Source organism: Gadus morhua, chromosome 1 (assembly GCF_902167405.1).
Source record: "Gadus morhua chromosome 1, gadMor3.0, whole genome shotgun sequence".
NCBI classification, from domain to species: domain Eukaryota; kingdom Metazoa; phylum Chordata; class Actinopteri; order Gadiformes; family Gadidae; genus Gadus; species Gadus morhua.
The window spans coordinates 7,973,401-8,093,400 of record NC_044048.1 but is presented as its reverse complement, the minus strand read 5'-3'; the positions used below and the strand labels follow the sequence as shown (position 1 = coordinate 8,093,400).

Sequence of the window (120,000 nt, the reverse complement as noted above, 5' to 3'; positions counted from 1 at the left end):
TTTTAATGGGACCGAGCGCGGAGGCCTAGTCCTGACACAGCGGCGGAGGAATGTTTATGTGCTGCACTCTCTAGGAGCCAGCCGGCGTGCACGGGACTATGACACAGTCCCGTGTCACCCGCCCTCCATCACACTCTGCCAAGAGTGTTCCTACGCACTGAGGCCCCTCATACTGCCGCACACACACACACAAACAAACACTTTTCCCCGCACCCTCCTAGACACAGGGTTCATGTGGCACCTAAGGAATTCGTAAGGATCCCTGAACCTTAAATGACTGTAATTGTGACATATCTTCAGTCGATACCTACAAAGTGGATGTCACAGATTGTGATTATAGCAAACTATATGGATTTTTGTGTGTGTGTGTGTGTGTGTGTGTGTGTGTGTGTGTGTGTGTGTGTGTGTGTGTGTGTGTGTGTGTGTGTGTGTGTGTGTGTGTGTGTTCGTGTGTGGCCACACTGCAGTTCGGCACCTCTTCAGTCCCATCAATTATACCTCTGCATCAGGCAGCGAAGCCAAAGACATTTCTCCTAGCAACTGTCTTTTAGAGGCCGTGACGCAGACAACAGGAGCAACTTCTTCCAATCCACATGCATACTGGGAAATAACTGCATCAGACATCTGCCCCAGTCTCTGACTCATAAAAATTCAGAAGAATAAAAACATGCACGTTAGTCTACGCGCACGAACACATAGACTAAACGGTCGTCATCTCTTTCGTATTCTCACACAATCTATGAAGGCTAATCAGTTCCAGAACCCAGCGTGAGGACGCTGCCAGCCGACCTCGAGGGGGCTCCGTTTTGCACCCTAAAACTCTACAGTCCGTCTCGTACCATAAAATAATAAAACCGATTAAATTAAAAAAAAACGTCAAGGTGCTTAACGCGTTCTGTTCAGTATTTAAAAAGCACATGTGAGCGAATGGGAGAATCCCAACAAAGAAACTGTTTCATTAATACGTGTTGTGGTGTAATACCGTCATCTAGTGGCCAGTCAATGACATTGCAGTAATCCCTTCGATGATTCAAAGTCTTTCTTTGGAATATAAAATGAAACAATAAAAAAGGTTTATACAATAATTTGACAAATATGCTTCAGTTTAAAACATAATCAAATAATATTGACCAAAGTCCTTTAGATTGAAAGCTAGAAGAACACCACCCGGAAAGGGTACTTGAGCAGTCGGTTGTGCTTCCGGTCTCTCTTTCCACCTCTCCTCGCTCCACGATGGTGAGTACTGCTGCGCGCTCGGCCCCGAATTATCGTATAGAGTGCTTATTCAAATGTGAATACGCTTACTATAAATGTCAAAACACATTTATAATAACCTAATTCGATAATTTTGTCGACGTAACGGTGGTCTTCGACTACCAATAACATATAAGACACCAGACTGAAAAACCTCGTTGCGCGGAGATTGCTAATCGTGCTAAGAAAAATGCTAGTCGGCAGTGCTCGGAAATTTCATATGTTTTAAACTCCCAGCATTCGTTTTTCAATGACATTCAATGAGTTGACCAGGTGTTATTTATTTGTTTACCCTTTTAAAGACTAAGAAGAGACGTAACAATGGCCGTGCCAAGAAGGGCCGCGGACACGTCCAGCCCATCCGCTGCACAAACTGCAGCCGTTGCGTGCCCAAAGACAAGGCCATCAAGAAGTTCGTGATCAGGAACATCGTTGAAGCCGCTGCGGTCCGTGATATCTCCGAGGCCAGTGTGTTCGACTGTGAGTGGGGCAATCAAAATAATGCATTACATATTACTACACAGTACACGAGTAACATTTTTAGGCTTGCTTCCTCAACAGCCACACAGCATCATTTTATAATGAAATCCAAGCTGGTCCACGTTAATTGTACCAAGTAAATTTGTGTATTTTGCAACATAATGTTTAAAATTTCCCATCCTTGAATACTGTTAGTGGTAAATAAGAATCAACCTGATATGGCTTTTTGCGAATTTGAATTATAAACTAAATGAGTTATCCCCACCACAGCTTACGTGCTACCGAAGCTGTACGTGAAGCTGCACTACTGCATTAGCTGTGCCATCCACAGCAAGGTAGTGAGGAACCGCTCCACTGAAGCCAGGAAGGACAGAACTCCTCCACCCCGCTTCAGGCCAGCTGTAAGTAGACCAGTAGACTGAACCAATTCACCATCCTTTGTACTAGTTGTTGAACCAAAATGTGCTGCTAAGAAACTAGACATCCCGGATGTTAAATTCCGGTGTAATGTGTTGGCCAAGGGTACTAGAACTATTGATCGCTTTTGCTATTCGATAAAATGTGGCGTATTGATGGATCTGTCATCGGTAATTTGATTAGTCTTGGTGCAAACGTAAATAATAAACCATACCCGTTTTCTTTTCTCAATTCCAGGGTGGCCCACCACGCGCTCCACCGAAGCCAATGTGATATGGAAACATTTTGAAATAAAAAGTCCCAACATATTCAGCATTCTGTCTGTGATTTTAGTCTGTACATTTGGCAGATGTTTTTTATCAAACGACTAGCAATAAGTACTTTTGTAAGGAGAAACCATCTTTCTAACATTAGGATGTTCTTGAAACCAAACGCCAACCATCACTAGGTTAACCCATTCCCTGTATAAAACATGGCTAGCGAGGATAAAAGGCTACACAAAGTATTCTATTTTATTATTGGTCAACTGTAAAACATACGATAAGTATGTAGGAGGGGTGGCTTTGCAGAGTCCTTGTGACCTCTGAACAAGTGAGTCTTTTGCGGATGATGGTGATCGTCTCAGCGGTCCCGACATCAGCAGGCAGCTCGTCCCGCTACTGTGGAGTCAGTACAGAGTTGTGACTTGGATTGACAGTTTTTAGCTCGTATTGATGGTGGTACCACACGTCAAACTACATGCTATGTACAAGTTGTCCGCAGTAAAGGGTCATTCATTTCCTGAAGGTTGGTGCAATGTCAGCCAATGAGCTGTTAACTAATGATCCCTTGCACAATACAATGCATTTAGCTAGTGAGGACTGTACAAACACTTACATAAACATAACTTTATTGACAGTAAAAAGTTATAGAATATCCAGGTATACGCAAATAACTGCAATTACATCTCAGAAAGCAACATCACTTGGAATAATGAGGCAGTTGTACTTGTTGAGGTAAGTGTTTTGTCATTACATAAATTCCACAAAATACTACAGAACATTTAAAGGAAACCAAAACCCATGCCCCATCTTCACTTCAGAAAATGATATATATCAAATATTTCACAATTCATGTTTAAGCAGAAAAATGGCAAGCACACATGCTATACTTCATTCACACTTTTCTGTACAGTGCATTTCATTTTTTTCCTAACAAGGCTTCAAGTACATTTTTTCCCAGCATTTAAAACTAAAAGCGGCCAACCCACAAAAGCATGTTAGAATACTGAATTTGGTCTCCTTCGGGTCAAACATATACATCGTTAGGCAACTCACCATACTGTAGCAATAAGGTATTTGGGTGCTAAAAAGAAGCAGGAGGTAACAGTTTATAATCTTGAGGAATATGCTGGATAAAATTTGGGATATAGCTAAACACCAAGACTGTAACATTGAATATTAAACCACAAAGGCTTTTTAAATAAGATATTTCTAATTACACTATCTTTTTTTTAATATATATATACTTAGCCATGACCACCTAGTGGGAAACCACAAGGACTCTGAAATTGACCAATAGTAAATCCTTTGACACACCCAGTACACTTCAATATGAGTGCAGCACATAGCCAGCCACGTACAGAAAGCTTCTGCAGAAGACCGGCACCATTTAAAAAAAAAAGAAAGAAACTGGGTCATCCTAGATTAAGATCCGATCAGCCCAAATCAGTGCAGTCAAATGATTAGAAAAGGGCAATTGGTGGGAGTCAACAAGAGCTTCCAAGGGGATCCTCTTATTTATATTGGGAGACAATCTAAAAGTGCAAACTTTCCCAGGAAGCCTGGGACTGCCTCAGAATCTGAACCTCACAACACTACAGGGTCACGGTCTGATCTGCACCAGAATTCCAAGTCTCACTTCCACCCCCAGCAAAGTTTCCTACATCCTTAAACCAAACTTAACCCAAGGCAAACATTAGATAAAATATATTTTTCACTTTTTATTTCTTTCAGCTTTTGCCCTTGCTTTGATTATATTTTAAGCGCAGCAGTAGAACCTTTCCAGAGGGACTTTACATGCAAAGTTTGCTGTAAACACGAGGTACGTTTAAGGCAATCCACTTCTGTGCTTCATCTATGATAAAAGATTCTCCCCGACCCGAGTGCATATTAATCTAACCTGCCTCCCTCCCCCCACCCCCTTCATAAATCACATGAATACAAAGCTCTCTCAGTGCATATTTAACAGACTAATTTGCTATTTCTAAGATGTATGTGCTATGCTTGTTCTTTGATTAGCTTCATGTTACAAGCTTTTATGAACAATAGATTTATTTTTCTATCCAAATTATAAGTCAGTTCAAGTGACCTATCAAAGTGCCAAATAAGCCTTTTATTAAAAAAAGATGGTGTGATAATTTCTAAGCACCAGGTTTCCTTAACATCTTGTAATGACAGGAAGTCCCCCCCAAAAAGGCACTTTTGGAGCAAAACAAAATGTTTTGCGGAATGATTTCATTTGGGGGTGCAATCGATAATAATTTGTACCTCCATTTGTATTGTATGATGCTGAGAGAGAATGTTCTCGTATGACCTGCTGTAAATTGTCTTAAATACACCAGGGTCATGCCACTACTATCATTAACTATAACAATAGTTACAGTAATAATCGAACCTGGTGCAGAACAAACCGGATCCGACACAATAACTGCTCCATCCATCTACCATTCATCTCAGCCCTCGCCCTCCACCAACCTGGGCCCGCTGCGGCCCCCCCAGCCCGCCCGGCGCCTTCAGCCCATCTGGTGCTCTCCCCGGCTGATGTGAGAGGAGAACTCGTAGCGGTCCTGGCTCCGGTGGCCACAGATGTTGCACTCGAAGGGCTGGCGGAAGCCGTGGCAGCCCATGTGGATGGTGAACATGACGTGGTCCAGGAAGAGGACGCGGCAGTGCGGGCAGTGGAAGCAGCGCAGGGCGCGGCCCTCCCTGTCCACCACCTGCAAGCTCTCCCTGGACGTCCGGGGCGACCCGGGGCTCTTCTTCACGGCTGAGAGGCGGACGGGACACGCCCTCTCCCACTCTGGGTCGGAGTCTTTGGCCGGACCGGGGATGGAGCTGGGGCGGCTGCGGGCCGTCGCCGGCGTCAGGGGGTGGTGTAGGTGCTGCAGGTGGCGGTGGTTGGAGGTACTTGTTGGGGCAGCTGTGCTCTGCTCTTCCGCCGTGCTCTCCGTGTCTGTGGAGTCCGGACATTCGGTGGGAGAGTTGTTGGCACTGTGGGCGGAGGGAGGCTCGTTGCAGCCTTCGCCCGTGTCCGGCCCCGCCCGACCGATGGACACGATCGCCATGCCACTCCCGCCACGGGCACATGTGCTCTGAGGAGCCACGCGACCGTACACAGAGCCCATGGCCATGGGGAGTTCAGACTGGAGGCCGGGGTTGGGCTGAGAGAGCTTGGGAGGTTCGTAGGTCTCACTCTTCACCCGGCCTTCCTGGAGGTACTTGGAGCTGGTTCCCAACAGCCGGACAGACTCCCCAGCAGACTGGGGGGTAAGGTGGTCCCCTTCCTTCTCAGAACCAGAGGACAGCTCATAAGGTGCTTCGGGCATGTTAAGACGCATGTGCTTTTCACCTGCACAATGTAACAAAAATTGTACCGACTTCATAAGGGATTGACCTAACCAAATATAACATGCAACCATTCACTCTTAATGCACAAGTTAATGTTTATCCCATCTGAACATTTTTATTTAATTTCTATGAAGTGTAAGATCATTTCTTATCGTTGATATGAAAAATTGAATCTCTTTGTTGGATGACTTAAAGCAAAAACCTTACCCAAAAACTTCTGGGGAGTAGACCTTTTGCGTTTGGTGATGCTATTCGCGAGCCTCTCCACAAACGGGAGCTTTTCAGTCGATGGCTGGATCACTGGTTTACTCATCGGCTCTGGATCAGGAGAATCCTCACCTAACACAGCAGGCTCTTTGTCATTGGTACGTGCACGGACGAGACTGAGGTACGTAGTGAGTGACATGCATTACAACGGTTGAACTGGGACTCTGTGTGAGAGCAGTGGTTACCTTGTGCTGATGGGGTGCCGGTGGTGGTCTGGTGACTCTGCCGGCAGCTGTGGCAGCGCTCCATGTGTTCCTCCAGGGTGCTCTGCTGCTTGTAGCTGCGCCCGCAGCGCTCGCACTTCAGGGTCTTGCCTGCCTTGGGAGACGACACTATGGGATAGAAGAAGGAATTTTCAGATGGAAGAATGTGTTGAATTATAATTGAACTGAAGTCGGATAAACGTTGGACATTTTCACGTGTCCGAGGGAATGCTTATTTAAACGTAACATGTTCAAAAGGAAAATACTTCCAACAGCATTTCAAGGTTTGACCAGGTTTAAAAGACGTATTCTGTCCTAATCACAGAAATGTCCCCTAGACCTCAATTTGATCGACGATAGGAATGTCAAATAGATCAGACTAAGTCTGATCCATCTAGTCTAGCCTATGTGTTATTTACATTCCAACTGAATCTATCTGGTACCTGTATGTGTGCGCAGGTGTCCGGTGAGGGCGTCCCTCCGGCGGCAGGCGTAGTTACAGATGGGGCATTTGAAGGGCTTCTCTCCTGAGTGGAGCTTGATGTGTCGCAGCAGGTTGCCCTTCTGGGTGAAGGAAGCTCCACACTGACTACACTGGAAGGGCCTTTCGCCTGACAACATTCATTCAGAGAGACACACACAAACACTAATTGATGGCTGTGTTTGGGTGAATTTCCTCTGCTTTCTTTGTCATATTGTGAATGTGACTCACTGTTGCACAGCCACCAGCTTACTCACTAGCCACCATGACTACAACACCACATTGTCGAACAACACACCTTAACCTTACTGGACCTAGCCGCTCACCAGCTTCCGCAAAATACTCGAGACTCATTTGTTCAGAGTTCATCTAGACTCTGCATAACCTCCCCCTCCCACCCCTCCTACACACTTGTTGTATGTTGTACGTCCTGGCACTTAATGTACCCACTTATTGTATGTTGTACGTCCTGGCACTTAAGAATAGTACTTGTGTAGTATCTTTGTTGTGCACAGGGAATGGGTTAACCTAGCGATTGTAAGTGCTTTGCAGTTGGTTCTATGAACATCCTTACTGTACCAACAGCGATATATTGTTTCACCTTCTTCTGACAAATGCACTTATTGTAAGTCGTTTTGCTTAAAAGCATCTGCTAAATGCCCTAATGTAAATGTATTGCACTCATTCTTCTGTGTTCCCTGGATTTGGAGAGTCTTTCCTTGCCCTTCAGAAGGCCTGAGGGTTAGGGTAAACCCCTAAACCTAACTGTGATGAAGGGCTAGACAAATATAAAGGACTTGATCGATTTCAATTTTCTCACCGGTGTGGCTGCGCTTGTGCACCATAAGGACATTCGGTCCAATGCAGATCATTCCACAAATATCACACTGGAGCTTGCCATTGGGCAGCCGAAGAGGCCCCGGCGAGATGGGCTTGGGGCTGGTTAGCTCACTGTAGATGTGTCCCCTCTCTCCAGCAGACACACCAGCACCATGCTCTCTGCTCTGCTCCTCTTTAGTGGGGTCTCTGTCCTCCCTCACAGACTCTCTGGGCTGCGGACCCACTGCCGGTTCTTCGTCGCTGTACAACTCAACTTTGATGGAGTTTGCTGTGCAGAGGTGGAGATGATTGTCTGACATTGCATGTAGGCCATACCTTTACTTATCTTATCTCATACTGGAATAGTAAAACATTCCCTCGTAAATCAGTACTTTGGTAAAATGAATTGTAAATCATTATGATTATGCATTAACCTGGTAGTTAAGAGATTCCAGGTTAAAAATTAAGAAAGGTAATTCTTGTGGAATAGCCTTTTGGTAAAAATAATAACTGTTTTTGCATTGCTCAGATAAGGTACAATAAAAATGAAGATACACTTTGGAAGTATAAAGTCCCCAAAGGAATTCCTCAAGTAAAGTATGAATGCCCCCAATATTGGAATCTGCCCCCCCCCCACAAAAGGGATACACAACAAAAGAAGACTGACCACTAAGGGAGCGTCGTGGAGAAGACTTCTGACTGTTTGAAGAACTGACCGAACGTCCTCGAAGCCCACAATAAAAGTCCTGTTCAGTAGCTGAGTCTCCTCCGCTGCCTGAGGACCCAGACCTCGGCATGTTTCACACACCGCTAAGGACATCTGTAAACAGGACTCGTTGGGCTCATCTGAACTTGGCTTACCTGGTAAGTAGGAGTCATTGCGGTCATCAGCATTCATTCTCCCACCAGAAGCCTAAAGGGAAATTGAAAGGATATTGAATTAATTTGCTGTGGAACATAATGAAACGCTAACTGAATAATTGTTATATTTTCTTTAAACAGTCTACCAATACCACATGATGCTCACCCTCTATCTATCTATCTATCTATCTATCTATAGGTGTATCTTACAGTTGTCTAGATTAATAATATCACTAGGTTAACAAAGGGTAACTAATGGCTTTCTTCACTTCTCCACGGTAATAGACGGCAGTTTATAGATACGACCACACAACACAAGACCTCATGTTTCTGTAGGCTTTAGGCCCACATAAAGGATTATTAATACTTTAATTCTAACAAAGCATTGCCTACTTTGTGCAAAAATATATGTATAAATGTTGATCAATTAAGCCATAGGCTATATATTGTCATCTATTATATTATTGATAATAATACATTAGTAGCCCATGGATAGGGGTAATCCCTCACAGATACAGCGGTTAGCAAAGGCGATGGGGCGAACGGGGGGCGATAACAAAGATCAGCGGGATTTCGTGCACAGGTTGCGCATTAGGCGCAACAGGCATGATGCATCCGTGCATCAGATGCATTGAAGTCACATTAGGGTGCGCGCCGCGCGACTAATTGTCGACACTTCTTTATACACATGCATCTTCATACATTACGGTATTGAGTAACATGGCAATTATTTGTCAGCCTTCCACCCGGCTTCACCCCACTGTATTCCTGCCAACTGGTTATAATATATAGCGTTTTGAGCTGTGTTTTCTAACACATCTTCCTGCGCGTAATGCTCGGACTGTCATCTCGAATAGTTGTTATAATGCTGATGTCTGTCTGGACGAAAGCAGGAGCCGTATAACACTCGGCATGCCGAACAGGTCTCTGCTGTTCAATGTTGCACAGCCGTTGCTATGGCACCCGACCACACGACAAACGGCATTCACCCCATCAAGTACTGGAAACATGTTTAAAATATATCGCAATTGATGTCATGTCGTGTCAAGCAATGCACGATCTGCCGCTGAGTCTCCTACCTGGCGACCGACTGATATTCCCCGATCTTAGATGTCTGGATGGCTGTTTGTTTTCCCAGGCGACGACAGCATCTCCGGGATTTTTTTTATTAATTTTTTTTTACCTGGGAATCCCAAACAACTTCCGGGCCCATGCTGGGACTGAACAACAGAGCCTTGATCCGCTGCTGATCACCGAATGCATCGATGCATGCGAGGTGCGTGGATATGGAATTAAATCACCTGTTGACATGCAATACTATTAAACGAGAAATGGTTTCACCCTCCATTCAACGGATTTGGTTTTTAAACGACAATCTAATGTACAATTTTATACACTAGATTGTTGTCTTAAACCAAATTAATTTAATCAATTAATTGAATATGTGAAATGATATGCATGTTGCAATGGTTGCCCATGTTGACGCCCACGGCCACTTGATTGCATTGGCACAGGGATGTAGCCTAGGAGTGTGTGACAAACATGCTGCCATGTGCACATATGGCAGGTCCATGCATACGGCTAACGAGTGTGATAGGCCGGATGTCGCATAAGTTAAAAGTGCTTAAACCAAGCCAAGGCTAGCGTAGATCTTATAATACAGCAACATTAAAATAGGATCTGGCGACTGATGTGTTGTTTCACTACACAATAACAACACAATTTAGGCCTACCATTCTTTTAATTCACAATAATTAAGTGAGTAAACATTTTAATCATACGAGAGGTCAATTTTAATGCGAAGGGTTAACACAACTTAACTGTTGATCAAAGTGACCAACCAGAACTTGGCTTCTCGTTAACATTTATAGGAAGCAATCTCAATAGGAAGTGACGTTGGTGGCACTGTGTGTTGGGGGGGGGGGGGGGGTTCAAACAAGACAAACATGATTGCAATCATTGACTGTTCTTATTTATTTGCATAAGAAATATTTACATGATGCTACTTTTCTGCCAGGCGTTTTGGTTCACAGGTGTATTGTCTTTGAAAAATCTGATATTGGGATTCATTGTAGTATATGTATACTGCCACAAGATGGTGCTAAATTCCCGTCAAAAGTATGTACTCCGTGTGTCTTAATCATAGCTGAACACTTGAAACCGAGGCATTTCCTCCAAAGAGAAGGTACCATCTATTTGAATCGGTTTGGTTTGTGCCGGCGAAGAACCTCATAGGCGTCATGGATCTTTATGAACATAGCTTCTGCCTCCTTGCTGGGGTTGTGGTCCGGGTGCCAGGTCTTGGCCAGCTCCCTGTATGTGTGAGCGATCTCTTCAACAGAGGCATCTGCTTTCAGAGACAGTACCTGGACATACACAATAGACAGCTCATCAGTTACCTTTTTAAATATAGGATTAAATGTTTAAAACTATTTTTAAATATATTTTATGCAATTCATCCCCGCACAAGGACTTACATGTAATGCATCTATTTCTCTCTCTGTGTATTCTCTGAGAAGTATTTCCAGAACCTTCTTCCAGGCCTCTTCTGTGTACCCCCCGCCTGTTATAGCACATAAGATCCTATACGGGATAAGTAGCATGTACTCGACAAAACCACGCAGCCAAGGGAAGAACCAGAAGAAATTCAGCAGCTCTGCCAGACAGTCAGAGATGTAATAAACAGTGGCTGTAGTGTTGTGGAAGATACAGTAGCCCAGTGGAGCAGAGAAGGCGAGCCAGGCCATCCCCAGCTTATACAGGCGGGGACCTGGAGGGCAAACCAGGGGAAATAAGGATAAAAACGAATGAACTAACCAGTATTTATTGGATTCCTACTTTTCATTTAAATGATGCGTTTTTTTTGTGAAAATAAATGTATTGCTATCAAGTTTCTGAACATGTCAGTCTTTATGTATTACATGTTATACAATTGTCTTATGATTGTCCGACCTAGTCAATGTGCGCTTTCATAACATGCCAGTCTATACGAACATGCAGATTGTGCTACCTAGTCTACGTATGCTTTCTGAACATGTTTGTCCATATAAACATGCACGTCATCCTAGTTTATGTGCTGCGGGAACATGTCATTTTATATGGACATGCATATTTTCCTACCTAGTCCATGCCTGCTCCTGGCCGGTCTTGGAGATTTGAATCTGCGATGCTGTGCTGCAGTGACACTGGCCACCAGACTAATGGGCAGGGGTGACAAGGTGCTGCCATAGAATATAGGGGAGGTGATGAGGCAGGCAGTCATGGTCTTCTGGATGTCTGAAGTCTGCTGGCCAACGTCAGCCACCAAGTACACCCCCGCGCCAACAGAAAGGGGCAGCACAATCAGGTAGAAGAAACTCATGGAGCTGAGCCCTATGAGGGATACCGTTCCAAAGTAAATGCCCACACACACCTGCCCAGCAAGCCTGGTGAGGCCTATAGGGGGAGGCGCGGCGGCGTCTCGCTGCCTTCGGATCTTCACTCCCGCTGTCTCTTGGTTGGCCTCGTTCACGTACGCAGGGATGCGTATGAACTCTCGGGCCCAGCCGATGCCAAACCCTCCAAACGTGAGCATCCACAGCAGAGCATGGCTGTCCCGACCTAGATATATATGGTGCAGGCCTAGTGGGCCACCTGCGGCCCATAAAGCGTACGCTACTGTCAACCTTTTGCCCATGCTGGGGCCCTCAGTGAATCAGATGGTGCACAATGCTGGACAGTTGACTCATCCCAAACAGTCGGACCTGAACAAGCAGAAATAGTATTAAAACTGGGAGGTAGATATTATTCAAGTATTTTAGTTATATTTAGATTCTGATTTGGCCACAGGAAGTCTTAAAATAATCTAAGGAATGTACCTGTTAAAATATAGAGTCTGAAGCATTGAACGTTTAAACAGAGATTAAACATTAACATTAAGGGCTATCGTGTTTTTTTTTATTATTAAAATACAAGTCAAGATAGTGATAATCGTATGTTTATAAGAAATACAATATAGTCGACTAACTACTATAGCAAGCAAGGAAACTTCAATTAGATTTAAATATAGTGCCTTACCGCAGATAATCCCCTTTACCCTGGTAGTTTAAGGGATCGGTCTCAACGTTGCCTTGGACTTTGGATTATGATGACACATTGAAAAACTGTACGCATAGAACTGACCAGTGGATCATCATTACATGGGTAGTGCCAAGGGATTGGCTTTTCATGCGTACACTGTAGACAAAGGCGGTCAATTGTTTTATATTAAACCACTGACTGTTTGAGGAATCATTCATATTAATTGCAATGCTGGCCACTGCATATGTGACAGCAGCAATTGTATTTTATTCATACCCTCATACCTGAGAGAGAGGATCCTGCATTTCCTCGATATTCCGGTCTGCCGCCCCACAACTTCCGGTGTCCTGCTGCAAATGAGAACTTTGTCCCAGGAACGAGAAAAAAGGACATGACACAAATAACAACATGAGAATAAACGTGGGATTTGACAATATTCCTACAGCATTATCCGAAACAAAACGGAAACATACATTCCTCTACGATCATCAGAGGCCCAGCCCTCTCTCTCGCTGCTGAACCCATGTAACTGAAAGTCCCGCCCTCCCTCTCGCTGCCAAATCCATGTCACTGAAAGTCCCGCCCTCTCTCTCGCTGCCCTACTAATGTCACTGAAAGTCCCGTTGTGAGCATCACGTAGCAGGCGTTCCGTCGGGGGAGAAGAACGCCCTCGAACGGGGTTGTACCGTGGCTGGTTGCCCTTCTATCGGACCACCCCTTCCTCAACCCTCCTCGGTTTGCACTATTCTTCAAATGCATGTAGTGAGCCAGCATCAACTCCTGGCCCTACGTTGAAAATGTAGGCCAACAAAACCAGCGCATCCATCACTTTCCCCAGGAGATGCTCCTTACATCGGCCCTACGTTAATGCTCAGTCCCAGTGCTCCCAGCAGGAGGATCTGGAATGGTTCCGGAGAATGGAAGGAGACGACGTGTCGGTCAGGGAGCAACTTTTTCATAACCGCGTCCGGGAGACCATCGTAAGTAACATGGAGAGGAATCCAGTCGATTTGATCAACACGTTAACATAAGTAACGTTTCACGGTTAATGACGACACTTCAGTAGTCAAATGTTTGCTTGTCGTGTACGAACAGCTATAAACCTCAGTCAATGCTACTTTTTTTTTTAAGGTTACTTTTTAGCCAAGAAAATAATTGTGACCAAGGCAGAATCCGTCATTTAAACATGGCTAGGCTTGGCATTATATATCGAGTGTTACCTCATTTTTGCAGTTTCCAATGATTGGAGGGTTGTTGCAGCTGGTTTCTGTTAAACTCAACTCATACCGGGTTCATATATCCTCTTATAATGCCTTGAGACCACTTTGGTTTAGTTGCTTTCGAGACTATTATAATAGTTATATAATAGTTTATTTACAGTTATTTCTCTCAGTTACCACGGGTTTTTCACATTAGTTTTGGTCCTCAGGGCAGACTGACATTTAACGCCATAGAGCACAACAGTTACATTGTTGTAGGTGTTGATATGCTTTGTGTAGATACATTCATACTGACCCATATTTCTCAAAGTTTACTATATGTGTATCGAGAGTGGATCGAGGTCGGTCTCAGTATACATCGTAATTTATAGCCATGTGAATGGCTCAATGATTGGCACCATGTGGAGACATTGTCTTAAATCTGTGTGGACATGACTGCCTCGATAAAGATACAAACAACACCAGATCAAAGGCTCCTTGCCTTGAACGAATCAACCCATGGGCTTGTGTTTACAGTCTTAACCTCTTCTAGTACTATGTCCAGTGATGATAATCAGCGTTGAAAGACCACATGCTACCTGACTGTTAATTGAGGACCGTCAAATCTGGTCCGTCACCAATAGGTGTCGTTACATACAGCAAACATTATTTGTAAATGTCCCACACCCTTTGAACAACCTCAACATTTTCTTAGAACATCTTCAGTTCTGTAGTTAAAACCGTTTGATGATATAGAATATGTGGCACTGTGTGACAACCCGGGCAGTCCTCTCTAACCACATGGTCTTAAGGCCAAGGGGTTGGACGGTTCCATTGTGGACCACTGTGTTGACATTTTAGAATGACCCCAAAAGTTGTGAGAGGACACACAATGTTGACACATAAACACACGGTTCCTCACACCCAACCCCTTGGGTAGTTTCCCTCTCCTTCAGCCTTTAATTGACCCTTTTCCCCTGCTTATTGGTTTGTCTGTTGGAATATGACAGAGGATTTGCCTAATGTATAGACGGTTATACACTGCTGAACGAGCCCACTGCCCGAGCTGATAAGTTTATGCGCATAGTAAAGTATTGGTTAACTGCAACATCCCAGTGATCTGTTGCACTAAAGTGCATTATTTTCCTACTGGCATCTTAAGCACTGTGACCATATCAATAGGAAGGAGAAAAATAATTTGATTTGGACACATTTGTCACATTTGACCAATTTGAGAATCTGAATCTCTTTATTATTGTCATTGCACAAAGTGCAACGAAATTGGGGCAGAGGATCTCAAAATAAGTGCTTTTTTCTTGCCGATGTAATCATTGGAGTGGCAGATGCTGGATCACTTTTCCCTTTATCTTGTCTTAAATGGGTCAACCCCTCTTGTACCTCTTCATGCATTATAAAGCCTAAAGAGTACGCCCCTCCCCCCCATTTTGATCTGTTAATTCGTTCTTTGTAATACTTGCAAAGGAGAAATCGTGGAGTATACTGTCTGTACTTTTGGCATGTTGTGAAATGTAAGCAACTGCTTAGCAACTCTTAATAGTAAAAAATGGTGTTTCTAAATTCCGTGTCAATTAAAACGGTTAATAATGTGTCGATTTTGAGTGCTGCCAAAGTTATTCTATGAGCATTCATTATTTTGTTTACGATCTGCTGTAGTATAATGGATGTGTGTTTGTATGTTATTAGTGGGAAATGTTCTGGTGGCAAGCATGACGTGTGTGTGTGTGTGTGTGTGTGTGTGTGTGTGTGTGTGTGTGTGTGTGTGTGTGTGTGTGTGTGTGTGTGTGTGTGTGTGTGTGTGTGTGTGTGTGTGTGTGTGTGTGTGTGTGTGTGAGAAACAGCTAGGAGTGCTGAGGTCTAGTTTAGAGGCGTCTCCTTGGACTAATTTTGCCTGCATTAGCAACAGAGAACTCCCTGTGTTTATCTACTGAGATACCTGTTAGGTGGGGAAAACAAGTTCAGACATTAAGCAGAGACGGTGCACAAATATTTTGCAAAATGGCTTAAACAAACGGGGCAAAGAGCATGTTATTCTTACATTTTCTAGATAATACAGTCTGCAGAATTAACAAATTACATTACTTTATAATGGAGTGCTTCTTTGTTATAGATGTCATAGGGCTAATTCGTTTAGTGAATTTCAAAAAGCATTACACCATTAGACATGCAAGGCTTGTATATCTTCGCAGATTTACCAAAATATCGGCATTGTTTGATCTTTTCCCTTTTCAAACATGAAACCTCCAATTGGTAACAGATTGATTTGTGTTCATGTTGTCACTGTTCGATCAGTCTAAAGCTGTTGCGGATAACCCCTTTAGTTCCAGGCCGCTGGCTGACATGTCACTGTGACCAACTAGCAGACATGCTCTAGCATGTGGGGTGGGAGGTTGTGACTATTCCTAGAGCAGAGATTGCAGCACAACTAATGGCTGAAGCAAATTTGATGGTCATAGTCCATAGTTCAGGGAAGAGCTGATCACTTTGTGCTGACGATCCATCACTGTGCTTCTGGCTCTCTGCCATTAATCCTCTTAGACTAATTTACCCCTCAATGATAACGTCTGTGTGTCTGAGGGTGTGTGTGTGTGTGTGTGTACTTTGGTAGCACTTGATCATAAGCAAAAATAATGGTTCATATTTTCTTTATAAATTGCCTGATATTTTCCTCGGTGTCTATTTAGATCACCCATACAACTGGTTTTCTTGCACATTAAATAATCAGAATGTCGTCCAACTAGAGATTTGCATATGCAGCAAGTCTGAACCGCTGTCATCTTGACTGATCAGTGAGAGGCTTTGTGATGAGTCGGTATGCAACTCCCTCTGTATGTTACCCCAGCCTCTGGATTCTCTTGGTATGACCCCCCCCCCCCCCCCCCCCCCCCCCCCCCGGCTGCATAATACACAAATACTCTGACGCTAATCAACCTGGTCTAACAGACCTGTCTGTCTGTGGTTACACTAAAAACAACGACAGGGCTGCCTGAAACATTGCAACTAAAAGTGATACGACCTATCTTCTAGAATATGGACTCCAGCTATTTGGAGAAAGACAGGAATAAAATGTGCACGCATTTAATTTCCTCTCGCTCCAGATCTGTGTGCTCCTGTTCATTGGCCTCTACATCGTGTCCTACCTGATCCTGACACACTTCAAGAAGAATGCCGAGTTTATCACGGGTGAGCATGAAAGCCAGTCCATCATTCCTGCTCTGTGGGTAACTAAGGCCATCAACACTCTTATCGTTGCTAGGCTGCTTGGTAAGGTTATCAACACATAGGGATCCTATCAAACCAAAGTGCCTGGAGCAAAACGGTGACAATGTTGACAGCGGAGGTAATGACGAACAAGTTTCTGTAAAGAATTCCTGTAGTGAGAGTGTGGAGGGGCACGCCCTGCGTGCAAGCACATGCAAATCTCAAGCAGCAGATGCATATGGTTTCCCACAAGCCACCTCTTCTTCTCTGTGAATACACAAGGGTATTTTGGAGTAAATATTGCAACACAAACTGGCTCACTATACATGCAACAAGGTCAGATTTAGCTGTGTGGTCCCTCTGTTGCACTCAAATTGGTCCCAGTCAATAATATTTCCACCTGACATCGTGATTTTCAATGGTCGAATACTATTATCTTTATTTTTTGAGTTGAGTTCATTATGAAACATGTATTTGTGAGAACCACACTGTAGCCTTGTTTCTCTGTCAGCACAGTCCGCTTCACCTTGGCAGGCACACCGACCCCCAGCCTCCTCAGAGCTGGGAGTTACATAACGAAACCCGACATTCACATGCATGGTCTCCTCAGTCAGACTGACCTGCTGTCAGGTTAGGCGGTTGGGGGAGTTGAAGAATGTTCCTGCGAGATAAACCCATACTGCTCTTCGTCTCCGAAGGCCCTTCTGCACGGACACAAACATCTCAATCTGTGTTCACTGTTCACCAAGGATGGGCCTGGAAAAAATCTGTTTTCAGTTTCAATATGAATTTGCTTGCTTTGGAGTAATGGTTTATTAGAAACCAAATTAGATGTCGAACAACCCAACAACAAAAGGATCCATTAAGCAATGATTCTTTTTTTATTATTATTACAGACACATATCATCAATGTGTCAATAACAAACTTGGAAATAGGTGTGGCGCGCACATCCAAAGGTAATCCACAGGAAGAAAGGAAGGGCCTGCACACGGTTTAAATGCTCCAGAAGTGGATTTATTAACGTTTCGATCTCTAGGGATCGAAACGTTGCCCGTTAATAAAAAAACGTGTGCAGACCCTCCTTATCCTGATAACCAAACTTGGGTCACATGTCCAAGGGAAATGTTGATTGGGTCCAGCTGTAGCTCCTCCAAACAGCGTCTCTGTATTGTTGCAGCCAATTCGACTTAATAGATGCCTCAGCAGTCTGTGAATGACTGTGAGAAATCAGAAAACTGTCAGTAACAGCGGAGCTGTTGTACCTCGAAGCGACGAAAGAGTTGAGCAATGCAGGTCTATAAATATACCAACATAGTATTGGTTTCAAATGGAGCGCATTTTTCACTTTCTTGTACATGACTCAACCTGATATATGGTTGAACAAGTCTCAATTTCCCTAAGATTCTTTTTGTTGCTACATTTAGTCTATTTACAGTCCAAATGCGCAACATTTGGCACTAATCAACAAGGAATCAACATTTTTCTCGTTAATCATGCACTTCATCATGCACTTTTGGCCATTTGCACTATGTTCTGGACATAATGTTCAGAAGATAGGCTCCCCCTCTCTCCTGTTGGAGAGGTGGTCCCTCTCCACTCACCTGGCCGTCTCACTCACTCCCCCCTTGTCCTTCCATTATATTTCCCCCCTGACTGAGCCCAACCAGATAGGAACCCATTTATTACATTCCAAACCATCTCAATGTTTACCATGTCTTCCGTTCCAGCTAAACATTGTTTCATGTTAGTGAATGTTTTCACAAGCCTGCAGCTGTAGGAAATGGATGTTATCACTAATTTCCTGTGCTTACTTTCTTTCAGACGACATTGAAGATGCCACCGTCAACAAAATTGCGTAAGTGAACGAGCCACAATGAGCATTGGTTCCCAATCGGAATTGGGATAGATCACTGGTGACGGTTTAAACGGTGGCCTTCGTGTGTGGTTGACCTTTGTCCCTACACGCAGGCACAACATAGAAATACTACCCCTCCCTCCCTATCACCTAGATGGTGCTGCACACGCCCCCATGTACCTGATGGGTTTGATTACGTAGACTCAACCCCTTCCCCGTGTGTCCGTCCTCCCTGCGCAGGCTGTGGCTGTGCACCTTCACGCTCTCGGTGGCCGTGTGCGCCGTGCTGCTGCTGCCCATCTCCATCCTGTCCAACGAGGTGCTGATCACCTTCCCTAAGAGCTACTACATGCGCTGGCTCAACGGCTCGCTCATCCACGGTACGCCTCTCTGCACACCCAGCTTACACTCAAATTCCCCTGTGCTCGCTCACAGGACGTACAGGACATTCCTCCCGGGGTCAGGCAGAAGCCAAACCGACCGGTGCCGAGTAATGACAATGACGCCACCAAAGATGATAATTGCCTCGGATCAGTGTCGACAATGCCCGTTCTCTTCCTCCTAGACCCTGGTGATCCACCTCGGGCCTGTACCTCCCTAGTTTCTATTACGGTTAAGTCGTAAAGATTAACCGTACATAAAGAATGTAGACTAAACAACGGGAAAGGTGCGGCTGAGAAACGTTCAATAAGTACAATGTTTGTTCCACACTTCCATGTCAGCCATCGCACATTCCCCATCCTCACCCCCATACTTATCTCACGCGGCGTGGCAGGCCTGTAGCGCACGGTGGTATACAGCGGAACTACAGATGAATGCTTGGTTTAAAGGCTGTGTGTCCTACCCCCCCCCCCCCTTTACTCTATAGGCTTGTGGAACCTGGTCTTCCTCTTCTCCAACATGTCCCTCGTCTTTCTGATGCCCTTTGCTTACTTCTTCACCGAGTCCGAGGGGTTTGCAGGGTCCAAGAAGGTATGTGGTTCAATTCACTAATCACCTTAGCCCTGACCGAAACCCTAGTCCTCCCATGGAGGCATCCACAATGCTTCATCAATGGGCAGTAACTCTTTTGTGAATGGTACATGGACTGCCTTTTTATATCGTGCTTTTCTAACCAGCAGCCCCTCAAAGCTCTTTGCTATATTGCCTAAAGTTCCTCCATTCATGCACACATTCACCCAACGACGGCGGAGTCAGCCATGCAAGGCGACAGCCAGCTCGTTGGGTGCAGTCAGGGTGAGGTGTCTTGCCCAGAGACACCTCGACACTTTAGGCCAGGAGGAGCCGGGGCTCGAACTAGCAACCTTCTGGTTACCAGCCCACCCGCTCTACCTCCTGAGCCACATGCCGCCCAATGGGCAGTGACTCTCGGGTGCGTGGATGATTTGACACGCGTCCATGTCTCAGGGTGTCATGGCGAGGGTCTATGAGGCGGTGGTGCTGCTGTTGCTGCTGGCGCTGCTGGTGGTGGGGATGGTGTGGGTGGCGTCCGCCCTGCTCCACCACAACATGGCCCGGGAGAGCCTCTACGGTGAGCTCACAGCACCAGGCCGGCACTCTCTTCTGTCGTCATGCAAACGCTGGTCATAACCTGTCGGCTTCGCTTTGTTTCCAGACCTGTGGGAGTACTATCTGCCCTACTTCTACTCTGGGATCTCTCTCTTCGGAGTGATGCTGCTCTTGCGTGAGGATAGCAGAACCTTTCAAATACAATATGCAATTTGGTTGACACTAGGATTTATCGTGTGTGTGTGTTCTCCTCCTCAGTGTGCACCCCCTTTGGCTTGGCCAGGATGTTCAGTGTGACCGGAAGCTTCTTGGTCAAACCCAGGGTGAGATTCAACTCTGTACACTAAAAGTCAATAATTAAAATGTAGCTGCTTGTTCTCCGGGGGGTTATCCGGGGAATAATGAAACGATGAATGGTCTGAGAGCAATTACTATGTGGGATAAGATATTTGTGTAAAAGCTGTGTAGGTCAATTAATCAAAGACATGGACAGCAGCAGGAATTGTCAGGTTTATTAGGGCCAGCGTTCCCGCTCTGCGCTGTATGAGTGCAGAATGTCCTGAGTTTGACTGATCCTTCTCACTGTGTCCCTTGTCTCTCCCAGCTGCTGGAGAACATCGAGGACACTCTGAGCTGCACCGTCTTTGAGGAGGCCTCTCTCTCCAGGAAACTCAAGCGTGAGTCGGTCGCCGCCAGTGTTTGTAATAACGCCGTTTAAAATAACGGCGTTAGGTAACGCCGTTATTTTTTTCAGTAACGGGGTAATCTTAATTACTGTTTCCGTCGTTACAACGCCGTTACTGTATGTTATATGCGGTGCGTTACTAATAATTGATTGAATTGAACTGCGTAATCCGAACGCACCCCTGGCTCCACACACAAACGGCTCGGGAGGAGACCAGGTGGGTTAACAACGAGATAAGCCATTATGATTGGCTAAGGCAGAGTCATGTTTCATGGTAGCCAATCAGGTGCAGTGTTTTTACGTGTGTGTGTGTGTGTGTGTGTGTGTGTGTGTGTGTGTGTGTGTGTGTGTGTGTGTGTGTGTGTGTGTGTGTGTGTGTGTGTGTGTGTGTGTGTGTGTGTGTGTGTGTGTGTGTGGCGCGCGTCCTAAAGCCAGGACACGCGCGCCACACGCACACACCAAACAGATTCGATTAAGCAGCCGAAATGGCGAGTCCGGAGCAATCCGATGAAAAGTTGGCATTTTCTGTAATATTCTGCAGATGTTCCACAGCCTTTGCAACCAAGCAAATTAGAATTCAGTTGGAAGTATATCAGGGCCTTGAATGGGCAGTTCAACCATTTAAAAAATCCAAATCGTAACGCAAGTAGTTTCTTTCCCTGGTAACTAGTTACTTTTATTATAGAGTAATTCAGTTACTAACTCAGTTACTTTTTGGAACAAGTAGTGAGTAACTATAACTAATTACTTTTTTAAAGTAACGTTCCCAACACCGGCTCCTCTCCCTGGTGAACCATTTGACCCTGTTTCAATGTGAGGTGCTGAGCCTATGTTTCTGTGGTCTCCTAGGGGGCGGCAGTACCTCCTGCTGGGTCACACTGAACATGGAGGCGCTGAAACACGAGTACCACACGGTCCAGACACAGCGCCTCGCCCTGGGTACGCACCCTGGTGAAGCGTTTCCACCGCTCTGGCACCTTCATAAATAGACGCTTCGTTTAACGATGTGTGCATTTTATTCATAATATTCTGTTTCACAGAGATGCGTGGGAAAGCATCCCCATGGCAACGTAACCTGGGCTACCCACTAGCGATGCTTCTGCTGCTAGCGCTAACCGTACGTGTATCACCACCACCACGACCGCCGCAACACTGTCCTCTGTGACCTTCACACCATAGAGCTAGCATGGCCGCACGTCTCCCTGACCTAACGGCGTGTTGCGTTGTATTTGGCAGGTGGTCTGTATTCTGATGGTGATCTTCAATGTGCTGGAGCTGCTCTTCGATGAGACGGCGATGCCTCGGGGCATGGAGGTGAGGCTTCTGTCCTGGAAATACGGGTTTGTGAGTGTCTCATGTTTTGGGTTGTCTTGGCGGAACTGACCTCTGACCTCTGTCGGTGTCTGTGGCTGACAGGACCCTCGTCTCGGCACCGCTTCCTTCTCCATGTTCGGCTCTTTGGGAGCCGCAGTGCAAGTGGTGCTCATCTTGTATCCTTTAATTGGAAGTCATTTACATAGACGAGCGCGTTGAAATGTTAATGAAGCACGTCATGCTTCCCTGCTGTCCACTCTGAGCTCTTCCAGATGTCAGACTGCCTCTGCAGGAGCTGGGTTACCTGTGTGTTGCCATGGAGACCACTTCTGAGGGCTCCAGCTCTGTTAAATGTCAACAAAAAGGATGTTCTTAAGAAAGGTTGATTGTTGATAAATGCTTCATGCCTTCCAATACGAGCCATCGATGTTGACGCCTCTATAAAAAGAAGGGAAACCTTAGCCCTGTACACCAGCTACCTAATGGTGTCTTCAGTGGTGGGCTTCTACAGCTCTCCCCTCTTCACCAGCCTCCTACCGCGTGCCCAGGACACCAACCTCACACAGGTAAACCACAACATGCATGACTCGGGACCAGAGAAGGCACAATAACCAGAGAAGGGGAAACTATGCCATTTAGGTCCAATCCCATTTCTACCCCTTACCCCTTCCCCTTACCCCTTCAAAACAAGGGGGAGGGGTAAGGGGTAGAAATGGGATTGGGCCTTATAATCATTTATAAGTGTGATTGCACTAATGATCTTGATGCTACTGTTGGAAAAGGAAAACGCAATCTTTTGAAATATTCAATGTATTTAAATGTATTTGAGCTAAGGATTTAAATTCCTTCCCCAGGTGTAGACAGGATTGAACTTGTTGTGTCAAATGCTAGAATCATAAATCTTGTCTATAACTCCTGCTCATTGAAGGCAAGAGCATTTCAACTGCAACAACATTGTATAAAACATTGTGCGTGAATCAACCAAACAAACGGTTTACCTGGTTGAGTGAGCGTAGACGTTTAACCACAGGTTTGGCAACATGTAGCAGCATGCTTTAGGAACAAACAACAACCCTACTGACACTTCACCAGGGAGGGAGATAAGATGACTTGTGTCAGCATGGAGCACGATGCTTGTGTTTTTTCCATTTTTAAACCACAACCTCTGACCTGGCCCCTTCTTTCAGATTATCGGGAACTGTGTTTCTCTGCTCATTCTCAGCTCTGCACTGCCGGTCTTTTCACGCACACTTGGTAAGCAGTACTGGGTCACAAGCGGCTAATGCACCATTCAACATGAGAAACTCTCTCAGAATGCTGTTAGTGCTACTTTAGCAACAGGAGCTGTGATCCTCTGGTTGGCCACCAGGGGGCATGTGTGTCGCGCTGATGGCTGTGGCGGTTGAAGCCTGCCTTGTGATTTGAAGAAGAACCAATGCATTTTAAAACTAATGTTTAGTTAATAGAACCAGCGCATTTTCACCTAACGTCTTGTTCATAGAACCGACGCATTTACACCTAATGTCTTCCTCATAGAACCAACCATTTTCCAACTTGTTAATTGAATTAATTTCCACCTACACGGGATCCAGGGATCACCCGGTTCGATCTCCTCGGGGACTTCGGCCGCTACAACTGGCTGGGGAACTTCTACGTGGTGTTCCTGTACAACATGATGTTCGCTGGCCTGACCTCGGCCTCCCTCATCAAGACGGTCACATGGGCGGTGCAACGAGAGCTCATCCGTGCCTTTGGTCAGTATTATTATTTTTGTGGGCCCCCCCCCCCAATGTTCCAGCCCCCCCCCCAGTGTTCCAGAGGGCTGGTCCCTTCCTCAGATAGAAAGATACAATCCTTCAGGAAGGTGAGGGGACGGGAGCAGTCCCTCCTTGGGGACACACACACACACACACACACACACACACACACACACACACACACACACACACACACACACACACACACACACACACACACACACACACACACACACACACACACACACACACACACACACACACACCCTCTTCCTTAAGGCGCTGATAGCATCTCTGCTGCCCTTTAAACCTCTCTTTTGTTCTCTGACCAGTGGTCGTCTGGGTTACTCTTCCCTTGTGGTTCCTACAGCTCCCTGTGTGCTTACTGGTCCTTTCTGCTTCTCCCTGCAGGACTACACAGGCTGCCCCTCACTGTGTCCCGCTCCACCGTCCCCTTCAGACTGCTCCTGGCCAGCGGCCTGTCTAAGATCCAGTGAGTCGGGGCTCCCCACCACGTCGTCCACTGGGACCCGCACTGGACCACTGGCGCTGGCCGGGACTTGAGTTCAGTCTGCCATGGGATTGGTCCTCGGGTCCCCCCCCTCCGTCAGGTTGCAGTCTTAGCCCTCTCTGTTCTAGGCAGCTGGAGGGGTTTTCGGGGCTTGCAGAATGACCAATGGGAGTTCTGCCCAGAGACCCTTTTCTTCAAAGGTGGAATCAACGTTGATGAGATGCTAGCGTTGGCTAATGGCTAACAGCTCGGACATTCACTGTCCATGAAATAAAAAGGGATCAAGGCCGTTTTCCCATTCTTGGCGTCATTTAAACATGACCACAGCAAGCATTCCTACTCCCCTCCCCTCACAGGCCTTATAGAAACACAATCCCTTTGGCTGGGCACGTCTATGGACACATGAATAAAGCCAGCAATGTTATTTTGGAATATATTTTGTTTTCTCTCAGAACACATTTCCTCTTCCTGCTCTTAAGTCCTTAGGTTCCACTCTCCTCCTCATGGCTTCCCCCTCTTAAGTGTCACCACTATTTCAGGAGGTTGGTCTACTTTGCAGTACTGCCATGGTGTTGTGCTAATGAGAGGAGGAGCCTCTGCATGGGGCCATCTGGTGAAGCAATGCCGTCTTCACCTTCTGCTTTCTGAGGATTTGGGGATCATGTTATAATTGGGGGACCACGGGAAGGCACCGGACAAGGCCGCACTAATGCGCAACGAGCATTTACTGTGATGATCACTTATTGTGAGTCTATGCATTATTCTGAGTATTTAAGTCTCTGTGATTCCGTATGAAACACATGCACTAACAAAAATGGCTTTACACTTTTGACCTGTAAGATTTACACGTCAGAGTATTTTTATTCCTTTCCTGCATGGGTTTCATAATGCAGAGGGACTCTGGACCTTTAGACCAATCAAACTGTGAAACTTAAACGTGGAAAAAAACTAAGTGCAATATTTTATACTAGGGAGTTTTTACACTTTAGCTTAAGAAATTGTTTAGTTCTTATCTTCTAATGGGAGTTACTCTTCTAGGATTAGTTTTACAGGGACTTTCAGTGGATGTGTAGGATCCTTTTGTATTTGTTTAAAGCAAATGTGACATGAGATCGATTCAATCATTCCATATCCCTTTTTTTTTTTTTTTTTCTGTTTCCTTTTTTTTTTTTTTTTAACGCGATGTATTCTTCGTGATTCCATGTCACTGTGTAGGCTACTATTTGCTACTTTGCTGTATCAGCAGAAGATTATCAGTGAGGTTGGTAACCAGCAGGGGGCAGCCGCTCATATATTCAAATCCTTTTGCGCTCTCAATACATGATCATCTGGCAGTTCGCTCCCCGGCCAGTAATTACGTGGAGCGCTGTTTTGAGCTTTCATTCAATAAGATTTATCTGGTTCTACTTTGTGGGAACGTGTGTTCATTTAGGGCTATTTGTGATGATAATTGTCACTTCTGCATATTGCGTCTTAGGCAATCACGTTTCACAGGTGTAAAAAAACAATAATGTACGGCTGAACCATTTACAAAATGTCTTTAGAGCTGTTCTCAAAGATGGCCAAGCTGTTTTTTTTATTGTTGTAAAATGCTCTGATATTTCAGATTGATCTCAACTGAATTATCTGACACAATGTTGTTTATTGAGCCAAAATGCTAATAAATGTTTTGTATACAAATTGATGCATGTATTTGTTAGGATTCTACAAAAAAATGTATGATTGTTTTATAACAAACTTTGTATTGCGTTAAACCTCCGTGGCCCATTGTGTTAATGTACCCATTATCACACCACCATGTCTCTTTATCCTAGTTGTGTGTTTGTGGCGGTCCCTTTATCCTAGTTGTGTGTTTGTGGTGGTCCCTGTATTCTAGTTGTGTGTTTGTGGCGGTCCCTGTATTCCAGTTGTGTGTTTGTGGTGGTCCCTGTATTCTAGTTGTGTGTTTGTGGTGGTCCCTGTATTCTAGTTGTGTGTTTGTGGTGGTCCCTGTATTCTAGTTGTGTGTTTGTGGTGGTCCCTGTATTCTAGTTGTGTGTTTGTGGTGGTCCCTGTATTCTAGTTGTGTTTGTGGCGGTCCCTGTATTCCAGTTGTGTGTTTGTGGCGGTCCCTGTATTCCAGTTGTGTGTTTGTGGCGGTCCCTGTATTACAGTTGTGTGTTTGTGGAGGTCCCTTTATTCTAGTTGTGTTTGTGGCGGTCCCTGTATTCTAGTTGTGTGTTTGTGGCGGTCCGTGTATTCCAGTTGTGTGTTTGTGGTGGTCCCTGTATTCCAGTTGTGTGTTTGTGGCGGTCCCTGTATTCCAGTTGTGTGTTTGTGGCGGTCCCTGTATTCCAGCTGTGTGTTTGTGGCGGCGTTGTGCGTGCGGCCCCGTGTCTCTCCGCCCATGTGCTGCCGTGTGTCTAATCAGCGGCTGAACAAAGCGGTGTTTGGCCGGTCTGTCAGCGGGTCGCCCGCCACGCCACTACATCCACGGCCCACGCTCTGCACACGGATGCAGCGGCCAGATAGAAAATAAATAAAGGAGAGGGCGACGCTCGCCGCTTTCTCTCAATCACCCCCCCCACACACTCCTTTCTTCTATCCGTCTTCCTCGCCTATTGTTTGTTTCCTGGGCCCATTTATTTAGTTGTGCAGAGGGAATGAGAAGTCTCCTGATTAAGGCCCTTCATGTACCACGTTTTAATTGGGCCTTTTGTTTTGTGTCGCTCTTCCTCTTAAGGAGTGCAACTTGACATCCTTTGAACATTAGATGGATCTAAAGACTGGTTTCCCTTTGAGGTGTGTGTGTGTGTGTGTGTGTGTGTGTGTGTGTGTGTGTGTGTGGCGCTTTAATTGTACCCACTGAGCTAATGTGTCTGGGAAGAAAAAGATATTCATTACATTAGCAAATGTTTGAAAGGGACCTTTTGAAGTCTATTCATTTTCATTTGTGATACTTTGGCACTAAATGTGTCTAACCACACAGTAGCAAGCTGCAGTTCACAATTCCTCATGGAAAGGGGTATCTGCTGTTTGTTCTCGTTCCCATCATACTAGTCGCAAGAGGCCGACCTAACTGAATGGCTTTCAGAAGTCATTTCCAATCCAAAAAGTGACAATATTTGAATTCCAAATGAGGTCCCCTTATTATTGCCAAAGCAGAGGGTCAGTATGTCTGCCTCAACCGTATCATCTAGTGACATACTGTCACATGTTTATGGCCATAGACATCTTGGAGGTCTAGGGAGTTATTAGACCTTTCAGAAGTAATAGCTGTGTGAGAGAGGAGTCAGACCTGTCAGTGGGAAGGCGGCTGTCTGCAATGGGATGTGATACACTATCTCTATTGTGAAAACACGTGAATGAAGCGGCGGGGAAGATGCAGATTAGCTGTCCACACAGTCCACTGTTTGAAGTGCGTGCCAAAGTGCATTAGGAGCTATCGTTGGTCGGGCGCTCACCAACACGCAGGGCGATCACAGGAAAAAGGCGCGACTTGCTGGCTAATCAACTGATAACGGTCGGCCCAGTCCACTCTCCCCCCGCCCTGCGTGCACTCACCGCGCCCTGCGCGCACACCGGTGCACCCGCACAGCACACTTGTTTCACACGCTTTGCTGGCGCATGGCCTTCATGTGGACCACAGCACCTTCCACCACCATCAGTGGGCCCACCACTGCATCCATCCCCAGGCTGACGGCTTATCCCAACCTATTGACCATGAGGAGCACCCCTCCGTACCTTTCAGACAGGGAATACATATGATCTATATTTATTTTTAGATAAAGGTTAAGATATACATATCTACTATATATATATATACTATTAAAAAAAAAGTATATATACCCTTGCTGACCTCTGACCTGCTTGCATGGGGACAGGAAGTTCCACCCTGTTTTAGTCTATTGTCCACCCCACTACAGCCCCCCCCCCCGTCCCACTCCTTGGTCCTTGGCCTGGCCACTCTGTTCTTAAAGGTCAGTCCTTCCAATGCTCATGTTGATGCACATTGTGTAGAGTTAACTGTGCTACTGTTAGCCCAGAGGGCTCCATTGGGCCGAAGCGCCTCGACAGACCGGTACACGATCCCATGTGGGCCCACCTGCGTGTGTGGTTCTGTGTGTGTGTGTGTGTGTGTGTTTCAGTGTTGGGTGTGTATGGCTCAGTGTGTGTGTGTGTATTTGGTTAAATGTGGTGGTGTGTGTGTCAGTGCTTGGCACATCAGTATATTCCTGTTCTGATAGCTGGTCGACGGACAGTGGAGTCAGATGGAACTGCAATCATTATTATTAGTTTTCTTTTGGTATCCCCCCCCCCCACCGCCCCCCACCGGTCGCCTGTCTGGTGGAAGATGGGTGGGTGTGTGTGTGTTAGGGGGGGGCAGTCAGGTCCCTGACTCACCAACCTACCCTTTTCCAATGGCCTCCATACGAGGAAGTCAGCGATGCAGAGTGTCGATTCAGCTAAAAGGCCAAGACAAACACTTGCATAGGTCAAGAAGCGAGCATTGTCTGAGCGTGATGGGCCACTGCTCCATGATAACCCACTCCACTTTCTTCAGGAGACAAGGCCTCGTCTTTTCCAATGCAAAAGGCCCACACCCTCGTACTTCTCGTGGTCATCGTTTTAAACGCCCTCTGAGGTGGTGTTCCAGGAGAGCTTGAGAGTCGGAGAGAGAGAGAGCAAGAGAGAGATAGAGATGGACGGCAGCTGTAATGGGATGGATGGCAGGATTCTGACCCTGAGGCCGAGGTGCTGGCCTCACACAGCCACAGGCCCGATGGGGCAGCTGGACGGACAAAGCAAAGGGTAGACTAACCCAGGCAGGAAAGATCTCGTTTTTCTCTGCTTTGGTTGTAGCAGGAAACTGGGCCATTCACTCGGCTATATACTCCCATCCTGAAGTGAGTGGGGGAGTGAGGGCAGGGAACAACCGGGGGGAAGGGGGGGGGGAGGGAGCCGGAATGGGGATACCAAAAGAAAACTAATAATAATGATTGCAGTTCCATCTCCAGCCCACAGATGTATGCTTCCTTCCGCTCCCCTCGTGTCGGCGCGGCGGAGGATCAGAACATGACGTTGTTGATGTGAGCTTGTTTCTCTTTTTGTTTTTGATTGAGTCAATCGCTGCGTTTGTCCCGATCTTTCATCTGTGCTCGGGTCCCACTGAAGCATTCCTCTGTGTTTATCATAGACAGGAAGATGAGGTCTGTCCATGCCACCCCTCCCCTCAACATCCTGGGATCTTCTGGAACCTTCCTTACAAGGCTGATGTTCCAGGGCCAACACGCGGCTTCAAGTACATCACTAGGCACAAGGACATTCTTTCAGCCATCCAGAATGTGAACTGGGATAAATAACGTGTAGTACGGGTGTGTTAAGGATCAGTTTAGTTAAGTATTTTAGATCCTTGGTATTATCAATCGATGTTTGAGATAGGTGGTCTTTGTGCTTGGAAAATATACCTTACCTGTCCAGAATAAACATGCAGAATATGAAAAAATATAAAACTTTGGAGTAGTTACTAAAAGTTTCATATTTGGTTTATTGTTCGATGTAAACTATGCATAACTGCCTTATAACAACAAAACGTGGTTGGCATTTCCAAATGTGGAGCTGTAAAGCATGCCCGAAATATTTTCGGCGTCCTTAAATCTAAAAAACTGTCGTCCTGCTGTATATTATGAGAGTTCATGGATTGACACATGATAATGACAAACCTTGGACTTTAAGGGTACTTGTATGGTTTATTCATCAACCATTAATTAACATTTGGTAATGCAGCAATGAGCATTATTAAATAGCATTGGCATAGGGGTTAGTCTAGTGGTTATGGGCAGTAGGTTCGGTGAGATGAAGGATTAAAGATTAACCCTTAACTTATATCGAATAATGTATACATTAAAACCTTAGTTAACATGTACCCCACTGTTAAACATGAACACAATAAGCAAATAATTCATAGACCATTAGTAAACTGTTAATTAACTGTTCTTTAATGCTTATTACTGCATTAACTTATCTTAATTAATGATTCATTAATATACCCTTATTTGAAGGGTGAGTCTTTAATTAATACGAACTTCCATAAATGATTTGACATGCTGTCAGAGACCTTTCAATCTTTCCTTTATCCTCTGTCACCCGCCATGACAATAATCTCTTGATAAAATTATTTTGATGAATCCTCTATTCCCACCTATTGTGTTGAGCTGGAAATAATACAAGGTCGCTGGGTGTTTCCAGCTTGGAGGTCATCTTTGGGTCACTTGGTTCAGAGATCACCTGCGTCACCTTGGATCTCGTAGTTGAATGAGAAACAAAAGAGAGCCTGGCTGATGTCACAGAGTCAAGGCTGACAATAGGATCTGACGCTGTTCCTCACCTTTACCTCAGGCTGATAATACAGTGTATGAACCCTAACAGTAGACGTTAGACTGGGATTATGAGCCACGACAGACACACTGAGCTCTTTTTCTGAATGTATGGATGACGTTTGCGAAAACCTGTGACATCATAAAGAATAGCCATGCTTTCATTTTCAACATCTTCTTGGAGTGTATTTGGTGTTCAATCAAAAACATTTGATTCGCTAATTAATATTATATTAGAACTGAGATTACATATGCCAATGTTACGGTGTTGTTTTTTTTTACATTAAAGTAAGAATCATGAAAGTAATCTAATGATCGAGGACGCTGTTGCGTTGGCGCTGGAGGCGTGCGCTGTGGCGGTGGGAACGCGCAGAGGAAGGGAGGGCTGCTGGTCAGGCTTTAATAAGGTCCAATGGCTGGTGCGCGGTGGCCAGGGACACTGACACGCCACGGAGGACAGTCTAACTTAAAGTCTTAAGCCAGGCACAACTTAAAAAGGATGAATAGTTTGAGTAGACTATGTCCGGGCAATGTGTAGACCTTTTTACACGGCGGCATTTGGGCTAAATGCGCGCAGTTTCTAGAAAGGACCTGTTCGGCGCGCAGTGAGTGAAGTGGTAAGTCACCTGAATCCACCTGCGTCAAGACAGGTAGCCTACTTCCAAAGGACCCGTGTAGACTGCTTGCAATGTTGTAAATTGAAAACTGCATTAAACCTATACTGTGAAATATTGAGATTATTCCATTATTGCGGTGGCTGCCGCGACTTTTTTCTTTTTAAACAATTTTAACAGCAGAATATAAGTATGAGTTATCAGCAATGAATTACTTTCTTTGGACTGCAACTTTTATTTTACAGTAGGTATAAATTTAGGCTATAACAAGATAACAAATATAACATTGACATTTCTTTCTAATTTCAAATTTCCACAATATAAACCTAACATTATCTTTTCATTTCAGAAGTTCCTTTTTTTTCTCCATGATTCGGATGAAGATTCAACCCCCTTTCAAATGAGGCCCAGCTCCTGTCCCCCCCTCCTCGTTGGCAACGCGCCCCACTGAGCCCCTGAACCCTCCCCGATGAAGAAGTCCTGGTGGGCCCACTCGGCACGGCTGGGCCTGCTCACCATGTGCGCGTGCACCTGGCTGGTCCAGGGATGTGGCCCGGGGCCTCGCTACGGGTCCCGGCCCAGGCACAGGAAGCTCGCGGCCATGCACTACAAGCAGACGGTCCCCAACTTCTCCGAGAACAACCTGGGAGCGAGCGGCCGGGCGGAGGGCAAGATCACACGCACCTCAGAGCGCTTCAATGATCTGGTGTGCAACTACAACCCCGATGTGGTCTTCAAGGATGAGGAGAACACCAACGCAGACCGCTTCATGACCAAGGTGAGAGGACTCATGGTCATTTTCGTTCATTAACAATTTGAATGAATGACCCGGGTGAATTATTACTTTTGACCTATCCAAAAGGTCACGCGTTGGCGTTTCCTTGTGATTTGACTGAACAAGGCTGAGGATAACTGTTTATAGACAAACTAAAGATGCTCTAATTATTGCGATCACATAAACTACAGGCCAGTCCTCGGCTGGATGACAGATTAACTCCATTTCCCATAAACCAAGGAGCACATTTCACACTGCTTTAACCTGCAGGGCTCTTTAGCTCACTCAGGCTTTAACTGGAAAACAACCGGCCGCATATTCTGTCATATACTTTATAAGTTCATGACCTTGTCAGACCTTGAACGTACAACAAATATTTAACACAGGGTGTATAATTGTTCCCTCCCTTTTCACAAGATAAGAAGATCAGGATGTAATCCAACACTACCTTCCAGGAGACCGAGTTCCCTTTTAAAGAACACTTCCATTTAATCTTTAACCAAAGTCTTTGTTATCTGTAATAAAACTATTCCTCTGTTCTGGGTGAGGCATACACGAGAAACTGGACTCATGCTGTTTATTTAAGCAACTAGTTCCTGGACAAATATCGAGTCCAGCAAAGTGGCAAGCCTTTAAAAGACAAGTCAGTGGTTGAAGCTTTACATTGAAGTTTGTGATTGTTTGTATACAATGTGTGTGTGTGTGTGTGTGTGTGTGTGTGTGTGTGTGTGTGTGTGTGTGTGTGTGCGTGCGTGTGCGTGTGTGTGTGAGAACTTTCTGATACAGTGTGAAGACGAGAGAGTGTGTGTGTGTGTGTGTGTTTGTGTGCGTGTGTGTGTGTGTGAGAACTTTCTGATACAGTGTTAGGACGTTAAGAGAGGGTGTGTATGCGTGTGTGTGTGCGCCCTTCGGATGTCCAGCAAGAAGGCTTTAAGAGTGTGTGTGTGCCCTTGTGACGCTCAAGCGACAGCACATCGACTGTGTGTGTGTGCCCTTCAGATGGCGAGTGTGAGCACGTTGAGAGTGTGTACATGAGGGCTGTGAGTGTGTGTTGAGAGTGTGTACGTGTGCATGTGCCCCTCTTTAGCCCAGATGTGAAAGACAGTCTTTGTGTCATTTGGAGCTGTGAGGGGTCGCCTATACAGAATTCCCACTCGCTGAAGTAATGGCACCGTCGGAAAAGCCGCTATTGTAGCTGTGACAATGAAACGCCTCTCCTCAATGGCATTGCCAGTTTGTTTGCTACCCCTTCTCCCTTTCGCACTCTTGCTGTTACATTCCCAACACCATGCCCATACATTCCTCCCCTCTGCCCTGTGAGCTAGGATCAACCTTGGCTCTTCACTGGCAGGGTCTCCTTCTCACCCAAACTACTCACTCTAATGCTCGGTCTCTCTCTCCCTCTCTGTCTCTCTCTCTCTCTCTCTCTCGTGCTCTCTCTCTATCTCTCGGAACCCATGTATTGACTGCCAAAGCACAAGGCAGGGGCAGTGCAGACTGAAGACCTCCGCTTTAATTTTTTGTGACGCATCTTGGATAACAACATCACTTTCCCGCCTGTTATTGTCCTGTTCATTTTGACACAGTGTGCAACATTATGTCACATGTGGGCGTTGGAATAACTTTGCTGCACATTTCTGATCAAATGCTACAGGGATGACATTGAAAAACTGTGAGGAAAAACCAGGGAGAAAGGCCTTGATTCATTCTCACATAAAAAGACCAAAGCATGTGCCAAGCTAGCTACAGTAGTTTAGTTCTTGTGTTGAGAATGTAGGAGAAAGGAGGTCTTGAGGTGGCCTTTAGCGGGATAAAGGAGGAATTGATGTGATGATGTCAAGTGACAAACCTGCTTGCAACCAGAGCCAAAGTGATGAGATATCACACAAACTGTACACAAATGTTTCCCATCGACTTTGTATGCTTCTTTATCTCAAGCTGTCATTCCTTTGATATCAAAGTAATTAAAAATGTCTCAGAGGTAGGCTACACTTTTGTTGGACAAAGTACTAGTCTTCATGTCTGCTGAACCTATTTAAAAAAATATTATTGAAATACAAGAGGGCAGGATATTGTAGTGGAAAGTGTATTGGTTAGGCTGTTTGACTCCCGAATTTAAACATGCAAGGTTTGTGGTTGAATCCAAATATCTACCTTCTTACTCTAACTCTAACTCTAGGCATCCTCCATGTGACCTGTAACCCTTACCTCATTGTGACCTGTGTAAAGAAGGAAATACCACTGAAAAAAAGTGACTTAATAAGTCAATTGTAAATAGCATTGGGAACAAAAAGTGTCTTTCGGCACATTACACTGTATGAAACACTCCGTCTGGTTCTTTCATTAGCGCTGCAAGGACTGTCTGAACCGACTGGCCATCGCTGTCCTGAACCAGTGGCCTGGGGTACACCTGCGGGTCACTGAGGCCTGGGACGAAGACGGTCACCACCCGGCAGACTCTCTGCACTACGAGGGCCGGGCCGTGGACATCACCACAGACGACAGGAGAACAGAGAAGTACGGCCTTCTAGCTCAGTTGGCGGTGGAGGCCGGTTTCGACTGGGTGCACTATGAGTCCAAGTACCACATCCATTGCTCAGTTAAGGCTGGTGAGTTTGGGAAGCGTTAGAATCAGACGCAGAGTTCTGATTCTGATTCATATTGTGCAGAGGACCGGGTGTTGTATTATGTGGGATGAGGTTGGATTTTGGACACGTTTATTTCCTCGCTGTGGTTATTATTCATGTTATCGATTGGGTTCCAGATCATGCCGTGACGGTGGAGAAAGGCGGATGCTTCCCTGGCGGGGCCTGGGTGAGTACTCCTGGTGGGGGCAAGAAGACCCTGGCCTCGCTGGTTCTCGGGGACCGGGTCATGGCCATGTCTGATACAGGCCGCGTGGTTTACAGCCCAGTCATTCTGTTTCTGCACCGGGAGCCACGGGGCCGGTCCACCTTCTTAGCACTGCAGACTGAAGATGGCAACCGTCTGGTCCTCACCCCCCACCACTTGGTCTTCCTCGCCTCCCGGTACACCCTCTGTCACGGAGAGTACAAGGCTAGGTTCGCTAGCCGAGCCCAGAAAGGGGATTACGTTCTCGTCCATGGGGCGGGTGACCGAGTGCGACCCTCTCGGATCATCTCTATTTCAGTAGAGGACGGTGTGGGCATCTACTCACCCTTGACACAAGATGGCACTGTGTTTGTTGATGGGGTGCTGGCATCCACCTATGCAGTGGTAGAAGACCACAAACTTGCACACTGGGCGTTTGGACCTGTTCGCTTTCTTTTCTCTATCTATCAACTGCTTTGGGAGGAGAGCCAAGGAGAAGGGCCAGCCGAAGTAGACAAGAAGAGCTACGCTAAGAAGTATCCAAAAGACTTTGATATGAACACTTCGGTTAATGGAAGAGCAGGTACATATGGTGAAAATGACACTTCAAAAAGCAACGAGACTTTAATAATGGACATTAAAGAGGAAGTATCAAACATACACTGGTATGCTAGATTGCTGTACAGCTTTGGACAAGTTTTCCTGGACTCAAGGTTATTCCATCCCTAATCACAATGAATATAAGCACAAGCATATTGCACGAGTAACTTCCATTTCATTGATTTCCTGCAGTGTAGGCTGTTGCATGAAATGCCTTCCCAATCACTGTTATTTGCCTTGTCTTGTATATTAAAGAATTCATAAGTAATATAAAACATGAGATATAATTATATGAGATAAAAGTATATTATTTTATAAAGACTTGATATCATATAAATGCTCTTACCAGACACTGTCTCTACTTGTACAATTTGTAACTTGTTAAAACGTGACAAAATATAAATAATTGCTGTTATTCTAATGCTTTGAGGATAATGCATTTAAAAAACAATAAAAGCTTTATTTTTGTACATTCTTCATAAATTTGCAAATAATTTAGATTTATTATAATGATTTAATGGCATGTTTTTTCCTCCTTATGAGTATACCTTAAAATCAATCCATTCAAAAGTTACATACCATGTGAATTGCTCTTTCAAATCCTTTAAAATATGTAAACAATTATATCATTATAACTGAAGGGCAGAACAAGGATCTGGTTGAAAAAGCAGTTAATGAATAACACAGACGTGATATTCTACAGTGCACTGTAAGCCATGCCACCCTGTGTCAGCAATGTTAGAACAGGATTTTAGGATCATTTTGTAAACTCTTGCCATATGAATTCTAATGATTTTTCGAATACCAATTGGCCCTTGATCAATGTGTTGCGCACATAAATGCTTGATTTACTATTTTTCCTTTTCCCCTACTTTTAAAACGAAACAAGTAATTATTGGGTCCACCTACACCCTCTTGTGGCACAAGTTGAATTACATGAAGATTTTAAGAGGATGATCCACTGGGTTCAGGGACACAGTGTTTTAGTATTTAATACTACTTCTGCTCGCATTCAATATATATGAAAAAATGTGTTTTTCTGTTCCTCAAGGGTTAATCTGCACTTGCAGGGGAGAAACGATGATGTCAATAAGCAGAGGAAAATCCCCACTCTTAAAGAGTGCTCCTCAAAACACATATAGCCTATCTGATTTACATTTCAAAATAGTTCAAATAGTTCCATCAAATAGTGGAAGTGAACAGATTAAAATATGAGGATTCTGCTGATTTTAAAGGAGTAGAAGCATTATTTTACCCTTCCTTATCACATGTAGACTGTTTTGATTCACAACAAGACACCTGCAAAATACAAACTACCAACATCAACTTTGACAATTGTAACCATAACCCCTGGGGAGCGTCACATGAATAAAAGTCGGGTGGAGGTGTTGCACACTACACAACAACACACTATCTATTGTTCTAGTTGGTGCTGGTGGTGGACAGCTGTGGAGAGCTGCTATGGCTGAGGATTATCACAAGAGACAGATGGGAAACCAACCATTACCCTATCAGGCCAATAGGACAAGTTGGTTGAGGTAATCCCTCCCTCTATTTACGTTGAATGGCCAATCACTGCACAGTCACTCTCTTCCAACCAGTCAAGACACCAAACAATCTAGTCCAATCTTAGTAAAGCTTAAAACCAAGTTAAGTAATGATGGTAGTGCCTTTATTAAAATCTGCCTCATGCTGCCTAATGCCCAGTCTACCTCTAAGTTGTGGAAATAGATGACATGTTTAAGAAATCACATCTGATTAGATGCTTTTTCTGTTAAGCTCTTTATATTATAATTCAGATAATAAAAAAGGGCTTTATGTGTGTTTCATCGTTGATTTGTGGACTCTTGCCCTCTCTTTCCTATTGCACCTTTTGCCCGATGGAGTATTAGTTGAGTCCGGGTTTCCTTTACAGAAATCAATTTTATCTTTTGAATGATGGTACTCAGACTACCAAAACCATCTGTTGTCATCAGCCTTTGACACCATGGAATTAAATGCTTTCAGTGTACAAAATAAGGATTGATGATGGGTTAATTCCACAAAAAATCCAATAAAAAAATCGCATTGAAATCAATGCGAAACACCAACGGAATGTATATATAAATGATAATAATAATAATAATAATAATAATAATAAGGTAAATTTGAAATACTCACTGGAAGAATATCTTGAAGCCAATCTATAGGATATTATTTATTCAGCTGATCTGAACAAAAGCATACAAGGAATACTGCTGGCCTAGCACCTTCGCCCTAATGCTCAACCATAGTTAGGCCAACTTGACCTATACACAGTTGTTGACCCCAGAGAGATGAAATCCGACAGCAACTAACGAAAATCTCTGATCAAGCCTTTTCGGTTCAAATAATAGGTCAGAGCTGAAAGCAGAATGACATTGTGACTAACAAAGTTGTACGACTTAAAATAAATAAATATGATAAATCATTATCGTGTTCATTTTGGAAGGGAAACGCAGATAAAGGACCTAGGCCTACCACGGGCGGTTCACAATAACACGCTACAGAAGGACCTACCTTCGGATAAAAAGATTAAACAGAGCTTTTGAGACACTGCTATGATTGATTGTGATCTTGTTGCAATAAATAGAGCGTCGATTACAAGTTGTTTTATTGAGGCTAGATCGGCAAAACGCTTGATACTATTATGTCGTGCCTAATGAATGAATATGAACATATGTAGCGACTCGAGTAGTCTACCAAAGTCAACACAGTAATAGCACCACCAGACGGATTAGAATAGGGAATATTGAGGTTAGAGACATTCAGCACACATGTAACTTCCCCTCGTATATGACATCAGATGTGGTATACTGCTGTAAATCTGATCGTCCTGTGCCACTGTCTAATAAAATGGCTACCCTATGTTCGACAATCAAACGACGTGATATGATATCTGTTATTCCCACCGTATCCCATCAGTCAGCGCAACAACCGATTTTAATCTTTAGGCCCATTAACATAATGAATGTTGACATATTACAATTTTAAATATCGATTCAGTCCCACCGAAGCTCATAGTTACATCAACCCAATAACAGCCATTATGTTCGCTACAGTCGATGTGCTTAAAGATATATTTGACGAAGTGGTTCGGAGCTAGCACTACTAGCCCCACTGCTAACCTCTTACCGACGCGGATCGGCGTAAAGACGCAAGGCAAAGTTGCGTCTGCACGCCGATCCGTTTACGCGACCCAGCGCAACGCAACCAAATATGACGCAACGCGACGCAAACAAACGCGACGCAACGCAAGTGAAGTGATGATGGTGACCCATACAAGGGTACCAGAGGCAAAGTTGAGCTGCAAAGCCAAGTAGCTGCAAGCCAGGATACAGCGCACACAGCCTCGGATATGAATATGCACCGATGGTCGTCCACTTTTGTTTTTAGACACATCGTCTGGCGGACGATTTAGTGCAAACTTGCAGTTAGTTGTCGTAGCAGCGACCTGCTGGCGTGAGAGATTCCTGAGCTGCTTGGGGAGCTAGCTTCCAGGCTAGTTCACACCAAGCAAGGACTTAGCCGAGCAGCTAAGGAGGCTTTTAACACTGCATCAACTCGGTTGGACTTTTTCCATTCTGGGATTCCTTGATTTGGACATTTTTGTATCGGATCGGAGCTCATGGACCTGACGGCAAAGTGAGCGTAGCGTGGCTGGAGATAAGGGATTAGTGGCGGCTCTGTGGAGCTAGCCCCGCGGATCAGCCTGCTACCAGCCCCGCACTTCCCCCACTCCTCCCCGAGCCGGCTAGCCACGTTAGCCCGGTACATAACATGAGAAAACCGTCCACGTTTTGTGAAGCTGCGTGGTTCGCCGTGTTAAACTGATGTATGAGGACTCCACATTTGGGTTGTAAGGTGAGTCGTTTTCATATGAACCTCTTTTAAACTCCTGCAAAGAGACCGTTCTGACCTTAACCCGTCTAATGTTTGCTATGCTAACAGTTGTGAGATGGGTCGTGTGTACTTGCTGGAGAGCTAACGCTTAGCTATCGTATTGTCAACTTGGTGTTAATGCTTTTGCAGACTCCCAGCTTGGTGGTTTATAGATAGTTTATAGATATTCACATAGAATATAGGTTGTTCTTTAACATTCCCTTGTTTGTTTCACCATTAGTAGTCACAGTCTGCAGCTATATGGGATGCGATGGTTGTTAGCCTCTTGGGCCCGGCTAATTGCTGGCCCAGGACCAATCCTTTGAAGTCAGTGTTTACACTAAGCAGTGCGACGGATTGCCCACTTTAATGTCGTACTATTTATAATCCACCGTATCTTTCGTTTAGATGCACCTGTGTATCACCTTCTGACGTACACAAAACGGTACACAATCTTTGGCTGAAGGCTAATCTTAATCCTGCAATTGACATGACCAACTTGTATTTGTCTACATGAACATTTACCAACGTTGCACCCAGTCTACTGGGGGTTGTGTTGGAGAGATCCTCTCCGTACACGGTGGTTTCCCTTCATACCGGGTCAGGGTTTATTTAAATGTTGGGTCTAGGTTCACCGGGTTAGGGTTCTATTTATTGGTAGGTTGGGAGTTTCTGCTGTGACCACTCTGTTTGCTGGTGCATTGGGATTTGAGAATTGAGAGAAATAAACGCACAAGGTCCTCAGAAACGATCCATCTGGTGGATTTAGGATCGTATTAGTAGTATTTGGGCTATGTTCTCCCAGGTTGTAACCATTCCTCCCGCTTCAATCTATACTAACCCCGAGGAGGACTATTGGAGAATGGTTTGAATCGATGATCCACATTTCTCGGGAAACCACACGTATTGAATAGATCTATGTACTGTGGCTGATTAAATCATCCCAATGTACGTTTCTCTAAGTTATTATGAAATGCATGGGAAGGCTGTAAATCGGTCTGTTTTCTTATATATCTATCTTGAATCTGTTTTTACACACAATGCAAGGGAATGATACCTGCTGTACTTCTACTTGGCCATGGCTAAACATTGCCCAGTTGTCCAACGCACTTTCGCTATATTTACCATATATATTCTTAAAACACGTACATTGAAGTCAAAACGTGTTTGGAGTGAGTAAATAACTATTTATGCTCTGGTTGTCTGATGGACATGTCGGGGGACGGAACTGCGTTAAACATCGCAATAGTTCAACACGAAATGAGCACTGTGGCAACAGGAAGGTGTTCATACGGAAGTCGTGTTGTCTTTGTGTACCCCGTTTTATGGTTGTGTTATGGATCAAAACAACATCTCAATTGTGAAAGGTTGTTAATTGGTGGTGTAAATATAAGTAATTGGGTTATGCATTCTTCCATGAACGCATACGCCAATGGTACAGTATTTTTTTTAACGATGTCTGTGTTTGAAAAGCTGGCGCAATATTCGTTCTTTGGTGACTGCGAGCAATACGCGGTGTATTGGCACTGTTAACGTTAACTCGTACGGAAATGATCTAAATGGAATAAATTGTAATGCAAGATTATACGTTTTAATGACTTTGAATTTCATTCGACCCTGTCTTATTTCATCTGCTGATTTCTTTGCAAATCTTACAAATGGGGAAACCTAAAAGTTGTTTGTACTCCTGCGTGAAGTTAAAAGATAGTGCTTTATTGGCTTTTCTAGTTTGTTTCCTCAATGCTTTATTTATTAAGGTAAGATGGTATATATTGCATTCAAACTCCTGAAATTAACCGTTCAATGACTGTTTGGAGGCACAAATCGTAATTCTTCTTTTGTCTCTAACTCTAGATCTCTCTAAAGGAGGTCAAGCTCGATAGAGGGGATGGATGAGCAGAAATCAAACTGCGAAGAGAATGACTCGGAACCAACAGGTGTGTGTGTGTGTGTGTGTGTGCGTGTGTGCGCACGTTTACGTGTGTTTGTGGACATTTCTCATTGGAACTTTTTTTAAACACCTTCCCAGCTGATGACGGTGCCCCTGCAAAGCAGTCTCTCAAATCTGGGGAGGAGTCGGAGACGATTCCTCTTGAGGATGACAAGTCTGGCGCTACGCCCGCCATGTCCAGCACATTGGTGTAAGTCCCGGCCAAGTAAAGACGCCTAAAAACAGTATTCTCCAAGAGTTGTTTGTAAATGCGTTCAAACATTTGGCCTTGTGTTGTACAGGGAGAGTACGAGGGCCTGTGCACTCTGTAACTGTGTAGAGCGCAGCCTTCATGGACAACGGGAACTCCGACACTTTAGGCCATCTTCCGATCCGCCGACCCTGGAACCCACCGCCTCTTCCCTCCCAGGGCCTGGGAACGATGACCTGTCTTCCATCGGATTCTCCGACTCCTCTTGCCTCGCAGCACTCTTTGACGACTCGGGTGAGTTGTCAAAGATATGAAGTTATCCTTTTTTCCTGTTCCCCCTCTTGATATACATTTCACCGGTTTTATGTACTCGTCTTTGTATGTGGAGCTGAGAGGTGAATTTTGCGGTGCGTTTGGTTGAACAGGGGGATGTTGGGTCCATCACTGGTGTGCAGTGTGGTCGGAGGGAGTGAAGCGGTTGGAGAATGACCAACTGGAGGATGTAGACACGGTTGTTATCTCAGGGACACAACGGGTACGTGACCGCTTTGATGGTTAACATTTGCGAACAAGCATATTACTAAATAAGGTGACGACCATCGCATGGAAGTGGTTAGAAACAGCCTCTTTTTCAAATCCCCCCCCCCCCCCCAGCATTGTGAATACTGTAAGCGGCTGGGCGCGACGATACGATGCCATGCTGAGGGCTGCTCCCGGTTCTACCACTTCCCCTGCTCGGCAGCCAGTGGCTCCTTTCTGTCCATGAAGAAGCTTGCGCTCCTGTGTTCAGAGCACATGGACAAGGCAGAAGAGTTGGGTAAGAAGACGCATCGCTCACTTCACTCTGGATGTCCGCTCACACCCTATGTCGTACGGTGCTAACGCTGCGCTCTTTCCTACAGTGGGTGAGGAGGCCTGGTGTGCAGTCTGCGACTCTGCAGGGGACCTTCTGGACCTGCTGTTCTGTACCGGTTGTGGGCAGCATTACCACGCCGCCTGTCTTGAGATCGGAGCCACGCCCATCCAGCGGACGGGCTGGCAGTGCCCGGAGTGTAAAGTGTGCCAGACTTGCAGGTGAGTTGACACACCCTCTCTCCGTCCAGACCTCCATTGTTAAAAAAAAAAACCTACCTTAGCGGTTTTGCATCGGATTTGCATCCGATATTTCTTTGCAAAAGTACTGGCTCTGAGCTTTTTTGGCTTTGCATCAGAAAAAAATGCAGACCTGTTTTTTAAAACGTTGCAGAAATCCAGGGGAAGACACAAAGATGTTGGTCTGCGATGCCTGTGATAAGGGCTACCACACCTTCTGCCTCCAGCCAGCCATGGAAACCCTCCCCTCTGACCCTTGGAAATGCAGGGTAAGCCTGCATGTTCAGTCATATATTGAAACCAAATGATCAATCATTGTTGATAATTTACCTGGACTGTACATATCTGGTTTGTTGTTGACCCTTTGAATGGCCTGTCCTTCCCCAGAGGTGCCGAGTGTGCTCAGAGTGTGGCGTCCGTGGGCCAGCGCTCCCAGGCTCCACCCAGTGGTTTGATAACTACGCTGTGTGTGAGGACTGCCAGCAGCAGCGGAGCTCCAAATGTGCTGTGTGCAGTAAAGCGGCCTCCCCATCTGTCACCTTGCAGAGCTGCAGCCTGTGCCACAGGTCAGTCCCAGATCCTTGTAGCATCACCACCACCACGGTTAATGGGTTGTAATCGGTTGAATTGACATCCTTGAGGCATTTCTCATGACTGTACTGTTTTCTTTTAAGGCATGTGCACAGTGAATGTGCATTGGCGGCTGCAGAGTCTACAGGAGATAAGTACACCTGTCTGCTCTGTAAGGAGGCTCCGCCTCCGCTGGACCCAGCAGAGACCCGGGCGGGAGAGGCCTCGGAGGAGGACAACGCGGTAATAAAGATGTCAACCGAGCCGTCGGATGAACCAGTGGTCGCAAAGGAACGCACAACCACGTCTGCAGAGGGGTTGATGGTTGGAGCGGAGGCCGTAGAGGACGAGACGCCCATGGAGTTGGGTATGTATGCCAAAAGCACACATCAGCCATCTAGCCTTAACGCTGCTTGTGGTTTGTGTCTTATCTGACCAGTAGTCTTGGTATTCATTGATTAATTTGTTATCGTGCGTAATTCTGTTACGTTCTGGGTCTATTCAGGGTCTGAAGCCGACGCTGTTGAGAAGGTAGAGGTGGAGGAGAGCAGTAAGAAGGTGGAGCAGCAGCAGCAGCCCGAATCGGAGGAGGTCATCTCAGAACAGCCCGCTGCTCCGGCTACAGGTAAACACAAGAGCCATTATACAAATTACACATTCTTTTCTCCTCCGTTGAACTCTTGACACGGGCAGGATATTATTTGATGGTGTATCTAATCATAGACACAAACACTAATGTAAACGTGCAATCTTTTCAATCTTGCAAAAGAATGTGGGGGATCAGAACAGGAGGCCACTTGTGCTCCCGCTGTAGAAGAGACGGCAGGGCAGTCGGAGAGCCGTCAGTCCCCAGCCTCTCCTCCCCAGGCCGGGACCCATTCTACCGAGTCTCCCGTGAGGCCCACACCGGACTCACAGCAGGGCCCTGGGGAGCTGGAGGGGCCTGCGATGCAGGGAGGGGACACCCGCGCTGAACAGAGAACCATCTCCACCACGGCCCCACCATCCAATCAGGCTCCATCAACATCCACACCTGAAGAGGAGGAAGAGGAGGAAGAGGAGGATGAGGAGGATTCTGAACCCATGGCAGTCGACCGGGAGGACCAGAAGAAGCCGGATCCATGTCTGGGATCCAGCCCTCCTTCCCCCGCCTCACCTCGGCCCCCCTCTGCTCCAGCCGACACCCAGGGCTGCCCCTCTGCCGACGAGGCAGACTGCAGAGCACTGCCTCAGTCAGAGGAGGAGGAGGACGAGGAGGAGGACGAGGAGGAAGAGGAGGATGACGACGAGGACGGCGGCGAGCCGATGAAGTGTCTCCGGGTGAAGATCAAGCAGGAGCCGGTGGAGCGGCAGGTGAAGGTGGAGCTGCTGGACGAGGCCTCCAACATGAGCCCCGGCGACGGGAGCAGCAGTGGCTTCCTGGGGTCCCCGGCGGAGCCCGACCCCCAGGACTTCTGCCTGCTGCCGGCGCGCCGCTCCCGCGCAGACTCCCTGCTCACCGAGACGGACGACTCGCTGCCCTTTGAGCCGCATAAATGTGACGGCGAGAAGCTGCGGCGGAGAGGGTCCCCCGGGCGCTCGCGGATCAAACAGGTACTGTGCTCTTCTCTAGAGTCCGCCTTGCACAACACGACGCGGTCCATGGAAGGGATATCTAGAGGTGTCCGCAGAGTGTAGCCACAGCCCTTTGACCAGACCGTGCCTCTTTCCTCCTGTGAACCCCAGGGGCGGGGTAGCGGTTTCCCAGGGAAGCGGCGACCTCGTGGTGGTGGTGGTGGAGGAGCTGGAGCAGGGCGGGGGCGCGGTGGGAGGTCACGCCTCAAAGCCATGGCCTCCTGCATTGACGCCTTCCTGGTATGTTGAAAACAGTGCGTCAGTGCATCTCTGTATTTGACGTGTTTGCAATGCAACACCGACAATCATGATGTTGCCCTCCCAACAGCTGAGCATGACCGAAGAGACTGGACACAATAAGGAAGAGGGAGGCGAGGTAGAAGAGGAAGACGAGGCCATGCAGAACACCGTGGTGCTCTTCTCAAACACTGATAAATTTGTCTTGCTCCAGGTACAGCGCTGCCATTTCACATTCCCATTCACTCGTGACATTTGCTGGCATTTGCCGGGTCGAGAACAAAATGACGTGAAAGATCGCGAACTGAAGATGTGGTTCGTAACACAAATGTTATCTTCTCGCCCCCCCCGCCCCGTTTCCCGTGGTCCTCATTCCTTCCCAGGACATGTGTGTCGTGTGTGGCAGTTTTGGGAAGGGAGCCGAGGGACAGCTGTTGGCCTGTGCTCAGTGTGCACAGTGTTACCATCCATACTGCGTAAACAGCAAGGTAACACTCCCGTCACTGGTATCTCTCACTCTCTCACTCTCTCACTCTCATCACTGATGTCACTGATATCTCTCACTCATCACTGATCTCACTCACTCTCTCACTCACATCACTGATGTCACTGATATCACTCACTCTCTCATCACTGATATCACTCACTCTCTCATCACTGATATCACTCACTCTCATCACTGATATCACTCACTCTCTCATCACTGATATCACTCACTCGCTCACTCTCATCACTGATATCTCTCACTCTCACTCACATCACTGATATCACTCACTCTCATCACTGATAACACTCACTCTCTCACTCTCATCACTGATATCACTCACTCTCACTCTCATCACTGATAACACTCACTCTCTCACTCTCATCACTGCTATCATTCCCTCTCTCACTCGATCACATAAACCTTCCAACGCTCCTCTCCAGATCACCAAGATGATGCTCCGTAAGGGCTGGCGCTGCTTGGAGTGCATCGTGTGCGAGGTGTGCGGGAAGGCCTCGGACCCGTCGCGCCTGCTGCTATGCGACGACTGCGACGTCAGCTACCACACCTACTGCCTGGACCCGCCCCTGCACACGGTCCCCAAGGGCGGCTGGAAGTGTAAATGGTAAGGGCACCACAAACCCTCTCACTGGCTCCTTTGATTCAGGACAAATGGAAATGAACGCATGGCAATTTGAATATTATGTAAATCACGTAAGCCATACCCGCGTCAACGGCCCAGTTCTCCTTCTCCGTTGTCTAGGGCAACAATGGAAAACGTGTCCCAACCCCCCCGCCCAAACTGTGGTTCCTGCCCATCTTTTTGCGTTGGCACGCGTCGTAATAATAAACATGTGGTTTGCATGTGACCGCAGGTGTGTGAGCTGCGTGCAGTGCGCCTCCCACTCGCCCGGCTTCCACTGCGAGTGGCAGAACAACTACACCCACTGCGGCCCCTGTGCCAGCCTGGTCACCTGCCCCGTCTGCCGGGAGAACTTCATGGAGGAGGAGCTCCTGCTGCAGTGTCAGCACTGCGACCGGTGGGCACCCCATTAACACACAGTGCACAGACGGAGCCACGGCTCACCAAACCCCCCCCCCCCCCCCGAGTGAAGAGGGCCGGGGAACGCGTCCTTATCGTATGATATCGTCATGTGTTGAGACGTATGTGTGTTCCCTCGTACAGATGGGTCCATGCCGTGTGTGAGAGTCTGTACACGGAGGACGAGGTAGAGCAGGCCTCCGATGAGGGCTTTGCGTGCACTTCCTGCACTCCCTACGTCCCCAAGCCCGTAGGTAAGTGGCTGAACCTGCACCGCGGATGTGTATACATGGGGGAGGGGGGGGGCAAAGACTTGAAGGATTTGTGCACATACTCCCAACAACATAATCTCCCCTCACCTCTATACCATGTTTCTTTCATTTCTGTAGTGGTGGAGTCGGCCATCATGGCCTCCATGAAGATCAAGGAGCCAGGTGAGTTGGCCACACGAGTGTTGGAACGTCGAGTACGTCTGCTTATTTCAGTTTTTGTCATCCATGGCTCAGGCGGTAGAGCGGGTTGACTGGTAACCGGAAGGTAGCTAGTTTGGTCCCCGCCTCATAGGCGGGGACCAAACTAGCAACCTTCCGGTTACCAGTCAACACCGGGGACCAAATAGCAACCTTCCGGTTGCTAGTTTGTACCAATGGACCCTCACTGGTTCTGACGAGCTGGCTGTCGCTCCTGCGTGGTCGGCTCCTCCCTCGTGTGTGTGTGTGTGTGTGTGTGTGTGTGTGTGTGTGTGTGTGTGTGTGTGTGTGTGTGTGTGTGTGTGTGTGTGTGTGTGACTGTGTGTGTGTGTGACTGTGTGTGTGTGTGACTGTGTGTGTGTGTGTGACTGTGCATGAATGGTCGGAAGTCGCTTTGGAAAATTCCTCTAAACACAAATGTACCGCCGTGCACACCCGGTGTCTCTCCAGAGCCCCAGTTCTACCGGCTGGAGGGCGTGTGGCTGACGGAGTCGGGCATGTCCCTGCTGCGCAGCATCTCCATGTCCCCGTTGCACAAGAGGAGGCAGCGGCGCTCCCGCCTCGGAGGCCTCTGTGGGGACGGCGGAGACGGCCTGGAGCTCAAAGAGGGCGACGGCGGCGACGGCGACGAGGGCAAAGGTCGGCGCTCTGCCCTCATCGATCAGAAAACCCAAATCATAAAGACACACAATGACAAACAAAACAGACAAAGTATTATAATCCCGTCTCTGAGTGTAGCTTCCATTTTGTGAACTCGCCCCTTATGTTCCTTTTTCATTTTTTCTTCCCCACCGTCTGTATTAGGGGAGCCGATGGACTGTGAGACTAAGATGGAGCCACCGGGGACCCCCGAGAGAGAGCTGGGAGCGGAGGGCAGCGGTGAGGGCCTGGGCTACTGTGACGGAGTCAAGGGAGGTGCAGAGGAGACGGAGGACGGCAAGAAAAGGAAGAGGAAACCCTACCGACCTGGTGAGGCCCCAGTACAATCAATACGCTGTTTACTACAATAATATACCGGCTGTAGGCTACTGGGCGCCGTGCTCCGATATCACTCACTCACTCACTCATCCTTGTCTTTCAGGGATCGGGGGCTTCATGGTGCGGCAGAGAAAATGTCACACGAGGATCAAGAAAGGATTCTTCGCCCAGCTGGCTGGAGAGACCACTTTAGACGGACAGCCATTGGAAAGAACTATCGAAGAGGGTGGGTGACCTAAACGAGAGTGCTTGTTGTAAACATTGTCCCATCAGGCGGGCTTCTCTCAATGTCCTCATGCTCTCCCCCAGGTCCCCATCCCGACACGGACAACATCATGGACCCCAAGCCAGCCGAGGGCGAGGAGCAGAAGAAACGCCGGGGGCGAAAGAAGAGCAAACTGGAGGACATGTTCCCTGCATATCTCCAGGTACGCTCTCTGCCTCTCTGCCTATGTGTTCTTCGCACAACCCAGTGGCACAACCCCGCTCACCCCCACATCTTTGCTATAACAGGAGGCGTTCTTTGGCAAGACACTCATTGACATGAGTAAGAAGGCGGTGGTGATACCTCCGGTCCAGAGGCCAGGAATGTGCCCGTCTCGACCCCCGGAGCCGGCCTTACCCGGCCTCATCCCTCCAGTCCAAGAGGGTGAGTGCCCCTAATTATCACATGTCGTAATCAAGGGTCCGCCTGTCAATTTGAGTTGTATCAAGCGGTGGTTTGCGCTGACGTCGGTGGTCTTTTTATTTGGTTCCCCCCCCTCAGCTGAAGCCCAGCACGGGATGACCGAGGCGACTCTGCCTCTCAAGCGCGAGGTGGTGGACACACCCCTGTCTCAGGGAGAGGGAGCAAGTGAGTGAGGCTTCTGCCAGCAGCCGTCTTATCCAGGCGTGGCGTTTTTATAACCGCGGGAGTGAGGATTAGCGCTTAACTAACCGTGTCTTTCCAGGAGTTTCTACGCCTTCCTCGTCGGTGAAGGACCAGGCCTCCTCCGATCCTCACGGCTCCGATGCAGAGAAAAGTGACGGTGAGTAGGGGCGTACATTGGTGTCTTGGTGGAGCTGTTGGAAGTCTTTGAGGTCGTGGTCGTCTCCACTGGGAATAACATTTGTTTCATGCACCAGGTCTTCCTCAAGGCATGGAGAGCCAAGATTCGGAGCAGTTCTTCCGCAGGGTGCTGGGGGTGTCCGATGGCTCCACTCTGGAGGGCATGAAGCCCATCTTAGAGGGCAGTAAAGGAGAGCTCAACCGCAACGCGTTGCAACAGAGACCTCTCCTCTCAGGTGTGCAGAGCGATGCAATACAGTGTTACACCACAAACCCTGAGAATGTATTATTTTAACAAAATGTATTTATTTGATTGATTTATCATGTTGATATTATTATCCCTAGTAAATGATATTGCACTAAGAATGTATTTATCTATTTACGTCAAATAAAACCAAGATTGTTTTCATGTTGGGAGTTTTAAGTTTGAACTTGGTTTCTGAAATCTCCCAGGTTCCCTGCCCTCAGCTGGAGTGATGGACACCTTCCCTGGCCTTGCCCAGTCTCCATTCTTTGACATGCGGTACATATCACTCCTTAAACTCCCACGTGTTTATCCTGAAAAGAAGACATTGGATCCTCATCCTTAAAACCATCCTCCCTAATCTTTGTCTATTGTCACTAGGGACCGTGGGGGGCTCTTCAGTCCAGACGGTGGAGAGGAAAGCCCCTGGGCCACGCCCTCGACTCCGGCCACCCCTTCCACGCCACCCACCCCCACCGAGGTAGAGGGCGACGGGCTCTCCTACAACCAGCGCAGCCTCCAGCGCTGGGAGAAGGACGAGGAGCTGGGGGAGCTGTCCACCATCTCCCCCGTGCTCTACGCCAACACCAACTTCCCCACGCTCAAGCAGGACTACCCAGGTGAGCTGGAATAAGGGAAAGCAGTAGCCAAAGGACGATGCTTCTGTAGAACGATGGATCACCCCAGCTTTTGTGTCGTTTATTTCCGCCACAGACTGGGCGAGTCGCTGCAAACAGATCATGAAGATCTGGAGGAAGGTTTCTGCGGCTGACAAGGTTCCATTTCTGGTAGGTGGTCATTTCCCAGGACGGTCTACTAGCTGTTCGTCATCTCATCTCACCTTCAACTGTTAACTTGGGTGGGGTCGCGGGGGCAGCAGCCCTAGCAGGGGGGCCCTGACTTCCCTTTTCTATTCCTAGCTATTGTACTAGTAAATAATTATGGAATGAGCGTGACAAATTATGCAGATAGGAAATTCATCTCCTCATCCTGATGAGAATTGTTTTGGAAATAGTTTACATGACAAATGGAAAACTATTCCATTTGTCATGTTCTTTTTATCCACAGAAAGCTGATGTCGTAGGAAAATTAAATAAAGTCATGGTGTTTTATTTAAAGGATGGTACTTTTCTTCAATCCTCAATTCCCCTCTTTACGTGATTCGAAATATGACCATTGAAGATCATATGTAGTTAATGTTTCTAACTCTTTTGGCTGCTTGACCTTGTTGTTGTTTTTGTCTTCTAGCAAAAGGCCAAAGATAATCGAGCATCTCAGCGCATCAACAAGGCACAGAAGGTACGGTACAGCCGACCACTGATGGAAACAATAGGCAGCACGCATGCTATTCCCGGGCAATGTTGGCTCGCTTGTTCTCTGAACTCTCACTTGTTGCTCCATAAAGCAGGCGGAGAGCCAGGTGTGCCGGCCAATCAAGACAGAACCAGGACGAGTGAAGGGCGAGCGGCCAAGCCTCCACCTCCAGATCCCTCCCCCCTCGGGCTCCGCCTCCACCCCGTCCCAGCCCAGCTCCGCGGAGAGCCCCTTCCCTTTCCCTCCGATCCACGGCTCCTCTTCCGCCTTTTTCCCGGACGGGCCCCCGAAGACGCCGGGCTCTGCCGAGATCCGGACGGATCCGTTTGCCAAGCTGCCTCCTCAGTCCCCGCGCGCCCACTCCCAGCCCTCCACCCCCTTCTCCCAGGCCGGGACCAGCCCCTCGCAGGCCAACTCCTCAGGTTACCCTCCTCCTGGCCCGCACGGTCCACCTCAGGGACGGCCGGCCCCCGGCCCCTTCGACATGCAACCAGGCACCCCTGGCACTCCCCGGCGGGCCCAGCAGGTAGATCCCTATTTCAGATCGCAATTGCAGCAGCAGCAGCAGCAGCATCAGCAGCAGCTGCTGCAGCAGCAGCAACAACATCAGCAGCAGAGTCAACAGCTTCAGATGCAACAAGGCTCTCTGGAGTCCTTAGGACCTCCACAAAGTCCTCATTCAAGGGCTGGTGGACCCGGGGAGCCGCTCTTCTCTCCTCCGCACACCCCCCACTATGGGGATCCCTTCCGATGCCAGCCGGGGATGGGCCGCCCGGAATATGGCTCATCTTCCTCCCCCTCGGCGATGGCCGCCTCGCCTTCGGGCCCGGGGCAGTACCGGGCTGATATGAACGCGCCTTCACCCCGCTCCTCCTCGATGGGGCGGATCGATTTGGCCACGGGCTCCCCTGCAGGAGTTCTGGAGTCCGGGGATGGTTTGTTTAAGGCCCCGCTGATGCCACGGATGCACCCAGGGGAAGGCGGGCCGCTCCACCCCGGAGCTTCCCCCAATCACCCCTCGGAGGCCTACAGGCAGTCCCCCTCCAACCCCTTCTCCGACCCCTACGGCCAGCCTCCCCTCACTCCAAGACCTCAGTCGGGAGACGGCTGCTCCCCCGTGCCCCAAAGGCACGCCGTGGTCCAACACGAGACCTGCCCCCGGGTGCCGTCGAGCCCTCAGTCCCAAGGCAGCGCCCCGTCGCCCCTCACCCCCGGGGGCCTGTCAAACGACACCTTCTCAGTCCAGTCTCCTGGCGCCAATCGCTTCCAGTCTCCCGACAGCTACTCCCGACCGCCGTCTCGGCCCCAATCCAGAGACCCTTTTGCCGCCCTCCACAAGCCCCCGCGGCCCGCCTCCGCCGCCCCCGACGGCGTGCCGAGCTACAGAGGTTCCCCTCACCCTAACCAGCCGCCCCCCGCATCCCCCACCTCCAACCCCAACGGGGATCACATCTCCGGGAACACCTCGGCACCCCCTCCTTTTAGCCGCAGCCTTAGCACCTCCACCTACCAGATGACCCAGCAGCAGCAGGCTCAGATGTCCCAGCAGCAGCAGGCTCAGATGACCCAGCAGCAGCAGGCTCAGATGTCCCAGCAGCAGCAGGCTCAGATGTCCCAGCAGCAGCAGGCTCAGATGTCCCAGCAACAACAGGCTCAGATGTCCCAGCAGCAGCAGGCTCAGATGTCCCAGCAACAACAGGCTCAGATGTCCCAGCAGCAGCAGGCTCAGATGTCCCAGCAACAACAGGCTCAGATGTCCCAGCAGCAGGCTCAGATGTCCCAGCAGCAGCAGGCTCTGATGTCCCAGCAACAGGCTCAGATGTCCCAGCAACAGGCTCAGATGTCCCAGCAACAGGCTCAGATGTCCCAGCAACAGGCTCAGATGTCCCAGCAGCAGGCTCAGATGAACCAGCCTCAACTCCAGCTGCAGCAGCATGTCCAGCAGCAAGCCATGGCAGCAGATGGTTTCAACCCCAGGCTTTCTTCCGGGTCCCATGACCCAACATCTGTCCGCCCTCCGGAATCGCCCCAGCAACCAGCGATGCCTGTGAGCCAAGACATGCCAGAGGTGCTGGATCCTGCGTTGGTGGGCCTCAGCCCATCCGAGTTGGAGAAGCATCGACAGGTACGCACACGGCATGCTGGTGTGGAAAATATCCCCGCCCATCAGTGGAAGGTTGGGATGCAGCGATTAACCGACTTCACTGTTAACCGTGGTTTAAAACCACTTGGTTTGTAACGGTAAAGGCATAGCTACACAGATGTTTCTGTCCTCACTCTTAAAACGTGGGACATTATGGTGCCTTCTTTTTCTGAGACCTGAGTTCAACATTTTATTAAAGTTGCCATCACAGGGAAACTGAGTCATTACATTGGTGCACCGGCTCAAAATGCTTTGCGGATGTGTTGCATGCTTCATTTCACAAGAGTGAAATGAGTGTTTGAGGGGAGCTGTGTATTATTCAGTGCTGATTACTTCTTCTTCGAAAAGAAGCAACTGTTGAAAACCAAAGCCAACAAAATAAGTGTTAACAGCTTTGATAAATGAATGCATAATAATCGTCAAACTGTGATTTTTCCCTTCGACTATTATCTTGCCATAAAAATGTATAATGATGGCATGCCTAGTTCTGGGTTATGTTCTAAACCATTGGTTGTGTTTTGACCTCCAGCGGCAGAAACTGAGAGATTTCTTAATCAAGCAACAAGTCCTAAGGGGCGTGCGGCACGCGAAGCCGGCTGCCGCTCCCGCCAGCAACCCCGCCGCTGGCTGGCATGGAGGAGACCTGGCACAGTCCCACAAGGCCCCACCGCCTTATCCACAGGTAATACAGCAAGTTAAACACATGGAACAACAGGATAGTCGCGTTGCAGCCGTCAGGCTTTGGTGCTTTGGCTAACGAATCCACCCGCTCTTCTGAAGGACCGTGTGGCTGCTGCTATATCCGGACCCCAGGCTGCTATGGCCAGGAAGATGCCAATGGCTATTGGGGGCATGGAGGAAAAGCTCCTCTGCCCACAAGCTCTGGAAACCCCTGGCGTTTTGGATCCCAATGCAATGAGGTACACTGGCACTTGTTCAGTATTTGCGGTTGGGTCAATGGGGACTTGTTCGATGCTGTCTAATATGTGGAAACCTTGCTTCCAGTAATCGGTTACATGTTAGCGAATAACATTGTTCACCTATTATCTCTGATCTGCAAACTGAAAATTACTTTTAAATGATTAACTGTTCATCCCCATTTGAGTAGATGCCTGTGTCAAATATCTATATCTAAAGATTTCTACACTTTTTTTTTTTGTTTTGATCAGACAACCCGGACCCGGCAACCCTCAAGCCATGTATGGCCGTCCACCGTTCCCTCCTCAGTGGCAGGGTCAGGCGTCCGGCCCCCGGAGGTTCCCACCGCCTGGCATGGAGTCCATGCCCCCCCGGCATCACCTCAACCCTGCCGTCAATATGCAGGCCATGCAGGGGATGGTGAACCCCCGTGGCATGATGGCCGGGCCCGGAGAGGCCATGCAGCCAATGGGGCAGGGACCCCCACCGCAGTTCATCGAGTTAAGGCACAACGCTCAGAGGTTGCCCCTCGGACCCCATTTCATGCTCAGAGGGCCACAGGCCAGACCCCGTCTCTGCCCTCCCCAACAGGACCTCGCAGCGCCTTATGTGCAGCAACATACCATGCAGGTCGACCGGGCTGGCGACTCACAGATGGGGCTGCAGCAGGGAGGACTATCGATGTTGATGCCCACTTGCCCTGCAACGCAACAAGGCCAGCATCCGCAACAAACAATCGCTCACTCGTCCAACCATCCTGGATCACAGCAACAGCAGCAACAACCGCAGCAGCAACAACAACAGCAGCAGCAGCAGCAGCAGCAGCAGCAGCAGCAGCAGCATCATCCTCCACAGCCTAGCATAGGGCCTCAGGTTGACCCGAGCGTCGACCTGCCTGAACCTGACCTGGAGGGCCTTTCGGACGCCCCTGGGGATGGCGGTGTGGAGGACGACGACCTGGCCCTCGACCTGGACCCTGACAAAGGAGATGACGACCTGGGTAACCTTGACAATCTAGAAACCAATGACCCACACCTTGACGATCTGCTGAACAGTGACGAGTTTGATCTGCTGGCCTACACTGACCCCGAGCTAGACCAAGGGGACCCAAAAGACGTGTTCTCGGACCAGCTCCGCTTGGTGGAGGCGGAGAGCGAGGCGCCTACTGCCTCTGGCTCTGCTGACATCAAGGTGGAGCAGAAACCCAAGCTGGAGCCTGGACAGGTTTCAGATACGTCGGCCTCATCAGCTCTTCACGCTCCCCCCTCAGAGACGGCCAGCACCTCCAAAATCAAACTGGAGGACCGAGGCCTAATGCCACAGCATCAGGACGGACAGATGGTCATCAAAGACGAGATGGGAGAGGCCGTATCCATGTTACTGGGTGGAACGGGTGCATCAGGCAAGCAAACACAACCGCAGGCTCCGTCTGCCTCTCTCAGCTCTGTTCGCTTAGGGGGAATATCCTACCCTCTCCCGGGTCAAGGCGATCCCCTCTCATTCCCTCCGTCCACCCCACACCCAGACCTGGGGGCGGACCCACTGGGGCTGCCCGATGTCGGGGGTCACACCTCTCCTTCTGTAGACATGGCCAAGGTAGAGAGCTCTTTAGACGGGGAGTTGCCTCTTCTCATACAGGATCTACTGGAGCATGAGAAGAAGGAGCAGCAGAAGCAACAACAGCAGCAGCAGCAGCAGCAGCAACATCAGCAGCAGCTCAGCTCCATGCACCAGGCAGGCATGCCCAGCCACATGCAGGGCATGCCCGGTCAACAGCCCAACCCGCAGGCCCCTCCTGGCGCCCTGATGCTGCAGCAGCAGCACCACCACCGTCCGCCTCCCCAAGTCATGATGGGCCAGCCGGGAATGGGTCCGCGGCCCATGCACGCCATGCAGCCCCAGCACCAGCAGCAGAGGTTCATGGGACCGGGAATGGCTCCTCCACCTCACATGGCTCAGCAGCAGGCCATGATGAGGCTGGGTCAGCCTGGGGGCATGCACCCCGGGATGAATCACCAACCACAACAGCAACCCCAGATGGGCAAACAGCCCCCCATGGCCAATAACTTCTTCCCAAACAAAGGTAGTTCATGTAGAGTTCATGTAGTCTTGGCATCTAACACATTTTATTATATTGGCATCTGAGCCAATTTATTATATGACCTATATTCATGTATTTTCTTACCATGCTTTCTGTTTGAACCCGTAGATTTGGATACATTTGCTTCAGATGACAACATGGATCCCATTGCAAAAGCCAAGATGGTGGCGCTAAAGGGCATCAAGAGAGTGTTGGCACAAGATCCACTCGGTGTCCCACCTGGGATCAACAGGTACTTTAAGTGTTGAATTGTTTCTTCTTAAAACAAGCTTGTCTTTTGAAAGTGTAAGATTAGATTTAAAATTAGATTTCACAGCTTTGAATCATAAAATGTTAATGCGGGAATGATCGTTGGCAATGATTGCCAGCAAGGTGGTAGAAAGGCATCTCCTAACGATCCTGCTGAAATGCTTAATAATAATAATAATAATAATAATAATAATAATAATAATAATAATAATAAATAAAAAAGTTGGATTTTATATAGCGCCTTCCAGGATACTCGAGGTCGTTTCACAAGAGTGGGAGGTGAGGGTGTATGTGTGGGCAAGTGAGTGAGAGTGCAAAATGTGCAAGGCGCTGGGTGGGGTCGTGAGTCAGAGACCTCAGAGAAAAGGTGTGCTTTCTTGTACTTTTTGAAAGTCTCCACGGAAGGGGCACAGCGGATGTGGGGGGAGAGCTGGTTCCACAGAGTGGGGGCGGACAGTGGGGGCCCTATCCCCAAAGGTCCTCAGTCTCGTGCGGGGTATTGCCAGCCTGTCCTCGTCAGAGGACCTGAGGGACCGCGGGGGGGGTGTAGGCGTGGGGGAGGTCAGAGAGGTAACGGGGGGGCCAGAGCGTGAAGGGACTTTGAATCGAATGCAGAACTTGACTGGTAAGCAGTGGAGCTGCATCGGGGTGGGGGTGATGTGCTGCCAGGGCCTAATGCCAGTTAAGACCCTGGCAGCTGGGTTCTGCCCATACTGCAGTCTGTCCAGGGTTTAGAGAGGAGACCGCTGAGTATGGTGTCGCAGTAGTTCAGATGAAGCCGTGGATCAGGGCTTCGGTAGCTGGGTCTGGGAGTGAGGGGTCAGAGTCGTGCGATGTTCTTCAGGTGGTAGAATGCAGATCTTAAGCCCTGTCTTCATTTAATCATAGATATCTTTTTGGTTTTGGTTTCTCCTTAGACAACAAGTGTCTCTGCTGGCCCAGAGGTTGGCCTCTGCCCCAGGAGCCGATCAACTTGGGCAGGCTGTCCCGGGATCATCCAAGGTAAGCATCACATTAGCATAAAAAAGGAATGGTTCGTTTTGTGTTGCATGTATTCTAATATACATGTATTGTGTTTTCTAGGAGGGAGAAACCAGTACGCCTCTCCAGACAAGACCCAATCCCCCGCAGTTTACTCAAGGAATAATCAGTAAGTTGGTCTCCTCACCCCACCACGTTCTGAATGGGCGCTCTGACGGAGACATCCGATCGTGTCATGTTAACGCTGTGGCCCGTTCCAGATGACGCCGAGCAGCAGCAGTACGAGGAGTGGCTCATCCACACCCAGCAGCTGCTCCAGATGCAGTTGAAGTTCTTAGAAGAACAGATCGGCGCTCACCGGAAGTCCCGCAAGGCCCTCTGCGCCAAGCAGCGCACGGCCAAGAAGGCCGGGAGGGAGTTTGCCGAGACCGACGCAGAGAAACTCAAACTGGTGACCGAAGAACAGAGCAAGATCCAGAAGCAGCTGGACCAGGTATTAAGAGTTGGGAGTGGGCGAAACACTTGACCTTTCAGCCAGTGGCCCATGTGCACATTCAAACCAACTACTGTATCAGCAATAGTCCTTTATAATAAATGTATATTCGGGAAGGTTTGATTGTCTCGAAAAATATCACTTTTTAAATACAATTTATCCAAAACAATGTCTTCCAGGTCCGCAAGCAGCAGAAGGAGCACACTAACCTCATCGCCGAGTACAAAAGCAAACAGCAGCAGCACCAGCAGGGCTCTGGCTTATTGAAGCCCGGCCCCTCTGCACTGGCCCCTCCTCACATGCTCTCCAAGATGCCTGGCCAGATGATGATGGGCCAGCCGCCTGGCATGATGCCCCAGGGGCAGCCCTTCATGGCCGGGGCTCCCCCCCAGAACCCCGGGGTCCTTGGTCCCCGGCCCCCGGGTCCTCCGGGCGCCCCCGCGGGCTATTTCCCCCAGGGGCCCGGGATGCAGGGCGCCGACCCTCGGCTCCTCCAAGAAAGACAGCTGCAACATCGCATGCAGCTGGCCAAACTCCAGCAGCAACAGGCGATGATGGGCCAGCACCCAATGGCACACCCAGGCCCACAGCCCGGGGTCATGCCCCATCCAGGGCAGCAGCCCGGCATGATGCCACAGGCACAACCTGGGATCATGGGGAACCAGCTCATGGCTCAACAGCAGCCAAACATTCAACAAGGGATGCCAGTGGACCAGGCCAACCAGCAGGGCATGGTGCCAGTTCCCCAGGGAATGGTTGGGGGCCAGCCAGTCCCCCAGCTGCCGCCGAACATGGTGCCCATGAATCAGCCTCCGGGCATGATGTCAGCTCAGCCTGGGATCATGGTGACTCAGCCCGACGGCCCATCTCAGCAGCAGCAGAGACCTCAGTTAATGATGGGTCCGCAAGGAATGGTTGTGGCTCCCGGTCACCCTGGCATCAGGGGTCCACAGGCCCAGCTTACTCTGCAACAGCAAAACATCTTAGCCCAGCGAATGATATCTCAGCAGCAGATGCAGCAGCAGCAACAGATGGCACACCGACAGCAGTCCCAAGGCCTCATCAATCAACCCAACCAAGACCAGAGGACCTCCCAACCTTCAACGCCGCAAATGTGCTCCTCCCCTTCTGCAGGGAGCATCACTCCCCAGCAACAGGGCGGTACAGAGGGACTGCAGCAGGCCTTCCAACCAGACCCACAGAACCCAGGCCTTAAAGAAAGAGCAATGCTCACCCCAGCTCCCAGGACCCCATTACAGCAGAGTGGGCCTCCGACTGCCAGTCCCATGGTTCAACAAGGATCTACAGGGGAGCAACATATGGAATTGGCACAGCAGCAACAACAGCAGCAGCAAAATCCATCTTACACACTTCAGAACCAACCCGCCGGCATGGCTCCTCATGGTCCACCCCAGTCTGCTCTGGTCAACATCAAGCAGGAGCGGCAGCAGATGGATGTCTCAACTTCACAGCAGCAACAACAACATGCGGTTCAGAATGTCCCGCAGCAGTCCCAAGATCCCGGCACCCTGCAGCATGACGGAATTGGCCCGGTCCAGAATGTCATGGGCCAGAACCCGGGTCCGATGCAGCCGCAGCCGGCCCTGATGGGTCATCCCAGCCCCCAGCAGCAGGCCCTCATGGCGCAGCAGCAGAAGCAACAGGCCATGATGGGCATGATGAGGGCACAGCAGCCGGGCATGATGGTCCAGAGGCCGGGCGCGCCCCCGGGCCAGATCCGCATGCCCAACATCAACATCCAGGCCATCATCGCTCAGAATCCCCAGCTCCGCAACCTCCCCCCGAACCAGCAGATCCAACACATCCACGCCATGATCGCCCAGCGCCAGCAGCAGCAGCAGGGCCAGATGATGAGGATGTCCATGGCCCAGGGCCAGCCGGGTCAGATGAGGCCTCAGATGGCGCCGGGCCAGCTCCACCAGGGGGACCAGCGGATGGCGGGTCCCGACGGACAGCCCATGCAGTTTGCTGCCGTGGGTAAACCCGGAGCGGTGGGTCCTCCCCAGCCGGGTGCGTTGGGACAGCAGCCCGGGATGCCCTCTCAGATCCTGCAGGGGATGATGGTCCCGGGGCAGCCGCCGCAGCAAGTGGGGCAGATGATGCAGCAGATGAGCCGGGGTCAGATGCCGATGGTGCGGTTGCCGATGGACCCCAGTCGTATGGTGAGGCCCATGTCTCCGCACCAATCCCTCCCCAGCTCCCCTGGGGACCCCCAGCGCCACGCCATGGCTCAGGCGCTGGGCATGTGTCCGCCCACTCCCAACCATCAACAGCAGCAAGCGCACATGGTCGCGGCGGCGGGCCGAATGCCGGGTTCCCCGTCCCAAGCGGGGTCTCCAAGAGGACCCTCCTTCACGAGGATGGACAGCAGTCCCGCCACCCCCGGGACGCCGCACTCCACACACGTTCCTTCCCCGTCGCAAGCCGAGGGTGGCGCCGGCAGAGGGAGTCCGTACAACCAGGTCAGGGCGTCCCCGCTCCGGTCCCCCGGCGCCAAGAGCCCCCATCACTACCCAGGGCTGAAGGCAGAGCCGCACTCCTCCGCTAATGACGCGTCCCAGACCCCCTCGGTGCCCCTCAACGGGCCGCAGCAGGAGGAGCGTCTTCAGCAGCATCTCCCGCAAAAGGCCTCGGCGGGCCACGGCCCTCAGCCCGGCTCCAGGGAGGGGGCCCTGTGCCGGATGACTCTCCAGAACATCAAGCAGGAGCCCGGGGAGACGCAGTGTGACAGCGGCTCACCGGCGGGCGCCCACCCCGGGGCGATAAAGAGGGAGGAGCTCATGAACTGCGGCCACCCTTCTGGCTTCATCAACGCAGAGAACATGGGCGGGGACCCGGGCACGCTGGGCCGATCGGAAACGGGACAGCAGCTACTCCAGAAGCTCCTGAGGACCAAGAACCACTTGGCGGCCCAGAGGCCCTCCGAGGGGATCCACAACGAGATCAACGGCCACATCAACAGCAAGCTGGCCATGCTGGAGCAGAAGCTACAGGGAACCCCGCGCAACATGGAGGTGAGCTCAGCACCACAACCTGTAGGGGGGTCGTTTCCACTCGTATCTTGTGGGTAGGCAGTGTTGAATAATGATGATGTTTCTTTTGTATGTTCCAGGACCTGCAGTCCATCACTAAAAAGACTCCTCTGGCCAAGGCCAAACGTACCAATAAGCCGGGCGGGGAGCGAGGGCCCAACCCTCGGAAGAAGAACAAGAAAGAGGATGTTGGAAAGAGTGCTGAGGCCCTGATGAAACAACTGAAACAGGTACGTGGAGTGGTGGAAATGGCTTTCTTTAAACGGCTCACTTTATTGGCCTGTGTTTAACTGATTGACTAACGATCGTCCCCCTTCAGGGCCTCTCTCTACTGCCTCTCATGGAGCCCTCCATTACCGCCAGCCTTGACCTGTTCGCGCCCTTCGGCAGCAGCTCGGCCAATGGCAAAGCCCCCCTCAAAGGCTCTTTTGGAAACGCAGTGTTGGACAACATCCCCGACTACTACTCACAGCTGCTCACCAAGGTAAAACCGTAGCACACGGGACAGCGTAGCACACAGACACCGTAGTACACCGTAGCACACCATAGTACACCAGAGGCACCACAGTACACAGACACCGTCGCAAATCATTTGCGACGGTGACATTGGTGTCCTACAGGGTCAATCGTGTACCTCAGAGACATTGTAGTTCACAAGAGACCCCGGACTATGTGAGAGACGTACCGTCGTCCACCAGATGTATCGTAAGTCTACCGTCAGCATAATGGCACTGGAAGATCCTCTGATAAATGTTTCTGTCTCGTTTTACAGAGTAACCTCAGCAACCCCCCCACGCCCCCGTCCTCCCTCCCCCCGACGCCCCCACCATCGGTGCAGCACAAGCTGCCCAACGGGGTCACTGCGGGGGAGGAGCTGGCCGACACTCGGAAGCAGGCCGAGACCACCGAAGACACAATGGGTACGATCGTCTTGGCCAATGCGCATGACGTCCACCTTTTTTGTTTTAGAACCATGTACAAGGTGTCGCTGTCGTTCCAGTGTCATTGACATCATACACAATGTGTCTCGGTAGATCCCGTCAGTCAAGAGGTGAAGAGCGTGGACATCCTGGCTGCTCTCCCAACTCCACCGCACAACCAGAACGAGGACATCAGGTTGGTGAAGCTTGTGTCCCTCTCAGGACCCCGCCCTCCCCTTCAGGGCCCTCTGGGACGCAGCAGTCCTGCTGTGTTATAGCACAGCGCCGCCGCAGTGTCTGGGCAGCGAACCCAAAACTAAGGATCACGCTTAGTCTTTCAGTTTCATCAAGGATATGTATCAAAGAAGAGCCATCCTTTTTTGAATGGACGCTATGCTTTTAGAGAGGGATGCTAATACTAGCATAGTATTGGCCAGTCTACACAGCGTTGATTTAAAACCTTTCGAAGACTGATTTGAAGAAACTGTTCTACTGTTTACTAGTTCTGGACAAGTTTATGTTCACTATTAATAGCCAATGATGTGCTTAAAGATCTGCCTCCACTTACATGATCGGTTGAAACAAATATGAATATACCATCAGACTAGATTAGCAATCTAAAGTCTTAGTATGAACAACAAATTATTATTTTGATAGAAGTTGTTTATTAAATAGCCATTAATGCGCCAGCTACAGTGGGATGCACATGACCAGCCTTCAGACTTCTTGGTGGTTTAACTGTAAAAAGCGTCTGCTCAGCACCTCGCTGGCGCCCCCCTGGCCCCTCGCCGTGCCCCGACCCCCTCAGTATAACGCCTGTGGTGTCTCCCCCCTGGCCCCCTCGCCGTGCCCGGACCCCCCCAGTATAACGCCTGTGGTGTCTCCCCCCTCAGGATGGAGAGTGACGACGAGGACGCCTCGGAGAGCATCGTCCAGGCCTCGTCCCCGGAGAGCGCCCTGGGCGACGCCATGGCCCGCTTCCCCTGTCTCCGGGAGCCCAAAGAGGAGGAGACGGAGCGGGCCATATCCCCCATCATCCCCCTCATCCCGCGCAGCGCTATCCCAGGTACGGGCCCCGCATCGATTCCATGCAACTCTATCAAGATATAGCCCCTAGATTGTCATGGAATTTTATGTCTTCCCAAAATGGTCACGATTCTCAGAATAAAGTATAATTGGTCCTGATGCAGCTTGAAACCGTGGTGGGGCCAGCTTGTCCATCATTAAAGTGTTTATTGTTAGTCCTACCTTCAGTCACACGAGTCATTTGTTTTAGTTGCTATTCGATGGGTTAAAAGGCATTCGATTAATCCTGAGGCTTAAGTGAAGACTGAGATCTAGGCGCCGGTGAGTTGACTGTCATACCTCTCATGTTTCTTCGTAGTTTTCCCTGAGATCAAGCCCTTCGAGGCCACCGACAGCAAGGCCGTCTCCACGTCAAACAACTGGGACAGCTCCAAAAACAACGAGGTCTCCGTCACTTTCATGCTGTCCTCCGCCGCAGCCAAGGTAGCCCCCCCCCACCCCCCCCCGGCCCACTGCAGCACATTCTCCCCACAGACATCGATTGAATCTGACCACCGCCGCTCTTGTGTTGTAGAACCTGAACCACATGATGGTGGCCATGGCCCAGCTGCTTCACATCAGGATGCCCGGGTCCTACGAGGTGACCTTCCCTCCGACCCCGGGAACACCTGGAGCCGCCGGGCCAGGTAATGCCCCTGAACAGCCAGGTACACAAAAGCTCCCGTGTCCCGCACCCCTTCACGACTTTACAACTGGTGCGTCCAAAGTCCGTTCATCGCCGTATTAAGTGTGCCCTTGTTGTGTTCCTTCAGGCGACGGCGGTACACACGACGGGCCCTCGGTGAGCCAGGACGACTGGCTGAGGCAGTTTGACGTGACGCTACCAGGGTGCACGCTCAAGAAGCAGGTGGACGTCCTCGCCCTCATCAAGCAGGTCAGCCCCAGCCATCGGTTCACTGTGTAGGTCCGAAGCCGTCCTCTGATGTTCTGCCGAGCTCCAGTCTGACCTCGTGTGTGTGTGTGTGTGTGTGTGTGTGTGTGTGTGTGTGTGTGTGTGTGTGTGTGTGTGTGTGTGTGTGTGTGTGTGTGTGTGTGTGTGTGTGTGTGTGTGTGTGTGTGTGTGTGTGTGTGTGTGCCACAGGAGTTCTCTCAGCAGCAGGACACACCAGCGCAGCACTGCTACACCACCAACGTCAACGACCTGGACGTGCGCCACCTGCCCGTCATCCCGGTGGAGGAGTCCCCGCCCCCTTCCCCCTCGCCTCCCCCGCCCCCGTCGGAGCCCGCCCCCGTACCGGAGGAGGAGGAGGAGGCGACGGTGGACACCAAGCCGCCCTCCGTCCCCCTCGCCGCGGTTCACATCAAGACGGAGCCGGAGCCGGAGGCCGTGGCCCCGCCCGCCGACTCAGCTGAGAGGCCTGAGTCTGAGGGTCCTGAGGCCGCCGAGGCTTCGTCCGCCGGCGACGCACCCGCTGACCCTGCTGACCCCCCGGCCCCCGACCCCGCCGCTCCCAGGGAAGACCCCCCGGCACCGAAAGAGGAGCCCACCGGCCCCGAAGAGCCCGCCCAGACCGCCGGCATCTCGCCCGAGCACGCCATGGAGGTGGAGCCGGCCAAGCCGCCGGCGAAGCAGCAGCAGCGGCGGCCCTACTCCCCGGACGAGGCGGCGGTGCAGCCGCGGCCCAAGAAGTGGAAGGGCGTGCGCTGGAAGCGGCTCCAGCTCGTCATCACCATCCGCAAGGGCGGCTCCAAGAAGGAGAACCACCGCGAGGTGTCGGAGCTCATGGAGCGGCTGCGCGTGGCGCTGCGGCCCGACCGGCTGCCGCGGGACAAGCGCAAGTGCTGCTTCTGCCACGAGGAGGGCGACGGCGCCACCGACGGCCCGGCGCGCCTCCTCAACATCGACGTGGACCTCTGGGTGCACCTCAACTGCGCGCTGTGGTCCACGGAGGTGTACGAGACGCAGGGCGGCGCCCTCATCAACGTGGAGGTGGCGCTGCGCCGGGGCCTGCGCACGCTCTGCGCCTACTGCCAGAAGACGGGCGCCACCAGCAGCTGCAACCGGCTGCGCTGCCCCAACGTCTACCACTTCGCCTGCGCCGCGCGCGCCCGCTGCATGTTCTTCAAGGACAAGACCATGCTGTGCACGCAGCACAAGCTGAAGGGCCCCAGCGAGGAGGAGCTGGGCAGCTTCTCGGTGTACCGCCGCGTCTACATCGAGCGCGACGAGGTCAAGCAGATCGCCAGCATCCTGCAGCGCGGCGACCGCTTCCACCTGTTCCGCGTGGGCGGCCTCATCTTCCACTCGGTGGGCCAGCTGCTGCCCTCCCAGATGGCCAGCTTCCACTCGCCCACCGCCATCTTCCCCGTGGGCTACGAGGCCACGCGCATCTACTGGAGCACGCGCGTGCCCAACAAGCGCTGCCGCTACCGCTGCCGCGTCAACGAGCAGGACAGCCGGCCCTTCTTCGAGGTGCGCGTGCTGGAGCACGGCATGGAGGACCTGCACTACAGCGACACCACGCCCGAGGGTAGGACCCGGGGCCGCACCGTGCGCGGGCCACTTGCATTTATACACTTTAATATACTGGGAAGGACTGGGCCACTATATAATTTATACTAGGGCTGCTGGATTATTTTGGTCAATATTGAGATCACAATTATTCTAACAATTATTTTTGAGTTTGAAAACATGTATTTATTCAGCATGTCTCTCCCCGAAAAAACTTTGAATTTCACCTTAAAAAAATACACAAAATGGTTAAAGAGAAAATGTTCCAATTTAAAATGATATACAGATAGGTATCCAGCTGTTCTGCCTTTTCTATAAAACATAAAAAAAAATGGATTATGTTAATTTTGTGATAGTTTGACGCTAAAATACAAATTTGCGATCAAAATTAGATTAATCGCCCAGCCCTAATTTATGCTGTTTATACCATTTGTTCGGTTTTTCTTTACTTTAGCATTAACCTTGGCGTCTATTTTTTTCCTGTGTTTTCCACTGCTGCCGGGAATTTCCCCTCTGGGGGATTTATAAAGTTGTTACCTTGATGTACATTACTTGGAAAATGTAACATTTGTCTTTTCCTTCGCAGGCATCTGGGACCGAGTGGTTCAGCAGGTGGCCAAGCTGCGGGACGAGTCGGCCATGCTGAAGCTGTTCGCCGACCGGGTGAAGGGAGAGGAGATGTACGGCCTCACCATCCACGCTGTCATGCGCATCACTGAGTCGGTAAGAATCCTCCTTCAACCACCTCACCTGGGATGCAGATATCCGCTTGTGTGTTGATGGACAGAGAACAGTTTTGCCCTACAATGGTCTTCCAGCTGAGCTGTGTGTGTGTGTGTGTGTGTGTGTGTGTGTGTGTGTGTGTGTGTGTGTGTGTGTGTGTGTGTGTGTGTGTGTGTGTGTGTGTGTGTGTGTGTGTGTGTTGCACTGTGTCGACAGTGCTGAAGTGGGCATGCAAAGGGCTGATGAATACCAACAGTGATGGTTTCATACAACCAGTGATTCCCCTAGATCTCTTTTCGTGAAAAATAACCCTTTGAATTAGGGGTGTACGGTATAAACGGTGCTGAAGGTATACCGGTGTGAATTTGCGCTACGGTATGGATGTTGACGTTACCTCGGGACCGGTGTGACCGGTGGACAATTTTGTGTGTGACGCGTAACAAAGTAAGTAATGCGTTAATACAGTTCCCTAACTACTTTTTCATGTAAAAAGTAAAGTTACGAGCAACTACTGAAAATATGGTAACGAAACATAGTTCCTTTTTAAATTCGGCACCGCGTTACTTTTCCCAGGGACAGATTGACAGCGATACTGCCTTCAGGCAGTATGCTATTGCGCAAGTACGCAGGTGCGCAGCAAGCGCTCCTGCGTGCTTGCGCAATAGTCCCTTCACGAGCTCTCATTCCACAACGTACGAGACAGACGCTGGTAGCGTGAAGCCGTCTCTGCAATCAGACATTGCTTCCGCAGGCATTTTGAAAGCCAGTCCTTACAACAATATGGCAGTGGTGGAACGAGATGACAAACGTTGTCACTGTTTTCCTGTCTAAGGACATTGTTCCCTTTCAAAATGTTGATAGAAAGGGCTTTAAGGAGATGGTCAAAACACTCGATCCCAGGTACGCGTTACATGCCCGCACACACTTCAGCCAAATTGAGATGCCAAAACTATACGGCAAGGTCCGCAAGCAAGTGGAGAAACAAATCCATACTATTAAACATTAGTGTTTTTCAGAGATGGAAGTAACTTGAGAAAAGTTTTTAATTTTTTTTATGCGGTTTTGCTGCCTTCCCAGTATTTTACCCCTTCAGAGGCATTTATATCGAAATTAGAAGATAAAATGAACATACCGTGATATAATACCGTTACCGTCTATTCCTCAAATCATACCGTGATATACATTTTAGACCATACCATACAGCCCTACTTTGAATGGTTACTTCTGTTCAGATTTTTTTGTACAAATTGAGCTTCCAAATATGACATAACAACCAAGAGAGTCAAGGTATCAGCTGAGGCCAGATCAGTGTGCAAATGTGCCTTGAACTTGGCAGCAGCCTTTTTATTTTCTTGCATTTATTTTTTGTTGTTGCAGTGGCGCTGACAATCCAACAGCAGCGGCAGTGCGCCCCTGCTGAATACATATAGGGGAAACACTGATACAACTAAAGCATCATCGCATAACTAATGGCATACGTTTTGTCTTATGTATTATTGTTGTCACACAAACTGTTTTCAGTCTGCGCTTTGTAGCCATCCCATGTTCTAGGTTTTAAAATACTGTTGCTGCTGTAGGGGTATCAAATATGCTAGGTATTCTCCATTATCCAGTCCCTTGTTGCAATACTTATCTTTATTCCAACATTTAGTCTCAAGCAATTCATTAGCTAATGCCACCGTCCTACAGTATCTTGTTTTTAAAATCTATCCAATGACAATGTAGCAGTGTAACATATTTAATAGGATTGAGAATAATTGGCATTTAAGGTGCCTTGGCATCATTTGTTTCTTTCACAAAAATGGATGTTTGCAGCGTAGTAGAAGTAGTGGCACAGCTCGTGCCGTGCCGATGCTGGCTGCATGTAGGGGGATCACTGGAGAACCCCTTGCCATGGTATGAAGCATCGGCTCAGAGGAGCTGATGGTGTTTGAACCCTTGTGCTCAGCTGCCCGGAGTGGAGAACTGCCAGAACTACCAGTTCCGCTACGGCCGCCACCCTCTCATGGAGCTCCCTCTCATGATCAACCCGAGTGGCTGCGCCCGCTCAGAAGCCAAGGTCCCCACCCACTGCAAGAGGTGAGCCCCCCCCACCCCCATCACCACCATATCACTGGACTGCATTTATACAGCGCCCCAAAGCGCGAACCAATATTGCATAACATTCACCCATTCATGCACAGACCGACGGCTGAGTCAACCACGCAGGGCGACAGCCAGATGGTCAGGAGCACTCTGGGTGAGGTGTCCTTCTCAGGGACACCTCGACACTCCGCTAGGAGGAGCCGGGAATTGAACTAGCAACCCCTTCCGGTTCCTGGCCCACCCGCTCTACCTCCTGAGCCCTATGAGCCGTAGTCCATAATGAACGATCCACAGGGGGAAACCCACCCAACCATGGCTGTTTCCTCCGCAGGCCGCACACACTCAACAGCACCAGCATGTCCAAGGCCTACCAGAGCACCTTCACAGGCGAGACCAACACGCCCTACAGCAAGCAGTTCGTCCACTCCAAGTCGTCCCAGTACCGCCGGCTGAAGACAGAGTGGAAGAACAACGTGTACCTGGCCCGCTCGCGCATCCAGGGCCTGGGGCTGTACGCCGCCAAGGACCTGGAGAAGCACACCATGGTCATCGAGTACATCGGCACGGTGATCCGCAACGAGGTGGCCAACCGGCGGGAGAAGATCTACGAGGAGCAGGTACCCCCCCCCCCCCCCCACGCCCGCCGGCCCTGTGTGTGCCTCTACACTGGGACGTGGCTTCCATTGTTGTTTGCACTTGGAGGGAATTTAACAGACGCTTTTATCCAAAGCGACTTGCATACATTAAGTACATTAAGTACATTACGTACATTCGTCAGAAGAAAGAGAAACAAGTATCGCTGTTGGTACAGTAAGGATGTTCATAGAACCAAGTGCCAAGTACTAACAACCATTAACCGTTAACCCATTCCCTGTATGCAACAAAGATAGCTAAGTTAAGATGCTACACAACTAAGTACTTTTTTATTTTTTTTATTTGACCTTCCACATTTAACACATTTAATGTAGACGCCTACGTCATGCACAGCCCTCTGACTGCTTCAGTTGTAATCCGAGGACCCGTATGGGCGACCGCGCCTCCAGGCAGGCAGCAGCGGCGTCTCGCGCTGCCCTCGTTGATCCCCTCACCACTTGTGTTGCAGAACCGTGGCATCTACATGTTCCGCATCAACAACGAGCAAGTGATCGACGCCACGCTGACCGGCGGACCGGCACGGTGAGTGGGCCTGAGAGAGCTGGTGGGAGGAACCCTAGCTCCACAAGGACGGTGGCTCATGGGGTAGAGGGTGTACCGTTTAAGGCTCAGTCCTGATCACCACCCTGGTTCTATTGCTGCCCGTGGTCCTTTGCTGCATGTCCTCCCATACCTTCCTGTCCATCTCACTCTATCATAAAGTATAGAAATGCAAAAATAAATCGTTGAAAATAAAAAGAATGATGACCATCATAATGAAACACCGGGATACATATCGGACTCTTGACGTGTGTTTCCCTTGTTTTGTTTTTCTGCAGCTACGCAAATCACTCGTGTGCACCCAACTGCGTGGCAGAGGTTGTGACCTTTGACCGAGAGGACAAGATCATCATCATCTCCAGTCGCCGGATCCCCAAAGGAGAAGAGGTGACTGACTCTACTCCTCTGTCCACGTACAGTCCATCAGTTCACTGAACACATTCATCAGTACCAGGGCCAGACTGAACTCAACCCGCTATATTAACACTCTGAGGTGGTTCTGTTACACACTGCAAATGGCTTTAAGTTAAAGACAGAAAGTCGATCCAAAATCCCCCTCTTATTACAACACAAAGACGCACGCATGGACCACAGACCTACATAACAACCACCACCCGAAGTATCCATGCAGGCCTGACCACCTCCACCTGCCCCCCACCCCACCATGTCCAGTGGCGTCCAGACGGCGGGTGTTAACTTGTCCCCCTCCTTGTGTTTCAGTTGACCTACGACTATCAGTTCGACTTCGAAGACGATCAGCACAAGATCCCCTGCCATTGCGGAGCCTGGAATTGCCGAAAGTGGATGAATTGACGGGGGAGGAGCGAGACGAAGATAGAGGGAGAGCAGTGCACTCTCATTGGTGCCAGGACACTGCTGCGCCAAAGCCTTGGAATAGCCAGAGCATAAGCTGTTGTGAGAGACATGGTGGTACCCAAGTGTTGACACTCGTAGCCAAAGGTTTGGAAAGCATTAACTGTTGAAGCAACCGACCACCTCCACTAACACAAGCCTGATGCTGGGACGCTCAGCTGGGACTAGGAGGACGAGCCCTTCCTCTGCCAAACCCAGATCCCAACCCACAACCCCCTCCTGACTCCACCCTGCACCTTTCTACTGCTCAATCTCAATAAGCTCTTGAAAATCGCTGCAAGAAAATCCTCAATATTTACCAAATGACTCTGACCCTACTGTTCTGTCTCTCAATACTAGTAGTGCGAAGCTCGGTCAGACTGCTGGAAGTTACACGACAAAAAGCCATCTTCAAGTACTAAGAATGAACTAATGTTTTTTTTATGTTTTAAGTCGGACCTATTCCCCCTTACCGCCTCCCCTCTCCTTCCAACTCCTGGGATTATTGAAATGAATAAAACATGAGACACTTTTCCCATCAAGACATCAATGAAGACACCGTGGATATTGGCTAGACAATCCTGTTGTGGCTCTCTGTAGAGCTGCATGCGATCGATGGATAAGATGTAAGTTGATATGCTATTGATATACTATTGACCCGTTTGGAGTCTAACGGTGGGTTAGTTTGGACCCAGTCTACCTCATCCATTTTATTGGGAAGTGACTGCTTTGTATAAAACTAAACAAACTGTTAACTGCTACTGTGGGAGGGGAGGGGCGGGTCAGAGGGCCTCTCGGACAAGCAGGGAAACTATAGCAGCCGGTTTGCTCTTATCTACTCTATGCTGATGATGACTATTTACAATAATGAGCCAACATATTATCCATGAATTATTTATACAGAGAAATTATATGACCGTTTTGATAAGATTATTGCATTAAGTTCACAATCAAGCAAGCTTTCAGGGGTCCTATATGCTACCAGATAGACCTGTCTTTTCATCTTGAATTTGTATTTTTTTTCTTTTCTTTTCCACAACCTGCTCTTTCTATTTATGCATCGGACATCCAGGCTTTGAGGTGTGAAAGCACAATGACACCCACCTTACTATGAGTTGCTTCCACGTGGAGTTATGGGTGTAAGCGGGTGGGCCCCTCAGTTTCAGGGTCATGCTCCGTCTTACCTTACAGACACACACACACACACACACACACACACACACACACACACACACACACACACACACACACACACACACACACACACACAACCCCCATCCCGCCCCAAATGAAGGAAATGCGTGCTGGTGGCTTCACCCGCAGATCCTCCACTTGTGTCCCGCTCCATTCATGTTTTAGTTGTGTTCCAGTAATTCCACAGCCTCTCCACTCCTCCACCTGAGACCTGGCCCACCTCGCTCTCTCTACCACAGCGTGGACTGTTGTACAACTTTACTGTAGAGAGTCTTCTCTGCCGGGGCCGAGCGTGTGTCTGCGTTCCTTTGTGCTTTTTTCTAGTGGTGGTCGAGTCTTCTTGAGGTCGGCAGCTGGCAGTGGAAGACTCGTTTTAAAAAGGGCATTTGTTGTCAGTTCTTTGTATAAAAAAAAAAAAAAGATGTAAAAATGAACGACAAAATTAAATATTTAAGTAAGGGAGCTGTGCTGAAACTCCCGATATCCCATGTTATGCGGTATCCTCTTCCCCTTAACCTAAGACCTCACAGAATTAAAAATGCAAGTGTGTGTGTGTCTGTGTGTGTGTGTGTGCGCGTGTGTGTGTGTGTGTGTGAGAAACCCACAGTAGGGGACAGCAAACTTTATCCAAAACATTTTTAATCAATAAATTCAAGTGTAGAGAAATAAAAATTGATGTAAATTTCAACCACTGGATATCATTTTATCATGAAGATAAAGATGTATGTATATAAATATATGTAAAATGGCAAACTAATATCTTTATGTTTATGAACCAGAGTGTTTTTTGCATTTACCTGTTTTTTCTATTAGTGATTTTTAAGCTTTCAAAGACGAGTTTGGTTTTCTCCAGTCAATTGGAATGAGAAGCCAAAGTAATTAGGACGTTGTTTGCTAACGGATCCGCGTGGAGAATCATGATGATTAGATGTAAAATCACTTGCATAAAAGCAGTACAATGGTGCATAGCATTTGTGTATTTATGTAATGTTCTCGTTTTGTTTTTATTTATGCTACTGCTTGTTGATTACCAAAACTTTTCCCTTAGTTGGTCTCAATTGGATAAGTATAATCTATGAATGGAAAAATTCAAGTTCCTTAGGGTAGTACTGTTTTAGTGTTTTTGCTTTTTCTATTTTCCAATTTTCAGATCCTCCCTATAGAAGTGAATGTGTTGAGATATATATATATATATCGTGAAATGTTTGCTTGGCCTAATGTATGTTATGTTATACTCAAATTTAATCCCGTATTTACCAGATAATGGATTGCACTCTCAGTATGAACAGAGTACTTCTCTAAAGTGGTAGATCATGAGGCAGTGATATATATATATAAATATATTTTGGTATGTTTCTACTCGAAGGGAAGACATTCAATACAATGCCCCTCACTGGATTTTAGGCTCAATGATTTTTACCTTCTCTGAATTCTTAATTTAAATTCTCTGCGTATCTTATAATTTAAGATTGCTCAAATTGTTTGTTTTTTAAACCTAAACAACTTTTTAAAAAAAGGTGTGCATCTGTACAGCAGAGACTTCTAGGGACGATGAATAAATGATCATTTTTATTATATGTGGCATGTTTTGTATGGATATTATTTTCAACTGTAAATATCTTTTGATGAAGCCAGAGGATGCATCTTTATATACAGCTTTCCCCACCCCCTTTCCCAACATCTAATTTCCTGTTTGCTTTTATTTCTTGTAAAAGGAAAATAAAATGCATTTTAAATATTTGCCCATTGTTGAGAAATGCACTACATTTCCTGAAACATTCCTGCGTGTGTCTCCTGATACTTTATTGCAGACATTAGGACCTGAAGAACTAGCCTGGCACCGCCCACCTACCTACTTCCGCTCAATTTTCATTTAACTTCTGTACAAATGAAATGAAGTACGATGGTCTGGTAGGACCAGGCTACTGAAGAACAGTATCATTTAAAGCTTTATTTCATTGAAGATATAGTTCACCCTCTTTTCTGTTATTAAACCAATTTATTTTGCGGGCGGTGCAGAGGATGTAGGCAGAAGAAACCCTGAAGATGGAGTAAACACATTCAACTCAATATGTCAAGCAATGAAACTTGCATTGAAAGCTGGAGTGTGTTCCTTTGATTAGTATTCTACCGGTGAAAGTGTTTATTTATATGGCTTATGTTGTTAGGACCAGTTTCCTCTACGGATTGCCATATTCATGAACATAGTCTTATCGGATTGTAGCCTACTTAATGGTGATAAACTCACCAATATTGCACCGCTTCGGACAGTTTGGGTCTCTTTGTGTCGGTATACCTTTGGTTTCACAAAAGTCAACGTTTCTCAAGAAAAACTCTCAGACGAATGACAGCGGTGTTGAGCTGTAAGAAGACCTGCTCTCAGAATCTGACTGATCCTTAACTCGTTGACCCCCCAAGATCTCAATAACATTGTATTATATCTTTAATTAAAGAAAATGCATTTTTCGAGCGATATGATTGGTCGAAAAAATTACCTGGCCCTAACAACATTAAAGGGCAACTTCACCCATTTCACATAAGCTTTGTATTTTTAGAACCCCCCGCATATTTTTGAATGTCTAGCATCATTCCCTTATTTTCTGGAGAGACTGGAGAGATCAATGACGCAATATGACGATTTTTGCGTACAAGAAAATAGGAAGTGTGAGGGGATGATTCTCGTAAGACTACAACCACTAGTCCCACCCCCCTCTAGGGGGTGGGACCCACTGACGCTACAGACCTATTAGAGCAGTGCCAGTGGGTGGGACTTCACCAGCAGAAACTAACATCCACAGCGTCTGAAGCTAAGATAACAGAGGCTGTTGATAAAACTGAAGTACATTGGCGGAGGGTACTGGATCTGACATAGAAGATGGCTCCATGCAAAAGTTCACCATTTCGAAAGAAATACAAACGAGGACTACCGTATTTTCCGCATTATAAAGCACACCGGATTATAAGGCGCACCTTTAATGAATGGCCTATTTTAGAACTGTTTTCATATATAGGGCGCACCGGATTAAGGCGCATAGAATAGAAGATACTGCAGTCAAACGTTTGACTGGGGTTGCGTTATGCATCGACTAGACCGAGCTGTGCTAAAGGGAATGTCAACAAAACAGTCAGATAAAGTCAAACTTTATTAAGCGTTCTGACAACTCCGGTCACTCCCATGGTAACGATGTTCAAACGTTAATTTGCATATTAACAATATCTCATCAATATCTGATCAATATCTATATCACTTAACAATAAGCACACTTTTTCAGTTCATTCCCCGTCTATGAATCCCTCGAATTCTTGTGTGTCCCGAATTGAACAGTTGGGCGAGTACGGCATCCAACATGCCCGGATCCCTCTCGTCATTATCCGAGTCAGTGTCGCTGCTGTTGCCTGGCAGTTCAGTGATTATTACTGCCTTCGTGAATGCTTGGACCACAGTTGAGACTGTTATATCAGCCCAGGCATCCACGATCCATTGGCAGATAGTGGCGTAAGTCGCCTGGCGCTGTCTCCCCGTCTTGGTGACTTGGTGACGTGATGTTCGCCTTCTTGGCCCCGTCCACACGAAGCCGATTTTTTGGGTGAAACCGCATAACGCTACGGCCACACCAAACGCGTGTAACGTGCCTAACTTGACGCTTGATCATTGTGTGTCACAAAAATGGTTCAACGCGCCAACGCGCCTGTGCCTGCGCTGGATTTAGGAGTCCGAGGTAGGAAACCCAAACGCCGCCGTGTTTGGGTGCATGATAGAGTTTAGATCGGGTTAGATTAAATAATCTCGGATATAAATAACAATAATCGGGTTAAATAACTTCACATGGTGTGTCTGGTGTGTTTCCAGCATTCGTAGTGTTGATCAGCAGATAGTCCGCCAAGACGTTGAGGTTGCTTAGCAACCAGAGACGCTGTCCATGCAAGTGAATGGAGCGTTCCCTCTTCGTCATAACTATCAAACCAAACATCCTTCACATTCAACGAGCGAACATTATGAAATTAAAATGCAAATTTCTCGCTAAAAATGTTTACATAGACGCATTTAATGCCGTAACTATGTTACTATTTCCACCCAGAATAAAGAAAGATGCCGGCCGTATGCTTCTGTGCAAGCGTCACTACTCTCTGCCAGTGACGTCGGGTCAAGCTCCACGCTGATTTGTTCCATTAGTAGATGGAACAAGGAGGTGTCCGATAGGCGGAGATGATCAGCGGGAGTGGCCGCCAGCGAAGCTGTGCATGGTGGGAGTTGTTGTCTTCAATCCACAAGCGCCAAAAAGTCACTTTCTGCCTTTTCTCGGTCAAGACGGCTCCAAATTAGAATTTTATTTTATTATTCGACTACATATAGGACCCAATTTCAATACATATTCATGCCTCCACCGGTGAAATGCTCCTTTAAGCCCTATAAATAACAAGTCCCTTAAAGGTCCCATGGCATGCTACTTTATGGATGCTTATATATAGGTGTTAGTGGACCCTTAATGCAGCATTTGAAGACGTTCAAGAAATTCAGCCACTACTGAGTTTTCCAAAAAGACATTCTCGCATACGAGAATGTACGTATGTGGAAACGAGGCGTTACGTGTCTTTACGCCTCGTTTCCACATACGTATGTTTTTCGTATCCGTGCTTCCGTAAATTTACGGAAGGAGCGCTAGTGTTTTCCTCGTTTCCACATACGTCTGTTTTTCGTATCCGTGCTTCCGTAAATTTACGGTAGGAGTCGCTAGTGTTTAACGTACGGACATGAATTTATTTACGGACAAAAGACCGGGGAGCGTATGATAATGGCCGTTTTTAGGAGACCGGTACTTTGGAACATGAGGATCGACATATACAGAGATAAAAACAAAACCAACCAGGCTTGGAAAGAGATCGGCGAGGAGTTTGAGCTGCCAGGTACTTGTTTTGTGAAAAACATAAAAACTCTCATACGGTATCTCTGTAAAACGACGGACATACCGGACAGAAATTTTACGGAGAGGAGGAGTCTCGGAGGAAAAACTGACATTACGGAGAATCACATAGGAATGAATGGACTTTCGGTCGGAGACGGTTGGATCGCATACGAGAATGTACGTATGTGGAAACGAGGCGTTCCTCGTTTCCACACATACGTACATTCACATACGTACATTCACATACGTACATTCACATGCGTACAAAATCAAGACTTCATAACAAGTAGGCTATGGATGCCCGTAGGGGCCTCTTTGCACTTCTTTGCTGAATCAGATTATTCAGTTATTATTACACTGCTTGCGATGGTTGAACATGAACGAGAATTTATCTGGTGATGTTTATAATTGTAAGCTAAACTGTATCGTAATGCAAATGTTAGAATGGGTGTTAAGTTTGCCTCGGAGCGGGCGCGCTCACACCAGGCCATCTGTACCATCTTTAGACAGCGAAAAAACAACTAGGCCTACAGTATCAGTCAGGCCAGTGAATAATTGACAAGCACAATGTTTATATGATTACCCTAGGTGTGGCAATTATTGGGAAATCTAAGTGTAACATGAATTATGACATCTTTCTTTCAAAGTTTGATGTCAATGTACTTGGAAAGAGAAGGAACAGGGAGACTCAAAAACCACATTGAATTCATGCCGAGCCCACGATAGAAGTCAGGGTCTTCCTCTAGATGGCGCTGTAAGATGAACGTTTCAGAGCTTGCCTCGTGTACAAGTCAGTTTAGTGATTGAATGCAACCCGAGTTCTTTCAGAAGGTCACATGACTATCCTGTGATGAATCTCCCCCCCTTCCCCAACAAGAGTCTTGAAAGTGACCTGTTATTTCGCAATCCAAGGCAGAGATAATTAAACCATATGGCCTGCCCTGAAAAGTAATTAATTAAAAACACAGGAGATCACTTTACAAAACTTAACCCACATATTGCAATGCTCAAATAAAGATGACCATCATAAGAAAAAAGGTATTTATTGTTCATCCTCTATGTACACATTGAAACTAATTCTGAAAAGATTTGCATCACTGGAAATATTTGACAGGATATCTTTTGATAAAATACCCATAAAAAAAGAAAGGACAAGACAAATTTGAGATTTTGGTTCCCCCGACAGTCTTCCTTCAATACTCTGCACTACACATTAATTTTCCTACAAACAAGCCACAGGTTTGGCCGACTATCAGAAGAATGAGTATGTACGGGAAGGCAGAGGAAATGGACACGATAAGGGTTTAAAAATCACATTGATGGCTGCAGTGTTCACGACCACATGCAGAAGGGAACAATGAACTGGTTAAAAATAACAGTGAGTTAAGTGAACCTCTAGCACAGGTTAACAGAGTTAGCCCTGGGATATCCAACTGCCAGTGTGATACTTTCAATACCGTCGTCTATAGACCAATATTACAGAGCCTAGGGCTGTAGATGATTTCACACGTTCACATCCAACATTGTGACCAACCCTGTCCAACAGTTAAATCAACATTTCACTTGTTCCTACTTCTGAATAAATAAGCAATTGGTGAAATTCCAGAATTAAATATGATGCCCCTTTATTTTCCAGTGTCAACGAGAGATACCACTCCAGAGAATGAAGGAACAGATTTGGTGGGCTCTTAAAAGAGCCCCAAAAGAATTGCATCCAGTTACTTCTTAAAAAAAAACTAAAAAACAAACGCAGCAACATGAACTAGGATCAGTAGTACCAAACTGCTCTAGTAGCAGGTAGGAGTTAAGAATCCAGCAGATTTCCATGCAGATGACAAACATTCAAAATAAAAGTACCTTCCAGTGGTGCCTGTGGGCAATAACAGGAGTGTTTTATATACACAAATCATACATGTATTAGGGGTGTGCACGAGTACACGTGTAACCGGTTAGTAAATCATAACCGTTTAAAAGAATCATATCATAATTAAAAAAAAATTCTAATCGTTCACACCCCTAACATATACCCATCAGTAGTGTCTTAAGAATAAAAATCAAAGCAAACACCCAATACGTCTTTAAACACACAAAAACATGAAATCAACAGTATTTTTCCATTGCCATTGCTTACGCTTATTTGCTCAGTGTGGGTGATCTCATTGCCCGTCACCAATGGGATTATGCGAGCATTGATGAACATGTCAACATCTTTAAACAATATAATAAACCTTTTCTTAAATACAATGGGTTTGGTACTAAACAACAAAGTTGATTATATATCAAGACACTGGCTTGTAGCACATCACAGTGTATTCATCAACATGAGACGAAAAAAAAACAACTCAAATAAATTAATAGAAATTCAATCCGCTAAACGCTATCCCTGCGACATTAAAAGTGGGAGAATGACGCACGAGGCGAGAGACGGCTGTGCACAAGGTGCTGAAAGCTACGATACAACGCGTCGCCCGTCGGTCAGCGGGCTGTTGAGGTAGGGGGAGGGGCCATGTGTTAATATTGTTCATTCTTAAACCATCACGTCCACTCCCACCCGTTCCATCGCGCCCGGCCCCCCCCCCGAAGGGAGGGGACTGCTCCACTCCTTCCCCGGCCACCGTGACATAAACAGTGCTTGAGCCTCTCCCTAAACACAGGTTTACATTGAAAGCGTTGCCGTGACAACGGTCATATGGAGTCGTCTGCGTCATCAGCCCGTGACACTATCCGCTGAGTCTTCTGGACAAAGTCAGTTCCCCATGGGGCCAAATGTCCAGAGAGGTATCAAATAAATCAACTTAAAACAATCCAGTCACTGTACACCAGTAGCATAACCTGCTAAGGGGAGTGGAGGAGGAGGAGGAAGAGGAGGGTCTCGCAGCATATCCAGTACGGGGAGGAAGAGGAGGGTACAGTAGCATGACCAGTTTTGGGGGGTGACTGAGGAAAGGGGAGGGTCTAGTAGAATGGCCTGCTATGGGGAGGAAGAGGAAGGTTTAGTAGCATGGACTGTTATGGGGAGGGGAGGATGAAGAGGAGGGTATAGTAGCATGGCCTGCTATGGGGAGGGGAGGATGAAGAGGAGGGTATAGTAGCATGGCCTGCTATGGGGAGGGGAGGATGAAGAGGAGGGTATAGTAGCATGGCCTGCTTTTGGGAGGGGAGGAGGTAGAGGAGGGTATAGTAGGACAAGGAGGAAGAGGGTGGGAGCGATGCTATTAACAGTAATAATGTTTTGGTGCCGGGGCCTATGGAGATAATGAAGGAGGGGAGGTGACAGAAAAATCTCAAAATAGAAAAAAGCTGAAGAAGAGGGTTGGGAGAACAGGAGGAGGGAGGTGGGGGGAGGTTGTCAGTAGTTTTGGCTAAAAAAGGTGAGGTAGGCCTTTGTCACAACTTGGGAGTGTGTTGGCGTTTTAAACCTGGCAGGGCTGTTCTCCGGCTGCAGTCCGTCTCATAGTGTCCTTTGTTCCGTGCGTCACTCCGTTGCATGGGTCGGCCCTCGCCGCGCGCGCCCCGGCCGCCTCACATCTTGACGTCCTCGTCCACGCTGAGCTGCGACAGAGTCTTCTTGATGCGCAGCGCAGTCAGCCGCGCCGCACCGTTGGCGTACCAGCACTCACGCATGATCTTACCCATCACACGCAGCGACTGGTGGACAAACACACACACACACACACACACACAGACACACACGTTAAATACAGTGATAATAAAATAACTTAACCCAATCTAAATCCTGTTTAAAAGCCGGCTTGATGTCAACAGTCTTGGATCGTCGCTTATTTTAGGAAAACCATCTTAACAAAACCCAGACTATAGCAGAGATTTATGATATCAAGTTCCTTTCCGTCACGTCTCATATAATGGTGCGGCGCTGGTGTTCAGCGGCTGTACGCTCTGCGTCTGCCGGGTGCATCGTGTGGGGGACTCACCTCGTAGCTCTGCCACCAGTTGGGTACGTTGGGCCTCAGCCTCTGGTCACACACCACCTTTCTCATCTCCTCTATGGACGGGTCTGACGGCACCAGGTCAAAGTAGGGCAGCTGGTACTCCTCATGGATACCTGAGAGCACCAGAGCGCATTAGTCCTGTCTGCCGTCGGTGTAACGCTCTGTGTTCACGTGTACTATTGTCAATGGACTGCATTTATACAGCGCTTTTACTAAGCAGTCGCCACTCATTGTGCTTTTAAGTAGAGCCTAACATTCACCCATTCATTCACTCGTTCACACACCGACGGCGGTGTCAGCCACGCAATGCGACGTCCAGCTCGTCAGGAGCCGTCAGGGTGAGACGTCTTGCTCAGAGACCCCTTGACACTCGGCTAGGAGGAGCTGGGATCAAACCAGCAACCTTCCGTTTCCCAGCAAACCCGACCTACCTCCGGAGCCACATCCGGAGCTACATGTGGCCTCAACACACACACACACACACACACACACACACACACCACGGAGAGCTGCGCTCCACTGCCTTACCTCCGGTGTTGCAGCGCCGGGCCACCTCCCAGTACACCAGGCCCAGGGCGTAGATGTCGGCGCACTTGAAGGAGTCAAAGTGTTTCATGTTGATGGTCTCGTCCAGCACCTCGGGAGCCATGTACCTGAGAACGAGACGGACACGGGGTCAGGTCTGGGTGTTCTGGCGTGGCGGTCGTCAAGGGGACCCCGGAGTGGCGACTGGCGATGCGTACCTCTTGGTGCCCACGCGCTGGTTGGGCGCGATGTCGATGGTGTCGGTGATGGACTCGTGGCGCACGGCCAGGCCCAGGTCAGCGATGGCACACATGCCGTTCTTCTTCACCAGGATGTTTTTGGACTTGAGGTCTCGGTGAGCGATGCCAGGTTTGCCTGCAGACCCAAAAAACCACCGACATCACCACCGAGAAACACCGCAAATAAGCCTGGCACCAAAAGCCCCCCCCAGCACTACCCCCCCAGTACTAAGCCACTGTATGAAAGGCTCCCTGCTGACGGAGCTCACCTTGCGTGCCCAGGATCTCCATGTGCAGGTGGGCCAGGCCGCTGGCCGCCGACAGGGCCAGCTTGATCATGCCCTCGATGGTTACCGAGTAGTGGTTCAGGTAGTCGAACAGGGATCCGTGCTCGTGGTAGTCCGAGACCAGCCACAACTGGGTCCAAGTGCCGTTGTCTGACAGAGAGGAGACGGAACAATGAGAATAGGCAATGGGTTGACACGTGCTAATACACATTGGAGCCTTATCTTAGCTTTTAGTTATACCCAAATAAAGAATTCCACATGGGAACAGGGAGTGTTCACCCTTTGTACATGCGTGCCTGATCCGTGATCTCTTCATTTTTAATTCATAACAGTCCCCCCTCTGACCTTTGTTGTCGGCGGCGATGAAGCCCAGGATGTTGTCGTGGCGCAGCATGATGGTCTGGTAGATCTCCGCCTCGCGGAACCACGAGCGCTCCTCCCGCGACGAGAAGATCTTCACCGCCACGTCGCCGCCCCGCCACTTCCCCCGCCACACCTCGCCGAAGCGCCCCTTCCCGATGATCTCCTGGAGCACGATGGTCCGTGCGACCGTGCGCTGCACAAACAACGGCAGGCCTGCAGGGGGCAGCACACGCACACACACACCATCAAGGGTTACTGTGAGTTATTCAGGAATATTACAATACTGAGGCCAGTGTTGTTTAGATATTTCTGGCTTGTTATTCTGTTACGACAATAAAATGTATCATTATAAACAAACATTCATATCCCCAAATAAATAAAATAATCAGACCTCGACATTATTCACAGTACGAATAATCAATTCTTAATAGGAAATATAAATGTTATTAATGAGGAGCCACTGACCGGAGCCGGAGCCGGAAGTGGACATGTCGTAGATGAGGTCCTGCAGCGTCTTGTCCTTGGCCAGGTAGAGGTGGTCACAGGACGGGTCCTCCACGTCCAGACGCTGCCGGTGGCTGTAGGCCCGCTGGTGGTACTGGAACAGGAACACGCCCCCCATCAGCACCACGCACATCAGGAACACCGGCCCCGCGATCACCGCCACCAGCTCCACGGGGCCCCAGGTCCCCGACCAGCCGTCCCCTTTCCTGGGGACTGAGGGCGGGAAAACACAGAGAGAGAGAGCGCGAGAGAGCGAGAGAGGGAGAGAGGCAGAGGGTGAGGGTGAGGGAGAGAGAGAGAGACAGATTTGAAATGTTATTTTAATATTCTATACCGAGACAAAATAATTGTCAGACTTTTATCCAAAGAAACTTTTGATAAAAGTTTTCTAAATGACTGTGTAGTTCAGAGTGAAGATGACCCCATGGGATTCAGAGCGATGTCCTAGAAGGCCTTTCACGCGTGCACCTTAAGTCGGACGTTCTCCGGTTAATAGGTGGGGTCGTTAGTGTGAACGCAAATGTCCGAATGTGCCCCTTCAGAGTGTAGCCGGCCAGACCCCTGGTGTACAGTCCGGAGGATCGGAGAGCCAGATACTCCACAACGAGCCAATGGGCGTGTTGCAGACGTGTTATCGATGTGTGGTTGACATCTCTACAGGAGTAGAAGTACGCTGGGCGTACGCAGCTTTGTACATTTGTCTTCTCTCCTGTAATTGCATTCCAACCTCTTTCATCTTTTGATATTGTGGATATATCTTAAAAAATGCGGCATCGATATCTCCGCAAAAAGAGTGCAGTACAGAGTTGGTAGCCTCAGCCGCCCCTCGGCCGTGTGTAAACAAAACACAGACTTCCGCTGCATACTTTAGCATCACGTCGTCCCACCTCCTACATGCTCTACCCAGGAGCCACACCTCGCCTACACAGAGGACCTCTAGTATGTGTGAACACGTCCGATGCGGTTTAGCTCCGCTTGTGTGCATGTGTGAAAAGGCAACTCCCGATCAGCTCGGGACCGGATTTTCTGTAGCCGTTGTGTGAAAGGCCAATAGGAGGCTACAAGTACAGCGTGAAGCTAGAGGAGTTCAGAGGGAAGCAGGTTGACCGCAGTGAAGTGAACGGTGCAGAGAGGCCGGTCCGTAGGGCGGTGGGGGGGAGGGGGGGGGACGACTCACCAGGAGCCTTGAGATCCACGCTGTTGCAGTAGTCCTCGTAGCAGCAGTGTGTGTTCAGCAGGCCCTCGGCGCTCAGGCAGTAGAAGGGCTGTCCCGGGGGCACCAGGTGCTCCCGGGCGATGCAGATGCGCACATGCTCCTCCTTCCCCTGGCTGATGAAGGTGGAGGCCATGCAGGCCCCGTCCGTCTCGCACTCAAAGCCCGTTCTCTCACAGTTGGTGCAGTTACATTGAAGGGCTGGGCGAGATAAAGAGAGAGAGGGAAAAGGAGAGAATGTTGATTAGAAAAGAAAGGCTCATTTACAGAAACAACAAAAAAAGTAACTAGACCTCTCCTCTTTTTAGTCCTCCGTTAATTAAAATCACCCAGGTAAAGCAACGGGTCAATTTAATAAGAGAAAACAATAAAAAACATTAAAAGGGGTGAGGGGTGGTTTAAATTATTTTTAACATGACTTGTCCAGCAGGGGGCCAACTGCAGCCAGAATGAACACATTGCTGTAGCCTCCTTATAGTGGCGTGTGTCGGGGTGGCGTGCAGAGAGAGAGACAGCATTACGCAGCAGCCAGACGGCCCCTGGCGGCCCTGAAATCAGATCTACCACTGCAGATGAACCCAAACACACTGGGTGGAGAGAGAGCGGTCCACCAGGACAGAAACCCAACCAGGGGAGAGGAGAGGGGGGGGTGGGGGAGGAGGGAGCGCGATGGCCCGGGCCACATCCCCAGTGCAGTAGATCTCTTTATCAACTATGGTTAATCAACTGTTTGTGAATGATAATGCCCAACCACCAATAGTGTCCAACTATTACCTCCAGCACAGCGCAAAAAATCTGCACGCTAATTGCTGGGTAGACCATACAGGATAATTAGCCAGATTTTGTGCCACTGATTCTTTGATGCTTCATGAATAAAAATCAGCCGTAAATGTGCTCACTTTACCTCACATAATGTTGAATTAAGCTGGGAACTACTGAACTACTGTAAAAAAATCGACAAAGTATCGACAAACTGCTCCTCCCATATCATTTATGAGAGACAAATCCTTGTACATAAAGAAAATACCTCATTGGATTGACCAAAGGGTTTGCACTAGAGGTAAACATTGTTGCAAAATAATTGACAGTGGAATTTCTCCTCCACCCCGTAATCAACAAGCAATTTTTAACTCAAATCTACACCAGTTGACAACACTTCAGCATCAAGAGAAAGAGTCTGCATGAGAGGGATCATTGAGATCCTAAACATATTGCGATTAGATTCTGCAATATATTGTGATTCATGACCCCCATATTATTCAAAGGCATCATAAATAAATGAAGAAAATAAGACTGCTCAACCCAGTTCAAATGGGAGTGCAAAAGTGCATAAACGTTGTCCTTGATCATTCAGGACACAGGACCTTAGTAATTAAGCTCTGAATAGGAGACCGCTCACATAAATGTTGAGTTCCCAGCACATAACTTACATTTATCTAAATACAATAGAGTAACATAAAGCAGACATAAAATAGTAATATTAACCTGAGAATAATTACATAAATAGGATTAATTTAGAGCCTCAATCAAATTGAGGAAAATAACAAAAATGTGTACTGCTAGAGTCCAGTCCTGTTGGCTGTAAGGTCATCAACCAAAATGTTAAATTTCATCTGTAAATTTTGGAATATTTGCAAAAAGACATATTGCAATACTTTGCGCTACGTACCGATATAATAATTGTGTCCGCAAAATATCGCGATACTGAACAGAATCGATTTTCCCCCCACCACTAATAGGAACGTTCACCACATTAAAAACAATTTCTGGAATGCAGATCTGACAACAAACAGCCGTAACAACTTAACCCGTCTTTGAGGTCTGCAGTTCAAGTGTGTTTAAAGAACAAACAGCCCTTTATCAGACGCGTCACCGGAATGTTGTGTAATCCAACAAAAAAATGTTCTGATCGGAAAAGGTATGACTCCGTTCATGTGGATTCTGGCCAAACACATTTCTAGCTCCTCTGAGAAAAAGCACCTACTGTTAAACCAAACAACGTGTGCTTGCGTGTGGAAGGGGGGGGGGGGGGTAGTGCCTTCAAATCCATGCCTCACACACAGGGGCCCTATTAAAAAGGTGAAGCCATGGAATGAAGCCGCCCTTTAAAACAAGCCCCAGTAGTCCACCATGGGATGAGAGGCCCGCCACTGGCCCCTCCACCACCACCCGGGGTCAGGGCTGAGAGGCCCGCCACTGGCCCCTCCACCACCACCCAGGGTCAGGGCTGTGCGGCGACTCAGGAAGTGAGGCGCTGCGAGCTGATTTGATTAGAAGTGAAATAAGGAGCTTGAGTCACAGCGCATATGCTTCTCATTTAGAGGAAGGTCAGAACAAAAGACTCTTGACTCGGCCACCACATGCAGAGCATGGCTGATGGGCATGTTTTTGACCTGATTATGAGGAACGGACTGACACATCTGGACGTTTAAATTATATTGATACACAATAATGAATTATTTCATTTTAAATGAATGATAGAGCGATGGTCCTCGAAGTGAAGGGAACGGAGGGGACCAACCAAGACCCCAGGAGACCCAGGACTCCCCATCGCGTCCAGCCTGCTCTCAGTGCCAACAAATATCTCCGTCTGCTAGTGGTGGTTAGACCAAAAACGTGTGTGGGAAGACGGCCCTAGTCATGTGGATGTTGTGGCTGTGGTTGCGACTAAATGAAATCATTCCTCCCCCCTCCAGATTCTCTGTGAATGAGCTGCTCACAGGCTGCCTCACCCTCACAAACACACACGGCAGCCAGGATCTTGCCTATCACAGCGCTGGCCCCCCTCCACCGGGTCTTACCGAAAGTTGCTTGGCACAAAATTGACCGATGGTGGGTGGACCGATGGATGGATTATTGCGCCATCTGAATGCAACATCCCAGAGTTCAACATGCACAGCCCTGCCGTCATTCAGGGTGGATCCCACACATGCACATTGCTGCGTGTTTCGGCCTGCCCGTCTAGAACTCTTGCCGTTAATTGAGTTTGTTGTTCACCAACGTGTGGTGAGACTGCCCGTCTGCCTTGACGTGCGAGTGTTCCCAGGAGCTGAGGGGTAGGTTCTTAGCCACTGATTGTGGCAAACGCAAAACCCTGCTCCTATGGTTGCATGCAGTTGGAATTTTCAGTTGGAACCAATCAACAGGCAGGACCACATCCGTCCAATGAGCAGGGGAGCTGAACCAACCAACGATGACTGGTGTCCGTAAAGATTGTCTAGTGATCTCGGAGACAGGATTTGAAGACTGAAGACTCGCAGTTCGATAATAGTTTTAAACCTACTAGCCCTTGCACTGAGATCTGTGTCAAAAACGGCATACTTTGGCTCAAACCTTTTTCCTAGTGTCAAGCAATGCAATGAAAAAAGGTATGCATGAGTAGCAGAATCTCAATAGTTTGTTACATCAGAATCAATGTGTGGGTCGTGTCTGCGTGTGTGACAACTTCACTAAAAACACCTTCTCCTCAAGACTAGCCCATGGTTTGTGGTCTACCAATAGTTTGGATTGTGGCAAATCTGGTTGAGTGCAGAGAAGAAATTAGAAGCCAGTCCAAAAACTGGTGCTTTCTCACAAGCAAGACTGCACAAAAGTATAATCTTGCTTGTGGATTAGGGCAAAAACTAATCAAATACATACGTGCATACATAGGTAGCCTCAACCCACAGGGATCTGAGGCAGGCTGGAGGTCCCTGATCTGAGGCAGGGTGGAGGTCCCTGATCTGAGGCAGGGTGGAGGTCCCTGATCTGAGGCAGTGGGGAGGAAGGGTCCTGATCTGAGGCAGTGGGGAGGAAGGGTCCTGATCTGAGGCAGGAGGGGGGAAGGTCCCTGATGTGAGGCAGGAGGGGGGAAGGTCCCTGATCTGAGGCAGGAGGGGGGAAGGTCCCTGATGTGAGGCAGGGGGGAGGAAGGGTCCTGATCTGAGGCAGTGGGGAGGTCCCTGATCTGAGGCAGTGGGGAGGAAGGGTCCTGATCTGAGGCAGGAGGGGGGAAGATCCCTGATCTGAGGCAGTGGGGAGGAAGGGTCCTGATCTGAGGCAGTGGGGAGGTCCCTGATCTGAGGCAGGTGGGGAGGAAGGGTCCTGATCTGAGGCAGGAGGGGGGAAGGTCCCTGATGTGAGGCAGCATGAGGACCCTGATCTGAGGCAGCATGAGGACCCTGATGTGAGGCAGCATGAGGACCCTGATCTGAGGCAGCATGAGGACCCTGATGTGAGGCAGCATGAGGTCACTGTGGTTTTACAGAGGGCCTTTGTGTTGAGATTAGGACGACATGAGCTTTGGACTAGTCTGGGTTCCTGAACAAAGAATAGAGAAGAGGTGGAAGAGGAGGGGGGGGGGGGGGGGGGGGGGAGCCCAGGGGTTCCACTCTCAGGATATGGGGGCAACAGTAAAATACTACTGGAGACTTCTGGCGGTGGTGGTCAGGGCCAGACAGCAGAAGGGGTGTCAGAGGGGGGAGGGGGTGCCCCGGAGTGGGCGGGAGAATGAGGCCGTGGATCGGTCTGGGGGAGGGGGGGACATTAATGTGAGCTTACAAAGCCCCAGGCTGCGAGAGGGGGGGTCTGACTGACCAGCTGCGAAGGTCATTAAAGCTCGGTCTAGACTTTGACAGAGAGGAGGGGAACAAGACAAAGGGATAGGGGGGGGTGCGGGGGGTGTTCTAGGACTCGGAGCGAAAGGGGAGTCGTTAAAGAGTGGCTGGTGTAAAGTTCCTCTCATTCCGTTCGTGTTCAGGCAGGAAACGGCCCGACATAGTTTGGATTAATAAAACACAGACGCTTGAATAAGGGACCAGAAAAAGAGGAACAGTGGGAATCTGTGAGGGGAAAATGTGGATTTAAAGTCGAACCACAGTTTGTGACAGGATGACAGTCAGACCTACTGAAAGTAATTCCTAGTAGTAACCCTGTCACAAAACAGACCTACTCAATCCCCTTCCTAGTAGTAACCCTGTCACAAAATAGACCTACTCAATCCCCTTCCTAGTAGTAACCCTGTCACAAAACAGACCTACTCAATCCCCTTCCTAGTAGTAACCCTGTCACAAAATAGACCTACTCAATCCCCTTCCTAGTAGTAACCCTGTCACAAAACAGACCTACTCAATCCCCTTCATAGTAGTAACCCTGTCACAAAACAGACCTACTCAATCCCCTTGATAGTAGTAACCCTGTCACAAAACAGACCTACTCAATCCCCTTCATAGTAGTAACCCTGTCACAAAACAGACCTACTCAATCCCCTTCCTAGTAGTAACCCTGTCACAAAACAGACCTACTCAATCCCCTTCATAGTAGTAACCCTGTCACAAAACAGACCTACTCAATCCCCTTCCTAGTAGTAACCCTGTCACAAAACAGACCTACTCAATCCCCTTCATAGTAGTAACCCTGTCACAAAACAGACCTACTCAATCCCCTTGATAGTAGTAACCCTGTCACAAAACAGACCTACTCAATCCCCTTCATAGTAGTAACCCTGTCACAAAACAGACCTACTCAATTCCCTTGATAGTAGTAACCCTATTACACAGCCAGACCTACTCAATAGAAAGCAGACCGACTCAATAACCCTGTCACAACAGAGCTCGCCCTCCCAGCGAGATAAGGAGGTGAAGTCAGTGGAAAATAGTTGAAGACCATTTGTCCAGGGCCGGAGGGGAGGGGGGGGGGGGGGGGGGATCTGGGGGCGCAGACAGAGAGACGGCTGACTGCATGCGTGCAGAGCACCGTGGCCATTACCAAAATGCACAGGCTGAAATTAGATCCATTCAGATACCAGACTGAGAGCTGATCAAGACAAGCAGACGCCACCAGACAGTGAGTGCAGCGCGCACGCACATACACACATGTTTTGTGCGAGTGCACACTACAACCACACAAACACACACGGCGTAATGCTCTGCCCTAATCAATGGTGGAGAAGGAGGAGTCATTACCTTTGTCTGCATCTCAGGGTCAGATTACTGATCTGATTCTGAAGTGAGGCCTCTGGGGCTCGACAGCACCGGCTATCTCTGGAAAACCACCTCCCTCTAGGCTGCAGCGTATCCTGTCTGCTCCCACGCATGTACCGCCTGCCAGCGCACCGACTGGTGCTAGCTATGGCTGCACACCGGCCTTGGACCCCCAAGCCGGGTTTCGTCCAAAAACCTGGCTTCGTTCACTCTATGAAACGTGTTCCTCGTTTGATGTCGTATTATTCATCCTCTTGACCCCCAGCCTGCTGTGAGAGCCAGCCTCACCCATTGCACCTGCACACACTACAGCGTTGTACCTCGGTATGGGAGAGGAGCTGGCCGCCAAGTCTGGTATGGGGCCTCATGAGGCCTAAAAAAAAAAAAAGTTTGGTTCCTGTTGGTTGTCAGTTGAGGTCATGGGTAGGTAGGGAATTTATTTTATTTTTTTATTTTATTTTTTCCAGCGGCAGCGAATGATAGGTAGGTTGAAAATTCGCTCATCCTTGTACAGAATGAAGAGGTGCTGTACCAAAACGTAATTATAGTTTGCATCAAAAAGAAAAATATTATTATTTTTTTTTTTTTTTATAAAGCTCATAAAATAATTTGGGTCGCACATAAATTGACAGGGTCGGTCGGAAACCGGAACCAAACAAAATTTTTTTTTAGGCCTGAGCTCAATCCCACTAGAGACTTGAATAGTTATTCTTCCTAGTTAGGGCAAGAACCAACAAGTAGTGTGAATTGTGTTCAATATGATGCAATCAAAAGCGACAGTATAAAAGACAGGATAGTATAACACAGGCTCCGTCAAATAGGCCAACCTGTGCTTGTGTTAAGCTAATCTGCCAGCAGTTACACATACCAAGACCCTCAGATGAGTTCAATCAGTGCACAGGATAACCTTGGTTCCCTGATTCAAATCACTTCAAAAGAAGCAGAAGGAAGGGGTACTAGTACATTTCCCTAGCAGAAGGACGGCACACAAGCAGAGAACCACAAAGAAGAGAACGACTAAATCCACCTTCCTGAAGCCGACAACCAAAGAAAACGACATCCAACATGCCTTCAGAGAGACAGCTAAAATGGAGGCCCGTTATCAGGTGAATCCCTGCATTATGAGAACACAGCTCCCCCAACCCCCAACATTTATCCTACAGCAGAAAGGCTAGTGGTTAATTGCTTTGCAAGGAACCCACTTTGCCTGTCTCGCCCATCGTCTCCACGGCACGGAGTGCAAGTGGTGAGGAGAAGAGCAGTCGACGATTAACTGTCGTGGCGGTAGTAAAGGGGGGCAAATCCCTTGTGGCAACACACCAAGTTGGTTCTAGGGCCAGGTCAGTCAGAGGCTACGGTGTCTGGAGAAGCAATTAAGACCCCATGCCTCCGGAGGTCCCTAACGAGACTCTTGTATACCGGTTATCAGTGTTACACACTGCAGTGATGCTGCATACACACCGCCTGCATTCGTCAATTGTATTGCATAAAATGTAAAGCAGCCTACGGCACTACCCGAACGCGACCTACGTCACTACTCAAACGCGACCTACGTCACTACCCGAACGCAGCCTACGTCACTACCTGAACGCGACCTACGTCACTACTCAAACGCGACCTACGTCACTACCCGAACGCGACCTACGTCACTACTCAAACGCGACCCACGTCACTACTCAAACGCGACCTACGTCACTACTCAAACGCAGCCTACGTCACTACCCGAACATGGCCTACGTCACTACACCCAGGGAGCGGAACAATTGATGCTTTTTTAAACAATAGGGAAACTCCTCTGCACACCGCCAACGGTGCCTCTTCAGGCTGTTTACGTGCAGTCAGATACGGCTGGAGCCACATGGATCTGTCCTCCACGTCCAGCAGAACACACATATCTAGTCTTTTTTACTTACAATTAATTCCCTCCAAAATTGAAACATAGGCGGGAGATAGGCCGTCACTAGGGTTTAGATCACGATGATTGATATGATTGGACATTATTTTCTTTTAAATATATATATTTTTTTTTATACCATCTAAAATCAAATTCAGAGCTCACAATCTGATACTATTCAATTAAATTACTAGCTAGCATTGGATATTTGGATACTTCCCGCCAGGTCTACGCAGTGGATTTGATGCATGCATACGATGAATCCAATGCATGCCTCACCCAAAACGCAACCCACTGGTTCGACATGCAGCTGTACGGGGCAAAATATTTATATTAAGTTAATCTTTTATACTATAATAAGAGAGAAAATAAAAGGTGGTTTCGGTCCTGACTGAATGTCTGTTTTACAATCTTGGTCTACATGACGATTGATGGCAACAGCTGCCCGACCAACTGGCAACGATTTTGTGAAGCTTGGTTGGTTTGGCCCATTTGTCTCGCTAAGCTTGGGAACTTTTGCATTTTTTTTTATTACTTTACTTCGTTTGGAGATAAGGCATAATAAAATGACGCAATATTAGAACTCCAACATTTTGGCTGAAAAAGTCAGTGTCGGGGCCCAACATACTTTACAGAAGAGCAACCTGGGATAATAATGAACCGGGATACACTAAGACACACATAAATGCCCCCCAAAGGTGGATTGGGGAAATAGGCTAGTTAGATAGTATAGCAATATCTGGGACTCTGAACATCAGGGCTGTTTGATAGTTACACATCAGGAAGAAAATAAACAATCGCTCGACGTACAGAGAAGAATACCGTATAAAGAAAATTCTCCCTTCCTGCAGGTCTGTTAGTAAATACTAAAACAAAACTGAACCATTAAGTACCCAGATCATTCCATAATATTTCTTGAGAATCTAACCAAGACCAGTATGTGCCTGCCCAAAAAAAGATTATTACAACTATTTACATTTCATCACATCCACTGTGCCAGAAAACCGCACCTGTACCGGTCAGGTAACAGTCCAACAACCAGGGCCTATCATCTATAACCTGCAGACATACCTCGGGGAATGACCCAAACCTGGAGGGCGGGATGACAGTGTTTTGAACGACTTAACACAACAAGCACAAGCGCTAATATGATCGGATCGTTTGAACCCTGCTCATCCGAGGACTTTGTATGGCGAGGAAAGCGATCGTCCTGAATTTATCCTTTACAGCCCTGGGGGGTCTGAGAGTGAGCAAACCTGGAGTGAACTCCAACTGAATATAATCTAAGACCAAGTTCCATTGTTGTAGGTGAGACTAAAAGAAAAGCTGGGAGAGAAAGACGCGCCCTGCCTTAAGGCAATCTGTACAGTTCAGTGGCCATATCGTATTGCAGTTGTGTTGGATCCATACAGGCTCCCAAACACAGACAACTTCTGTTCCATGTTGCTAAGCGCACATGCTGACAGATTCATCCCATTCCTGCCTTCCTGTGGATCCCCCTCCATAGCCGGTGTTCTGCATTAGCAGCACAGCTACTTTTTGGTTGGTCTGGTTTCAGTCATGCAATAATCCATTATGTGGTGTGAAACAGTGGCTCCAGACAGACGCCCCTTATACAACAGGCTTGTCCAGCTGCACAAAGTCTGTGGAGAGCACAGGTCCTCCCACATTTCCTCACACTTCAGTGTTGCGTTAAACTAACCGGGCCATTCAAACAGCCCACTCAGGTGGCACTACTACAGCCATCCAGAATTGACTTCCCTCTATGTTCCTTTGCATGATATATTGACCAGACCTCAGTGCAGCGACATTATCTCAACTCAGTGGGGGAGGGCAAAATCTCACTGGTTCTTGGAAGGAGGATGACTCACCATTTACAATACAACACACAGGGTAATAGAGAGGGACGCATGCAGGATAATCAGCATACACTCGCCCTTGTTGTTTTTGTGTGAAGTTGCAAAGGGACAGTAGTTAGTCAATTGTAAAGAATACTAAAAGAGCGAAAAGAGTACCAGCCAAGGGACTCCAATAAACAATGTTCTGCAACTAAAACTATTAAATAAAATCACTGATTGGGACCCTAATAACAGATAGCATTAAAGAACAGCACATAGCTAATACCACTGTTTCTGGGAGCCACATGAATTTGTTCATTATGCCTGGAACCGGGAGTCAGCTGCTCAAGGCAGTCATGAAAGATTGAGGCCGTGACAGCCAAATAACCAGTGCATGTAAAACCCCACTTTCCATCACAAAGGAGCCAGACTTCACCCCTGACTTCAGTCTGGGCAGCCTGAATGGACGGCTGTTGTCGCCCTATGAGACCATTCACACAACGCTGGGGGCCCACTAAACATACTTTTTACAAATTAAAATGCACACAAAAAACGGGCTTCAATTATTTTAACTCCATATACACATTCGAGAAGATCTTTAAAAATATAACCAAACTTAAAACGTTTTGTTCCATTTATATTCAGGATTCAATTGATGGCCAATATTCTGAAAAACGAATGACCAAGGCAAGTGCAGTGCACGACTTCTTGGTTTATCGTACAATACATAGACAACATGCTTACAGGTTAGTGTTAAAATAACATTGTTAATAAATATCATTGAAAATAACGTGCTTATATCATGATAATATCTAGCACAACAAAGCCGCCCGTGGAGTCAATCCCTCCACCAACACACACGGTCTGGGACGTTTCGGTCGCCCGTTCCCGATTAGACTAGAATAGACTCAGATTAGTAGTATTTTAATACATTGATCTAGCCTTGTAACCCACACATATAGCAACACAGGCTCCAGGGTTTATCTTCCGCCTTTATACCGCTCGTTGAGGAGTGCCAACAGCACCACTCGGTCCAAAGCTCCCCGGAATAAACAAAGCTGCCGTGTCGTTGTTCGGCCGCTCCGTGAGGCTACCGCTCACCAACATGACTTAACGTGTCGCTATCAACACATTCATATAACGATATCGGTGCCGAACCTAACGGCTTACGAGTGGTCAACGCAAAAGACGGCGATAAAGGGTAGAGGCGAGCTCAATAAGGTCAGCCAAATCCCAACACACAAAGCGCCATGATGAGGAGCGACAATAGGAGCCGCTCCAGGAACGCCGTCTTTCCTCAACACACGGGGCACAAACCGGGGGATATGTTCGTTAAACTCACCACTGCCGCCAGCCACCAGCGCCAACAGGACGACCAACGTGAGCACGATTTGATATAGAGCCATGTCTTCTTAATTTCCCATCTCTCTGCGTGAAATTCGTTGAAAGCGTGGCGTTATCAACCCGGCCCGAACTGATACACAACCACAACCCGACCACATACACACACATACCACACAGCGGCCAGATACCAGCCCGCGGAGTGACGTCGTTAAAGGGGCGTGTGCGTGTCTTAAAGGGGTGAGCTATGTCCTGTTGTTTGGGACTGTTCTAAAGTGAGATAGGCACTATTCATTCCATTTGAGGGGATATCGGAATTTTTACAAGATCCCCCATTTTACTTTTTATATATTGAGTATTTAATAGTGTTATATCAGATATGTATAGATATTTTCTATTGAGCGTGTTATATGTCGACTTCGTTATTGTTCTTTAATGTTTCTCATGCCAATAAAGCTTTTTTTAATTGAATTTAATTGAATTGAAATACTATTCAGTCTCAATGTGCCTTACGGTTACGTAGAGTGGGTTATCATTATATTATTATGTTGTTACGAAACCGTTTCCAACTTTCCACTAACAGTTGTTTGTAACTTTACAGCCGTTTCCATGGTAGGCTACTCATTTTGACTGATTCAGGCCTTTATTATCTGCAAGGGCCAGACAAGAGTGGAAATGAATCAACCTTGTCTTCGTCTTTTTTAGGGGTCCAAGCCAACAGGTTGGATCCCTATTGTTTTTGTAGCGATTGTTATTTTTATTATTTTATATTATAGGCCTACGTGGTTTCACGTTTTTAGGTCCAGTCGGTTGTATTGGTTGTAGACTTGTTCCTTATAGGACAAGTTGTTTTCCAGCAAGTAAATAGGTGTTCCTCTACGTTGTGCAGCCCAGTGAATATGAGACTGGAGTGACACTGTCCCTGTGAGGAGGAATACAACTTGAGCATTAATTATATCCACCCCTTCAGCCGACTGACCAGACAGACTGGGGCTTTGAGAGAGTATTATCTCTGTAGTTTGGGAAACATCCAAACATTTATACCCCCCCCCCCCCCCGCCCACACACACGCGCAAACACGCACGCAGGCACACACCCACTCACACGCCCCCACACACACAAACACACACACGCACGCACGCAGGCACACGCACCCACACCCACACGCACGAAAATCAAGAAAACACAGGTTGACCTATACAGGCGAAATTGTAACCAATTGTAACCAAACTCAAAACCGATATTTTTGCATTTAATATATCTTTATTCTCCTACGCTGAGTGGAGCATACATGTGAGATAAGGCATAGGTATCTCGATACCACCATGTGATTTCATATCTATTGATGTGTCGATATGCGTTTATTTTTAAATAGACATATAGAACAAGTGGGACTTTTCGATGACTTCTTTGGATGCAAAAGAAAATACAAAAATATATATATTTATATTTATCGATCGAGATGCCTATTGAGGCGCTTAAATCAATTAAAAGATAGAACGCATTTGTGTGAATCATCCTTGCACGCAGCACTGCTGTAAAATCCCTATTTTCTAATGACCTCTACTGGTCATCCACAGAACAGCGTTTCGATGTAGATAGGCCTATATGAGTGCTTTACGAGATACAAATCTGAATAAGAAAAATAGGTCAACTATTAAAGAAAAAAGAAAAACAAAATAAAAAAGAGGATAACAATTAAATGATAATAGTAAAATAATAAGTCTTCATCATAACTGCTTGGAGGATGAGTGCTATGACAGGATTATTGCTTTATGTTTCTGTTGAAGTCATGACGTTACTCAAGAAGCTTCATTGAAATGGGAGCACCATGTTTCAGTACACAATAAAGCCTAACATTAGTGGAGATATTTAGCTGTGTCCAGGTGCTTTCATGGCCTCTTTGCGTCTACAGTCTTGGCAGATAACAACAAAAAGAGGAAATATGACTCAAGTGGTAAACCGCATCATCTGTGGGAGTGGGCTATAGTGCTGGAAATATAGTAGACTGAAAAGTAGGCTAGGCGGAAGAAAGAGCCTCCAGGGGCTCGATCGTCTAGACACCATAGCTGAAAGCCAATCGTTTAGCGAAATTGTAGTGACTGCGCAAGTCAAACAATATGCTAATTGTAGGCATCTAGTCCCGCAGGAATCTGACAAAAAAAGTTTGTTGACTGCTTCTCCTGAAGCGGGTTCAGAGGTCCTGCTTGAGCTTGTCTAATGCATAGTCATGGACGAGGTCCAGTTTAGACAGCGTCTTCCTCACGCGCAGCGCTGTGAGACGGGCCGCCGGGCACTGGGACCAGCACTCCTTCATGATCTTCACAACACTGGAGAGGATCTGTGGGCATGGACACAGACACAGACACATCAAATGAGGAGCATCGAAGATGAACCCTACCACATAGTATTCAACAGTGCCTCGATGAAACTCGTAAGCAAGTGAATCGTTCCCTTTTCTTTATTTTTACAATATGAACATGATTGTGTTTTTGTAAATGTATCTATTTTGTGATGGATATTTTTTCCGATTTTCATTATTAATATTAGTTCTTTCTCTTGTTTTTCCAAAATAAATGAATAAATATAGATGATTATTAACATTCTACTGATCTGTAAAACTTGTTTATTTGAAAACCAATAAACACAATTTTTTTTTTTTTTAAAGATGTACCCAGCCTAAATAATTTGACTAATGGAACAATTTTGAATTGGCCTTGTTTTGAATAATATGCTAGAATGATTTAGATCAATATTCATTTTGCACTATGCGTCCTATGCTTACAATGAAACAGCACTTAGTGGTCTATTTTTGTAAAAAGAGGTGATATGATTCTTATTCATGGTGGTTAAAAGCTTGATAATCAGCCCTAATTAGTTTCTTTGTGGAACCAAACCAAGCAGAAGTGGTCCTACTTGGGTTTTGACGAGGACAGCAGGGATTGGGTTTTGATGGGGCCTGTAATAGCTTCGGGGTAGTCTCACCGGGTGTGAGTGCAGCCTGTTGTGCGGGCTTGGTCTCTGCTGGTCTACACACACCACCTTCTTCATCTCTTCGTAGCTGGGGTCTGAGGGCACCATGTCAAAGAAGGGAGGCTGGTACTCTTCCACGATGCCTGAAACACAGAAGGACAAACCCAGGGATTGCATTCTGTTGGACCTTTGCAAAAAATATATATCTTAGCTAGACTGGAGAAGATTAGAATGGTTCTAATCTATTTTAGGATTAAGCGTTAGATAAGCATGGAACCCCTATAATATATTTCCACATAAATATGCAGGACACAGCCATCGGTTAATACATTACTGAAATAGCATTATCACAACGCAAGATAGGCTCATGTGGGTGTTTTCCCAAATATGTTGGCCCTGATAATAAAAGAGAGCAGGGGACAGATAATGATTCCCCAGCGACTACACAGCTCAGGGAGATCAAGTTGTTTGTGTGTTTTTTGGCAGTGTGTAAATGCGTTCTTGCAACTGGATGTGTGTTTGGACATTAAGCATCTGGACTATGTTGGAGTGAGTGCTGAAGCCAGATAACGCTGTTTATAATTACTGGACTGCTAATCGGCATAGAAGATAAGAGACACAGACACAGTCTGAGCTCCACACACAGCTGGGCCAGAAAAGAAAGGACTGAGGAGAGACACACAGCTAACTGCCTTCTACACATCATATTGCAAGCAACAGATTTACAACGTAACAAACAACAACACAAACGCAGGATGCGGATAGAAAAACACTCTTTCAACATAATGTAACGAACGACCTGGGCTAATTCTTAATATATCCATATACTCATATTCTCTTGCCTATAGAGCTATTACGGTTTTATACTTTAGACCTCGCAGGACTGGGAAAGTACTAGCAAAAGTACTAGCAACTTCTGGTTGCTAACCATTGACGTTGGTCCTTCGGGTAATTTCCCAGAAGACGAGTCCCAGCGCCCAGATATCCGTCTGCTTGTAGGACTCAAAGATGTCAACGCAGATGGTCTCGTCAAGGACCTCGGGGGCCATGTAGCGCTTGGTTCCGACGCGGGGGTTGTTCCCCACGTCCAGATCGTCGTTGGACTGCGAATGGATCACTGCCAAACCTGGAAGACAGGCGATAAGAAAGGCTGTGAAGATTACGGTTCACCACCGGAGGTTAATTCTTGCTGTATCACAACTTTATCTCAAAGTGGACACAATCACTAAGGTGTTTGAACCCAGAAAAAGGAAAGAAACATTATGCCATTTGTTGGCTAACTTTAGTAGGGCAGGCTACAGCAGGAATGCACCCTTCGGCCTGACAATCTTAATATCATGGTGAGGGTACACCAGTTGAGCTAAACAGGACCGTAACGCCCCCCTCCCATCTCTCACCAAGGTCAGCGATGCAGCACTGTCTATTCCTCTTGACCAGGATGTTGCGGCTCTTCAGGTCCCGGTGGGCGATGGCCGGCTTGCCCTGTGAGCTGAAGATCTCTGTGTGGAGGTGCACCAGCCCACAGGCTATGGAGAGACACATCTGTAGGCAGCTCTCCGGGTCCAAGGCGCTGTACTGCAGCACGTCGTACAGAGAGCCCAGCTCGTGGAAGTGGGTGATGAGCCACAGCTGGGTGCTGGAGTTCTTGGAGGTCATGTCTGATGCTATGAAACCTACACAGGTCACGGGAGACACAGACCAGGCAAAGAATGTTCTGTAACCAATATGAAGGTGTTTTTAAAATATTTTTTTGCATGTTTTAGGGTCTTCTCATTTCAATTGTAAAAGCGTTGCATCAAATCTCTGCTTTAACTTTTATGCACTGCTAAAATAAATTATAATGCTACCAGTGCTACTTTTGAAGGAAGTGAACTTCGGTTGTTCTCACTTTTAAATCCATGATAAACGTTTCTACGAAACGACTAAATGTAATCATAACAAAATAGATCTATGTATGAATTGTGTAACATAGTATAAGAAAAGATCTTCATGTCCTAGCGAGAAACCAATTAACTTGCGTATGCTACTGTTTATGCTACCCAGGATGTTGTAGTATAATATAGTATAGTATGCCTTATCCATGCTTCGACACACAGGCCGTTGTAGTATAATATAGTATACTTTGTTCATGCTTGGTTACCCAGGATGTTGTCGTGTCGGAGCTGGACAGTGTTGTAGATCTCGGTCTCCCTGAACCACGACTGTTCATCCCTGGAGGAGAAGATCTTCACGGCCACGCTCTCTCCCATCCAGGTGCCCCTCCACACCTCTCCATACCGCCCTTTACCTTGTTTGGAGAACAACACAATGATAATGTAACAATCATCAGGCTTTTTCTGATTGTGTATATCCAGAGGCGTCGTCAGCCCCCTTTTTTTACTGGCCCCCGTCAAAGTCTCCAGTGCCCCGGTAAAATTCCAGTGATCATTATTAAATGAATCTGCATTAGTTCCACTCTCACTATAGAACCTACAGGATACCACAAGCGCATCTCCTGCTGCCTCGGGAGTTCTGAGTCGAGCCTGCCACTTACCAGCCAATCAAAAAAAGAAAGGGGCTACATAATAGCCAATCAGAAAATAGCACTACTGCATCTGGGTAAGATTTAACGCAACAGCCAATGAAAAAAGCATAGTTATTCTGGAATCGTTCACGTGTTTCTTCTGAATGTTTCGTTGTAAACACAGTGGAAACCAAGGGAGCTGGAAACAGCACAGAGAAAGTCATCCCTTGTTTTAATGTAACAACAAATTCACAACTTGTTTGACACAAACAATAACAACTTGATTGGTGTCAGAGAATGTTACACAGTTTTTCAATACTGAGAGTCTGTAGCCTATATTTAGCTGCTAGCCCACAGCTTTACAGCCTGCTCTCTCACACACACACACACACACACACACACACACACACACACACACACACACACACACACACACACACACACACACACACACACACACACACACACACAGACACACCATGCGTGCACGCACAGACGTGGAAAATTAATATTGAATGAAAAATTGTCTGTCTTCAAAACTTGAGAGCCCTGTAAAAGTATCGGCATTTGTTTTGTGAATCTGTCCTCTAAAACTAAACATTAGCCTTCTGAAAAATGATCAGGAAATTCTTCATGAACAGAGGCAGAGGAGCAGTGAGGAGAGGTGAGGAAGACGAGGGAGGTATGATAATTGCCCCCATTAACGTAAACATTAATATTTATGCTGGTAATAGCCAACAATTGCAAGTATGATGTGCTGTGATTTGATCAATCGTTTAATGGCAAACTTAAATAAGTTTGCTGCATTTGAAAATGTAGCCTACAATCTACAGAATCAGAGTGGGCTATATTAAAAGTCACTAAAAGTCAGTATGAAGGCTTTAGTATCTAAGCTACAAAGAACTGCAGTATTGCCAGGATGACTATAGGACCCTACGGTAAATTCAATAGTTTTCTCATTTTCAAATAGCAACCTGTAATAGGCTATCTGACTGGTTTTGCCTTGGAGGGAAGTACATCTCAATTCTGCCTGTTCAGTTTTGTCTATACTGAAAAAGGTTCCCTGTTGTTAAGTAGGAAAGCCTATGAAATGCATGCAGTGAGTATACCTAGGCAGGGGCGATTCTAGGGAGTGTGGGGGCCCTAGGCAGAAATTCTTAGGGGGCTTCGTTCCGATTGTTGACGGGGGGGGGGGATGGAGCGATTGTTGACGGGGGGGGGGGGGGGGGGGGGGGTTATGGAGTGATTTTTTTGTCTTTTAAGTTTTTTTGGGGGCCCCCTAGTAGTGGCCCGGGGCCCCAAGCAATTGCCTGGTATGCCTAATGGGATGCAGCGCCTCTGTACCTAGGCCTATGTGGATGCTGCTGGCTAGTGGCTGCTACACTAATTGAGGGGAAGAGTGCTGGAGGAGGTGGAGGAGGAGGAGGGAGGAGGAGGAAGAGGAGGAGGAGGGAGGAGGAGGAGGAGGAGGAGGAGGAGGAGGAGGAGGAGGAGGAGGGAGGAGGAGGAGGAGGAGAAGGAAGAGGAGGAGGAGGAGGAGGAGGAGGAGGAGGAGGAGGAGGAGGGAGGAGGAGGAGGAGGAGGAGGAGGAGGAGGAGGAGAAGGAAGAGGAGGAGGAGGAGGAGGAGGAGGAGGAGGAGGAGGGAGGAGGAGGAGGAGGAGGAGGAGGAGGAGGAGGAGGAAGAGGAGGATGAGAGAGGGGAGAAAGAGCACAGGCTGGGCAGTCTAGGGCCAGGCAGGGGGAGGAGGAGGAGGGAGACAAGCAAGAATTGGATGAGGACATGATGGGGGCTAGATGTAAAACTATTCAGAATATGGAGGAGGATATCTGTGACATAGGGGAGATATATTTTTTGTCCATGTCGTTCTGCCAAACTAATGCTGTTTCCACACAGTTTGTGTATACATGTGCATGTGCATTTTAAATTTTACCATCTTGTTAGAGTTTGTTAGCCTAAGGCACAACTTCTCCTTAAAAGGGAGCATCCTGCATAATACTGCTTTAGATAAAAAGGTGAAGGTCATAAAGAGGTGAAGGTCATAAAGAGACTTTTTGTTTATTTGTTTGTTACTTTATTTGTTACTTTATTTTCCTGAAATACTTATTTGAAATGTGGATTGAGGTTGAGGTAGCTAAGAATCTGAGTCTTTCTTATCTTAAATGGTTGCAGATAGAGGATCTTATAGTTTGTAAATCTTTGAGGTGTGTATGTGTTTAAATAAATATCATGTACGGTACTTATGAATCTTTGAATCTTTACCTTTACCAGTGCTTTAATATATAGCCTACAGTATGACAGTGTCAATAATGATTTTGAAGCTCGTACACAGCCTTCTGTAGCCACCTATTTCATGTTGTGCGCACATAAAACAAAAAAAAAGAAAAGTATTGGGAGTTGGGGGCCTGTGCCCCAGCAAAGCTCTAGGTCTAGCAACGCCCCTGTGTTTATCTAACTTTAAGTATCTACATGCATATTTGGTGGTTATAAGAGTTATTTGAAGCAGGTACACAGACTGACCGACACACTCTGCCAAGGAGATCTGTCTGGCCATGGTCCTCTGAACCAGGTAGGGCAGCCCGGTGCCACTTCCTGACGTACAGAACTCATCAAAGAGCTCCTAGAGAGGTAAATAAGTATCACAGATGCACTGGTGATTAAAACCGGACTTTATGTGTCGCTTATACAACTTTGTAATAAATGTAAAATGTAATGTTTGCAATAAATATATTATAAGTCTTACCCCGTACGTTGGATCTTCTCCGCTGGCCACTTTCACCATGGTTAAATCACGGCCCTTCTCCTTACCCAGAAGTCTGCAGTGCGTCCGTTGAGAGCGCAGCCACAGCCTCAGGGTACATAGAGCTACACCCGTGATGAAGGCCAACGCGAGAGGCACTGCGATCCACAGTACAAGGCTCTTCTCTGGAGGTACTGTTTGACAGTGGTTGATGATTATTACATGTTATAGCAATAATATTTGGGGGGGGGGGGTTCACAATTTTTTACTGATACTGATGCTACAATAACTACTGATTCTGCAATAATCGCTGTTTCTACAATAAATGCTGATTCTACAATTACTGCAGTTTAAGTGTAACTTACACTAACCATCCAACAGAGGGGGCTAGGCTCTGGCTTTCTAACTGAGGACTGAGCTTGAAAAAATGACCTCTTCTTTGGAGGATATCACCATCCAGCCTTGCCTGTGTGTCCCACAATGCTTTGTCCTGCATTTCTAGTCCAGAACCAGATTAATGAATCATCAAGGCTATATGCTCACTGTAACACTCAAGGCTTTCATCCACAATGTTTAAGCATTAAGATGCATGGTTTAAGAGTCAGGTTAGAAAGTCCACTATAGTTAGAAAGATTTAAAGTGAGTTAGTGTATAGTTAGCAGTCAAGTTAATTGATTAAACACATATTTGCCCATAAACTAGCGAGGAACTGACCTATTTTGGGCGGTGGCGTGGTTAAGGCATTGCAGCGGTCTGTGTAGCAGCAGTGGATATAAAAGCCGTCAAAACTAGAGCCGCAGTTCTCCTTGCGGTTCCTGTGGGAGAAGCAACCTCGTTCCTCCTCTAGGTTCACCGTGGAGTGGAAACACACGTCTCCTCTACAGGTCGCGTTGCTGCTGCACGTTCCTTTGCGGTTGTCACACACACACAGCAGATTCGCCTCAGCTTCATCAACTGCAGGAGATGAGAAGAGTGGGGTTGTTTAGGTAAACAAATGTGGAAATAAACACACACACACACACCCACAATCCCAAATTAATAAATCCATGATTTAAAGACAAATGGTTTTGGATGATTTCCGAGACTAAAGGGCTAATGAAGAGATTAATGGTGAAGCATAAACACACACACACACACACACATACGCACAAACAAACTGCTTGTGAAGGTAGGATCATACGTCATACGGCCCTACCAGTAATAGGACCTGGTATTCCTAGGGCGGAAATACAGCAAGAAATGTTCACTACACTTCCTGCACTAGAGAGGTATCTCTCAGAGAGCAGGCAAGCAGAGGCACAAAGAGGTATTTTGATCAGGTTGTGGGTTTACGTTTTTTTCAGGTCTGAGACAGAAAAAGATCGTGAGCTAGATAATGAAACCAAAAAAGGACAGTTTAAGGGAAGCAGGCGAGACAGAGAGACGCCGTGTGTGTGAGTGGGTGTGTGGCTACGTATGTGTGAATGTGGGGAGGGGAAACTCAGAATCCATCTCCAGTGAAAGAGGTAAACATTTAGTGATTGAAAACCCACACTTGCAAACACCATATTCAATTTCACGCAAACTCAGAGAGGGTTTTCCCCTGGTTTAACTCACCTGCATGGACCGCACGGGTGAAGAGAGACATCACAGCCAGTAGCAGGAATACAAGCAGAGCAGACCTCCCCATCACTGTAGAACAGGACAAACATATAATATTGAGACTGTGCTATGTAACCCTCATGGCCATCTATGGAGTGGGGTTACACCACAGACCTGGTGGCGGATTGGCTTTTTGGCTGTCACAAAAGATGAAGCAGGTAGAAACTATGTCTTCAATGTTTTATGTGTTATGTTACTAAGAATACACAGATGTGCCCAAATTGAATTATCCATTCTTCACCAACACCGGCGTGAGGCAACACAATGCAAGGGTCCGGACAGTCTGCCGCTCTCTAGTCGCTCTGATTTGGAGATCCCATGTACGCCTCCATGGCGACATTCAGACCAGCCATTTAAGTGTCTGTGTGCCTGTGTGTCTATGTTCTTGAGGTAATGTCCCAAGTGCCTTGTTTTTTTTTGGAGACCGCATTAAGTGCTGTGCTACAAGTCCCCCGTCCAATGCTGGCCTCCGAGACGAGTTGCAGTGTAAATATTGATGGCTTGACTTCCTGCCATTGAGAGGGCGCGGCTGGTCTGGGGTCTGCCCATTGTTTAGGCCTGCGCTGCCAAAGGGTCACGCACGCCGGAGGACTACAGGGGGAAAATGTGCATTCAAACATTCTTCAGGCCGGAACACACTGTAACCCTGCATGCAGTGACACCGTTTAGCCCCAATTATACACTTCAGGTGAATAGTATAGTGATAATGTTCGTAGAGCTATAAAACACACGTTTTGTTGTGTTACTCGCACCATATGTCCAACTGTCGTAAATGTGACTACTAGGTTGTATTGTTGCGAAGAGATTAATATCTACCCACACTTTTAATCATGACTGCCCTGGTCACTGTTTCAGTATCAGAGAAGTGATACTATGGGACAGATAGTTCCGGGCTGCCTGGTTTGACAAGTGAAATATTAAACAAGTCAGAATTGTAGTCATTAGTTTCTCAATGAGTTCCAGATGAGTTGGGGAGTTCTTTTTGGTTTGGCTGATATCGATACGTGAAAGAAAACAACGTTCAGCTTTTTATCTTTTCTATGATTTCTTTTTAAATGATATGTTGTTTTTGAGAAGCAACTATTCATCATAAGGGGAGAGATGAACATTCTTTTTTTTAAAGTTACCCAGATTCACACGCACGCACGCACACACGCACACACACACACACACACACACACACACACACACACACACACACACACACACACACACACACACACACACACACACACACACACAAGCAGTTTGAAGCTTCTTCTGCAAGAAAGAGGGAGTCAAGGGCTGTGAGAATTCCACATGTCAGCAGAAAGGTCAAGCCTTTGGATTTGCAAATGAAAGCAAACACAGGAAACTATCAAATTAGAATCAGTTTCTCTTGTCAGTGATATCAGCAGAGAAATTCAGTGAAGATTCGGCCATGGGCCATTATGGGCCAGCAGGTCCCTGGGACTGTAGATATGTGTGTGTGTGTGTGAGCGTGTGTGTGTGTGTGTGTGTGTGTGTGTGTGTGTGTGTGTGTGTGTGTGTGTGTGTGTGTGTGTGTGTGTGTGTGTGTGTGTGTGTGTGTGTGTGTGTGTGTGTGTGTGTGACGTGTGTATCCCCCCCCCCCCCCCCCCCCCTTCAGTCACACACACGCATATACATCACACAGCACATCCACATCCACACAGAAACAAATCCCATTAGTGTGGGGGGGAGTTCTTCTATCTGACGTGGCTTTACAGTAATCAACGTTCCATCATCAGGACCAGCCCGGGCTCCACCAGACGTCCTATCTCAGACTCCTCTCCTCTAGTTTGTCTCTGTTCTGTCTCGACGTTGGCCCCCGCGGCGCCCCGTGGGAACGGAGCAGTTGTCATCTCTCCCTCTGATCTGGGGCCGCTGGCGGCTGGCGGAAGCCAATCCCTCATTCCATCTGGCCGACGGTAACGTTGGGGGAGTGGACGACAGAGGCCCATGGCTCTCTGCGTCCTAGCGGTACCAGATCGCTTTGCAGCGTCAGAGGAAATCCTTGCGGTCATGTAATACGGTTGATAGGGACGTCTTGTATGAGACCACCAAGATGAAAGATGAAATGGTCTTGTAGGTCATCATGGGTGCCTTTCACACCCATCATTATTTTTAATGGAATTCCCCATCTACCTGGACGGTTGGTGTGTGTGTGTATGTCCTTTGACGAAGACCCTAAAGGCCCATCTGATTGGCCTCACCTCCAGGGTGTGAATGTAATTCCTTTAAATCAGTGTGTTGACATGAACCAATCGTATTGCTCTGCACGGACATGGCCACAGCCTTAGCTGTTCTGTTTTAGTTACAGTAAATGCCAGCGATTGTTCTTCACACATGTCAATTAAGGGAGACAAATCACATGAATACCTGCTGCAATAAGATACTTCCTTTGACTGACAGGGTTTTCAACATGACATAGATACATAGAGATTTTTAGGGAGAGAGATGGAGAATGAGAGACAGAGTTAGAGAGAGATAGGGCGAAAGAGAGACACAGAGAGATAGGGAGACAGAAAAAGAGAGAGAAAGAGAGAGAGAGAGAGAGAGAGAGAGAGAGAGAGAGAGAGAGAGAGAGAGAGAGAGAGAGAGAGAGAGAGAGAGAGAGAGAGAGAGAGAGAGAGAGAGAGAGAGAGAGAGAGAGAGAGAGAAAGAGAGAGAGAGAGAGTTGAAGATATGCGCTCTAATGCGTTTGAAATATCTCTAGTTTGCATCCAAACACTAAAAAAGCTGTATTAGGATCCAATTTATATTTACCTCTGTAATAAACAAATGATGGGGTTAAGCCTAGCCTATCCAAGTCGTTTATAATGCAACTGGTTTCAGCTTTGCTTGGGTAAGAGGTCATGGAATAGAGCCAGGTCGCACAGCAATCACACATAGCGTCGATTCGTCAGCGGATATCCAAACCTGTTAATGTTCATGTAGCCCTATATAAACTATAACACGTGTCTTATGTTAAAAGGAGAAGACAGTAGGTTAGTAAGAACAAAGGATACATCTTAAAACACATAGAAAGAATGCCTTTTTACGTTACCTGTATTCCACTCGCTCTTCACTTTGACACAAATAAGCCTTATACCCCCATTTCAACAGATGGCTGAAAGACTTGTTTGTAGACGGAATATCATTAAAATCAAAGATTCTTCTACATCAATCTTGATGAATCAAACCCAAATCGCATGGTTTCCTTGTTCTGATCTAACACCTTGGATACGTTACGCGCGGCGCGAGCACGCACCAGCCATGTTTCTCTATAATTCCACAACTTTCTATCTTCTTATTCCATTTTCTCCGGGAAAAAAAAGTGTCAATTCGCGAATAGATTTACGATTCAATGTCTAAGATGTGCCAGTTATCGGGACTGACCACCTCGGCTCGTGGGCGATACGGATGGAGGAGGCTACATATCTCAGCCCAAATCTGCGCTGATAAACACTCGACTCGAAGCTGAAGTTTGCTGCATAACTTATCTTCCGCTTCGGGGAAAACTAAAATCGCCGTTCTGTCTCATTAAGCACGAGCATTCTCCTTATGTTCCTGATCTGACCGAAAGATTACATATTTGATATAGTTTTCACGTCCCACCCCTTATTGTGTGGATGTGGACGGGGTCTAATGGAATGTGTTCTCAGAGAGGTTTTCCTGTTGCTCTCAGAGCTCGCATTTCTCTTTTTTTCTCTTTTTCTGCTTTTTAGGTGGAACGGTTATTATTATAAAATGGCCTATTGATGCGAATCAGGGGTCACCAACCACTGACTTACTGTCCACAACTGCCAGCAAACTGAAAATGATTTAATGAAGGTCGACAAAATTAATTCAATATATCGCGATCAGATCAATCTAAGGATTAGCCTGCAGGATTAGCTATATTTTGTGTTAAATCCTCCAAAATAGTGTAGGCTGCTAGTAGTCATTTGAATTGTCCGTTCTAACCTGTAGTGTTAATTAATCCGATGGCGCTCCTTTATCTACTGTAGGCTACATGTAGGCCTTCCATCCTTTGGCTTTGGTGAATGACCTGCAACTTTAATCTCGAAACAATCTTGGCCACTTTATATATATGGCAAAATAGATTTTGTTGTTTCTATTACCAATTACTCTTAACGTCTCTATGTGGGCCTGTGTCATATTAGTTGCAGGGACTGATGTTTTCTTGGCTTCCTGTAGAAACAGCTGGGAGCTTTCGTTTGGTGTTTGTTTGGAGGAGATAGTAGCCTATTTTTCTTTTTTTAAATCAGAATACATTTTCCATTCAAAGTTGCTGTAGATAATATTCAAGAGTTTTAGAGAGAGAATAAGAGTGAGAGCCGAAGTAGGCAAGCCTTTCAAACTAAACAACCAAAAAAACGTCCCATCACACTTTTATCCCTTGCCCCTTGTGATCTCCCGCATATAGAAGTGATACAGTTCACGCACCTGCTATTGGCAGGGAGATGTATTCCCTGAACCAATCCCGGACGAGATGGCCAGATTATATGAGCCGGGATCGTTTCATATTTTTTTTACTGTCGTATAAACAGGCAGGCGTAGTGAACTCAAAGCATATACTCAGAGGATTTCACACACTAATAGCTGAACTTGCACTTCTAACTAATCAAACTATAAATCGTGTATAATATATAATATATTTAAATCTCATAAATCACCTTTAATTTGGATGATTAAATAAAATTTCTCTGCATTATTGTCTTACAAGGCAGCATCCGCTATAGTGTACCATGTGCCCCTTAAATCTTCTTTCCTGTATAATAACCATGAATAATGGAAAAAATAATGCTGGATCAAACAGTCGGTGGACAGGAACTGGTTAAAGAATGCAGTTTAATTTTGAACTTTAAAACAGAATGCTTGTTTGGGCCTACTTGGTCAAACTTGAGGTTGAACCTCTCACTCTCAAAGAGACTTTACATTCACATGTCCCCCTTCTTGCAAAATGGAAGTGAACCAGTGTACTTGTAATGTACCCTGAGAATATTGAATGTGAAATGGTCTGTTGCAGAAGTATTGATTTCGGAGTGAAGATGAAGAGTATATTTTTCATTATCAATCATAGCTCATTAAATCAAAAGGTAATTCTGTACCCTATTCTCACACCAGGCCAATCACACTTTCCCTTATTTAATTTTTTTAGCTCTTGACCTTTGCTCCATTCAAGGCTGGTCGAAAAGCCGGATCATGACGCAATGATGGCAGGTCTTAAAGGATCACACTTCAGGATCAAACTAACCTGCCTCGGTTCTACCTTTGGCTCCCACTAATAAGATCACTTAACTTGATCTAGAACCATTAACAACTGAAGTTATGTGCTTTTCTCCATGTGTGCACTACACATAACTTCATGTTAGGGAATGTTTTTATTCAAGTGTACCTACACAACCCCCAACATGACCCAAATTAGTGAAACAGTTGAAAAAAAACAGTTTTTATGAAATTATTTATGTGCAAGGTGAAAACTGGCAAACCAAGTTTTCATGCATAGCTAGCTGCACTGTTTACTATAAGTGCCGTGAGGTCGGAGGTGGCCAGTGAGCCCAGGTTCAGCAAAATAAAAGGTCCAGGTGCAAGATAGCAGCCTCTCCAGATTATTCCCTCACTCAACATCCCCCCGATCTCCATCTACGACAGAGTTTACAGAACTTTCTGCAGCTCATCATAATTTATCTACCCTAAACAGCATAGATTAAACAACAAATGTCCCCCTCTTAAGTAATTTACGCCTCACTGTAACAAATGTGAGCTCTGGTTAAAATGGCTGCCATATGAATATATTTACAAACCATGTGCGATATAATTTATCCCTGAGAGAGTAGCAGTTGATAGATTATATTTTCTGCAGTAAATAATATATTATTTTGCCGTATTGCTTTCAAATGATCCATGATCCCATGATGGCACTCTAATAAGGTTGTTCAGTTTGTCCTAGTAAGTGCACAAACTCCAGCTGGATGATAGCAATGTGCGTGAAAATAATCTAGTTAGAAATTAAAGACGAATCAAATAATAATCTCGTGTTTGTTTTAACATGAAGATATCAAGATAGATCTGAGAGCCTTGGGAGTCTCCTTCCACCATGGACATTGACATTTATGTCACCACACTCTGGGTTTCAATCTCAGACAGTGAGACGCTTAGTGTAGTCAATCCATTTGCTCCTTTGTTGATCAACAGTTCATTTCCAATAGCCTATGTTCCCAATGGGGTCAGAGTGATGGCCAACATCTCCATGGCTGTCAGAGTCCTCAAATACCTCAATGGCCCTTTTTCTTCGATATACGCTTACTCTCTTTAACCTTTTTATCCTGCTCCTCCTTCTCCTTCTCCTGTTTCTTCTTCTCCCTCTTCTTCTCCTCTTTGGCCTCCTTGTATTTCCAGATGGGAGGCTCTAGGTAACCCTTCTGCCTCTTCTTCTTCTTCTCTTTCTTCGGTGTGGGCTCCCCGGATTTGGTGAGCTCTATTTTGGGGACACAGCCCGAGGGGTAGATGTTGTTCTGCCGTGTCATGCCGCGGGGCATGAGGCCCCTCATGCCCCCTGAACTCTCCTTGGGCTCCTGGCAGCAGGAGGTCAGGCACGCAGATTGGCTGGACCGGGGCGAGGCCGAGGTGACGGAGCCGTTGCTGTGGCACACGCTGCCCTCCTCCAGCTCCTTGCTGCTGTGCCGGGCCAGCAGCTCCGCCACCGCCAGCCGGCGCTTCCCGATTTCCGGCGGGCTGGTGGGGCAGAGAGGTCGACACGCGGTGGCCACCAGAGGGCTGTGGAGACTGGTGGTGATGCGCACCAAGTGGTCCATCACTCCGTTGTCCTGGGGGTCGTGGGGGAGGGTGATGGTGAAGGTGTCCTTTATTTTCTGGCCTAGCTTCTGCCTGGTGGTTTTGGTGGCGGTGGCTTTGGCCACCAGGTGCCTCAACTCGGGCCACTCGGGAACGTAGCTCTCACAGAACTGCTCGGCCAATGGATGGGCCTGGAGACGCCGCAGCCTGTTCAGCGTCTCAAACCTCCCGGTCTTTGTGACCCAGTCCTTCAAACCTCTTCCCCGGGACAGGTCCAGCGCATTTATGTCCGCACCTTGACGTTCAAAGGTGGAGGTAAAAACAGGTGATGACTCATGTGAGGTTGAGATTTGGGCCCAATCCCATTTCTACCCTTTACCCCTTCCCCTTACCCCTCCCCCTTGTTTTGAAGGGGTAAGGGGAAGGGGTAGGGGGTAGAAATGGGATTGGGCCCATTTCTAACCCTTACCCCTTCAAAACAAGGGGGAGGGCTAAGGGGAAGGGGTAAGGGGTAGAAATGGGATTGGGCCTTACTTCACTGTGATGGGACGCATTGTGATTGCCTCGATGTATTGTTTAGATTCTGGAACATCGTGGCAATGAATTCAATAGGTTAACAGCAAATAGCTTGAGGGTTTGCTAGACTAACCAGACTATTCAATATTTGGTTGAACGCAGCTAATGTAGGTTTGAAAAAGGGACTCTTTATGTTTTTTGAGTGGGTAAAAAGTGGGGTTTTTCCTAGTTGTGTCTATGTTGTGTTCCATAAACCATGCAGTCCAAGCAGTCGAAGGTCTTTTGTCAGTGACATCAGATGTAGGCTATTGCTCATGGTTGCTAACATTGGCAAATTCAATATCAGATCTATTGACTCATAGCCATGCTCATTGGTGGCTACATGTTCTGTCTCAAAAGCTGTGTGGTTCATTGTAGGTCTGGCTCTTTACCATGCATGAGTAGGGCGGCTAAACAGTCCTCGCGTCCTTGTAGACCTGCCTTGATGAGGGCCGTGAAGCCACGGGGATCCCTCATCTCTGTGTCCACGCCAGGGTAGTAGTTCATGATGTAGTTAAGGACATTGGCAAACCCTGGATCATGAAAGAAACGCCATGTGATCAATCACAACAGCAAGAGAAAGGTTTGGCTAATATACTGGTAGCAAGCTTTAGTGCTGATATAGTTAATGATCTAGAATTAAGCCAATATAGGTAGCTATATAGTGGCGATGATGTAATGTTTTCCTACCAGCCTGGGCTGCGATCATTAGTGCAGTATTTCCATCTGCATCTTGGTGGTTGATGTCTATGTGCGGACATACATGGAGCGCATACACGATGTCCAAGAAACCTTTGGCCACAGCCACCATCAGGCCGTTCTAAAGGGGGACAGAATATATGTTTTTTGAAGGTGCGTTATAGGGAGATTATATTGGGCTCATTCATACTGCACAGAGTACACAAAATATTTAAGGTATCCATCTACAACTCCGGTCAGGCCTTACATCCTATTCAAGCTCAATGAAGACCCAACCCGACCGTTTGTGAGCAGTTTGATGTCCATTAAGTCATTTGGAAACTGAATTGGATGCAGTTGGATAAAGACTACACAAAATGCCTCGACTACATCTGCATCCAGTCTGCGCACCCTGCCGTTGACGTCCAGCTCCATAGCCTGCTCGTTGGTGACTCCCGCCTCCAGGAACAGCGTCAGGGTCCTGACCTGGTTCAGGGCGCAGGCCTCGTACAGCGTGTTGGCAGGCACCTGGTCTCGGTCTTCCTCCTCCCTCTCGTAGTCCGGCAGCACAGAGTCATCAGAGAGCACGCTCCCCGAGTCGGACTCATCTGACTCTTTATCCAGCAGGCACTCGTGGTCATCCGAGGGGCCGCGGCCCAGGTGGGGGTCATCGCTTAGTGTGGCCATGGGCCTGGCCCCTATAGGACACTGGGGAGGCACGACTGTGGGGCCCCCACGGTCCTGTACGCCCACTGCGGAGACAAACACCACCACCAACCGCTGTAACACAAGGGCTCACAATGCAAATCCTTTAGCGGGAGCTGGTCAGAATATGAACACGAGCACACGGTAGTGCTCGTAAGGACTCAGGTCTTAGACCTAAATAGACCTTGGGACCTCAGAAAGCAGAGGCAGTATGTAAAAGAGGATGACCAGATTCCAGGCCTTGTCGGGTCGCTTATCCAAGCCGGTCTGTGATCTGCAATGTGGCTGAGCTGAGCCACGTGCCGCAGTGCATGTGAAAGGCTCAGTGCTGTTACAAAACAAAGGATGATGATGACTACTGAGACACTGGATCTATCTGCAGAATCGCAACTTGAATGACATCATTTAAATACTGATAGGATTGGGCATCTCTTTTGAATATAGTTATTTTGTGTTTGAGTTTAAGATTTATTTTAGAAAAATACTATTATTCTTGATCAGTAAGCTGTCAGCAGAATCTATCAGAAAGGCTTTTGATCGATTTTCTTTTTCAGAAATGCCATATAACTAACAATATAATGGTGATATGGTTCAAAATGATGTGGTCCTGCCAAAGGCATATACAGATGTAAATACTGTCAAGGGATATAGAATTAGATACACATTGCAGCTACACTTTAAAACGACAACATCATGAGCTCTCTTTTATTTTATTAAGCCTGAAAGACTATCTTAAGCAATGTATTCAATTAAATGTTTGCTGAATTGTTAATGTACGTTTGATATCGATGGATGGATGGATGATACACACATTACTACTACATTATCCCACAACCTAACATAAATGAAGGATGGATTAGGCTGATTCGGCTGTCTCCCATCATCCCATCATCAGTGGCACCAAAGTGGCTCACTGGATCACTTCATAAAAACGATGGAGTCATTTGACACATCCACCCCTCTGCGCTCATTCGCTTAAACATATCCCAGAACACGCTTCACTCAAATGCTACAAGGAAGAGCTCCTCTGCATTAATCCTGTAAAGCAAAGTTTTCATTCAGGCGCTACCCTTGTTGTTGTTGTTGTTGATCTCTTTAGGCGCGAGGAGATCGCTATCACACAATTCATGTTCCCTTCTTCCTGCCGCTGCATTCACACACTCACACACAAACAGACCCCCCCCCCCAATACAGACACACAAACACTCACTCACACACAAAACACTCATTCACACTTACTCTCACACACAAAAACACACACACACACACACACACACACACACACACCCACACACCGTCACGCACACACACACGTTCACAAATACTCACACACACACACATCATGCACACACACACGTACACACATACAGACGCACACACTCACATACACACACACAGTGCTGAGGTTGATTCCTCAATAAGAAAAAGTGTCTGAGTTGTCTAGTGAATATGTTGCACAGATGCTATTGGTACAGTGATAACGGGTTTAGCGTATATAAAAAGAAGGGTTAAGGTAAGGTAAGGTTAGAGTTCGATGCATATGATAATCATGGCCTTACCATAAAAAGAGTCAATCCAGTTTCACTCTGTCTCTCTTTGTCCGTTTTGTGTGAGGTTACGCTCAGAGCATCCCCCATGTGCTGAGACTCTTCGTTTAGCCTACTCTTAAACCAGATTAGTATCCCACCTTTAGTCCTGGCTGTGGCCCTCCTTCTGCTGCTGAGCTCCCTGGCCCTCGATCCTGACAGGTCCCAACATAGCTTCTGCTGGCCTAAGTCAGGCACTCTCATCCCACTTATAGGAGGATTTGAGGATTAGGAAGCAAAAAAAAGCAGCAGCCAATCTTGGACCCCTTGCAGCTAGTTAGCAAGCTAAGTTAAGACTTCTTGCTCCCTTTGATCGGCCACACAATCTCTTTTCCTTTATTCTCCTCTTTCTCATTCATCAGCTTTCTCTCAATCCGTCCATCCCAGCTCACCCTCACTCTCTCGCCCTCTCTCTCTCTCTTCTCTCTCTCTCTCTCTCTCTCTCTCTCTCTCTCTCTCTCTCTCTCTCTCTCTCTCTCTCTCTCTCTCTCTCTCTCTCTCTCTCTCTCTCTCTCTCTCTCTCTCTCTCTCTGTCTCTCTCTCGCTCACTTCATCTTTCTCTATCTGTCTGGCTGTCCAAAATTCACATTCTGGCTGATTCAGATGAGCTCCAGCCCCCAATCTGTTGTGCTGCTCAATTTCTGTTGAGGTCCCCCCCCACACTTTCTGGAAGACTCAAACCGGCTCGGTGTGAGAATGAGTTGACGAGTTGTGCAATATCTTGGTGTAGGGCATCTTTGGAATAATAAAGTTTGCTTAGGGCATTGTGCAATATTCCTGTTGTGCATGTTCTGGTGTAAATGAATTTGCGTGTGCTCTTGAATTTTAACTATAGTTTGATCGTACTTATATACCGATATATTGCATGTATATATTGACAATTATTTATAAGATATCCGCAGAGATATTACTGTAACATACAGGATGAATCTGCCAACAGACATATGTTTTGTAAAAGGGGTTGGTCTAACAACAATATATTCAAAAAGCTGTAAAAACAAATTGGAGTAAATGTAGTTTGCTGAAACAGACTAATCTAAATAGACCTTCAGACGTCACTGTTTATGTTTTCAACTTCGCAACAGTTACTGCAGGGTCTGGAAATAGTCTCCCCCTTCTGGCCAACATGGGGAGGGCAGGAACAACGTCGACATGTGGACCCTAACCCGCGCAACGTCACACAGCATAGGGGTGGGCGGCTATGAGGCATAAAGTATATCGGAGATGTGAAAAAGAGCTGACGCATTTGAAAACACACCTAATTATCTTGTATTAGTGTTCTTTAAATAGAAAAACTGTGCCTTTAACTCAAATAGTTTTACCAATTACCCCCCCCCCCACACACACACACACACACACACACACACGCACGCACGCACACGCACACACACACACACACACACACACACACACACACACACACACACACACACACACACACACACACTGTGCTGCCACTTTTATCCAACGTGACTTGCAACCGTTCAAACACGGATTCACAGACAAACGGCGGAGGCCGTGGCAGATTCAAAAAACTGTGGTGAGGTGACAGCTCGAGTTATGGCTTTTATGGTGGAAAAAAACAAAAGCGCAGAGGAAGTTAGTCAGAGGAAAGGGAAGTTGGCTGGACACAACTATGAGGGTGTGGGGGCAGAACATTAGCCTAAGAACTTGGAGGGCAGAAACATAAGAGATCTGGATTCACTCAGGAATCAGTGTAGGGATACAGGGTACATTGGATATGAAGAGTGAGAGTTAAACCGGTCTACCGGTAGCTGTAAACCTACTCGGCAAGGCAACACATAGAGCACAATTTAGTTTATATTGCCTTCTTCCTCCTCCTCTTCCTTTTTCAAACTGACGGTTGAAGGATACGAAAGTAATTTAGGCTATATACTTTGCAGGGTAACATTTTGTGCTTCAACAGAACATTTTATTTAGTTTCTTCACCAGTTTAGATACAACATAATGACACGAAAATTAAAATTGCCTGACATCCTTCCCCACAAGAGGGCAGCAAAGCAAACACAACCCTCGGCAGCTGGTTTGCGTTTCCACAATACGACACAAGCTAGCAAACTGATTCGAAAGACAGACATGTGTTGGGCTAATATTAGATTCTTGGCAGTATGTTCAGGACCTCTCTTATAATACCGCTTGGCCTTGACTCACACAACCTCTGCTACAATGTTTTTCAGCAATGTCACGCTAACTCCCCAACCGCCTCCTTCACAAATACCATCATTCAGCTCTTATTCTGAAGAGTCTGTAAAGTTATAGGAACCTGCGTGATGTAAGAACACAACAAAATCCTCATTCATTTTTGATGAACAGCCTTGAGGATAAATTGTAGATACATGGGGAGTGCTCACATTAGGATATTAGAAGTTGGCCTGAAGTCGCAGCAAGTTCACAAAATAATGTGAATAAAAGTACATACATTTTGGTCCGGTGAAGGATTTTTCCAGGTAGACACACTCTACCCTCACCTCAGTTTGGGGGAGGGGGGTGTCTTTTAAATCCTTCCCAGCAATCTGCCAGACAAACTGCCCATTATTAGGTTGTCAATTATTCACAGTCACTTAACATTCACTGTTCAATAAAGTCAATAATAAAAGTTGTGTTTCCTATAGGAGCTTGTTCCCCTGATGGCTCGATGTAGTTGATATTCAGTCGGAGGATCTCTCTTTGTGAGTAAATGTGGTTGTCGTTGTAAAAGGAATCTGCTGACATGGTTATGAACCCTGCAGACATTTAATCAGAGGGAACAGCAGATTGTTCAGCAGACTAGTGCTGTTTAAGTTAGGGAGGGTTAGATGGTGGTGTATTGTTTAGCAGACTAGTGCTGTTCAAGTAGGGAGGGTTAGATGGTTGTGTATTGTTTAGCAGACTACTGCTGTTCAAGTAGGGAGGGTTACATGGTTGTGTAGTGTTTAGCAGACTACTGCTGTTCAAGTAGGGAGGGTTAGATGGTTGTGTAGTGTTTAGCAGACTACTGCTGTTCAAGTAGGGAGGGTTAGATGGTTGTGTAGTGTTTAGCAGACTACTGCTGTGTAAGTAGGGAGGGTTAGATGGTTGTGTAGTGTGTTTGGCAGACTACTGCTGTTCAAGTAGGGAGGGTTAGATGGTTGTGTAGTGTTTCCACTGGCCGATGACCAGTGGAACTATTAGCTAAGGGTTATTTTATACAGACTGTCTTCTTACAGCAGATCCTTATGAGGCTTGATTTCAATATGGCTTGGTTTAGCTAGACACACACATATACACAAACACACACACACACACACAGGCGCACGCACACACACACAGGCACACACACACACACACACACACACACACACACACACACACACACACACACACACACACACACACACACACACACACACACACACACACACACACACACACCATACTGTGATTACATAAACCCTATCAGCCAAAATCCTGTTATCATAAATCATATTTAGCACAACTACATCTGGGTGTGCATGTCGACGACAGTTTCTCCATTTTGTTATAGGAGTTGTGCTCCACTGTGTGTTCATACCATATTTGGGTGTGCCCCCTTGCTCTTTAGAGGTCACAGCAGAGGTGGGAGGAGCCGGCCTGACCCGTCAAGGTACTTCTGAGGGGAAATAATTGATTCCCTTCAGCGTAAAAGCGGACAAGCGTGGAAGATGAGAAAAAATAAAGAGATGAAAGTAAAGATGGATGGATAGAAAGAGAGTTCTGTTATGAGGGAGGAGGGGGGAGGCTGTACTCAGCCAATGAAGGAGAAACACGGGCGGGGGGTGAGGTGTCCCCTCCAGTCAGACCTCACTGCTGCAGCAACAGTGAGGAGAAGAGAGAGGTCAGGCTGCAGGCCAAACGGGACTTGGAGACACCAACAGAGAGAAAAGACTCAGAGGAAATGTTGAACTGTTTTCTCATGCTTTAGTCTAGTCTCCATGCAGGACTCTTGTCTGGTCTAGTCACCCTCGCCGAGCTACAGAACAGAGGAGGACTCCCTGGTGTGGTTGCTTTCACCTGTGTGCACAAGTGTGTGTATGTGTGTGTTTCTGGGCATTTCAAGCAAGTAGAGCCAGGAGCACGGACCGAAGACTTGCTTTGGGACCGCAGCCAGAGCCTATTCCCGCATCCAGACGAAAACATACCTCGCCTCCATGATCAATTATTCATGTGTGTGAAAGTTCCTGTGGGTCAGGGCCAAGCCTAGGTGGCTGCTCTACTGACACTGCAACTGCTGCTGCTGCTGCTGCTTCTGCTCTGAGACACCGATGCCTGGACATGGACGGACAGACAGAGAGAGAGAGTAAGACTGTAAGAGATTGAGGAGGAGTGGAGGGCAAAACACAACAGCAGCAGAAGAGGAAAAGAGAAAAAGAGCCCAAGCAGCCAAAGTCGCAGATTCCAGGAGGAGAGTTGTGTGTGTTGTATGTCTTGGTTGAGAGTATGAAGGCTTTGCAGAAGAACCAGGGGCGTACTGACCAGATGCTGGGAGCCATGGCAGACATCCTGACATCATTAGCCATCCCTAGTCAGCAATGGGTGAGTGAAGACTCTTGTTTTTATAGTGTTCACAGTGTGAAGGGTTAACTCTAGTCTGAGTGTGTCTAGCTGATCTATAGCACACAACTGCACAACTGCTGTAAATCACTGGCTTCAGTTATCATCATCTCTCAAACTGGGCATGCAAAACCTTTAACGGATCTGTATGTGCGGTTCTGTGTGTGTGTGTGTGTGTGTGTGTGTGTGTGTGTGTGTGTGTGTGTGTGTGTGTGTGTGTGTGTGTGTGTGTGTGTGTGTGTGTGTGTGTGTGTGTGTGTGTGTGTGTGTGTGTATGTGTGTGTGTATGTCTGTGTGTTTGTTTGTGTGTGTGTCTGTGCGTATGTCTGTGTGTGTGTGAGAGTAATCCCAATTGTAGAATGATGGACACTCTAAAGTCTTCCTTGATTGATAATGACCTACAGCACATCTTCATATCTAACCTTTGCCATTCAGCACAGGAAAGTTGTTAGATAACATTTTTATATGTCAGGAGGAAGAAAAAGATAGTAACACGATTTTTTCGCCATAATAGGGAGAGAGAGACAGAGAGAGAGAGAGAGAGAGAGAGAGAGAGAGAGAGAGAGAGAGAGAGAGAGAGAGAGAGAGAGAGAGAGAGAGAGAGACACACAAGACAATAAAAGGAAGACATGAGGAGGAGAGACTGATGTCTCTGGTAAGTGTTGGTCTCTCTCTCTCCAGCAGTATAGAACTTGTTGTTTCTGTAGACACAGGAAGCAGGGGAGCAGCGATCAAGACCTGAGCCATCACTTCTAGAGTTTCAGCGAAGCCCGACACCCAGATGTCCCCCATGTTCTCTGTGAGTCAGTGGCTCTGAGCAAACAAATACGGAGACCACACATTGAATGAAAGGAGATAGGACAGCAAGTAAAGAAAGAAAAGGAAAAAGACAGAAAAGAAAGAAAGAAAAGAAAGGCAGATTTGTAAAGTGTGAAGAGTATCTTGCCCTTGACAAATCTTTTTCCTTCAAGTAATCAGTCTGGCTAGTCTGGTTTGGAA

The 120,000-nt window shown here is 47.5% G+C and overlaps 9 protein-coding genes across 16 annotated transcripts; 4 read left to right on the top strand and 5 right to left on the bottom strand.

Annotated features, from left to right (window-relative positions):
* The first annotated feature begins 1,131 nt into the window (after positions 1-1,131).
* On the top strand, positions 1,132-2,463 carry rps26 (ribosomal protein S26). Its single transcript, XM_030362330.1, has 4 exons — positions 1,132-1,236; positions 1,557-1,734; positions 2,005-2,135; positions 2,389-2,463. Exons 1-4 carry the CDS (start codon positions 1,234-1,236, stop codon positions 2,422-2,424), a joined length of 348 nt encoding a protein of 115 aa, XP_030218190.1. The 5' UTR covers positions 1,132-1,233; the 3' UTR covers positions 2,425-2,463.
* Positions 2,464-2,972: 509 nt separating this feature from the next.
* On the bottom strand, positions 2,973-9,903 carry ikzf4 (IKAROS family zinc finger 4). The gene is made up of 8 exons (XM_030362275.1): positions 9,470-9,903; positions 8,391-8,442; positions 8,197-8,304; positions 7,531-7,818; positions 6,673-6,840; positions 6,212-6,358; positions 5,967-6,098; positions 2,973-5,760 (listed from the first exon to the last, which is right to left on the bottom strand). The coding sequence occupies exons 2-8, from the start codon at positions 8,425-8,427 to the stop codon at positions 4,925-4,927; spliced, it is 1,716 nt and encodes a 571-aa protein (XP_030218135.1). The 5' UTR covers positions 8,428-8,442; positions 9,470-9,903; the 3' UTR covers positions 2,973-4,924.
* Positions 9,904-10,340: 437 nt separating this feature from the next.
* dnajc22 (DnaJ (Hsp40) homolog, subfamily C, member 22) lies at positions 10,341-13,020 on the bottom strand. Of its 2 annotated transcripts, XM_030362319.1 has the most exons (7): positions 12,923-13,020; positions 12,734-12,812; positions 12,447-12,605; positions 11,803-12,133; positions 11,511-11,673; positions 10,868-11,160; positions 10,341-10,756 (listed from the first exon to the last, which is right to left on the bottom strand). In XM_030362319.1, exons 4-7 carry the CDS (start codon positions 12,064-12,066, stop codon positions 10,583-10,585), a joined length of 894 nt encoding a protein of 297 aa, XP_030218179.1. In that variant the 5' UTR covers positions 12,067-12,133; positions 12,447-12,605; positions 12,734-12,812; positions 12,923-13,020; the 3' UTR covers positions 10,341-10,582. The 2 variants fall into 2 exon arrangements, with proteins under 2 accessions (XP_030218179.1, XP_030218170.1); XM_030362310.1 differs by having other exon boundaries at positions 11,511-12,133; positions 12,923-13,018.
* A 55-nt stretch (positions 13,021-13,075) lies between these two features.
* On the top strand, positions 13,076-26,183 carry lmbr1l (limb development membrane protein 1-like). Its single transcript, XM_030362287.1, has 17 exons — positions 13,076-13,429; positions 16,765-16,849; positions 18,690-18,723; positions 18,964-19,103; positions 19,592-19,695; positions 20,131-20,254; positions 20,339-20,407; positions 20,491-20,555; positions 20,837-20,909; positions 21,767-21,856; positions 21,958-22,034; positions 22,154-22,231; positions 22,334-22,407; positions 22,707-22,797; positions 23,419-23,485; positions 23,824-23,985; positions 24,400-26,183. Exons 1-17 carry the CDS (start codon positions 13,367-13,369, stop codon positions 24,483-24,485), a joined length of 1,482 nt encoding a protein of 493 aa, XP_030218147.1. The 5' UTR covers positions 13,076-13,366; the 3' UTR covers positions 24,486-26,183.
* Positions 26,184-31,235: 5,052 nt separating this feature from the next.
* Positions 31,236-36,159, top strand: dhh (desert hedgehog signaling molecule). The gene is made up of 4 exons (XM_030362299.1): positions 31,236-31,472; positions 31,819-32,247; positions 34,592-34,853; positions 35,009-36,159. The coding sequence occupies exons 2-4, from the start codon at positions 31,939-31,941 to the stop codon at positions 35,803-35,805; spliced, it is 1,368 nt and encodes a 455-aa protein (XP_030218159.1). The 5' UTR covers positions 31,236-31,472; positions 31,819-31,938; the 3' UTR covers positions 35,806-36,159.
* A 2,779-nt stretch (positions 36,160-38,938) lies between these two features.
* On the top strand, positions 38,939-70,178 carry kmt2d (lysine (K)-specific methyltransferase 2D). 4 transcript variants are annotated; one of them, XM_030362252.1, is made up of 55 exons: positions 38,939-39,558; positions 41,431-41,513; positions 41,606-41,717; positions 41,809-42,011; positions 42,143-42,252; positions 42,372-42,534; positions 42,620-42,791; positions 42,964-43,078; positions 43,197-43,375; positions 43,484-43,746; positions 43,885-44,004; positions 44,149-44,972; positions 45,105-45,233; positions 45,322-45,444; positions 45,614-45,718; positions 46,158-46,339; positions 46,590-46,754; positions 46,901-47,010; positions 47,146-47,190; positions 47,677-47,865; positions 48,031-48,195; positions 48,308-48,430; positions 48,514-48,632; positions 48,718-48,853; positions 48,971-49,057; positions 49,155-49,232; positions 49,330-49,488; positions 49,706-49,775; positions 49,878-50,116; positions 50,211-50,284; positions 50,745-50,795; positions 50,905-52,935; positions 53,483-53,635; positions 53,734-53,873; positions 54,123-55,954; positions 56,081-56,204; positions 57,139-57,223; positions 57,305-57,371; positions 57,463-57,695; positions 57,875-60,730; positions 60,829-60,978; positions 61,068-61,232; positions 61,521-61,668; positions 61,783-61,864; positions 62,562-62,734; positions 63,053-63,177; positions 63,269-63,401; positions 63,507-63,628; positions 63,836-65,225; positions 65,793-65,929; positions 67,878-68,008; positions 68,346-68,631; positions 69,117-69,190; positions 69,487-69,595; positions 69,929-70,178. In XM_030362252.1, the coding sequence occupies exons 2-55, from the start codon at positions 41,465-41,467 to the stop codon at positions 70,019-70,021; spliced, it is 15,498 nt and encodes a 5,165-aa protein (XP_030218112.1). In that variant the 5' UTR covers positions 38,939-39,558; positions 41,431-41,464; the 3' UTR covers positions 70,022-70,178. The 4 variants fall into 4 exon arrangements, with proteins under 4 accessions (XP_030218112.1, XP_030218121.1, XP_030218101.1 ...); XM_030362261.1 differs by having other exon boundaries at positions 50,902-52,935; positions 63,269-63,380; XM_030362241.1 differs by having other exon boundaries at positions 50,902-52,935.
* Positions 70,179-77,185: 7,007 nt separating this feature from the next.
* On the bottom strand, positions 77,186-94,474 carry acvr1ba (activin A receptor type 1Ba). Its single transcript, XM_030361320.1, has 9 exons — positions 94,274-94,474; positions 83,204-83,440; positions 81,988-82,239; positions 81,505-81,735; positions 81,142-81,309; positions 80,852-81,008; positions 80,637-80,761; positions 80,091-80,221; positions 77,186-79,806 (listed from the first exon to the last, which is right to left on the bottom strand). The coding sequence occupies exons 1-9, from the start codon at positions 94,335-94,337 to the stop codon at positions 79,681-79,683; spliced, it is 1,491 nt and encodes a 496-aa protein (XP_030217180.1). The 5' UTR covers positions 94,338-94,474; the 3' UTR covers positions 77,186-79,680.
* A 1,039-nt stretch (positions 94,475-95,513) lies between these two features.
* Positions 95,514-107,768, bottom strand: acvrl1 (activin A receptor like type 1). Its single transcript, XM_030356167.1, has 10 exons — positions 107,175-107,768; positions 104,084-104,158; positions 103,202-103,441; positions 102,491-102,681; positions 102,268-102,367; positions 99,386-99,532; positions 98,643-98,918; positions 98,174-98,371; positions 97,258-97,388; positions 95,514-96,613 (listed from the first exon to the last, which is right to left on the bottom strand). The coding sequence occupies exons 2-10, from the start codon at positions 104,154-104,156 to the stop codon at positions 96,467-96,469; spliced, it is 1,503 nt and encodes a 500-aa protein (XP_030212027.1). The 5' UTR covers positions 104,157-104,158; positions 107,175-107,768; the 3' UTR covers positions 95,514-96,466.
* Positions 107,769-108,944: 1,176 nt separating this feature from the next.
* Positions 108,945-114,832, bottom strand: ankrd33aa (ankyrin repeat domain 33Aa). Of its 4 annotated transcripts, none has more exons than XM_030368086.1 (5): positions 114,534-114,832; positions 112,553-112,893; positions 112,154-112,283; positions 111,856-111,996; positions 108,945-111,203 (listed from the first exon to the last, which is right to left on the bottom strand). In XM_030368086.1, the coding sequence occupies exons 1-5, from the start codon at positions 114,634-114,636 to the stop codon at positions 110,389-110,391; spliced, it is 1,530 nt and encodes a 509-aa protein (XP_030223946.1). In that variant the 5' UTR covers positions 114,637-114,832; the 3' UTR covers positions 108,945-110,388. The 4 variants fall into 4 exon arrangements, with proteins under 4 accessions (XP_030223946.1, XP_030223957.1, XP_030223937.1 ...); XM_030368097.1 differs by having other exon boundaries at positions 114,406-114,602; XM_030368077.1 differs by lacking the exon at positions 114,534-114,832 and adding an exon at positions 114,406-114,527 and having other exon boundaries at positions 112,553-112,921.
* Between the last annotated feature and the right edge of the window lie 5,168 nt (positions 114,833-120,000).

Excerpts from the sequence above, each read along its gene's own strand:
- ikzf4 (XM_030362275.1), bottom strand. The coding sequence starts at position 8,427 with ATGAATGCTGATGACCGCAATGACTCCTACTTACCAG. Across the intron at positions 7,819-8,196 it reads TCCACGACGCTCCCTTAGTG|CAAACTCCATCAAAGTTGAG; the intron begins GTCAGTCTTCTT and ends ACCTCTGCACAG. Across the intron at positions 6,359-6,672 it reads ACACCTGCGCACACATACAG|TGTCGTCTCCCAAGGCAGGC; the intron begins GTACCAGATAGA and ends TCTATCCCATAG.
- lmbr1l (XM_030362287.1), top strand. The coding sequence starts at position 13,367 with ATGGAAGGAGACGACGTGTCGGTCAGGGAGCAACTTTTTCATAACCGC. Across the intron at positions 22,798-23,418 it reads AGGACACCAACCTCACACAG|ATTATCGGGAACTGTGTTTC; the intron begins GTAAACCACAAC and ends CCCTTCTTTCAG. Across the intron at positions 23,986-24,399 it reads AGAGCTCATCCGTGCCTTTG|GACTACACAGGCTGCCCCTC; the intron begins GTCAGTATTATT and ends TTCTCCCTGCAG.
- acvr1ba (XM_030361320.1), bottom strand. The coding sequence starts at position 94,337 with ATGGCTCTATATCAAATCGTGCTCACGTTGGTCGTCCTGTTGGCGCTG. Across the intron at positions 81,736-81,987 it reads CACTTCCGGCTCCGGCTCCG|GCCTGCCGTTGTTTGTGCAG; the intron begins GTCAGTGGCTCC and ends TGCCCCCTGCAG. Across the intron at positions 81,310-81,504 it reads CATCGCCGCCGACAACAAAG|ACAACGGCACTTGGACCCAG; the intron begins GTCAGAGGGGGG and ends CCTCTCTGTCAG.
- dhh (XM_030362299.1), top strand. The coding sequence starts at position 31,939 with ATGAAGAAGTCCTGGTGGGCCCACTCGGCACGGCTGGGCCTGCTCACC. Across the intron at positions 32,248-34,591 it reads CAGACCGCTTCATGACCAAG|CGCTGCAAGGACTGTCTGAA; the intron begins GTGAGAGGACTC and ends TTCTTTCATTAG. Across the intron at positions 34,854-35,008 it reads CCATTGCTCAGTTAAGGCTG|ATCATGCCGTGACGGTGGAG; the intron begins GTGAGTTTGGGA and ends ATTGGGTTCCAG.
- ankrd33aa (XM_030368077.1), bottom strand. The coding sequence starts at position 114,483 with ATGGGGGATGCTCTGAGCGTAACCTCACACAAAACGGACAAAGAGAGA. Across the intron at positions 112,922-114,405 it reads CTGGATTGACTCTTTTTATG|CGGTTGGTGGTGGTGTTTGT; the intron begins GTAAGGCCATGA and ends CTTGTGTTACAG. Across the intron at positions 111,997-112,153 it reads AATGATCGCAGCCCAGGCTG|GGTTTGCCAATGTCCTTAAC; the intron begins GTAGGAAAACAT and ends TTCATGATCCAG.
- dnajc22 (XM_030362310.1), bottom strand. The coding sequence starts at position 12,066 with ATGGGCAAAAGGTTGACAGTAGCGTACGCTTTATGGGCCGCAGGTGGC. Across the intron at positions 11,161-11,510 it reads CAGGAGCAGGCATGGACTAG|GTCCCCGCCTGTATAAGCTG; the intron begins GTAGGAAAATAT and ends TTTGCCCTCCAG. Across the intron at positions 10,757-10,867 it reads GAGAAATAGATGCATTACAT|GTACTGTCTCTGAAAGCAGA; the intron begins GTAAGTCCTTGT and ends GTGTATGTCCAG.
- kmt2d (XM_030362241.1), top strand. The coding sequence starts at position 41,465 with ATGGATGAGCAGAAATCAAACTGCGAAGAGAATGACTCGGAACCAACA. Across the intron at positions 42,253-42,371 it reads TTATCTCAGGGACACAACGG|CATTGTGAATACTGTAAGCG; the intron begins GTACGTGACCGC and ends CCCCCCCCCCAG. Across the intron at positions 65,930-67,877 it reads TCATGCGCATCACTGAGTCG|CTGCCCGGAGTGGAGAACTG; the intron begins GTAAGAATCCTC and ends CCTTGTGCTCAG.
- acvrl1 (XM_030356167.1), bottom strand. The coding sequence starts at position 104,156 with ATGGGGAGGTCTGCTCTGCTTGTATTCCTGCTACTGGCTGTGATGTCT. Across the intron at positions 99,533-102,267 it reads CTCCTTGGCAGAGTGTGTCG|GTAAAGGGCGGTATGGAGAG; the intron begins GTCAGTCTGTGT and ends TCTCCAAACAAG. Across the intron at positions 96,614-97,257 it reads ACAGGCTGCACTCACACCCG|ATCCTCTCCAGTGTTGTGAA; the intron begins GTGAGACTACCC and ends CCATGCCCACAG.
- rps26 (XM_030362330.1), top strand. Across the intron at positions 1,735-2,004 it reads CGAGGCCAGTGTGTTCGACT|CTTACGTGCTACCGAAGCTG; the intron begins GTGAGTGGGGCA and ends TCCCCACCACAG. Across the intron at positions 2,136-2,388 it reads CACCCCGCTTCAGGCCAGCT|GGTGGCCCACCACGCGCTCC; the intron begins GTAAGTAGACCA and ends TCTCAATTCCAG.